This window comes from Equus asinus, chromosome 8 (assembly GCF_041296235.1).
Source record: "Equus asinus isolate D_3611 breed Donkey chromosome 8, EquAss-T2T_v2, whole genome shotgun sequence".
NCBI classification, from domain to species: domain Eukaryota; kingdom Metazoa; phylum Chordata; class Mammalia; order Perissodactyla; family Equidae; genus Equus; species Equus asinus.
In genome coordinates this window covers 15,566,746-15,705,995 of record NC_091797.1, presented here as the reverse complement: position 1 = coordinate 15,705,995, position 139,250 = coordinate 15,566,746, and the positions used below count along the sequence as shown (strand labels likewise).

Here is a 139,250-nt window from a genome sequence, read left to right as displayed (position 1 = left end):
GGATCAGAAAGCATGGCCAAACTGGAATCCACCACCAGTGCTTACAGCTCCAACCTTTCTTGACTTAATTCCCTGTAACAGAAGAGTGCCTCTTTTCGTTAAATAGATCAATCTGGTAATCAATCCATCAATAAATGCTTTGGGAATGGAAAGGGCAGTCATAAATCTTTGTCCTGTGAATTGACAGAAATTCCAAAATTTTGGTCTCCCCTAGCCACTTAACTACCAGTGCCTTGGTGGTATCTAAAAATTCCAGAAAACTCTGTCCCCTCTATGTATGACCATTCCCACCCCATCCTAAGTCCTTTTTTTTTTTTTTTCCTGTTAGCTAAGAGACTTAGCATAATATTGAAGAGATGAGAGATGAACTCTTCTATCCATTCTCGTCATATCCCCAACCTAACAGTTAAGGAAACGGCGCTTCGTTGGTGGGGGCAGGATGGATACAGGAAAGGGTAGCCTTGCCATTCTTGAGCTCCTGATGGAAAGCATTGATATTGTGTTTCCTGGAAAAGCATGAGAACAGGAACAGTGATCTTTCCAGAAAGTTCTGCACCACAGAGACAGGAGAGGAGCCCAGGGAAGTGCTGGTGGCTAATGATTGTATGGTTAAAATAAGAGCCAATCTTTTTCTAACTTTGTGCTTCTTTGACCTGCCCAATAGCCATGTTCTAAACCTTTAGAGGCGCAGAAGCATTCAGGTCTGTGTTCAATAAAGAAAACAAAAACAGAATGATCAGAGAAGACTTTTGCTTTTAAGATGCTTCCTTTTTTTGTAGCTTGTTCTTATAGTTTCATTGTCCTTTAGTTAAGACACTGAAAACAAGAAGTTCCTGCCTGCAAAGGCCAGGGGCTAATTGAATGAAAGTTTGGTCCATTCAAACCTGAATGTGTCAAGAAATCTGATGTGTATGATTTGGTACCACATTGTACTAACCTCTCTACTGTTAACAATTTTCAAACTTCTAGGCAAATAAAGATGTAGGTCATCATCTATGAAAAAAATCATTTCAATAATATGTGGACTGCTGACACTAAGTTCAGCATCAAAATATACTCCTCTCATTAACATATTTCAATTACTTTCAAAAAGTTGCTGCCATATTATAACCCATGGGAAATATTAGCATTATTTTTAATTGAGAGGAAATTGCTCAAGAGTTTTCATATAGAGATCACAAAAAGTATTTTTACCTAACAATAATTCTTAAAATTATTTGACTTTTATCTTCAATCTTATACAGAAAAGAGAGACACAATCAATGAAAATCTAAATTTCCTAGACTAAATTTAAGTAAAAGAAGACATAACTAAGGAATTCTATAACAAAGGGGTTTTATAGTTACACGGTAGAAGAGTTTAAAGTAAAGAAACATAAAAGTGATGAGTTGTGATTTCACGTGTTTATCTAGTTCCATTTTAAAAATTTTACCATTATTCATGGCTTTAATATTTTTAAATAAAATAGAATAAAGCTGAGATTCCACTGCAGTTCCAAATTTCATCACAAAGTAAATGATTCCATTTTACATGAAATTTCCCATATTGTAAAATATACACATGAAACAAAAATGATGAATATTTCAGTTTAATAAGTAGTAGGGAAGCTATATACAGATAATGTGGGCTACTAATATTTCCTTAATGAAATTTCCGCATTAACTTTTACTCCTTTTATTATAACAATACATATGTATTTAATATGGCATTTTGATATGCATATCTGCTAGGTACTTAATGTAGTTATATACTATGTCAAATGTTCACCAATAATCAGATGAAAAATTAGATCTGGCTTATGGTACCAGCTTACTTCTCCACCCATAGTTGTGACTAGTTCAGATTCTTAACACCTCAATGGGGTGTTATTATTTATTAGCCTTGGAAACAAAAGCATTACTATAACTACAGTGCATATTATTTACCAGGATTTGGGGTGTCTTAAGAGCCTTAAATGGACAACACCCATCGTTAACTTAACCAGCCATTAGGACATAAATGAATTGATAGACTGGTCATTTTTAGAGTCATTATTTATTATCATATTCTAATAGACATTGTTAACATACCAACTTTTGCCTTGTATATAATAGGTACTCAACACTTTTTAAATAAATGAGTAAATGAATGTGTGCGTGTTCTTTGTCCAAAATGGGCCAAAGGACTTTTTACTTTTGATTTTTTTTCAGCACTCAATGCTTCAATCTGCCTTGCTTCTTCCATGGTAATTTACGGATAATTCTTTTTATTTGAATAAGGAAATAGTTCCACTATATCATATTAGACACAAGTTATACGTATTTAACATAGAATAATAAGGAAAAGTATCAGAATTTCAACAAAAGTGAAGGTATAATCATTATCAGTATCATAGTTTATAGTAAAGGAAGGGAGCTCACACACAAAAAAAATCTGTCTGATTTTCAGGGTTATAATAAGTAATAAAGCAATGAAAAAGTTTCTCAGATTAACTATTACTTGCCCAGAAAAATTGGCCAAACCTCTCATACTTACTTAAAATTAATAATGATGATTAATGTAAACTTCTTATACTTAAATTTATAAAGGATTGAGTCAAATTCCTGTGGAAAGGAATGTTTGTTTCAAGGCTATTTCAATGACCAATTTAAATGCCACCTCCATGGCTATTTCATTAGAGTTACCATTTGGCTTAAGTTTAGCATCTCTGGAAACTGAATAAAACTCTGAATTACTCTATATTTCCTTCTCTGGAAAGACCAGAGCACTTGAAAGATGTCTAGTCTCTTGCTCCCTTCTTTTCAGATGCTTTAAAAATAGGGATAATTCTTCCTGGATTTACAGTTCCTTTTTCCTTCCCCTTCTTTGGGGTATGTTCTCTTCAATGTCCAGGACAAAACATGACCCTTTAGCACCATGAGCATCCTGACACTAGTGTGACAGTGATAAGAATTTGACCTTTTGTCACCTGGTGCTTTTAAGGTAAATGTGTCAATAAATTATCCTTGTTAATAATGAGTAAAACAATATAATTGCATGTCCCTATATTTTCTTCCTTTTATGCCTCTTTGGAGGCATTTGAGACCGGTGCAATTTTAAAAATGTGTCAGAATCCTTTACACAATGAGCATGCCCTCTCCTTACAAAAGCCAAGTCAATCTGTGAGAGGTGCATGGCCTAGTGACTGAGAACATGCACTCTAAAACTAAATTGCCTGGGTTCAAATCATGGCTCTTTCATTTGCTACCACCATGTGACCTTGGGCAAGTTGCTGAAGCTGTCCGTGCCTCCATTTCCCCATCTCTAAGATGAGGATAATAATAGATACCTTCTCACAAAATTACTGTCAGAATCAAAGAGCCAATGTATCTAAGCTGCTAAGAGCAGCACAGGGGCATGGTCAGTGCTATGTGTGTTAGCTGTTGTCTTTAATACTTAGAGTTTGGACAAACAATTGTTTTAAACCTAGGTATCAGTTTCTCCTCAGTTTATTAAACCTTTTTCTATATGCTAGGCTCTGTCCTAGAGACTGAAGATGCAGAATGGAATAGAACAGAACACTTTTCTCACAAATTTGCCACAATCTCCCATGAAGACCCCAGCCGTTAGAATGCGGTGAGTGCCATGATGCAAACGTGCACAAGTTGCCCCAACACAAACCAGACGAGGGTCAAGGGAGCTGACAGGAGGGTGTGAAGGTTAGAGGGGAGGATGGAAAGTCAAGAAAGAGGGTTGTGATCAGAGAAAAGGAAAGGTAGACATCAGGGAAAAAGAGACTTAGAGACTTTATGGTTTTGGGTGAATTAAAAACATTTGGGGCAGGATACTATTTTGGAAATTAACAGATGTACCTTGTATTTCTGGTATTCCTACCTTGTCCCCTGCCCCTCCCATTTTTAAGCAGCTCATGTTTTGTCTGTATGACCTCAGGGCAGGAATGTGACCCAACGGAATGTGGGCAAGAAAAGAGTTGAACTTTTGTACAAGTTTTCAGTTTCAAAATCCTAGGCCCTAAGAAGGACTTGAAGTTTAAAAGCATATCAGAAACTTTTCTTTCCTCCCCACAGACATAGAAAAAGACACACACACACACACACACACACACATACAGTGGAGACCAGAAATAGTCCCAAGTTTAGGGAAAGAAGGAGAGGATGAAAGAATTAAAGAAAGCTTAGCTATCATTGCATCTCTGAGAAGGGACCATGTCCTAGGGGTGAGTTTGGGTGCAGAAGGAGCTATGTCCTTATCCCAGAGAAAAGACCAGGGAGGAAGAACACCCAGCATAATGCAGAAGCAGGAGAGCTGTCTATGTGGTGTGTGTCTAGGCAGATGATTCTCAGACAGCCTCACAGGGTTTCTCCCAAGGAATTTCTCTCAACATGGCATGGAGAGACAAGGCTGATGTGGATGCAAGCAGAAAACAAAGCAGCAGCAATTCCTACCACCCAGAGGGATGCAGCAGCAAAAGGATATTTCATGCACATCCAGGAGCAACCCTGGTAGCTGGCAAGCATTCAACATTCTTGCAGGTTGGACACAAGTACACACAGGAGAAACCTGAGACATGTGTCAATCAAAGCCCAGACAGAAATTCAGATGTATCCATTAGAGTCCAGGCAGGAGAACAGAAATGGCTCTAGGGATTTCAAAGAGAAAGGACTTAATAAATAGAACAGGTTAAACAGGTGTTAGAAGGCTGAAAGAGCAAAAATGAGGCACTGAATCATGCAAATATTAGTAATTTTAAAAAGAAAAAAAAGGAAAAGGAAAATAAGAAAAAGGAGAACAAAAGGAAAGAGGTGAGGTTACCTGCATCTGGAAGTTTAGAGGAGGGCATAGTTGTTGCTTGAACTTCTGAGACTGCTGCTGGTGGTTCCTCTCAGGGTGGCGGGGTTGGGGGGTGGGGGAGAACATGGCTAATGCTGGGAAATGCAAAAGAACCTGGAGGCTGGAGCCACAACCCTCTTCTTTTGCTTGAGGGATGCTGAGAGGAACTGGAAATATGTGAAACATCGTCTTCCCCTCCTCCTTCCATTGAATTCCCACAAATGTCTCCCATTGTCAGAAGCCAATTAGAAGCCAGCAGGCAAAGAGTTATGAGAAAGATAGTTTGCAGATCTCCAGGCCCACCATCACACAATACAGAAGAATGGGCATCTCTGCAGATGCCAACATCAATAAATGAAAATCCAGGCACATGTTCCCCAACATAGCTTGGTGCTACATAAGCCCTCCCCACCCAACTCTGAGACATAGTTACCACCCAAGAAGACCCTAAGTGGGCTGAGATCAAATTCCTGCCACGTTTAAAATGAAGGCTAAAATATAGAAATTATATCACGTTACGGAAAATAAAGTGACATTTCTCATATGTCCAAATTGGCAGACAGACATTCATACCTACCACACTTAAAAACTATATTTCAGCTACTTCCCATCTCCATCATAGAGGATTCAAAAAGACCAAGATACTTAAGAAAATTTGAAATAACTCAATAATCCCCCATAAAAGGCAGAAAAGAATAAAAATAAAAAGGAAACATGGACATGTGAGTTGTTGCCAAAGTCTAATGTAAGTTTCCAAAGCTATCCTTTCTTTAACATTGTATTTTCTTAATTTCTTTCACGTCAATGGCTATTTGGAGAAAGAGCACTAAGATGATATTTAAGTTTGTGTTTAGTCTTCCTTCCAAGTCCAGTCATGGTGTTCTTGCTGTCAATAAAGTTATCTGTGTACGTAATATTAGGATCTTTTATCTTCTCACCATATACATTCTCCCCGGACATTATCATCTTCTATCGTAATTTCAACTATCATGTCTTGTGGCGAAGACCAATAGCCATCTAACAAAATTCATTTTAACTTTGTCTTGGTTATATATCTCTACATGGAGTTGGCAAACTTTTTCTGCAAAAGGCCAGATAGTAAATATTTTAGTCTATGCAGTCCATCCGTATAATCTCTGTTGCAACTACTCAATTGTGCCTTTGTAGCATGAAAGCAGCCATGGACAATATGTAAACAAACAGGCATGACTGTTCCAATAAATATTTATTTACAAAAACAGGAATGGGGCTGGACTAGTCCTGAGGGCTGTAGTTTGCTAACCCTTGACCTAGATTAAATTTATCACCCTTTCTGTTTGTAGCTACGTGATTAAGTTCACTCCTCAGTGGAGGAGTGGAAGTGATATTTGCTGCTTCCAGATTTTACCAGTAAGAACTAGCCATGCCCTCGCCTCCATGCCATGTCCTCTTCTACCAGCTGCATGAGGTGATGATGAAGTGCTAGGGCAAGGATTCTCAACCTTGACACTGTTGACATTTGGGGTCAAATAATTCCTTATTGTGAGGGGCTGTCCTCTGTGTTGTAGGATATTTAGCAGATCCTTAGCTTCTTTGCACTAGATGCCAGTAGCATCTCTCCTAATTGTGACAACCAAAATTGTCTCTAAACATTGCTAAATATCTCCTGGGCGACAAAATCACTCCTAGGGAAGAACCACTGTCTTAGAGATGCCAGAAACACAAGAGAGAAAGTACCTGGATCCTGAAGAACCATACGGAAGAGAAGTGCACATTACTCTGATCTAAACTTCCATTATGTTAAACCGCTGAAACTGTGGAGGGGCAGGAGGGTCTATTGTCATATTTGTTAGCCTAGCCTAACACAAGGTGATGAGTTACAAATCCATCTCTTTATCCCAGAATATTGACCTGCACTCCAGATACTTGTAATCAAATTCTTATGGGTATCTCCTTCTGAAAAACAGCATCTTCAAACTCAACATATATCAAAATATGGATTCCTAATCATCCCCTCCCTCAATCAACTCTTATTCCTCCTGAGTTTTCTATTTCTGTTAATGATGTCTTCATACAGTTGCCCAAGACAAAAACCTGTAAGTCATCTTAAATGTTTCCCTATCTCTACCCCTTACTTCAGTTAATCACCAGGTTCTGACAAATTAATACCATAATATTATAATAAATTAATTTGTCAGAGCCTTGTGACTGGCAGTATGAAGCAGCCATTCTCTTAGTTCAGGGCACCATCAACTCATAATTGCATCATTGCAATAGCCTCCTAAGTGGTTTTCCTGCCTGCAGTCCTGCTGTTCTTTATTCCATTCTCCACCCTGTAGAGAGTCATTCTAAAAAGTAAATCTGATTTGCACATCCCAAATAAAACTTTTCATGGCTTGCTGTTGCCCTTAAAATAAAGTCAAACTCTTAGAAGATTTACAAGATCCTCCTGACCTGGCCTTCTCTTTCTCCTCCAGCCTCCTCCAGCTTTATCTTGTATCTCTGCTTCCCCCTTCACATTCCCTCCTCCTCCTCACCACATACACACTTCATGGTCCAGGTATGTTAAGCTTCTTTGAATTCCTGAAGACCTCCACAATCTAAGACTTTGCATATATAGTCCTCTTAACTTGGAACATTATGTTCTACCTAACCTCCTTCACCAAGCAAGCTCCTACTTATCTTTCAGGCACCAGCTTAAAAGTTACTGATTCAATGCAACTATATGAGTTTTCTATTGCTACATAACAAATTATCATAAACTTAGTAAGGTAAATCAGCATCCATTTACGAGTGTACATTTCTATGGGTCACAAGTCCAGCCAGGCTCAGCTGAGTCTCTGCTTAGACTCTTGGAAGGCTGAGCTCAAGACAACAGCCAGCCTGGGCTCTTATCTGGAGCCTCTAGGGAAGAATTCACTTCCAGTATTCCCAGTTTCCACAACCACAAAATGAGGACAATTATAGAATTTGCATCATTAGGTCGTTTTAAAGGTTAAATGAAATTTTCCATGTAAAACAATAACAAGAGTGCCTGAAACATAGTAAGGGCCCAAATGATGTTAGCTGTTAATATTACTGCAAATGTTGGAATAGTTAGTATTAAATATCATTAGGTTTTGAAGAGATCCATGTATCTTGCCTACCATTGTATTCCCAACAACTAGCCCAGTGCCTACTTGGCATATGGTCGAGAGGAATGAATGACGGGAAAATGAATGAAATAGAATTCAAGGACCAATCCAAGGTCTATAAAGAAAATATGTAATATTCTCTGGAAGAGATGGGACAACCATAAGTTACTGGAAGCCCCAGAAGTGTTCTCAGATTCATAGTGCCAGAGTGACAAGTGATAGGCAAAATATATCTCGTACATTGACACAGAAAGTCATTATCACCCTCAGTCTCCAATGTATAAATCCCGTAAGCACATGTTAAAACTAAGATTTTAAATACAAGAATAATGAAAAATAAAACTGACAACTTATTGTCTCATCTACAGCAAAGCATTCTTTGTGCAAATCATTGCATCCTCAAACAACACTGAAATGGGTATCAATGCTTATTGTTTCTAATTATCCTAATTATCTATTTGAAGCCTACTAGCACAGTCAAGATGGTATTTTTTTTCTGAAAGTAGTTGTGGGGGTATAGAAAAACTACGTTTCCTTCTGGCTTCATAAATGTCTTCTCTAATTAGTTAACTTCCTTTTTATAGTGGATCAGTTTTTGTTTTCTTAATGAATGACAGAATTCCACTGAAAGTTATCTTTTATCCTAGAGGTTATAAAGCTATTATAATGATTTTGAGACAGAAGACTGTTGTAATGGTTTTATTGAAAGGGTTTTGGAGAAGATTGCCCGTGACTTCCTTAGAACATGGAGGAAAAAGCAGTACTATGCTCAGAGCATACTGCGTATGATTTGCCCCTTTGTCCGGCTAAACTTACACTGTATATAAGCACGTATTTCATTGCCGCATGGACATATAACTCCTAGAACACACAATGGTAACTTTGAAAATCCCAGATTTCTTTGCAAATTGATCAAGCTAAAATTCTAACCATAAGCAATAAATCATATTTAATCATCAAAGATGTTCTTGAACCCAGAAATCTTTTTAATAAAATTCTCTCACAGTCTTTGCTGGAATGGAGACCAACTAAATTCATTCATTCACTCATCCACTTACTCAACAAGTATTTATTGAGAACTTAGTATATGCCAGTCACTATGCTAAACATATAATAGAAGATGCTGAATGAGTTTAGCACTAGACCACTAAATCTTAGTCAAACCTTTGTTTTCATTGTTCCTGTTTCTTTAAGGTTCATAATAATTTCAATTTCTAGATTTGAGAGCTCATGCTCATTTCCAGTGGCTATAAATAGTAATTCTCACTATGTACTAATTTTTGAGTAAGTCTTTGGTCACAGACAAGAAATGCTTTATTTGATTCATTTATTCATTTTTGCCCCTGGAGTTTTCAAAAATAAGATTTAATATAGTTTTCAGGAACTTCTACAAATAAGAAAATACTATAAATTAGAAATAACTGAGAAATAAAAAGGCAAATTAATGGTAAAGTTATAAAATAGGGCCAGAAATAGTAAAAAATAGAGTTATGAGTATTTGCTACATATAGGTGGTAACACATATAACTCTGAGCTTTCTAATAGCCATTGCAAAATGGAAAAGTTGATTGTTTACTCATTCACTGTGTTTCTGTCTAGGACTAAGTGAAACCAATTGCTCAGCAGAAACGCAACTATTTCTCACACTTAGATTAGAAAAAAAAAAAAGTTTTCAAAAGAATCCTTGGAAAAAGAACTATGAACAACATTCTTTCAACAGATTAGAGTTTCTCAATCTCAGCACTTTTGACATATCGGCTGTGTAATTCTCTGCTGTGGGTGCATGTCCTGTCCATTGTAGGGCACTTGGCAGCAATTCCTGGACTCTCCACTAGATGATGGCAGCAACCCTCCCCAAGCTGTGACAACCAAAACTGTCTCCAGATATTGCTAAATGTCCCCCTGGAGGCCAAAATCCTACCATGCTATGTCCTGCTCATTAGGAACCACTGTAGTACATCCAACAAGGAGAAAGACTGTTTCTTAGACAAACGGCATTGTATCAAAACACAGTTCAGTGAAAACAAGACCCTTCTTGGTCAGAACTATAGTCCAGTTATTTAGTCCTCTACTGGCCTGACTTAGTCCAGGATTATATTTAGAGAAACTAAATCCACAAATCAGGGCTTTAAGAAGACTGTCCCTCTCAGCTGACCTTCTGATAGACATTGGGTTGCAATGACTTCAAGATCGTCCTTCTAGATAAATACTATTCCATGCTGCATTTTTTGATTGCACTGATGGCCCTAATTTCCCCACCTTCCTGTACCCATACCCTTTGATGGTGCCCTCCCACACCAGCTCTGGGCTTTAGCCATGCGGCTTTCTTTAGCCAATGGGAAAGTAACAATTTGATGCAAGCAGAGGCTTGAAAAAGCACTTGCTTGTTCTCTGTCTCTTTCTCTTGAATTCTTCCCTTTGCCTAGAGGAGCTATCCAGGCCAGCCTTCTGGAGAAGAAACTTCGTGGAAAAGAGACAAGTTACCAGCCAACCTGCCAGGTGATCATCTGTTCATGCCAACCTGCTCAAGCCAGATGCACGAGCAAGATCAATCAAGCACAGCAAAGCTGGATCCAGATCAGCAGAATGGCCTGGGCAACTCTTAGACTTACAAGAAGTAATAAATGGTTGTTGTTTACATTCACTGAGTTTTGGGTTGACTTGTTACCCATCACTTGTAAGTGACACAATTGTCAATTAAAATCTGCTATCCTGGAAATAGGTTGACATCCTTTTTGAAATCTGAGGGGCCAATGAAGAACTTCTCACCTTTGCTCTCAGTGAGCTGACAATGTGTCTGCTGGAAATGCTCTATGCAGTCACCAAAAGCATTGACGAGTGATCAAAGCATGGAACTGTTTCACAGTTTAATGTAACCAATGTATTTGTAAGTTTTTGGAGAATAATTTCTAATAAAATATATGCTGGTTTGAGCAAACAAATTTTTCAGCTATGACTGAAAAGACCAACACTGTCTTTCCATTCATTCAACAAATATATATTGATTTGCTCCCCTGAGCTTAGCATTGTGCTGCATATGTGGTGCTAAGCAAAATAGACAGGGTCCCTGTACCCATGGAGCCAGAGGGGGAGAGCAGCACGGGGGGCCACATACCAGATGAATTTAAAGCAGAGACTGAGGCCAAGTTGCCTGGATTGTGACCTCGGCCTGGCCATTTTCCTGTAAGGTCTCTGGCTTGTGTAAATACATACTTTAAGATTGGGTGTAACTTCAGGGAAATTACTCTCCATGCCTTGTTTTTCTTATCTGTAAAATGAAGATGATTATACTAACAGTACTACCTTGCAGGATTGTTGTGAGTTTGTGCAAATTGCTTCCCAGAGAGCCTAGCACAGAGAAAGTCATTTTGGAGGCAGTTTTGTAAAGGGTCAGGGGTGAAGAAGGTGCTGGAGTCAGACTGCTTCCATTGGAATTTGGCCTCAAGCACTTTCCTAGCTGTGTGCCCTGGGAAAGTTCTGTGATGTCTCTAAATCCTGTGTAAGATGGGATATGTAATAGAGCGAGAATTAGAGGAGACAAACCATGCATAGTACTTAGCATATGCCTGACTCACAGTGAATGCTCATTCACTTATCTATAATGTTATTAAAATTAATTAACAAATACACCAATTGTAAGTGCTATTATGAAGACAAAATGGCAGAGATTCAATTTAGGCAAGGAAGGTAGGGCAAACCTCTCTAATGGAAGGGAGAATGACCTGAAGGATGAGTAGTAGTTAACCAGTCCAAGGAGAAAGGGAAGAGCGTTCCAGGTGGAGGAATAGCATGTGCTGAGCACCTGAGGAAGGAGAGAGTCTGGTATTTGTAGGAACTGTCAGAAGTCAGTGAGATTGCTCTGCAGTGAGCCAGGGGCAGGTGAGCCAGCACTAGCGGGTAGAGATGAGGCTGCAGAAATATTCTCAGCCATGTGGCCCCACTGAAGATCCTGTGTTTCTTCATAAGCACAATAGGGAAGCAGTGAGGGTTTTTATTCCAGAAAGTGATGAAACCAATTGGAGTTTTCAGTCCATGACAACTCTTAATAGATCCCCAGTAGACCTCTTATCCCACTCCTTTTTTCTTCAGGCTCCCTTTTAGTTGGAAACAGGGTGAGTGATTGGGAGAGCTTGGAAATAAGTGTTTTAAAATCTTATTAGGAAAACAGATGTGTGCTGGTGGAACCACGTGGACAAGGAGCATTGGGAAGATCCTGAGGGGATGCTGTAGTACTTGTCCAGCCGCAGCCCCCACCCTGACCCTCAGACACACAAGTGAGCCAGATGATCCTCATCTTCAAAACCCAGGGTCACTGAAGCCCTCAGGGAAGACACCCAACCAAAGATCATCACAAAGCCTCCTCTTTTAGTGTTCAAGGTTTCTAGTTCCCTGGAAGGAGGAATGTTGATAGTGGATCTGACAGCCAGTTGACTTGCAGGCATTAGCTACATCACATTTTATCTTCAACATGGATTCCTTTGAAAGTGAACTTGACATTTTAGATGTATTCCACGTATCTGTGGAAATAATAGTCATGTGGTCTTGTTTGTTTTGGTCTTTTTTAATTGAGACATAATTGACACATAACATTACAGGAGTTTAAAGTCTACAACACAATGATTCAATAATTGGATATTTGGGGAAATGATTACAGTAAATCTAGTTAACATCCATCATCATACATAGTCAAGTGGTTTGAACATGTCTGTGAACTGAACTTAATTTTCCATATAGACAAGGTTCAAAATTTTCCTGCAGAGCAGTGAAAAGAACAATACTAGAGACTAAATGTGTGTTAAATAAAAACTAATCTGGGCTTAGTTAAGGAGAAATTTCATTCAAAGGGATGGTTGCAAGAAAGGAGCAGGGCCTACTGCAATAGGGAGAACCTCCAACTGTAAGGCCTGCAGGGTCTCAAAGGTCAAGCAGAAAAGGACTTCTCTTTAATATGGAGGGGAAAACAAGGCTAGAGAGAATCTGGAGGGGTGAGAGGGAGGACAGGAAAGTCTTTCCTTTTGGTCTGCCTGTTCTTGGATGGGGTGTTCTTGGAGGGGATGGCCCAGCATGAGAGTTAGTCATAGTTACAAACATTGATGACATCAGTATAAAAATGCTAAGCCTGCCTTCTTTTTAGAGAAAACCTGGAAAAGCTACTCCTATTTAAATCCTTGAGGTTGGGGCCAGCGCCGTGACCAAGTGGTTAAGTTTATGCACCCTGCTTCAGTGGCCTTTGGGTTTTGCAGGTTGAGATCCTGGGCGAGGATATGGCACTGCTCATCAAGCCATGCTGAGGCAGCATCCCACCTAGCAGACCTAGAAGGACCTACAACTAGAATATACAACTATATGCTGGGGGACTTTAGGGAGAATAAGAAGAAGGAAAAAAAGATTGGCAACAGGGGGCTGGCCCTGTGGCCGAGTGGTTAAGTTCGCATGCTCTGCTGCAGGCGGCCCAGTGTTTCGTTGGTTCGAATCCTGGGCTCGGACATGGCACTGCTCATCGGACCACGCTGAGGTGGCATCCCACATGCCACAACTAGAAGGACCCACAACGAAGAATATACAACTATGTACCAGGGGGCTTTGGGGAGAAAAAGGAAAAAAATAAAATCTTAAAAAAAAAAAAAAAGATTGGCAACAGATGTTAGCTCAGGTGCCAATCTTAAAATCAATCAATCAATCCTTGAGGTCATCTAGATTTACAATTTATTTGTTTATCCAAAAAAGAGAGGACAAGGGATTTTGGGTAAAATTCATATGTGAAGTTGAATCTTTCAAGTGTGATTTTTTTTCCTAAAAAAATCCTCTTCCTACCTAAGTAAGCCATTGGTCTTGTCTCCTATTCTATTTTAAAATACTTTTATCTATGCAACCCCCAAAACTGGATGTTTTCTATGTTTCACAAGTATATCATTTCTCATTTTTCAAGTTCATGACAATCATGGCATAAGGAACTAAATATATGTTGCATGAAAATACTGTAACATTAAATTTCAAATTAATTGTAATAATTAAATATTATCTATGTAATCACAAAGGATCCCTAATCTCACTATCTGTTAAAAGTTTGGCCAGAAAATTCTCTGTGACCATTTCTTAAGAGCTACCACCTTGACAATTTTACAAGTTAATGTTTGAGGAGTAATTTATTTCCAAGTATATTTTATCATACCTATTTCTTATCTTTTTACATAAGCACATAAATTCAACATAAACAGAAAAGTCAGGCTTAAAGTTTGCTAAAAGGTGTAACAAACGTCTAGCAGTCATAAAAGGGAGTATATAAAACCCTCAAACCTCCCAGCCTCACTGAGAACATGTCTGTAAATGGGACCAAACTGTGCAGATCTAACGCACTGAGGCCAGCTGTTCACAAAAGCTCACCTGTGCAGACCCACTAAGCATATCTCCAGACATACTATTTCTCACAGAAGAAGCAGGTGAACTTTCAGTCTTATTTGGCCATGTAATAATTTTGTGGCCCATGCTGTAAGTTGACTAAAACAAAGGCAAATCTGTTGGGAGACAGTGCTCGATGGGTCTCCTGTGTTTCTATGTGTCTTGTGCAATGACTATTTTGGTCTGAACTAGCTTTTCAAGGATGTTTGTACTGTGAACAGTTGTGGGAGATAGAGATGATGTCTCCTTCTGGAGCAGAGAGTAGTCATGCTTTTGTTTACTGTCCTTTTTAAAAGATTCGTGTTCCATAAGCTTAGGTTTCCTTTCTTATAACACAATCCACTACATGTATAGGTATCAACAAGCCCTCTTTACATTGTCTTTCGGGAATTAGAAGCTGATACCAATGCTTACACTCTGGCTTCCACTATTACCGTGAGTAATAAAGTCCTTTGTCTCTGACCTAGGAGTCTCATGTCTTCTGCCAGCTTATGTGAAACTGTGGCAGGCTTTGTTAACTTGCAAGTTAGACAAAATCTCAGACCCTCCACAGTTCTGGACAAAACCATTGTCTGAGGACTTCTCTTTAATTTACGCCTTCAAATTAACCTTGTTGTGTGGGGAAATTTAATCTATTTGTCACTGATGTATCCCTATCACCCAACACAGTGCCTGACATGAAGCATTCATTTAAACATTGATGAATAAAAGAATGAAATTAAAAGTATTCTTTGGAAAACACCTGTCTAATACAAGGTCCTTACAAAAAAAAAACGTTTCTTCTATCCCAAAAGTAAGAGTTCATAAAGCAGAAAATGGTACCCAGTATCAAAGCATACCCAGAAAATATTTCTCAAAACTTTAAGCAGTTGCATTTAAATGAATGTTAGTAGGTCATCAATAAATATTAGTCAAATAAACAAAGGCTAAATAGAGGGGCAACATTATAATTCTTCATTTCATTTCTCTATTCACTATGAGCTCTATTGTGGCCCATTCTTCTTCCTACCCACTGTTTCCCCAAACTCCAGTTTCACCTCCATCATGGAGAAGGAGCTGCTGAGTGTCTCCAACACCAGGATCCCTCGAGGAGTTGTGATCTGGAGGAATGCTTGGATTTTCTTATTCCCTTTCCTTTCTGTCTCCCTAATTGGAAATTGGCACAGACCATGATAACCGCAGGGGAAGGAGGGACTAGAGTGGGCAGATCTTTGTGGATGATAGAGATGTGCACATGTGATTGAGAGGGTGTGGAAATACGGTCAAACAGGTCATGAGATCAAAGGGCGAGGGCTGAGAAAACTTTTTGCAAATCCTAACACATTCACAGGTATGGCACAAATAAATGAGGTTTGGGGGAAAAATCTACAGAGGTGGGGCTCTGGAAAAGGATCTCTGTCCTAAAAACACTTTTTAAAGTTATTTTTTAAAATGTTTCTTGGATAACTGATAAGTAACTAGTAATTATAGGGCACACATTTATCTGACTACTGAATAGTTTAGTACCTATAAGGCATAGATTTACTTTGCAAAATAAACTAGTAGCCATAGGGGCAGATTTATAGTTCTACAACCCATTTCACAAGGAAATACAATATGATTAAATATCATTTAAATATAGAAGATAATTAATGAAGATACTTGAAAATGACAGGATTATGTGGTGATGAATGCTTTGAGTCCTGTACCAATTACCAATTCCCTGAAGAAGAAAAAAGTTACAATGAGAAATCATTTTTTATTCTTATTTCTAACAGGAATTAATGTAACCCCCACTTTTCCTCTAAATTTGTTTTCACCAAAAACTCACATTACTCTGTCTTCAAACACGTCTGAACACAGTACTTCCTTTCAAAATATCAGCAGTAGCTCCCAAGGCTTTTATAAGCCAGAGAGCGTATTCTACTGCCCTCTGCTGGAAGATGGAACGAGTTATCGCCCATCAATTAGATTGCAAGAGCAAGAGGAGAAAATGGCTGCTCTCTCTATAATTCATTCAACAACTATTTATTTATCACCTGCCAGCTAATATAGATGATAGATAGATAAATAGATGATAGAGAGATAGAGAGGATATTATTCAGAGACAAAACTGAGTATCTACATTCAGCAACTACGTTAGGTCTATTTACAGAACTAAGTTAAACTTTTACAAACCTGCAAAATAAAACTAGGATAACACTTTAAAAATGATAAGCATTTGACAAGTAGAGGACGTGGAAGGAGATGACCCTAAGCAACGTGCAGATAATTGATAAACTGAAGCTTGTCAGGGGAGGCAAAAGATCTAGGTTAGAACACAAGAAAATTGGTGTCAAATAAATAAACAAAGAATAAATGGATGGGTAAAGAAGACCTTGTCCCAACATTATAATTCTTTCTTACATTTCTCTATTTACTTATGAGCCCTACTGGACCGTGAAGTCCATGAGAGCACGTGATACACTAGGTAGTAAACAACTGCATTGCTTTGTGCCTCAGTTCACCCACCTTTAAAGTTTTTACTCCAACAATACAAGCACACCGAGGGTGACAAATAAACAGTGTGTGTTTGTGTGGGTGAATCTTCTTAAAATATGCATGCTATACTTAATTTCATATTTTTGGGGAACCATGGATTTAATTCTGTTTCCAGAAGGTTTATGTGAAATACAATGGCTTAAAATTTTAATTGGTCCTAGTTTGGGAACATGTTGGATCCTCCCTTGCCAGGTGCTTTCAAGTCTGAATGATGCATCTTGACTCACAGAGTTGAGTCTGGGCTCGAACACTGGAATAATGCTATTCCAGTCATTGGGCAAGGAAGTAGCATAGGTTTCAGATTCAAACAACTTGAGTTTGAATCTCACCTCTAACAAAATATGTAATAACTGTTCAAGCAAACACTTGCATAATATGTACCATTTGTCACAGCCCCATGAGGGAGGTACCATTATAATCCTCATTTTACCAACGAGGAAACTAAGGAACAGAAAGTGTTAGGTAACTTTCAGCTACTTAAGTCACAGAGTTAGTAAGCGGTGGTGTCTCTTCCCTGAATCATATTATCTTCATTTATAGAATCATAGTAAAGAAACACAGCTTGCTGGATATGGGGGAGGTTTGGTAAACATACCTAAAAAGCATGAAGCACAGATCTTGGTACCTAGTAGTTGCTGAATAAAATTGTGGGTAGTATCTTGTCCCTTAATGACTTTGTGCGTATGGACTACCTGTCATTTATCCAGTATATTTTTTTTAAGATTGGCACCTGAGCTAACAACTGTTGCCAATCTTCTTTTTTTTTTCTGCTTTTTCTCCCCAAATCCCCCCAGTACATAGCTGTGTATTTTAGTTGTGGATCCCTCTAGTTATGGCATGTGGGACGCTGGCTCAGCATGGCCTGACGAGTGGTGCCATGTCCGCACCCAGGATCCAAATCAACGAAACCCTGGGCCATCGAAGCAGAGCCTAAGAACTTAACCACTCAGCCACGGGGCCAGCCTCATTTATCCAACTTTTAGCAGCAATGAATCACTCAGTAAGGCCACTACAAAGTCTTCTCCAGAATTCAGTGCTAGAAGAACCAAAAGACCACCTTTCCCAGACCCTTCATTTTAGAGGTGAGAATAACAATGCCTAGAGAACTTAAAATGTTTGTCCCAAGAAGTGCCGAAACTGGACCCCAGAACTCCTCACTGTCAGATTGGTTTGTCATTTCCATTGCTCTGTATTCTCTCCTCAAATGGCTTGTTGTCTGACGAGCCCCACCACCCTAATGTTTTATGTGGAATTCTAGACTGCTTTTTTTGTGAGCTCAGATCTTAAACCTAATCAAGTCACATGTCATGTGAAAAAGCACAAGAAAAATAATTACAGAACACCTCCCCTATTAGATTATTAGACCTCATGGCATCTAACAAGTAAAGGTTTCCCCTTTCCTTCCTTGATTCAGACATCCTTTCTTTCTCCTTTGTCAAAATAACAACTCTGAATTTCCATACGGTCACATTTATTCTAAAGGAAGTTTCACACTCAAGCACACACACACACCATTCCCTACAAAACTTCATAGGACTACATGAATCTGAATTTTCTGGAATCTTTATTAAAAGGAAAATCCCTAGGTCCTGTGCCTGATTTACCGAATCAATATTTTTAGGGGTGGAGCCTGAGAATTTGTATTAACTTTGCACTCCCCATTAAAGCGCTTTAAAGTTTGAAAACTACCATTTTAGAGCAGAGAGCTAAGGTCAAACACAGAGGGCAGCAAAGTACACCTCTGGAGCTGCATTCCCAGGACTGGGGAGTCTGTTTTGATTCCCTGGGTTTTTCCTCTACTCCTCCAACCCCTCCCCACCCACCCCTCACCATAGTGACTCTCTCTTTTTTGCCTTTTCCCATCTTGGTAAAAATGGGATCTGTGTAAGCTAGAAGATGCTTATGCATTTCAGATGAGTATTGATGAAAGTGTATAAGTACGTGCTAAGAATTGTTGGGTTTAATCACGTTTCTTAATTGATTGCAGCATATTTAGATTCAATATCATAGTTCCTTTCCGACACCAGCCAAATCTCCATGAAAATCACTAGGCAGTCTGGGGTGAGTTAATCACGTGGACTAAAGTCATCTTAGGACTTTGTAGGGTTACTGGGTTCTAAGGACTCTTCTCTAGCCAGTCTGCCGAGAAAATGGCCCAGCGGAGAAAAAGCAGCACAGAAAGGCACACCTACCCACCTCAAATAGCTCAGGCGCTGCCAGAGAATCCAGGATAAAGGAGAGATGGGTGGTGGGGGTGGGCAGGCAGGAGATGGAAAGGCTAATTGAAAGGGTGGAGGAGGCCCATGAGAATGTGACCAGCTGGGAGAAAATGGAGTCCCCGTGGAGCATTGGAAGAGAGAACAATACCCTTCTTTCATAGGTACCATGGCTCCCCAGTTCTTCCTTTCCTCTCACCTATACATGACCAAGTGGGTTACACACAGCCATAAGATGGTTTACCTTTCCCCTACCTGAGATTGTGTACACAACCAGAGTGACTATGAAGGTGCAATTTTCCCACCCCCAGCCCTCACATCTTAACTAATGGGGCAACCCCATGATTTACCTAGGTCTGGACCAGCCCACACTATTTGAACACGTTATTTATTTTAAGAATCTATATGTCCCAAATGCATAGAACAAGTGGAAATCAATTTATTCTCATGAGCCATTATTTGGAAGCCATGAAAGTTCCAGAGACCACAGTGGAGGTGTATTAGAGTTGTCACTTTTGACTCATAGAGCACTCAGGCAAGGCAGGTGTCCTTCCTGCAGTTTCTGTAGTTTTTAGGAGAGATGTCTTTTGTTTCTTTGCAGCATGTCTTCAACTCTGATTACTCCATTAACCATTCCATGATGTCTCCTCCTGTACAGAATGTTGACACTCCTTGGTTGCCTCAACCATTTGATGTGGCTTCTCCAAAGGATCAAAATATTATTCTTCAGATCTTTCCTCATGTGTCTGCTGCTCCAACATGCATAAGCAAATAACAAATGGGAAGGCATCTTTACCACACCTTACTTGTGAGACACAAAATTATATGGTTCCTTCAAAAACCCTCTGGTGAAATAGGCTTTTATGACTCTAAGTTGGGAAATTTGAGGGGATTTCCATTTAACTTCAGGTTACTTTCCATGGTACTCATCAGGACATTCCTGCTGCATGTGATGTCTCTATTTTGTGTGTGTGTGTGAGGAAGATTGGCCCTGAGCTAACATCTGTCGCCAATCTTCCTCTTTTTGCTTGAGGAAGATTGTCATTGAGCTAACATCTGTGCCAGTCTTCCTCTATGTTATGTGGAATGCCATCACAGTATGGCTTCATGAGTGAGGCTAGGTCCACACCTAGGATCCAAACCTGCAAACCCCAGGCTGCTGAAGCAGAGTGTACGAACTTAACCACTGTACCACCTGGCTGGCCCCTCTATTTTTAAAAAAACACACTTAATTCCTACCCCTGTAAATATTTCCATCTAGGAATCCCACCATCTATCAATAATGAAGATTTATTAATATAGGTGTAAAGTTTGAAGACAGTTGATAGGCAAAAGAATCTGGTTCCCTTTCCCCCATTATCACTTGGCCACACTTCAAGCAAAACTGTCATGTGAATATACATATTTATATAGCAATAAAGTCACATTTATAGAGAATTCTTCACTTCTCAAAATAAATGATCAGTTTCCTTTTTTATAATCTCTTTTAAAGTTTTAAAAATGTGCTTTATTTCACAAATGTGAAAAATAATTTTACTAACCAGTTGAACGATGGTTCATTTTATCAGCTAATGAAGAACATGAAAGAAAGAGGTGCTTCATATATATTTATGCATATTTTTCTTTGTTGTAAATGTCACTTCTATTTTTATTTGCTTCCCACAGTCAAATAGACTAAACTTCTTCTGGCCCCTTCCTGAAGACATGGGAAAATCAGCTTATACATTTGTGGTCCTTTTTTAATAAAGAGCCAAATTATTGTCTAGGATCAAAAGCCCACATTCTGTTTATTAATAAATGTTTATTGAGGTTGTACTGTGTTCCAGACACTCTACCAGGCACTGGGGATATGTCAACAAATAAAACAAACTAATGTCCTGCCCTCACGGAGCCTACATTCTAACTTGTGTTCCCTGATGGACGAGGAAGATCTAGGAAACAAGAAGATTTGGGTTCTAATCCTTATTTTGAAATTTATCTTCTAAGAATCATTTCACTTCTCTCAGCTTCACAATGTTCCTTCCTATTAAATTATTGTTCTTTAAAATACCTTTTACCCACTTCATTCCTGTGTGTTAAATTTAATAAAACAGCATGGATACAGAAAGCTGTATACACCGAAGAACAGAAGAGGCATCTATAGGATACACTGAGGGATAAGCCGTGTAGTTTACCCTCAAGGAAATGTGAATCAAGCCCAGAGAGAGGCTATGCCATGAAAGATGTAATGATGATTAATTACTAAATGTGTGGTGTTGACTCTAACTGTAATTGGAGAAATCAATGAGCATGAACTAACAGGGGTATAATTCAAAGGGAAAGTAGAACTTGAACTGGCTCCTAAATAATATTAAAATTAGGTAGAGAGTAAGAAAAGTCTAGAGATGAGAATTGGAATGATGTAACTGATGTACAATTGATAAGAATTTAGAGAAATAATCAGACAAATAAAGGGCATGGAAAAGCATTTTGGAGGCCTTACGGTCCAGACAGAGAGTTTGATGCAGCGGGGAGCCAGTGGAATCCTCAGGCCTGAAGGAGAGGTGCTGACAGCGCTGTCTTAGGAGGGTCTGTGCTGGATGCTGATTCTACTGTAAGTTTCTCCTAATAGGCATGTTCTGACAATGTCAGCCGCTCCCAGTGATCAGAAGCCTTCCCTTTCCAGACCTAGTGAATTTCTGAAGTCTTGAAAGAGGGGGAGAAACATATATATGTCCTGTGTACCAGAAGAAAACTGTCATCACTACATCTCTGGGTCCTCCACATTCACCCATTTGGGAAGATCCAAAAGGCAAAGCAAAAGTTTTGACTTAACCTTCCTTATCAAACTAAAGAAGAATTTCTTGGTCTTCAGTCATATACTCATTCCATGAGGCATGCCAAACAAAAGATTGGGGGAAATATAATTAACATTAATTTGATACCTTAATATAGTAAGTGCCTGGAGAAACTGTCTTATTGAGAAATTCAAAGTAATGTGGTCAATCATTTAAGAAAAGATTTGACAGAAAATCCAAAATATCAATGGCTTAACTGAGATAAAGCTTATTTTTCTCTTATGCAAAAGAAATCCAGAGGTAGGCAGCCCAGGGTTGGTGTAGTGACCCCAGTGGTCAATGGCCCAGGCTCCTTCTAGCCTTCAGCTGCACCATCTGAGCCCTGGTTTCCATCTCTAAGATTCAATTCAAGGCCCAGAATGACTGCCGTCATAGCCATATTGCAAGCAGGAGGATGAGGGAAGAGAGAAAAGGTTATGTGCCCTTCGCAGCTGAGTCTGCTCTCTTTGAGCACCCTTCCTGAAGTCTCACACCACACGCCACTTAGAGTTCACTGGTCCTACGACTATCTGCCCATCAGAGGCTGGGAAAGATAGCTTTTCAACCAGGTTTATTCCTAACAGAGCTGAGTTCACTAAGTGTAAAGTAACCGCATTTGAAAATCTGAACATAAAGTCTGTATAAATGTAAACAGAACAAAGTGAAAAATAGTGAGAGTGATAGTTGGGGTAGTTAACGAGCAAGATGTCTAAGTATTTTCCCCAGGATTAGGCAAGAAATACAAACAGAGACCAGCTGCTAAAACTGGGCCTTTTCTTCTGCCTTATAGATTGCTGAGGTGTGTGTTAGTATATACTTCACTCTGATTCTCCAAATATTAACATTCTACTCCATTTGCCTTATATAGATCCATTTAAGAATAAATTGCAGACATAATGCTGCTTTATCCTGAATACTTCAGTATGCGTTTCTTAAATGCAGAAACATTCTTTCATATAGCCACAAGACAATTTTCAGAATCAAGAACTTCGTATTAATAAAATACTATTTATAATCTACAACCTTATTTAGATTTCACCAATTATACTAATAACGTCTTTTATAGTAAAAGAAAATATCAGATCATGTATTTCATTCAGTTATCAAATCTCTTTAATCTCCTTTATCATGGAACAGTTCCTCAGTCTTTTATGATATCAGCAGTTATTTTGTAGTATATCTCTCAAATTGCCTTTGTCCAGTTCCCTCCTTATAAGCAGAAAAGAGAGAATTTGCAGTGGTGACACCTGGCAGACACCATTTGAGCCAAGCAATCAATGTTAATATCACCAGCTGTGGCACAGATTGACATCATTTGCCTTCTAATGTGATGCGATGAGAACACATAATTTCTGTGCTATTCCTGCCAAAAATGCATAACTTGAATCTAATTTCACTCTTTTATTTCTTGTAATATGCGACCATTCAAGACAAATGACTTCTTTTCCACACTTCCCTTGGCTATCTGTGTAAATGCATAAGGAACCATGTGTGATTATATCACAAGTACTCAGTCCAACCACCTTATTTACTTCTAGATCAGAGAGTTTTCAAGAGCATGGTGAGTTCTACAATGAGAATCTCAAGTATATTTCTTTCACTCGTGATCATCTCTGCGTTTCTAGGCTTCCATGATTTCCTCCACCCTTTGTATCTAACCAATGATCTTCCCAACTATTTCTTTATATATAAATATGTAGACCCAGAATCTGGAAAGTTGAAGGGAAAATTCAGTCCCTAGTCAATGTTTCAGAATTTGAAAAATAAAATACTGCTCATTGTATTATTTTTGAACCAATTCCTCAAGTTGGTTTAGGCTTCTTCGCTCAGATCAAAATATCAAAAAAAGATTTTAAAGTAGTTGCTAAAAATTTTCAGTCTTTTCCCAAGAATGCCCAAATTATAATATGGCTATTATTTGCATAGAGAATAAAAGCTATATTTTTCCCATTGCCTAATAGCAAACTATGCCAAAATTCGAATTTTCAGATAGATCCATATGAAGTTTCATTCCTCATGAAAGCCACGCTACATGGTAATGAAAAGAAACATGTTTTCTTTATCTGCATTTGTTATTTATCTCCTCCACCATAGTTCATTCATTTTATTTGTTTCATTTTGTATCACAGATTAATCTGGAATGTCTTATTTTAATTACAAATCCCCTTTATACAAAACTTTTAAAATATGATTTTTAATATAGTTTATTCCTAACTTGAAATCCTGTGGACAGGGTATGTCAACAGCCTCTATTAACTTCCTTTTAAAGATTACAGGAGTAATGATCCAGGGAATGGGGCAAATAAGAACCACTGGAAAAAAATCAAAGAGGTAAATGCAAATGTAAGTCAGTAAATAAAAATAGAGCCAGGTTTGCTTTCAAAACAGAATAGCCTACTCCCTAACGACACAAGGGCTGCCTCTCACTCACTGCGTGGACCCAGGGTCATCCCTCAACCTCACCATTCCTCTTGATTTTCCTACATAACAAAAGTGATAATCAAGCCTCTCCTGTATTAGTTCAACTAGAGATAGTGCCCCCAAAATTATTATGGCAAATTAGTAGACTGCGTACATATATATATATATATATATTTTTTTTTTTTTTTTTTTTTTTGGTGAGAAAGATCACCTCTGAGCTAACATCTGTGCCAATCTCCCTCTATTTTGTATGTGGGTTTCCACCACAGCACAGCTTGATGAGCAGTGTGTATGTCCGTGTCCAGGATCTGAACCCGGGGCTCCTGAAGCAGAGAGCGCAAACTTAACCACTACACCACTGGGCCGGACCCTAGGCTATATTTTTTAACATATTTTTATTGAAATGTTATATCTAGATTTAGAATGTTTGTTACAATTTCTCTAAAATATTATTTTAAAGTAATTCATTAGTGTTATTAAAACAAAGGTAGTGTTATTGCTGTTTTTTTAATCAACTCACTATATGTAATATTTGAGTGAGTTATACCTCTGAACTACATCAGTGAGCCAATCTGTCCACCATCCTACGCACACTTCTGGTCACCTAGAAAACAGAAGAATGTTTTTTCCTTTTTTCCTCCCACCAAGTAAGATCGTTGGCTGAATGAAGAAGCAAACTACAAGATGCACCGTGGAGGTGTGGACTGACTCCCTAGCACCATCCTGGAAAGCAAATTCCAGGCATTTCTGCATCTGGGAGATCCATAGTCCCTCTGCAGAGCTCCTTTTAGCTCTGCCCATCTTCCCTCTGACCTGCACACAAAGGCTTCAGGTGCCAGGTTTGGGGTGGTCAAGTTAATTCGATTCACCTGAGTCATATCATTAGTTTTGGAACTCCACTTTCAAATATAACCATATAAGAAATCAATCAAATATACATTCCAGTATCACTGACATGGTTTCTCAACTGCAGTTGGGAGGGAGTTTCTTTACATTTCACACTGCCTGGGACCCATTCCTCCTGTTCTCTCTTTGTATTTTTCCTTCACCTCTGCTTCCCTTAGGTTTTAGCTGTACACCCACCTTCTCCTAGAAACCCTGTCTGATTAAAATCATGTTCTGACTAGTACTGGCTTTCCCTCCTACTCTCTTTCCTTTTAGACTGGGTCTGGAATTTCCATATATAAATGGGTTTCAGCCTCATATGCATTGCTTCCCTAATTAAATACACATTCTCAATGGACAAAGGAATCCTACTTCGATTTCTTCTCATCTCTAGATTGTACAGGAGCTAGTGCAGTACACGAGACAACACATATAACACAGACACTGAGAACTCTGCCTGGCCCAGAGAAGCACCTAATAAGTGATAGCCATCATGTCATTACCCAAAATGCTGAAAACAAGTAATAGGCATCTAACAAGTGTTTGGATATTAATGCATGGTTCATTCATGCATTTGATTTTAATTGTTGAGCTCCATTCTTCCATGTTAAGTTACACTGATAAGGAAGTTAGGCACACTTCAAATTATTAGTGTCTTCATTGGTTACTGTGACTTATAAAAGTTCACCTACAAAAATTACCAACATGGGAAAACTATAATCTGGTTCAATCAAATGCAGTACTTCATTATTATTACATTTCTCTTCTCAGAAGGAAGAGCAAATATTTATCAATCATCACAAAACTTTTAAGAGAGTCTGTAAATGTTAATGTGTGTGTTAGGGTACGTGTTTGTGTCCTTGGGTGCTTTTAACCAATAGACTTGAGGAATTAAAGAGAAAGATGCTTCAGTTGTTTCCATAGTGAGGGTTAGTAGTGAACTGCAGAAGCAAATTTGGTGGAGGGGATTTGTCCCAACCCAGCCACTATGACTTTAGGCAAGTCACCTTAAGGCTTCACCTTTCTGAGCCCTAACTTCCTCCTCTGTAAAATGATGGGCCAAACATAATGGCCCCTTATGTTTCTCCTACTTCTGACACTGGGCTTCTAAAGTCCTCACACAGAACAGTTAAAACTGGTTGTTCAACCCAGTTCTGCTTCCTTAGAGTTGACTGAATTTAGTTGAGCTGTAATTTATATTGAATAATATGTATTTTCCATTTATATTAAAAATATAAAAAGTGTCACTCTAAAACTTCATTATAGAATTTTTCTCTCTCAGATCTTGCAGGAAAAAAAAAAAAGAGAGAGATTAACCATCCTAAGTCTTCTCTCATGTTTTTGTGTACACTAAACTTATTTGAGAATTGTAATTGAAGATCTCTTAGAAAATTACAGGTGGTGGCTCCGTGCCCGAGTGGTTAATTTCACGCACTCTGCTTCAGCAGCCCAGGATTCACTGGTTTGGATCCCGGGCGTGGACCTACGCACCTCTCATCAAGCCATGCTCTAGTAGGGTCCCACATAGAGGAACTAGAATTACTTACCACTAGGATATACAACTAGGTACTGGGGCTTTGGGAAGAAAAAGAGAAAGAGGAGGATTGGCAACAGATGTTAGCTCATGGCCAATCTTCCTCACCAAAAACAAAAACAAAGTATACTTGAAAAAAAAAGAAAATTACAAAGTTATTCCCATATTAATGGTTGGGCCAGCAAACTGTAGACCAGGATTTCTCAACCTCAGCACTACTGACATTTTGATAATTCTTTTTGTGGAAGCTGCCCTATGCACTGTTTAATGTTTATCAACATTTCCAGTCTCTACCCACTAGATGCCAGTAGCATCCCCCTCATTCCAAATTAAGACAATTAAAAGATGTCTCTAGACATTCCAAATGTCTTCTGGAGATCAGGATTACCCCACAGTGAGGACCACAGCCTAGACAGAAAGTCAACAGCTCATCACATGCTGTATCTGTTCTCTTTCTTTTCTTTCTCACTTCCTTTCTCCGTTCATCTTTCTTTCCTTTCCACCATTTTCTTTCTTTTTTTTCCTCCTTTTAGTCTTCATCTTTGGTTGGTGCTTTCCCTGTCTCTCTACATGTGATTTAGTTTTGCAATTGTCCAAATCACTGGCCCACACAAGTCAGAGTAAAGCTGGCTCTGGGCCTTGATGAACACCCATAGAATGGCTATAGGGTTAAGGGGATGGTTCTGAAGTCAAAATCAGGCTCAAATCCTATTCCTGTCAGTTACCAGTTCTGTGACAATTTGGGAAAGTCACCTAATCTCTTTGGGCCTTAGTTTCCTCATCCGAAATGCTGGAGTAATAATGCCTTTTTCATAGGCCTTGTGAAGATTAAATTAAGTGAGCTGAAGTATTTGATGTGCTCAGCTCAGGACAGGGCACACAGTGAGATCTCAATAGGCGGCAGCTATTATATATTTTATATATATATTATATATACTTAACAGTATGAGGGTACTGGAAAGAAGGAAACTATACTTCAATCACAGTGAAGAGATTTCAAGAGAAGAGCTCATAATAGAAATTAAAGCATCATTGTTAGTTGTCAAAATAGGTAGAATCTAATCCATCTAAAGAAAATAAGTGTAAAGGGCAGAATTAATGACAGTTATCCTTGGAGTCTTTCTGCCCAGTTAAATCCACAATTGCCAATTTAATTAACATTTCTGTAATGGGACCATTTCACATAGGAACACCTGCATTGATTCTCAAATGTAGGTTGGTGGCACTAGAATTTATTAAGATAATAATCATTCCAAAAGTAATGGCTCCCTTCCTCTACTGAGGGAAAAAAAAATATTAGCTAGAAACAATAGTTTAACTCACCAAATAATGTTTGGAGAAAACTTTTGAGACACTCTGATTTCAAAAGGCCAGAGCTGGTATGCTGCACTCCCCCCAGATCTAATATGACTTGGAAGGCCCTAGCCTCTGGTCTCTCTTTGTAGCCAAACTCATTTTTGTCTTTTGAGTCACTTGGGTAAAATGTCACTTTGTAGCCAACATCATCACATTCTCTAAAATTGTGTTCCTCATTTTCTAGAACTGTCTCAATAACTAGAACTGAAATGAAAAGCATTTGCAAAAATAACATCAAGCTCACTGATAAAAAAGAGCCACTTCCCCAAGATACGAGGTTAAGAACAAATCACGGTCAGACGCGTTACAGATTTGTGAAATCAGAAAAGCTTCTGCCAGGTAAAGCTGTAAGTCCTGGGACAGAGCCTTTCTAGCATCTCCAGGTGACTGACTAGTTGCTGCCTGATCCAGCTCCCTCCTTGAGCTGTATTTACACGGAAGGAGAGCTTAGAAGAGCCGTCATTCAACACAGGCACACAGTCACAGAATCCCACTCCTGGATTCTGAGACCCAGGGAGGTAGAGAGACCAGCCAAGGCCAGACAGTACATTGGAATCCTGGAAGAGACCTCCTTCCTCATCACTTCACAATGCAGTACTCTTTGCTTTCCTGGGGCCACGGGCCAAAAGCAGCAAAGGTGATAAGAGGTGTGGCCCTGAAGATAGGCACTCCCCTCAGTGAGTGCATAAATCAAGACCTGGGAATGCTCAGGGTGAGACTTGATGGGACACAGTCACCACTGGCAGAACATGGAACCATTTCTCCTGTTAAGAAATTAAGAGTCTGAGATCTTAGAGCCTGATAGAGAACAAAGAGGCCCTCCCCCACACACATGTGCATGATATTTACTAAGCACTAATTATGGTTTTTTTTTTTAAATATAGTGCTTTTTTTTTTAAAGATTATTTTTTTCCTTTTTCTCCCCAAAGCCCCCCAGTACATAGTTGTATATTCTTCGTTGTGGGTCCTTCTAGTTGTAGCATGTGGGATGCTGCCTCAGCGTGGTTTGATGAGCAGTGCCATGTCCGTGCCCAGGATTCGAACCAACGAAACACTGGGCCGCCTGCAGCGGAGCGCACAGACTTAACCACTCGGCCACGGGGCCAGCCCCTAATTATGGTTTTTATTTAAACTAAAATGAAATTTGTAAGCAAAAAAAAAAAAAAATTTGTCAGAACTAGGGCATCTAAACCCTAGATAGAATGTGATAAGTTCCTTAAGGTTTTAAATTAGAGACTAAAATAGCACTTAATATAGTTTCCTAGTCAAGATCACAAACTCTTCTCATCCTATAAGTTTCCATTTCCTGTTCTAAGACAGTAAAATCTTTCCGACCAATTTCCTTTTCTGATTTATCTTCATATCTGTGTGATGCATTGCCAAAAAAATAGGTATTTAATAAATATTTAGTGAAAGAATAGGCACCCAAAAGCAGCAGATAGTTTCAGAAAGTGCAAATCCGACCTCACTCAAATTCCTGTTTCAATTCCCTGGGAGCTTTCAGATCATTTTCATGCTGAAAACTCTGTATTTCATGTCTTGACCAACGTTCTAAAGGAAATCGGTGAGAGACTGGATTAAAATCTGACTGTCCATGCTTAGTTGGGTCTTAAAGTATTTCTCCACTCTTTTTTCAGGTCATGATGGTGAAGTTCAAAATAGTTTACAATACAGCAGGAAAAGAACATACTTCCTAAATTCTTTATAAATAACAGTGAAACTTTTATAAAGAATTTTCACATTCTTCTGCAACTAAGGAAAGATTTGGAAAGGACTGCTTTTCTTTTAGTTGTGTACTTATTAAATGGCCTAAAGATTTTTGTTGTTGTTTGAAAATTATTTATTTATTTAATACACCTCTCTGCGAGTTCAAATGGCACAGTATTACCGTAGTGCACAGAGCAAAAAGATTTGTTTATACAAAAGAACCCAGAAATAAAAGTTCCAGTTCGTTGTGTAGAGCAAAAAGCACTAATAGCTTGATGATTTTTGAAACTTGCTTAAATAGTCTGCCTTTGAGTGTGATCATTGATCAGATAAATCTTCAGGAAAGGATTTATTTCTTTTACGGATCAAACAAATGTCCCTCAAAAATGATTGCAAATGAAAGTCTAAAAGGCCTTCATCCATACCCTAAATAAATTTCCTTTTTTGCATTCTATAAAGCCACCGACAGAAATCCTATTAAATATGGAAAAAAATGATAACGACAGAAGCAAAACAATGAGACTGACAGACCAATAAGGCTGTTGAGTATAATTACTGTGATGTTATTTCTACTAGTAGAAATCAGATAACACACGCATTACACGGAAAAATGGGCTCAGTAAATGTGTACAACTCCGCAGTCAGATAGTACTTATACAGATGCAGAAATAATGGAATCTTCCACATATATCTCTCAACGCCAGTCCTTTACCATGATTAATCTGCTAAACTCGCAATGTGATATCAAGCTGAGCATGTGGAACCGAAGCACGATATCGTGGCTTTGTAGAGGACCTCCCACCTGGTGTTACCCCATCCCTGACAGAGGGCATCCAGGCTCTGCTTGCAACCTGCAGGGACTGGCAGTTCACCACAATCAAAGCTACCTGGTCCAGTACTTCAAATTTTTAGAAAATTTTTTTTCTCACACTGAGTTAAGTCAGCCTCCTGGTAACATCTCTCTCTTGATCTTTACCCTGTATCTTTATAGGGAAAGAGACTTATTTCACCTAAAATATTTTTAGCACATGTGGGCCAGCCACTTTGTTATATGCTGGCAATATAGCAGTGAACAAGACAAATGCCGACTTTTTCATCAGTCTACTCCGTTTTCCCCAAGACCAACCCCAAACACTGGAAGATGGAGTTCACATTCCTAACTTTCCTCTGTTCTAGGATGACTATTCCAGTTTTCTCAACTCTTTCTCCCTTGACATGGCTTCCAGGACTTTCTTTAATCTGGTTGCTTTCTTTTCAAGAATTTTTAGTTTATCAAAGACAGTCTTAAAGCAGGCCACCCCGATTGGACACAACGCCTGAAATGCAGGTTGACCAGCCTAGGGATTGTGGGATTGCAACTTCTCTGGGCCTGAACACATGTCTTTACTAATGCAACCTTAGATTTCACTCGCTCACTGTGTTTTCAGGCTCAATAAGGTTCTGGGTATGATGCTGTCATGGTCACGATGCTCCAAAAACCAGGAGGACCCTGAGCGGCGGAAAACTGAAGGTATTTTTACGTCTTCCTCTGTCAGTCTCTGGTCCTCCCCATCACACTTATGTTTTGGTTACTTTTATCTTTGTTAAATTATAGCTTTTGGTATTTGTTCCAGAGTATTAGCTTGTCAAAATATCTTTGAAACCTCATCCTGTTAATCAACACACCGATTATTCTCCCCAATGTTTCTGAGTCACCAATTTTCTAAAAGATATTAGAAAGAGTAAAACTAAAGGCAAAGTCTCACGGCCAACTATTAAATTGATTGCCTCAAGTTGGTTTTCATTAATCAATCAATCTCTTTGGGAGAAAATTATTCAAATAGCTGCGAATCTGTGATGGTAACAGTACATGCAAAATACTGGGTGGTTTCCTTATGCTGGAGGCCATGACAAGCATTTTATATGTAAGACCTTATTTAATCATCAGGATCACCCCATGCAATGGTTATTGCTATGTACTTGTTTCATATAATGAATATGTCTCATATATGGAACTATGTTTCAAATGATTCAAATGAGGAAATTGAGACTCGGGGAGATTAAGTAATTTTCCTAACATCCAAGAGAGTAAGTGGCAGATCTGGAATTCACACACATCTTCCCAGTCCCAAGCTCCTGTCCTTACTCAAAAGGCAGACTGCCTCCAGATACCATGGCATCACTCAGCCCAGATTGGGTTGCTAATGAGAAATTTTTGAAATGTCTCTGTGAGTTCCAGATAGATTATGTCCTCGATACTCAGTCTAATATCACAAAAGGAAATGAGAACATGGGAGGGTCTGTTTTTCCTGAATCCAGTCTAGTTCCTAGGGGTCTTCTCTTCCCCTTCCAGAATGCATGACTAACTGCACTTTGACAACCTGAACTATCATTTTTCTGGGGACACAATAGCACAAATCCAATTTGTAGTTTCTAGGACCCATCTTTTTCCCTCTTTCTGAAAAATGAAGTGTCCTCCAGGCTCTGCTAGTAGCCATTGCTTCCCTTTTGCATACTTTATCAAAGGTTACAGACCATAATTTCAAGATCAAAACTGCAAACTCTTTTACTGCATTAGGATGTCATTCTTCTGGACTTTGATGCTTGAACTCTTTCATAGTGCCTATTGGGTACTAACTATTAAAATGATATCTTCTTCCCTCAAGCTGTATTCTTATCCTTTCTTTGCTTGCTTTCTTCTAAGATGACATTCCTAAAAAAAAAATTTGTGTATGTGTAATTAGTCTTTATCAAAAGGCTGGGGTCCGTTCTTCTAAACTCTCCCCCAGAGGGTCTCAGAGAGCTGAGATTCTGCTGCAACATGTTCAGAAAGGAACACTTTCATTTTAAACTTTTCGTTATTTACTATTTGGTATTTTTACAAATCTTGTAAAGTCTATTTCTAAGGAAGAAATGTGTTTATCATTATTAAATTCACCTCTCTTCATAGATGAGAAAACCAAGATCTGGAAAGGTCAAAGGACATGCCCAAGGTGACATAGTTGGTAAGCGAAAGGATCATCTTATGTCAAAGAAATAAAAAGTCATAAAATGAATATCATTTTCTATTTTCATCAAAATGCATAAACGTGAATTTTAGGAAGTAGTTCCAATGTAATGTTAATTTCTCCTAAATGCCCCCTGTACTAAAGAGACACTACAGCTCTAACGTTATACGTTGTATGTGTTTATTCATGCTTTAAAGGTTATATTTCTGCTCTACATCTTTCCACGTCTTTATTTGCAAATTTTTCCTCACAGATACGTATTGGTCTATTGCTTGCATTTTGAAACCAAATTGTTTAGTGTTCTCACCCTTTGAGATTGCTCCTTCTTAAAGCAATAATATGGAAAATGTCCACAATGATGGAAATACCTGTCCCTCCGCATTAGTCACGCCCGGGAAGACACGCATCTCTCACATTTTGTGTGAAATACCCATTGGTATTGGAAACAATTGTTCTGTGGCTGTTTGCATCATTTACTCAAACCCTCCATCTTTGGTTCCTTAACCGCTTTATCTCCAGGAAACAGAAATTTCAAAACCTGTCCCTTTGGCAACTTCATACCCCTACAATTAAACAGGAAAGCCTAAGGACTTCAGAACATCTAAAATATGTAATAAAATTACTGCTGCCCATCAATAGTCCAAGAGAAAGTAGGAGTTTCCACAGTCACAGAGCTTTTCATTCTCACAAGTGATTTCAACTAAATATCACTTTACAAATTCACAAATGTACCACTGATTAAGTATTATGGTTAAAGTAAGATATTTATTTCCTTTTCAATGTTTGCCTCAATCTGTATAATCATGAAGTGGCAATCTAGAGATAATTCCACCCTCAGTTAATTTTTTCAACACTCTTACACAAACCTTAGTTGCTCCTATTTTGTTTCCTCATACCCAGATCACTGAAACCTATATGGCAGCAAAACCCTATAAATCCAAGGGCAGGAGCTTGAATTGTTGTCTAGCACATTCAACAGTAACTTTTCCAAATCGATGTTAAAAATACACAATCAAGATTACCAAAAGATACGATCATGAGAAAGCTTCAAGATAGAAACATGGTAGAAAAATAGAATCAGAATGTCACAACGAAAAGTGCAGCTGTCATGTCTTGTTAATCAACGTGGTGGACAATGATACTTCTGATGGGTGAGAGGCTGGGGTGGTATCCGGGTTTGTCAAAGAAAAGTCAGTGCTCTCTTTCCTCTCTTCTTTTGCTTGCTTATAAATCCAGGACAAAAATAACTCTGGAAAACATTAATAGTTCAAAAATACTGTCTTCTTAATTTCAGAAGGAAGGAAGATGGCATCATGGCGCCTGGGGTAAGTGCTGAGTACATAGTCCAAGTTGGGATTCCCATCTCCGCTTTCTCAACAGGAGCTTACGTAAGTCCCTCGAGGATGGAAGACTTCACTTTCCTGACACCCAGCTCCGCTTCTTGAGTCAAGATGTGAAATTAAATTGTTTTACAAAGCGATAGTATTGAGTATATTCCTTCACAAGTGTTATTTTAATGAAACCTCACGATCATTCCCATTTCACAGCTCAGGACACTGAACTTCAGGCTTTTAAATGGTTTGCCCCATCACCCAGAACGGGAAAGGCCAGGGTCCCAACTTGACATAATAATCCTAATTCTAAATCCTGTGTTTTCCCATTTTATTGTTTTTGTGTTTGGGGAATATGGAGAAGAGAAATCCAAGCGGACCGTATAATGTGAGAGGAAAAGGTAGTCAATTATGAAGCCTTAAATTCTACGTGCCAAGGTGAGGAATAGACGGAGGGAAGTCTGAGAAATTTAGATCACTTATAATTAGATTTTTAAAAGAAAGAAGTAATGAGACATGAGAGTGCTAATAGTTGACCCTGATTTAACGTAGTGATATCTTTCGGTAAGATTTTTTTTAAAGGAGTTATAAACCTACTCCGAAAACCGCCAGCAGAGGGCTCCATGCTCGGTGTCTTCGCTTTCGATTGATGAGTGGCGCCCACATTTATCGGAACATGTTTCTTCTGTCTGAGGTTGAGGAAAGGAGGGGAATATTAACTCTCCTCTTTGCTGTTATAAGAGGAAATAAATATAAGTGTAAGGGGAAAATACGAATAGAAATATCTGGGATGTCTCCAGCGCGCTTCTATCTAGGCGAGCATGTGTGTGCTCTGAAAATGAAATACGTGCACAAGGCAAGACGCAATGAAAAACGAAATGATGATGAAAATGCATCTTTTACTCGTCTAACTTTCCTTTGAAATCAGAGTTTGTTTAACTCATGAGTTTTCATTTACTTAGACCTTGCGGGAATCTTTTCCCACATCCCATGATTGGAGGTTAAAGCTAAACGCAGCAGAAAGTTAAGAGCAAGAGAGAGGCAGGCTCAAGTTAGGCAAATTTTCTCAGTAGAGATTGAGCTTTTATTTATACATTTTCTGAGGCGTTTGAACTTTCTAGATGCTGAAACAGTCGTTTCTAAAATTAGTAGATATAATAAGAATTGAACTTTTAAAATGCTCTCAGGAGCAACAGGGTTTTCAAGAACCGAAAGAAATCGCTGAAAACAAATCTAGCGGTGGTGCAGGGTTCGCTTATATTAAATCCCGACAGAGGGCGCTGTTGCCCGTTCAATGACTTAAGGAAGGTTCCCTGGGAAAGATTCCTCTCGCAATTTCCAGGATTTTTTCTTTTAATAATGCCCACGTTGAAAAATTGAATTGGGTTTTAATTATTGCTGTGTATTTCTTTCAGTATCTATTATTTGTATATTTTTAAATTTATGCTTCATTCTTAATAAAACCAAATTTATTTTTGTTTTCCTTAAAAATGTATATAAATTAACCAAATATTTAAAGACATTTCTAATTTTAAAATACCTAATATTAGCATAAAATAAAATTACATAGGCAAAATTTGAAATTATACGTATTTAAGGCTATAAAATAGTTATACTAACAACATATTATATATTTTAAAATAGTTTTATGTATAAACGTATCTTTCTCAGGTGTTTTTTGTTAAGCTTTAGAATTTATTTTAGACTAATCAAAGATATACCAAAAAGAGATGGACAAGATATTAAAAGCATTTAGAGGAAAAATGTAATGCTTTTTATTGGGGATAGAATTGTCTTTAGATAAAAACGATAATGGAGTTATTGACTTGAGAGAAGACCATTATTCCCATTAATAAATTTGTGTCTAGAGAATCTGAATTTCCAAGTGTGTCATATTCATCTTGCAAAGTATTGATCAGGAACTGATTTTAGTTCCGAGAAGGGTGAAAACGGAGGGTAAACCCGTTTCAAGTCCTACCACATAATAAAATTAGGAAGAATGTCTTTCCATGTCCAAACCAGCTCTGGGGGCAAAGAAGAAAATCTTTGCTCATGCTCCCAGTGGAAAATCTGTATAGGTTTTGTACGATTTAAGGTGTTAATATTTAAAGTAGAGGGAAGGAAGGAAAACAGGATGGAGGGAAGAAAGGAAGGAGGGGAGGAGGGAGGGAAAGGCAAAACATAAAAATTAGAACTGGAAATGAAGAAGCGGTTTATTTCTGAAGTTCCTCCTGAAGCACCTTCTTTGAGTTCCTTTCATTTGATTTATGGTTTAAAAAATTAAATTAAAAATCTACTGAATTGTTCATTATTCTGCATTATATGAAGCGCCTCCTTGGTTTTTATCAAATCGATATCCAGCGCGGTTGTCCGGAGCCCCGTCCTCGAAGACCGTCGGCCGCTGCTCCCGAACGGCAGCGCTCAGCATCCGTGAGCTTCACAGACAATCGGCCTTTGCAGATTAACTGTTACCAGGTTTAATAACTTCCACCTCAAATTGCCCCGGTCCCTCCTCATTCCCTCCCGTCATTTATTTTCTGCCCCAGGGGCAGAGATCCTCCACTGGACTTCCCTTCCGGCAGTGAGGATCTTTCCGCAACCTGAAAGGGAGTAGAAAAATACAGGGAGTGGGGAAAAGGTGAGTATTCACTTCGCGATGAAATTCGCAAACCCTGTGCCTTAAAGGCACCCATTTTCGAGGTTTGGTTAACTTTGTTCTTGTTGTTTATGTTTCCGTTAAACTATACTAATCACCTAAGAAAAAATACACTCAAAACAAACACACACACGTCCCTAAAATATTTTTCACTATCTCTTTGAAGAACATTCTGCTTAAATCTTCCAAAGGTTCAGGTGACCATTTCTTGGTTCTCTATGATTAAAATCAGTTAAAAGTTATAGACAACAGATGGTGATATAAAATGTTCTAAGCCTCTGCAAAGAAGGCTCGGAATTCACATTATGTGAATGTGTGCCTGTGTTGCTCTCAACATCTCAAAAAAAAACTTCATAAAATGGAGACTTCAGCCAAGAAAAGAATGGCACATGGAATCCGTTGAAAATACACACAAACCACCTCTAAAACGACAAACAGTATAGGTTGAGGTGTCCATACAGTATTTAAGTTTCCAAATGTGTTGGGCAAAACGACCAGAAAATATTAGGAATGGTCACTGTGCTGAGCTGGCTTTCCTGTTCCACAATGACAGAGGTACAGTTCAAAAAAAAAAAAAAAAGTTATGTAGACATCAACACAGAGAGATCGCCCTTAAAATCCCAAAATTCAGCTTTCAAAATACCCTCCTGCTGAAGGACAGGAATAGGAGCTTTTGTGTTTAAAAATCTCAGTAATGGTCCCCCTTTTAAAATCTACATAGAAAATGGGGGACTGTTGGCCCCCTGGTTTCTCATTATGAGTTATAAAGACTTTAGTCAGTGGCTACAATGATTCATCGTTTTCAATCTAGAGGTTTTAAAATGTATATATTTATATTAATCACAGTGAATAACTCTCTCTCCTTTAAATGCATGTTTAGAGTCTGTCGACTCTGTGTGACCCAGGGGTGCTTATATAACTAAATGTGGGTGTCTGAGTGTAAATACGTGTTTATGATTTTTATAATATATATGTCTGTGGGTTGTATCTAACTCCTGTGTGTGGAATAATGTTTTTCCCTCTGCTGAGGCTTACTTCTCCAGCCTATTGTTTCAGACAACAGATATAAGTTGCGATGGGAGAGGAGCGTCGGATTTGGTGTGTATCCCCCATTTCCAATTATAGATGGATCATTACAGACAGCGGAGTCCTGAGAAGCCAGACATCTGCTCCTCACATGAATGCACTCACCTCCTAGAGATCAGGCTGCCATCATGCTCTGGAAGCTCGTGGAGAATGTCAAGTACGAAGATATCTATGAGGTGAGCCGACACCCCCAGATGCATCTTAGAGCTTTGCAGATAGAGAATTTGAGCTTCTTGACACCCCAACTGATACATATTTTTAAGCTATTTACTCGTAGATTTCCGGTCGGTTTTATCAGCTTTCTCTAACTTTTAGAAAAGCTGGCTTGGGGAGACTTCGCTATTCTGCAAACGGACTTTAAGGTTGAAATCTGACTACGTTAACTTAGGAGATTTCTTTTTCTTCTTTTATTTTTCTTTCTCTCTTCCTCACCCCCCTCCCTTTAGGCTCTGATGGGGAATGTGGTTCCACTGAATGTGGGCAGAGAAAACAGAGACGGATAAAGGCAGAGGCTCTTCCTCGTTTTGAGTGTGGGAGAGAATTAGGGTTTCAAGCCTCATTCGTAACAAGCTCGGGCTTTTAAATTTTACCTTCAATAAAATTTCTGAAACCGATTACAAACGGATCCGAGTAGAGGACGGAAAATTAGAAGGAGGGAGGTAGATAGATAGACAGATGGATAGATGGATGTCGAAAGAGCACAGTCCAAGGAGCCGTAGCAGACAATTTTTTATTTTCTTTTTTCCTTGTGTTTTGCTTCTTTGAGGGTCAGTGCGCCCAAACCACCCCATGTTTTGGCATTTTTAAAGAAATTTTCTGCCCTGTTCAGGGCTCCCGGTTCTCCAGCGCTGAGGCCAGCGCAACTCGTCCTGGGGCTGGAGAAGTCGCGGCAGCCGGGCGGGCGCCTGCCGCCTGCGGGGCCGGGACCGGGGCCGCGCGGGTCCCGGGCGCCGACTGCCGCGGCGGCGGGCGGCTCCGGGCGAGGCAAGAGGCCGGGCGGGGAGCGGACGGCGGCGGAGGCCCGCGGCACCGCGCTCCCAGCGGAGCGGCCGGAGACCTCGACTTGGACGCAGGGGGAAGGGAGGAAGAGAAGACTCGGAGGAGACGTCGAGAGAGGGCAGGAAGAAAGGAAAGCCTCGAGGAAGGCGCATGGAAAGGCGGAGAGGAGTTAGGGAAGGGGCGACGAAGCTGGCGAGGCGGGAGCGGAGGCTGTAAAGGGGAAAAGTTGCGAGAGGAAGGAGGAAGGGAAACCAAGTCCCGGGCGGGGAGAGCGGGCAGCGCGCGGTCGGACGAAGCGGTGGCGGTGGGACGCGCAGAGCCTCCCCAAACCAGTGGCGGAAGAACGCGACCCCGCCGTCCCGGATGACTCCGAAAGCCCCGGGGGGAGCCACCTGGCGGATGTTGGGAACTGGCAAAGCACTGAAGCGGCCGGCAGGCTCCCACCGAGGCCGCAGCCCGGGTCCTACGGGACGGATGGGGCTCCGAGCAGCCGGCCCGCGCGGGCCCCGCCGCCGCCTGGCCGCGTCCCGAAGGCAGCGCGCAGCGCTCGCGCCCAGGGCCCCCAGCTCCGGCCCGCTCTGAATCCTAACGGAGGGGCGAGGGGCGGGGGGCGGGGGCGAAAGAGAGAAACTGAGAGACAGGTAGAGAGACACGCAGAGGGAGAGGAGATTCGTCTTTCTGCGAATGACGACTGGGATTTTCCTTTCCTCTTTGTGGTTGTGTACTGACTGTAACGAAGAGCCGCGCCTCCGCCTGGTGGGGTTTGTTTCGGTTCGGCCTCCTTTTCTTTCTCTAACAGGCGGGATAATAGCACAGTCCGAGGCACTAGAACTATCCTGAAGAATGTGAGCGCCTGAAGTGGGCATGACACTGGCAGGGATGGGGCCACGGTGTAGACAGCTCGGGGTGTACTTAGAGGGATTTCAGGGGGCTCCAAAAGCAAGCGGGATAAAACTTGTTCTTTGATGATGAAAAGTAAACTGGCTAAATGGGAAAGGAGGGAGGGAGAGAGGAAGAGGGAGGGGTGGAGTGGAAGAGGGAAAGAGAGAAGAGAATAAAGAGGGAGGGAGAGAGGAGAGAGAGACACAGAGAGAGAAAGACTGAGAATATTGCAGGTATTCCTAGCTGCCTAAATTTTCTGCTCAAAAATATAGGAGAACCCGCAGCCCGGTGGAAGGAGCCTATTTAAGTCCGGAGGAAGGTTGAACTTTAACAGAAATGGCAGTCAGGCCAGTCGAACGGGTTCCTGAAACATCCAAAAAGGTTTTCTGTTGCCCCTGGCTTTGCCTGGAAAGGATAAGTTTAGTGTACTTGAAGATTGATTGCATGTATTGTAAATTGAGGTAAAAATCAGACTGTAGGAGCACTAAAGAGGGAAAGGCGGCACACGGATGAAAAACCCCGGCTCGCCTCTGTCCTTTAATAAATAAGCATAATCTCCGATATTCAGTGAAAGTCCGCAGACGTCACTGTCAACAACCGGGCCCACCGGGTTACTTTTCTCTCTCCTCCAAATGATGAGGGAACGCCTTTTTATTTTGTTCTTAATCTGCACACAAAGCACCTAGGGCGATCGACTCTTCCCATTAGGAAAGTCCCTCTCCAGGAACAAGGACACCTACGTTCTCTACCAGCCCCCAGCGATGCTCTCCCTCCCTGCCTTGTCCCGGGGAGCAGGGGCTGCTTTACGCGTGTCCCCGGCTCAGTTAATTGAAGTTCTGCCTCTTTCCTGCTAAACTTTTTCCCCAGTCTGCCTTTGCCAGCCCCCTCGTCTGATTACATCTAGTAATTCTCCACTGAATGAACGTCATTTACAATAGTAGGGGAGCTCTGCGCTCGCTGCTGCTTCACGCTCCATTTGTCCTCCATTCTCCCTTTAAAGTACTCGTGTAATATTAATAGTCATGAATATCAATTATTATGAGGCGGTGTAGGCAAGCGGAGGGAGGAAGGGGCGCCTGAGCAGTCTGAGCCCAGCTTCGGGTGGAAGAGGACTGCGTCTGGAGCCCCGAAGAACGGCAGAAGAAAAAAGGCCAAAAAGACAGCAAGAGACGAAGGAACAGCTCTGTCTGTGTGTGACAGGCATCGCCAATCTTGTTTGGGAGTGGGGGGGGGGTAAATTTTTTTTTTTTGATGGCTTGTCCTGGAAACACCTCAAGCTCGGCTCCTGTGTCCAGCTCGTTGCTCAGCTGGACTCCTTGATTGTTTTTTTTTAATCATTGTTTGATTTTGAGCAGTAACCAGGCTTTTTTTTCCAGATGTTAGTCCACACCTATTCATCCATGGTGAGTTTGGATTCACGTTGTACCAGAATTGCATGCTCCCTCCTCTCACTGTCTCTCTGTCTCTCTGTCTCTGTGTGTGTGTCTCACTCTGTCTCTGTCTTCCTTTGAGCGCCTTTGGCTTGGTAATTTAGCACCATAATTGGACGAGGCTGCAGCTGCTTCTCTCTGCATTGTGTGTTCTCCCTCTGAGCTCCATGAGTCAGCTGGGGAGGGGGGAGGCCGAACAGGAAAACTTTTTATTTGCCATTGCAGTTTGGAAATTTAGGTGACTATTTCTCCAAAAAGAACCTTGGGGACTTTACCATGGCATTTCCACAGAGGACAGGGAGAAACTTAAACACCCCTCTCATCCACACACCTCCCCCTTCTCCTTTCAGTTGGTTTACCACTCCAGATAGGACCAACAATAAGTTCTCTGGGCTTTTTTCTCTCTCTCGACCCCAGTCCTTCATTTTCACACTCTGGAGTATAATAGCATTAGATATAGAAAAGAAAGCTTAGAAATAACTCCTGTGGACCACAACTCAACTTAATTTAATGTGGGCTCAGGATATGATTTCAAATGAGATGCATTTCAATCAAACACTATTTAAATTATTTAATTCCTCTTGGGGAGGGAGGGGGACTGGGAACTCGTATCAGGCCGATTCCTCGGAGCTCCTGGAATTACCAGGTTGTGTGGGGAGGTCCTGGTTGCCAGTGAAGGCAGAATTTGGTTTGAAACAGGAGCAGCACAGCAAATAGTGTGAAGTTTTATTTGTTATGCTTTGGACGTCTGGAAGAGTTAGAAAAAAATAGTTTAAAGCCCCCAGAAGAGCAAAAGCCATCTGTATGACTCCTGTATTTTTGAGTAAGGAATCTAGAATCTCCCTGCAAACACAGCTACTTTACCCTCACTCCTTCTGCCGCTTTGCACTCTCAACAGAGCTCAGATGTTGGTTAAGTGGGTGATTCTCCCCATTTTCCCCCCAAAGCCTCGCGTTTGGAATTGCCGAAATCATGTGCCCTCTGAGTGAACTTGCAGGCTGAGTTTCAGCCTCTTGCTTCCCCTGTCCCGGGAGGAACGTACGGAAGCCGGGCTTCTCCATTTGTCGCTTGTGTTTTTTTTTTTTTCTTCCCCTTCTCTCTCTCTGTCTCTCTCCTGTCTCCGCTCCCAGGACCGGCACGATGGCGTCCCGAGCCACAGCTCGCGGCTCTCCCAGCTGGGCTCGGTGTCGCAAGGACCTTACTCGAGCGCCCCGCCGCTGTCCCACACCCCGTCGTCAGACTTCCAGCCGCCCTACTTCCCGCCCCCCTATCAGCCGCTCCCCTACCACCAGAGCCAGGACCCCTACTCCCACGTCAATGACCCCTACTCCCTGAACCCACTGCACCAGCCCCAGCAGCACCCCTGGGGACAACGGCAGCGGCAAGAAGTGGGTTCAGAAGCCGGCTCTCTCCTGCCCCAGCCTCGGGCCGCCTTGCCCCAGCTCTCGGGCCTGGACCCCCGGAGGGACTACCACTCGGTCCGCCGGCCGGACGTGCTGCTACATTCGGCACACCACGGCCTGGATGCGGGCATGGGTGACAGCCTCTCGCTGCACGGCCTCGGCCATCCCGGAATGGAAGACGTCCAGGTAACCACAAACAAACAAACGAAAAAGACAACAAATAAATAATGAGTGTCCCGGGAGAGGGGACGGGTGGGGGAGGGCTAGCTCTGTCTCCTTTGGGAGAGGTAGTTTCCATGTTTAGAACAGGACCAGCTGGACACCACGTATATAACTGTTTATGTGCATACGTGTATGGTCCTATAGTGGCGATTTCTGGAGGTCCAGTTACGAAGGCTAGAACCACTAGAAATGAAATCATGAAGGAGAAAAATACATATGCGTGTTTCGATAGTTTAGGATCATCAGAATCAAAGCTAGATGTTTTTGTCTTGCCTTAGCTACCCGACTCCTTCCTATTCTCTTGCGCTTTGTGCGAGCAAGCTGGGTACCCTCCCCAACCCACCCCCCGCGCATGTCCCATAATGGGCCTGGCCGGCTGACAGGGCAGGTGAAGACCCGGCCCTAGAGTCTGGGGCTGCAGCACGAGGCGCAGGGTCCTCCGTAGGCTCCAGAGGTTCCTGCTGAATTTGCAATGACTTCCTTAAGCATAACAATGCACCTTGGGAGAAAAGTGTCCGCTATGTTTGTCCAAGTCAGATCTTACTTTGAATGTCTCATACGCTGCAGAACCCTTTCCCAAGATAATTGAGTTCCAGAGTCATCACCCTAGATGTGGAATTTTTGTGGGGAGAGACCCAGAAAGTCCTAATTCTGTTTGGGAGTCCTTGAGGACACATAGCATCTTGGAGATTCTTTTCACCTTTTGGTCCATTACAGGACCATGGTGGATATTCTCCACATCCCTCCCCCTCCATTAATACTCTCCTCTCCTCTCCACCACCCCAGTTAAAGAGGCATGACGTGTTTATTTCTTAAAACAAAAGGCTCCAAACACTCCCCCACCCACCCACTATCCCATCTGCAACCTACACAATGGAGCCTGATTTGGTTGAAAATACTTGTTTAAACTAAACAAAGAAACATCAAAGAAATGATTTCTAAAAACTGTCTGGGTGATTCTGAGCAGGTCTCCTTTTGCTCCCTAATTTAAATAGGCTCCAGAAAAGATAAATATAGTTGAAGCATATTTAATTGACACTTTGGTCTCATTGGCATAGTTGTATATATCAGGCATCATTTTAGACATGGCTCTGAAGCAAAGGAAAATGAAATGGGAAAGGGAAAAGGGTGTATGCATCCTTCTTCTTTACCTTGCTGGAAAAAGATGTATTTTGAACAGTTAAAACGTGGTGACAACATCAAATGCTGTCTGTGTGTAGTCTATGATGGTTTGTTGTTTTAAAGAAAATTCAGTTATTAGTTGTTTCCAAAAATGATGGAATCACCTGATTTGTGACTGGATTTACCCATAGTAATAAGAAGGATGGTTTTGTTGATTTAACCGAGCTTGACTGTCCCTGTCTAGAGATATTGCTTATTTCAGAATATCATAAGAGAAAGGAAATATTTGTTTTTTTAATGCATTGGGGTAATATGTGTCTGAGGGGGGAGTTTTTAAATTAACCTTTCGGAGTACGGTTGAAAGTGCTAGATAATGAAAGTGGATCGACTCATCACCATTGCGGTTGGCAATGCTAACACGGCTGTGTCACCATCACCCTGCAGGCCGAGTGGTTCAGGCGGCTGAGCCCAGAAATTCCCCCGAAAGAGGGAACTGATTTCTTGGGTTTTTAATTTTTTTTTAAGATAGAATTGTAAGGGGTTTTGAACGTTTGGCCAGACGCAAAGGGCGAGAGAAAAACAGGGCCAGGTCAGCGTGCATTTGGGAGAACACCGTTGTCAAAGAGTGGCGCAGGCGGCCAAGTTGTTGCCGGGAACACAGACGGCAGAGGAGCAGAGCGCCCAGAGGAGAGAAAGCGCAGGCCCTGGTCCTCGCATGCTCCCTGCCCCCACATCACCTCGGCCCCATTCCTCCCCGAGACCCATCCCAGCCTTCGGGACCTTCTCTGGATGACCCTCAGTGCAAGGGGTCGCGGAGGATACACGGCGCGCCTGTCCCAGGAGGGAAACAACGGCGGCAGGGATGATCTCTGTCTCTGCTGTGATGACAGGCCTCTGAGGCTGGTGTGTGCTTGATGTGACACAGGACAAGTGACAAAGAAAGACAAGGGGAGGAGGTGTACCTAAGACCAGACCTGCGAAACCAGAGGCTGCGCCTCATCTGCTCCATCCGGGAGGATCCACTTCCGAGTTAGGGATCTGGAGCGCGGGGGCTAAAGTTAGAGCAGCGGGTCGGGGTTTCAACATGCCCTGCACTACGGAATGGGCTGGCGGCGCCCGACCGGTCTTTAAAAGGGACCAGAGAGTGCCTAGGCCTGGATCTCAGTCACTTGTTCCATCTCAGGGGCCTAGTGTCCCCACCCAGCTGAGGACGAGACAGATCCAGAGGGCGCTGCCAGGCGGGTGGGTCTCACGCGAGGGGTACTCACCTGGCCGAGGGTTGGGGGGGGTGGGTGTGTGTGACCCAGACACACACGCGGGGCCACCGCCCCGACCGTGAGAGAGGAGAAGGAGAGCTAATTAACCAAATGCTTCTAATATTTTTTAAATGAAACTATAAAACCCTGTCAATTTCTATTTCAATTTACTCACAGGGGCTATTAAACTAGCAAATCGCTGTTTGGGTTCTGGGTATGCTACATTTCACCCATTGTGTGTGTGTGTGAGAGAGAGAGAGACAGCTAGAGAGAGAGAGAGACAGACAGCTAGAGAGAGAGCGCGCGCGGGGGGCAGCGCTAAAAACTCAGGAAAACAGCATCAGAGAGAGAATGAAATGACACCTAGTTTGGAGTTTGTTTAGTTGCCGAGAACACTTCTTTTCTTCTTCCCGTCTTTGCTCTCTAACCTCTCCTCACCTCTACCACCCACGAGTATAAACATAGAAGGATGTTAAGTCAACCCCCCAACACACACACACAGAAACACACACACACTCAAACACACCCTAGTGTCTTAAAGCAACCCCTGGTATCACTTTTAACTAAAGAAGTCTAGTAATTACGAGTCTGAGTTGTTTTTCTGCGCTTCCGCATGCAGTCCTAATTAAATCTTTACGATCCTCCCTGTGACGATTAAGCGCCAGCATGCTGCGTGAATATCCTGTACAAAAACCCAGCAGGCGGCCGTAATTAGATAGAAAATCAGACAAGAACCTTCTCATTAACTACCACAACTACCCCACGTCGCTGATGAGGCGTATATACATATTTACGTACCGACGTGAGGGTGAGGTGTGGGGGCACACGGTCCTGGCCCGCGAGACCGCGGGTCTGCTTGCCCACAGACACGGGTGAATTATGCTGTCCTGTGTGGACACATCGCCACTGTAGACACGTGAGCATAGAAAGGAGTGAATAGTGTGTGCGCGCGCGTGTGCGCGGTGGGGTCTCCTGAGGAGTTTGGAACAAGTTACATGAAGTATTTTTTTTAAAAAAGCTTTTTACCATTTATTGAGACGTATATGGCATGTTGCAATATGGAAAATGGTTCTTACGGAGAATAACAATTTTCCTCACCTTTCTGAGATCAGAAGAGTGATTATTAAAAACGAAAAGAAACAAATTAACGTGCCTCCGTCCATGATGAGATCATCTCATTTCTAATGTGCTGCTCATTTGGGGGAGGCAGTCTCTCCCCTGTGATGAACACACACCCTGTCTGGGGATACAGCATGAGTGGGTGGGAGGTGCCGTGAAAACACAACCTCACTCTGGAGCCCTTTGTTTTTGATGTCCCTGTAGAGTGGGTGACAAATTGGTCCAAACTTACATTTCTAAGGATCAAGGAAAGCAGCTGTACATTTCAGAAAGACCTGGCCTTTCTTTTCCTTGGGAGGGAGTGGGAGGAAATCCACTGCTTTGGGATGCCCTGGGATGCACAGCCAGAACTCTGTTCTCTGCATCCTGACAGTAAGAAACTCATTCCAACAGCTCTTTCCTTCAGAAGTGCTGCCAAAACCCAGGGTTGAGACTTTCCTTCTCTGGGATGAAACTGCGGCACAGAAGACTGAATGCTCCTCCCCATTACCTAGGTGCTGACTGGGAGGATCCAGGCCTCTATGTCTGTCTGTGTGTCTGTAGTGACTGCTTTCCTAACAGGTGTGCTCCTTGCTGGGAAGCAGCAGCAGCAGGGTTGGGAGGGGGAGCAAACTGTGCAGGTTCCTCCGAGGGATTGTGGCTGCGTATCAAGAAGTACATAGCACACAGGGATGTGTATGGACTACAGTGGGTGTGCAATCCTGGTGGCATGCAAACGGGTTCCTGTGTGTTGCTGTTTGCATTCCATCCCAAATTGCTCAGACTTTAATTAAAATCCTATAATGTAAACTATTATGTATTTGTAAAATGACTCTGGGGTTAAGATGCACTGGGATAGAAAACAGAAATTGCTCTTACTAATATTGGTGAAATTCTTTCAGCTCTTGCCAGATCTTCACAATTCATAAGAGCAAATAATATAAAATTTATATGTCTATGTAATATCTATGTTTAATATAATAACTAAACCAATACTGCATCCAAGATGTCTGTCACAGTTTCCTTTTTCCTCTTCTTCCATTGGAAGAATTTATAATTTGGGTGAATTTCATTTCTATGTTGATTTGGAGGTAATAATGATAATAATAAAACCTCCCTTTGTGAATTAATATAAATGGAAATAACAGAAACTCCAGTTTGGAATGACATGATTTATGTGTGTGATTCTTTAATATCCAGTCAATTTGAATAGTGATGTTTTTATATTCACAGTCAGTTGAAGATGCCAATAACAGCGGCATGAATCTATTGGACCAGTCTGTCATAAAAAAAGGTATGGATTATTCCCCCCAAAAGTAAGCAAAGTTTTCCTATGCATTCATGTCTTGATGATGAGTTTTCACTTTGGGTTATTTATTATTTTACAAAACACAAATGTTTGTTTGCAATCGCAGGACAGTGGCTGTCTGGGTGAACAGGCATGCCGGGAAGAAGAAAATGGGGGCAGAGGGGGGAGGACCATAGGCAGAACCCCGGATGAGAGAGACAGAGGGAGACTATTGCCATTTTTTTCTCATGGTACGTTTGGTAGCGATTCTAGAGACATCTTAAATAATTGAACTACCATCACGTGTGGAACTGGCTGGGAAACACTGCTTCCAAAAACGCGCTATAATTATTTCATTGATAACTGGAGTTTGCTGAGCTAAAGCCTATGTCATTGAGACTGCTCCGTTTCTCCTTGTTTTTGTATTTGATTTTTTGGTGGTAATTTTGTTCCCAGTTCTCTATGTTTTATGAGTTGTTTCTCGTTATTTTTTTAAATTGTGCCAAATGTGTTGCTAAATATGCGCATCCTGAGAAGCTGAGGCAGCCTATGCACATTTCTAAATCTTCCTACATATGCATTCGTGATTTAGTAGGACTGTGGAATCACCCCATACTGTTAAAGGGCATGTGATATTAACAAATGTTTGCAGTCTCTTGTACAGCTGTAAGCAAAATAATTAACTAATTAAACTAATTAAATGTAATTACAATAACTCATTTCGGGCGTATTGCAGCTGCTTAATTTTTCCCCCTCTTCTCCGACAGTCACTGGGAGAATGTCTGGCGATTAGTGTGGCTGCTGAAAGGCCCGAATGTCACTCACATGCCACAAATTTAGGAGCTTAAACGTAAACAGCGCAACCTTTAATTATCGCAAGAACTGGTATTTGGAGATACAGTTTTAACTACTGTAACCCTTTCTTATCGATTCTGGCAAAAGGCATGTCCTTATGTTTGGTGTCACTTATGTCATTTATGGTTTGTTTGAGCCACGACATTCTCAAAAACAATTAAAAGAAAAAGATGCTTTGGAAAGTAATCCAGAGTCAAGCTGTCAAGTAGGAAGACTGAAGTAAGGATTCCAAACAGGGTGACGTGACGTGTTCTAAATTTTCTTCTTTTACAAATGCAGAAAAAGTAGTTTTGAGAGGTAGAAGGTGGGAGGGGGAAGCTGCCCTTGAAATGATGCCATTTGGCTTTGTAATGTAATATCCTGAAGAAGAATAGTGAGGTTTGGGGCAAAACTATTTATTTTCAGTGTTGCGCCAAATGTCTCTCCCTCTCTTCTTTAGATAGTATCATTTTGGTTTTTAATGCCGGCTTTTGGGTTTCCTCAGATACCCGGGCTCCTGGTTTAGATTTGCAACTGTGCTGACAGCTCACTTTCACCATTTCCTCTTGGGTCTTCTCTTTTAGTTAATTGCTGGCTGATGGAGGTGGTGAGGGGGGGTAAAAGGGAGGTGCTCCTCCATTGGCTTTTTTTGTTTCTTTTTTGTTTTAGTTCCCCCTCCCTTTTCATGGAAAGCTAGAACCCCTCAGCTCAGAGTTCTGTATTCTAGAAACAGCATTTGGGCTGGCAGTGGGGCATAGCCAACAGATGACCAATCAGAAATGCTCTTAGCAGCAAGGCCAGTAAAAATATTTGAAACTTAGTTTGCCTAACAAATGGAGCTGAAATATTCTTAGATGTGAGATGCTTTGGTTTCAGGACTTGTATATGTTTGTAGCGAAATCTGAATATTTCTGTGTAAGGGATTCTCCAGGAAGAAGAAAAAGAGAATATTGATTAAAGTTGCTGGTTCTGTTTTGGAAACATGGAGTACTTTTTATGGTCCCCAAACTTTTTAAAAAAATGTGTGGCTTAAAACATCTATGTGGTATCCCAGTCACTTTATCGATTTAGGGGGCGTGGCTATGAATATGAAGTGTTAGGTCAATTCCATTATTTAATATTTCAGTTATTTGTTTTATTACATGAAGAAAAGATCCTAATACCCTACTTCTATCTTTAGAGGGCCATGGGCAAAATGGGAATAAGTAGTGGCTTTATTTTTCTAGATCACTATGAACCACTTAAAATAAGGCCATGGGTTCATTAGCTCCTTCGCTGCCCCCTGGTCTCCCATCTTTGTCTCCTCCCCCACCTTTATGAGGAATGTCTCTAAGAGATTAATTTCATAAAAGAGGAGGTGAGAAAGTTTTCTGAACTAAATACTCTAAATTTCAACAACTGGCAGGGGACTCAATTGCTTAATGTATTTTCTACGGGGCTTTAGAGAGATTTTTAAAATTCTACCTCATTAATAAAAGTGCAGCAACTGGACTCAGTTCAGGTGTGTCTGCCTCTCCGTAGATTGAAGCCAAAAGACTCTGGCATAAAGGATCTATGTCTTTATGTCTCTCTCTCTCTCTCTAATTATGGAAGGGCTCCCTCCTAAAATTTAACCAGTCCAATTTTTCACCCGTGTTGTTATCACCCATAGATTATAGGCTAGCTCTCTTGTTATGTTTGCTATCTGGGCTTAGCTGACATTTCTGAAGTAATTTAGTTAAGAGGAAATGAGTTGTTCCCAGTAGAGAGAGCAAACGAGTGGAGTGAAGGTAGCCAGCGTGATAAATGGCTCTTTCATTTGAAGATCTCCAGAGCTCGTTTACGGCTAATTTTCTGTATTGGCCCCCTTTGAGCTATTAATGCAATCGGCAGGGACCGTGGCCCCTCTCCTCTTAGCTGCCCCATTAGAGCTCCCATTAAGCCTCCCGGTCTCAACTCCATGGCGGGAGTGGGGGGAGTAATGAAAGGTGCTTTTTAAACTCTCCTAATCTAAACCGGCAGAGGGTGGTTAATACGATTTGAAGGGGGCTGGTCAATGAGCAATCAATAAAGTAATAATGAGAAGGATTCGGTACATTAACAGTCTAAAAATCCAACGAGACATTAAAAAATCATTCTGAACTCTCAGTTCCATTAAGATTAGGAATCTAGGCCGGGAGGAGGTGGGGTGGTGCCCAGCTAATAATGATCACTGCCACCATCCTACAGCCTAACTGAAAAAAGGCTCACCTAGGCTTGAAGAAGTTGTTTTTGGTGCAATCAGAGGCCAACGTGCAGTTGGTTTGACACCTAACACAGCAGAAAACATGCTGAGATTTCTTGGAAAGGCTAGCGTGGCTGGAGTCCCAGGTTCAAATGTTGTGACTGTGGGGCATTTTCATTGGTCTTAGGGATATCCTGTTGGGTTAGTTTCAGTTCAGCCTCCATTCTCTCCCACTTTTTTTGTGTTAGTTCTGGCCCCCTCCCCACAGAAACGCTTTGATTGGTGTGGATTCTTTTGGGGGGTGGGGGGTAAATAAATTGCCAATTTCAATGACAATGGGTTCTGTTGGGATTCTTCCTTCTGACCTAGAAGGTTAAAAGCATCGCGTCTTGTCAGAGCCTCTGAAAGGGTATAAGTTTCCTCTCAAAGGAAGAGGTTCACATTTCTAGAACTGACTTGGATTCCAATAGGTATGTCTTCAACTAGAGACTCTGAGATACATTCCAGCCACCCAGGGAGTAATCAGAGTTCACAGAATTTCGAAGCTGGGAAGGGTAGACACTCTTCTCCAGCGCCCACCCCCACCCTCCAGTGTAGAAACCGAGACAGAAGATAAGTGACTTTCTCAAGACCCTACATGTCCAGTAAGTGATGGGTCCCAACTCAGTGTCCAGTCTCTTAGAGTTTGCCCCTAAAGGATACCAACACTGGATGTTTGTAGTTTTTATGTTCTAGCATCCTTTGTGGAATACTTTTATTTTTCTTTCCAGACTTTCAGTGCTCACACTTATGCATGTGCTATATATACATGTGGAATAACATGTAGCCCTCAGTTAGATGACAAACAGTGCAAGTAGGAGGAAAGGGGTGCTCTGCTGGTGAGAATTATTTCAAGCAATGCTCAACCTCCTGTTGGTTTCCCGCTGTAGTTTACATATTTAAGTCCGAGTACCTGTCAGAGGGACTTACCCTTGAATCTGTTAGATGCATTCATGTCTTCCCTTCTCCCCCAGCAGCAGATCAGACCCACAGAGGGTCTGTTTCCAGTCAAACACAGGATCTCAAAGCTACAGTTTCCCACATAAAAAGAGTACAGATTAAGAACTGGCCTATTAACACTGTAGCTCTACATATTCCACTAATGAATAATATTTTCTCTAATCACTTTTCCTTCCTCTCTCTTAAATAACACTCCAGTCACTGTAATGAAATATTGATCGGTTTTTAAACCTTTTTTCTTCTCCCCAATGAAATGCACGGAAAAATGGAAGGCAGCAAGTTTTTCGAGTGTTATATCCAGAAGTTGGCCCATGCCATCCAACTGAGAACGGAAGAGAAGAAAAAACCCACCCAGTTTTAATGTATGCACAGAAAATTGTAAACATGTAAAGAACTGAAAGCTTCACGCTGAGTTTTGCCATGCTCCATTTCCTTACCATTTCCTGCTGTCGCTTTCAACCTATCTTAGTCATCTCTGGGTTCTGTGAGCAGGAACAGTGCGCTCATAATTACTAACAAATCAACCGGGCCCTGTTGCTCTCTGGGTTTATTGATAAGCTGGAGGAAAGCAGAAGGGAAAAGACAAAGAGAATAAAATATGGGGTTAATCAGCTGAGCTAAGCAGGTGTGAGAGCGGAGGGGAAGGTGAATGAGAACAGTGCTGTGGACGTAAAGGAAAGTCGGGACAAGAAATGTGTAGGGTCTTGTCCAGGGGACCACTACTAAGGCCAGAATGGGAGATAGGTTTAGAACCTGAGGATGAGAGAGTAGCGAGTGGGTACATGATTGATATTTCAATTAGAAAATGGAAATAAAATCTGAAGCCAGTCTGCTCAAATAGTCTGCGTCTTTGGGGGGGGGGGAGGAACTCTCCTCAGACAGCAGCGTGCTGACAGCAGCTGACTGGATGGGTGATATTTAGGTGATAATGTATATGCAGAAAGGTACAGCCCATGGGAGGGAGCAATATACATTCCCCAAAGGAAACAACTCTTGTCGGGTAAGTCAGGCAATTAACAATAGTGAAATTAGAGGGCAGGTTATAAGGCATCTCTAAGGGCCTGGCTTTTCAAGAGATTTGGCATCTGGGACTGTGAGAAGCAGGTGAAATTCCAATCCTCAGGAGATATTCGGTTATGCAGGACCGCAAATAGGATCTGAACTTATTATTTTCAGCTTAGTGGGCTTTTTTTTTTCCTGTTAAAATATTATTTCTAAGTAGTATTTAAATATAAAAATGTTGCTGAGTATCAAAGATTAGCTTTTTATCAATTTCTATAGTTCATACCATGTTAAAACTACAAAGGGCCATCTATATTTTGGGGGAAAGCTTTTCCAAGGTTATCTAATGCCAATTCCCATGAGCATAAATTATTTGTTTATAGAGCTTGAATATGAATCTGAAATATGGAAATCAGGACTGCTGTGAAGAATAAGATAGATTAAAATAGATTGGATGATGTGTAAGAGAATTAAATGACAGGGTGTTCCAACGCCAACCACTGTCTGCTAAGTGACTTTAACTCCATATTTTACTCACATTTAATTAATATTCACACTTCAGCTTTTCATTGGTTTTCTCTCAAATGAGAAGTTGCTTTCATCTGCCCTGAGACAAGGTCTTGGACTCCCTAGACGGATCCAGAAATCCTAAAATGTCCACTAAGAAGTAGCAAAAGGGAATGCTTCAGTCCTGCCCTCCACTCCCCAAGGAGAGCCCTTTTTCCACAAGGTGTTTGTAAAGGGCCAAATGCGATGGATAGTAAATAAAAGATTTGGGACCTACCCGGCTTTTAGGAGTCTCTAACTGATTGTGGAGGTCTGAATGCTGGAATCTGGTAGAGGGAATAAGATGTTACAAAAATACTCAGTGTCGGTTAGTCTGTTCTGTATAGAGGTTATACAACTTGTTTAACAAGGTTATGCAACTCTTTTGACATATAGAGTTCCAGGGTCCAGATGGTAGAAATAGCATTTCTTTCCCCTACCAGAATTCTAGGGTGAGACACAGTCTTTATTAAAGAGGAAGAACGGAAGCCTCCTTCTTCATGCCGCATGCATGTTCCAATAAATCCTCTGGAATGAGGATTGACAAATACTGTTTGAAGATTTGGGGGCTCCATATCCCAGTGGAAGAAGCTAAGGTGTAGGGCAAGTCAGGAGGAGAAGTCACCTGCCCAGTGGCTTCTGGAGCCTGCAGAAAGAAAATGGGCTTCAGCAGTGTAGAAGTCCAAGGAAGCGAGAGTGCCAGGGGGCTGGGAGGTTGACCATTCACTGTTCTCATTCCCTGCCTTCTGGTTCTACTGAGCCCCGCCTCTTCCTGAGGTGCAGATGATACTGAAACACAATTAAACAGAAATACAGGCTGGAGAGACTGAATACGCCTGGGTAGCAGTGGCAACCAGCTGTCAGCTCTTATTAACTTCTGCATAAAACATACCTTGAGTGCGGTTTGTTATCAATTACTTGCTGAAATGAAACAACTGGGGCAAGGCAAGACCACCGCTCACATGAATTAGAGTGATTGGTTGATTGATCAGGGCACCTGTTGTAAATCATAACTGCTCCAAACAATCACCAGCCGGTGCTTTACGTTAATTTGTAAACAAAATTCATATCACTGCGGAATTGCTTTCAGTGGAGAGGAGCATTTGGGTTCATTTCTAAATTAATCTGTTGTTATGATGAAGGAAAGAATGGGATCCGCTTTACAGAAGTGAGCAGCTCTTTTGGGCTCAACTCCCCAGCTTAATGGTATTACTTGGCTGTTCTTGGGCACAATGTCTGATGGGCCCCACCCTCCTAATCCTGGTCATGCCCGTAGATTTGGGTACAACAGGAGAGGAGGAAAGGGTTCCCATAAAGACCATTGGTATCACCATTTGATATCATTGATAGTGATAATCACCTTCAGGCTTCAGTACCAAATATCATTATTCTCAGGAGACAGATGAGGAAACTGAGAATCAGAGAGGTTCAGTGAGATGTCTAAGGTCACACAGCAAGCACGTGATGGAATAGGATTTGCCTGGTTTCACAGCACACTCGAAACTCCGGGTCGTGCGTTTTCTTGATTTGTGTAGTGAGCGGGATGGTGGCAAGCGATACTCATATGTCTACACACTTGGGGTAAGTTTCCAGAGGAGCGATGGCTTTTCCATTTGTTTGTACACGGTGCTTTGAACGCACCACAACCCCAGTGGAACAAACACTTCCTCCTGCAGCTTTCCACTTGGCGCCTGTCCTGTGACCTCGGCCCTGCGCACGCACCGATACATTCTATCAGCCGGTCACCAGGCTCGAAGCCCGGTCACCTTTATGGCATATTTTTTTCTCTCTCTAGTTCCGGTTCCTCCCAAATCTGTGACTTCCCTGATGATGAATAAAGATGGCTTCCTGGGAGGCATGTCCGTCAACACCGGCGAAGTGTTTTGCTCAGTCCCGGGCCGTTTGTCTCTGCTCAGTTCCACTTCAAAGTACAAAGTAACTGTGGGGGAAGTTCAGAGACGGCTTTCGCCCCCTGAATGCCTCAACGCGTCTCTCCTCGGCGGCGTTCTCAGAAGGTAAAACCCCGCACACCATTTTTTATGGGGTGAGAGGAGAGGCTCGCACGGACACCAACGCCTAGCCGGACGCGGTTGCCTAGCAACCAGGCTGCCGGAGAGCTGCCCCAGCGCAGCGATGGGGCGATGGGGAAAGCCCGGTTCCCCACGTGCTGCAGGCGGCGCAGGCGAACGGCGGGGACCCCCGCGCCCTCGCTGTCCCGCCCGCCCTGCTGCCCTGGGACCCTTCCACTTCCCCTGCCCTGCGCCCGGCGCCCCGCGCCCTCCCACCCACAGGACACTTCGAGGGCATGCTCAAACCTGAGTGAGACCCAGAATCTACACACTTATCTACAGCCGAATTTTCATGGAGCGTCTCCCTTCGTACCTGCAGTGTACTCTGATATTTATTTTGTTTTAAAATATAGTTGGCGGCCGACTAAGTTGGTCACGACACACTAATGCCTTGTGCCCCGCAGTTTGAAAATAACTGTTTAGACTAATGACCTACTTCCTTCGGTACCACCAATAACAATGATACTACTTTAGAAATATGAATAGTTATTCCTCGGGACCGTTCATATGCTACCCAGGATTGGAAGAAGACAATCCGAGACTCCTCATGGAAAATGGGAAGAAGGAAGTGGCTTTTAGCTTAAGATACACAGCCTCCTCCCAGGTCCCTGCCACTGCCTGAACCCTTTGGTAGTGTCCTTGATATGAAGGTGACATTGTATGAGATGAACTTTTCCAGTTAGCCTATTTCGGGGTTGAAAATGCCTTTCTTTCCTAAAAGTGGCTGTGTGAACAGTACAGCAAGAGGTCATAGTAACGGGGTTTTTTCTTATATTTTTGCCCAGACCTTAGCACCTACAGGGAGAGCCTTGGGAGGAAGTAAGGGTGTGACCAGGGACTTTTCTCACTTGGAATCCTCTTGCTCTGCTCTACCTTGGGTCAGTTTTCAAGTGAGTCCTTCGAGCCCCAGAGTGCGGAAGTTTCTTTCAGTCACCCCTGGGCACTGAGGGTATATGTGTGTGTGTGTGTGTGTGTGTGTATAAAACTTGCAATGAGATTAAGTGAGATAGTATAAAGTGCTTATCACATAACTAAAGTCCCTAAAGTGTTAGTTTTCCTGTTATTATGATTACCGTCATTACTGGTTTCGTGTTTCAGTCTCCCTTTCCCCTTTTAACCCAACTCCATTTTATAGTGACTCTTGACCCCTTCCTCGAAAAGCCCACCTATTCCAGCTAGTGCTTTCTCCTTTTGGAACCATCCAGTTCTTTCCCTCTTTTCAGCAAGGTTGTGCTTGCAGCTTCTGCTCACCTAACTGGCTCCATGACAAGAAGAGGGCTTGTGTGTGTGCATGTGCAACTTCTGCCTTCTCTGGACCCACAACCTACACCCTAATTATTCCCATCTGGTATCATTTTTTTTTCTCATGAGATAAAAAAAGAAAACAACTGAGATTTTTTTTTTTATGCTCTGTATTGCAGAAATTAAGCAAACCTCAGCAAACTATCAGCAAATAACCAAAAGGAAGGGGGGAAAATGTGCTAACCTCAAGTTAAAACCTCTTCAAGCTCCACTGGGCTTTAGATTGCTAAGTCTAAACTTTGTTTCAGGAACACTCTGAGGTTAATCAGAATGTTAATTCTTGCAATTTCAGAGCCAAATCGAAAAATGGGGGGAGATCTTTGCGAGAAAGGCTAGAAAAAATCGGTTTGAATTTACCCGCGGGCAGGCGCAAAGCAGCAAATGTCACGTTACTCACCTCCCTGGTGGAAGGTAAGCAAGACGTGTGGCCATTTCACGAAGTGGCTGAGCTTAACTGTCGGCTGAAGGCTGACATTTTACACGTTTCATGATTAACTGGAAATCATTGCAATTGTTGTGCCCTTATGAGCTGGATGTCAAGCAGCTGCTTGAGAGAAGTTCAAAGGTCGTTTTACTTAGGGGGAGCCGGCAATTGTAGAGAGGCCAAGGGACTTGTGTGAGAGTCCCTTTGCTCTGAAGAGTGCTCAGGTCCAGCCTCCAAGCCAGTGCAGGGGTCACCTCTGCCGCCAGGTGTAGGGCACAGTGTCTGAAACACCCTCCTGCAAGAGTCACTCTGTAAGCAGCAATCCATTCTATACCCTTCTCCTTCCCAGATTTTACCTCTGAATCATCAGTAGTGGGAAATGCATTGTGGATTTATGAAACTGTTATTGCGTTGATGACCCCTATTGGTTATTTTAAAACTCCTGTCACTCCCAGGGCCCTATCTTCTGCTGATTACCTGGGACTTATTGTTATTGAAATATAGTTTAATAAGGCCAATGATGCCTAGGAGAAAACTGGGGGTGGTGTGAGGAAACATGAAAGGAGTCACATATGACCTTCAATGTAGATTGGTCAATTGTGAATTAAAGGGCCATAATTATAACAAGCAAAATCTAATTTTCTCATCATTTGGGGGCTGGCGATGATATTTATGGTATGTAATAAACAGGATCTTCTACACAATCTAGAATAAGAGGATCTGCAGTTGAATCTGTGGGATGGAGAAGGGAGAGGAAATACGGTTAGGTAGCGGTCCTAATGAAGGAAGTTGTAGAGTTTTCTGTAGAAAACTCTAACGTGTAGGTCTTGGTTTTCTATTCTATTTTTGTGGATGTGATATTATGACACTCCTGTGGGGAGTTGGTTTTTGAAGGAGAGGATCTTAGAATATTTAAGCAGCAACTGGGAAGTCATCACATTTATAGGTATTGCACTTTGCCATCTTTAAGGTAGAGTTCCCTGGCCCAAACTCACCCTTCAGGGACCGCAGTGACCAAATTTCCAGACCACACTTATTAGCAGTTGATTCTCTTCTTGGAGGTTTTGCTTTTTGCCCTTCAGGGAATTGCTAATATCACAATCCCTCATTTGGAAAAGCAGTCAAGGTTATCTCAGCCCAAGATAGGGATTTGGGTGGAGAAGGGAGGAAACTGGAAAATCCACTGAAAGTCCAATATTTGGTTGGCAGTTTCCAGTTTTGTGAATTGTTCTAAGCACCATGCCTGAAGTCTGTTGTTGTTACTATGATGATGATTAAAAGTAAGTCATGCTTAAAATAATGTAGCTATGGATTAAATCAACATATCCCTTTTTTATGTTCAGGATCTTCCCTTGAGCCCTAAGGCTGCGCTTTAAGGGTAATAGTGCTTTGTTCGAAAGGGGCTTCCACATAAGCTGGGAAATCTCTCAGATGTCCAGGTTTTCTGTAGCTGCTGTGTCATCTTTGCATAGTAGAAAGTCCTTAAGTAGGAGGCTGATGACAGGAACCTCTGAACAGGAGAAACCTGAAACCTAACTAGCAGGAAACTAACAAGAAGAATAAATATTTCAATGCTGGATAGAAATACTAGTTCCATATATGAATATTCATATGTGAGTTCCAAATACATGTTTTACATATACGTTTAATATATGTGGACATAGACACATGGATTTATGTTTGCACATACTAGTTATTAAAAAGAGATTTTTCCTAATACAATTATAGGAAGGTACAAAAGATAACACAAAAGATAGGAAGACTTTTAAATTTTATTTAAAGCAGGTCTAACAGATGCTTTAAAAAGAAGGGGAGAATGTGGCTTGAATATCCAGCCAACTGTCTATGTGCTTGCAAGGTGGCTCCTGACTATATCAACCCACCTTTCCCTTAAGACAAAGCATGAGTGTGGGAGACACAAAGCTATTCAGGTGATGTCTAGCTAGGACTTGGCTGGAAGGATGATCAAGGAGAGGCTGGAAAGAGTGGCAGGAGCAAAGTTTGTTCCATCAACTTTAATTATGGCCTGAGAATCATTTTTACTTTGGACATCTGTCTCAACTTTGCTTTTGCCTCTAAACGCTGGCCTTTTCTGTAAATAATGACAGAGTTGACTAGGGAGCATCATCCTGCTCTGGGATCATTAGGAACCGGGTGCTGAGTATTACCTCTGCTGCTGTCTTTTCAGGAGAAGCTGTTCACTTAGCTCGGGATTTTGGGTACATTTGTGAAACGGAGTTTCCAGCCAAAGCTGTTTCTGAGTATTTGAACCGGCAGCACACGGACCCCAGTGACCTGCACTCCCGAAAGAATATGCTACTGGCCACCAAGTGAGTGTCCCAGACCCTCGGCCATCATCCCTGACTCTTAGCCCGCTGAGCCACCTGGCTGGGGAGGAGGCGATGGGGGTGGGGAGCAGCTATGCCGACCTGCTCTGTGGGTCAGGGGAGGAGCTCAGCGGTAGAAGCAGCGTATGCAGCTTGTCCTCTGCTGGCTAGGAAGCCCTCCCAGCTCCCGCCGCTGCCACTCCTCTTTCCACCCCTCCCCAGAGTTGATTATGGGCTATGGGTTTGTCTCTGTCTCCTCTGCTCTATTTCCAAGTTTCTGGGGAGGATGTCTTTATTAATCTGAATCCAGAGTTTTTAAAGTTCTCTTCCCTAACCCTGCGGATGTCAGGAAGACCTTTTCGGGTGGGTCCTTGTTCGATTCCTTCCCTGGATCCCTAAATGCATATTTCTGCCCAGGTTTCACATCTCCCTGTCGTATCCACACGCCCACGTGTGCTCGCTCAGGGTGTCTATATGTCACCCACGTGTACCCATCTTTACCCGCAGCTCTAATTACTCTCTTTCCAACGTTGCTGTTTGGCATCTTCCACAGACGAAAAATTTACTACAACTCCAGAGGGGAAAATAGTAAATCTTTGGCTAAATTTAGGTCCAGAGCTCATTTGAACTTTTACAGTGGGTTTTCTATTTATTTGATTTACTCCTGTCTTTGGCTTCGATGTCATATTGTTGGTGTTTTATGGCCGGCTCCGGCCTGCAGTGGGCGGCGCTGCGCGCGCCCGCACGTTTCTCTCGCAGGCAGGCACGGCCCAAACAGCGGCGCTCATTTATTTAGCGCTTGAGGACGGGTTTGTTCCGTTGACAGCGTAATTTAAAGAAATATATGGAAGGCTGAAAAATCATTTGCTCAAATTTGTCCAGATGTTTTTGAGACGTGATTGGAATTTGATTGCCCCTTTCCGCAGGGTCAAAAAATATTAATGTCCCAGAACTTTAATTGCTTGCAGACCCTGGTTTGGGCTTTGAAGATTTAAAATGTTTGACTCTAAGCATTTGTTCTCCCCAGTTCAGAATTTCCTTTTTGGCACTTTGGTAATGAGTACAAACTTAAGGAAAGACTTTAAGCATCTCTTCCAATGATCAAAACCTGGCACTCACCCTCTTTTTAGAAGGTTTCCCTCTGATGTACCAACTAGCAATATAATATATCTTTGTCAGTAAATTGCCCTCCCATCCCTTGCCCTGATGTTTGGCAGCAGAGGACCTGTTGGTGCTTTATAAAGGAGTGAAGGGGGCCGGCCAGTGGCACGGCGGTTAAGTGCGCACGTTCTGCTTCAGTGGTCTGGGGTTCCTGTTCGGATCCCGGGTGCAGACATGGCACCGCTTGGCACACCATGCTGTGGTAGGTGTCCTACATATAAAGTGGAGGAAGATGGGCATGGATGTTAGCTCAGGGCCAGTCTTCCCCAGCAAAAAGAGGAGGATTGGCAGCAGTTAGCTCAGGGCTAATCTTCCTCAAAAATAAATAAATAAATAAAAATAAAAAAAATAAAAGGGTAAAGGTACTTTGGAGGAAAAATAAAGCCAAAGCATATAAATTAAATAACAAGATTCCACAAATGACTCAGTCCTTCCCCTAAGGAATGCTTGTAACTTCCCCCCTTGAAGGCTTGTGGCTTCTCTTAGGCCAACACTTATTAACCTGGGGTGAGTATCAGAATCACCTGGGGAGCTTTTTCAAGATATTTATTTGTGGACCTAGCCCCAACCCCCCTGAATTGGACTCTGCAGGGATGGAGGCCTGGATGTGTGCACTTGAACCCCACAGGTGATTCTGAGGTACTTCAGGCTTAAAGAGCTGCCCTTTTTAGGTCAGAAGTGTTACCTGTTTCTTCCCGACTGTGAAGAGATATGTGTACATTTCGAATGGAGAAACTAGTAGAGAGATGGTAGAGAGAGGATGTCTGTCAATGTGCTGTACCCACCAGTCTTAAAATGAAAACCCTCTGAGCTGCTGCGGGTGAGGGGGGAGGAGGTAGGAGGTATTCTCCGTCTAATTTAGCCACTACTCCTCCTGGTAGGAATCCCCTGGGTCCCTCATATTGGCCTCCAGGTACCTGCCCTGTTTACTTGTTGGCCAGGCCAGGTGTCACCAAGTGTCAGGCCATCCCAGGGGGGCCCAGGACTGGAGTTCTGTAGTTTTTTCCTCACAGCCTGGGTGGAGGCAGGTTGGCAGGAGAAGTCTGCCAGTCTGTGAAGGGTTGTGGCTTTGGGCTGTCATGCTTCTGGCCACCAGCAGAAGCAAGCCATTGGACCTTCCGGGTGAAAACCCTCCTGTCCACCTCCTATATTAACAATTTTTCAAAAACCTCAATCCATATATAGGCACGCAGGATTTCTAAGGCTGGGAGATTCCTCTAAATCGTAGGTGCCTTGAGGAAACAAAAACCTTCAACAAATAAAAAATCTATCCTCCCCAGTGTCTTAACCATCTACCTTTAGGTTTTATTTAAACAATGTGGGAATCCTTTTATATTGACAACAGTCCTGTTGTACAAAGATTTTCGGTAGCCCGCACTTAAAAGAAAGAAAGAAAAAAGGGGGCGAATACCTCCCTCCCCAAATACTGCAGGTAAACAGATTTTTGCTTTGAATGGAATCAGCATTCTCTCCTGGAATAAACAGTGGCTTGCCCTGGGCCATGGAAGGCTCTGGCAATCTGCTTCTGTGCCAGGGACAGGCTTGTGGCCCAAGGGCCTAACTCTTTCAGGGCTTTTCGAGCCTGATCACCAAGAGGTTGGAGAGGCTGGGGAGAGGCGGGGGAAGGGGCTTAGAAAAGAACTGCCAGGTAAGAGCTCAAAATTACTGAATATTCAAAATCAAACACTAAAGCCAAGCGGATTTCCCTGAGCAGGTTTCTGTGGTCCTGGAATGAAGTGGGGAAGACTGGAAGCCGGAGGGGTGGGGGGGGGGGGGGGCGGGGAAGGCAAGGCTTTGGGATGGAAGTGGTACAGAACCTCCCCACCCCGGCTTTTCTTCCAGTCCCAGCTGCTCCAGAAGGGAGAGCGCTGGCAAAGGAAACAGAGCGGAATCGCCCACATTAGCTTCGCTCTTCGGCTCTCCGGTGACCGGGCGCCTCTGGGCTTGTGTGAGCGTCTCCTATCTAATGCCAATGACAACGGGCACTGAGGGTGATTTTTTGTTCTTTTCCCGACCCTTTGCAGGCAACTTTGTAAAGAATTTACGGATCTGCTGGCGCAGGACCGGACGCCAATCGGGAACAGCCGGCCCAGCCCCATCCTGGAGCCGGGGATCCAGAGCTGCCTCACGCACTTCAGCCTCATCACGCACGGCTTCGGCGCCCCGGCCATTTGCGCCGCGCTCACGGCCCTGCAGAACTATCTCACCGAGGCGCTCAAAGGCATGGACAAGATGTTCTTGAACAACACCACCACTAACAGGCACACGTCTGGGGAAGGCCCAGGTAGTAAAACTGGAGACAAGGAGGAGAAACACAGGAAATGAAAAAATTTTTTAAAAAAGGAAAAATGTTTTAAATACAAAAGGAAAACAGAAAAAAATTTAATTTTAGCTTTAAAATATTGGATTGGCTTTGGAAGAATTATATTAGGTAGAATACACATACAATCAAAAAATTTTTAAAAAAGCTAAATAACTTAAAAACTGAGGCGTACAACGGAGCAACAGTATCGGTTCTCAGTGTCTATTTCAAGATACACTTGGAGACAACCATCCGGATTTTCCACTTCGGTTCTTTCGAGCTTAGTAATACTGATAATAAAAGAAAACCATGATTTTTTTTTTCCCCTTTGGAAAATAAACATAAGACTAAACATGAGAAAACGCTAACTTATTGGAAGAAAATCGGAGAAACATTGTTGGTGTCAGTGCTTTGAGAGCTGGTTGACTGAGACGCACGAACTTTTTAATTTTTAATATTTTTTTAGGAAACTTTCGCAGTCCCCGCCTTTCCACCTCACCTGACCCCTCCCTCAGCCACCCTTTTCTACATTGCCCTCCCTTCCTCAAGCTGTCGTGGGAATCTTCTGGGATGCAAATGAGTGTGGTTGGCCCCTGTGCCTGGTGTTTCAGTCCCCTTGGTGCCCCCGCCCCCACCCCGCCCTGCGTTCGTAACTTACCGGTGCCCAGCTCCCGGACCGTTTGCATAATTAGGGAGGGCGAGGGCGGGCCGGGCGGGAGGCCCGCGGAGAGGCAGGCGGTAGCTGCAACTTGGGGTGCCAGCCGGCCTAGCAGAGGCTCCCTCGGCTGAGGAAAATCCGGACCAATAAGTCGATTCAGACTCATCATCAATTCCTTTCAGAGATGTTGCTAGTTCCCAGCCTTGCCAGCATCTGCATATCAGAGATTTGTTACAATATGTGTCATCTACTAATTTTAAGAACAATAGTAAAAAAAAAACCAATATGAATACGTTGATTAGTATGTAATTCCTTCGGAGGGGTATGTACCATTTCATTCTCTTCTGTTTTCCAAAGCTTTGCCCGCATGGTTTATGAGCTTCTTCAAAGAGGACTTGGGCTTCCTACACAATCTATAAGGTACAGAGAAAAAAAAAATCCGATCCCTTTTTAATCAAAGCCTATGTGTCAGAATTCTGCAGGTGCACTTCTTTAAAGAAGCTCAAAGAGAATAATTTAGAAAGTGGCCAATAAGAGATTGAAGCAGCTTTGAGTCTAGTTGCTAACAGATACCTCAACACGGAATTCTGGGGAGGCAGGGAGCTGCAAAATGAATTTTAGGGGAAAAGGGTAAGGGTTGTTGGAGCTCAATATTTTAACAATATTGCCCTGCCTTTAAAATTGATTCCATTTCCTTGGGCTCTTTGGCGATCGCTGTTAAAGCGGGGAAAGAAGCAGCTTTGCGAGTGGTCCTGGGGAAGAGGGTAGTGCAAGCTCCCGTCTTTCAGCAGCAATTGTTTTCTTACAAGATGCTTTATGAATGAGGTTTTTTTTTTTTTTTCCCTCCCAGACGTGCACTTGTTTTGGCAGATAATGGTAAAATGATGCAAAGTGAAAGGATGTATTTCAGCTTTGAATTTTACTGTCTGGATACACTGGGACTATTCCCAATGGATACAGTTTCATGCATTTAATCTCTCACTTCTGGCAGCTCATCTCCTTTCTGGGGCTTCATCAGGGCATTATCATGAAATAAGATCTGGAACCCGTTGTCCCTGCCCTCCCAAAAGCTGCGAGAAATCCCCTGGGGTGGGGTGGGTGAGACAGGTCTCTAAATTTAGCGTCGACACACACAACTCTTTTTACAAAGTAGACATCAGGACCTTTGCAACATCCCCTCAAGACAAAGATCCAGGTGTCTGTTCTGCAAGATTTACGGTTAGGACCCACTAGCACTCTCAGTTCTGCTGCCTGGGATGGGCCTTGGCCTTGGGAGGAGGTTGGAGGGTTGGGGTTTAGGAACCTGTTGAGAGCTTTGTGCTGACCTTTTTATGGGAGAGGGAGTTAGGGAGCTGGTTTCAGCTCACCAGGAGGGTCTAAGCAACTGTTAATGTCACACGCCAGCCCCTCTACCACCAGCTCCTTTGGGCGTCTCTCGGCGTGCAGGGCTTGGCCCTAGACGAGTTGAATGCGTGCAAAAGTCACGAAGTAGACCTTATAGAGAGTGTAGACACGCCATCTCTCCGCAGCTCAGAAGCCTGAGCCTTTGTCCGGGCGCCCGGCCGCTTGCCTTAGATGTATTCTGATTGCAAAAGGCCAGGAGAAACCACACTGAAAACCATCGTCTCCTTTCCTTGCAGGGCAACGCGCCCCACGCGTGTGACGTGCGAGAGACGCGATGGACGCGCCTTGCTCTTACTGTGCAGGTCCTGAGAACCTGTGGGCCACTCGCGCCCAGTCGTGTTGAGGACATAGAATCAGCCGCTGGAGGGGCCGCGGGCCGCCCGGGCCCTTCCCGCTCTCGGTCTCACCCTAAGGGCTAAGGCGACCGAGAAAGCCCCATTCTCCCGTAGGTAATGGGGCGGCGCCCCGCGGGCTGCAGGCGGGGAGGGGTTTCAGTGGCGCCGAGGCCCTTTGCTAGCAGCAGCCACCGCAGGCGTCTGCTCCCAGAGGGCGAGTGGCCTAGAAATGTCCAGGGAATCGGAAGCTTCCCCTGCCTGTGCCAGGACGAAAACTCTCTCCGCCCTCACGCTCCTAGAGGCGGGGGATGGGATACGAATTGTCTTGCTTGGCTCTGCAGCCTCCCTTCGCCCGCGCCCGCGCCCGCGCCTTCCTCCCGCGCCCCAGCCAAGCAGAGCCCCCTGCGCGCCTCCCGGCCCCCGCGCGGGGCGATCCCACTGCCCCCTCGCCCGCCCTCCCTTCTCCTTTCATGTACCACCCCGTCCCTTGCTTTCGTTAGCCAGGCCCGCTACGTTTATCTGATAATTGAGTTATTAAAAGATTTGGTTTCCTTGGGCCCATAAATCAATAAACAGTAGGATTAACGCAAGAGTTTGCCTTTTAAGTCAAAGGAAACGTTTAAAGCAAGCCCTTTTGAGCGTTGTTTTCAAACCAAACAGGTGAGTTGCAGCTCTCTCCCCAGGCCTGCACTCTACACATTTTATCCATGCCGAGAGCCCTCTCCTAAATGCTCTGTCCCACACCGAAATAGCTAAAGATAGAGAGGAGGAGTCCGGATGTGGCTGCGCTGTCCTCACGCTTTCCACGTTGCACGTCCTTTTGGAGCCTCTAAAGGTCTCCTGACCATTCTCCGCCCAACCCCGCCTCCTCCGACATGTATTGTGGGTCTCAGGGGAGGAAAAAAAAAAAAAAAAAAAAAAAGGCTGTTCTGGGTGAGGATTCCATCTACGAAGTGATCTTTAACTTCTCCCCAAAACTGGGAAGGTAACTTCCTCTCCCTACCCCAGGCATCTTGCGTTTTCTTTGCTTCTCTCTGACTCCACATCCTTAGCTTTCTCTATCCCCACATAAAGAACCGAAGAGGCTTTCAAAGACCTGGCTGTTTTAGTTTCTTTGGCCAAGGAAACCACTTTCTCTCAATTATTTCATATCCTATGAAAACTTTGGTCGAATGGAAAACCCGAAACCCCGAACTTATCTACACACTGTTCCTCCGGTACAAAGCCTTACTTAAAAGGGCAACTCATTCCTACTTAGAGTGTTTATAGAGAATTTGTCATCACATCTGATATCCTGTATGCGTAATACATTATGTGGAAAGGAAATAATAAACTTAAACCATCTGATGTTGCCTCAAGAGCCCAAACAGTGTTTCCCCTCCTGTGCCAATGTATGTTAAATTATCGGCGTTAAAAAAAGAAATATCAAAATTCATTTTGTTTTCTTTTAAAAAGTGGAATGAACACTATTCTTTAAATGCCAAAATCGACTTCTCTGTTGAGTTGGTCTCTAATTCACTAACATTGTTTTTTGCCACACAATCGAGAAATATCAATCTATTGACTCTTCACGAGAAGAGTTCTGGAGGGTATCCATGTTAAGTTTGTATATATTTATTTATGCTTAATTTAATGGGAATGTGTAAATATGGCGAGCAAGTAGTTTGGGATTATTTATCTGTGAATCTATACCTCTGTGAATGGGTGGTAAAAAAAAAAAACCCGCTTGACCCTAGGTAGAATCTTATCTGAATTTTTCTGTTCTTTATAGACAAGCTGTTATGGTAATAGGTAGAAATTGGTTTATTGTCCAGTGTTGATCTGATTTACATAAATAAAAAGATTGTTGTGTTTTTGTTGTGTTTTCATCTTCAGTTTCTTGAATATGATTATTAACTCTACAGACAGAAAAAAAGTATAGCCAAGAAGTTTTTCCTTTTGTCCCCTCTTACCGAAATGCAGGCAATGTTTTCATTACAGCATAAATAACAGCACAAATACAATAACTTTTACTTCTCAGAAAAATGGACACTTTGGTTTTCACTAGGAGGCATTTTTAATTTTTTAAATTCCAAACTGACATTCTTCTCTATTTCTAACCAGATTTGCAATAAAAGTTCGTGCTAACTGCATCTCTTGGTTTATTTTGCCTTTAAAAAAAATGAGGCATCAAATTGACTTCCCAGGTAACTCTGTGTTCCAATAAGTAAAGGAGTCTGGGTCCAAGTCAAAGATAAAGCTCCCCTCCCACTGCTAGTGGGCTAGTGTTCTGGCATGATGTTCCCTGAAGGACATGGTGCAGGGGAGATGCCCACAGGGCAAGGTATGGGCTCCTGCACCCCACACCTTCAAGTCGGAGGAATTAGCTGGCTCATTTCAGGATTGAACGCAACCCTGACCTTACCAGCAAAGCTAGGTGACCCATAACCAAATGAGGAAAAGTTCCCTTGACCCACAGAAGGAAAGAGGCATAGCGGTCTGAGGAGGTAGCTTCTTACCTCAGGCTCAGAGGTTGCCTAGAGAAGGCAGAGCTTTTCTCATTTGGGTTAATGGGCTGCAGTGATCAAACATCTTCTCAATCTGTATTTCATCCCTAGGCTTGAGTGTCTTCCCTGAGACCAGGAAAGTAAAGTCATCCAAGATGTCACACAGTGTGGATGAGTCATTATTTCTCTTTAGACCTCAAGGTCTTTATCTGTGAAATGTGGGTCTTCTAAGGTCCTTCCCAACATCGCCATTGCCTAGTTTAAATATAAAAAGCAGAAACAGCAATATTTATATACATTTAAGGATGATGGGCAAGTTAAATCTTGATAACCCCAGATTATGAGAGTACTTAGCATATAGTTGGTGCTCAGTTAGTAACAATATACCTCCCATATCAATTTTCTGTTTTTCAGGTGAAGTTGGACTTCCCCATAGGGAAACACAGAAGGGACAATGGAATCTGCTTTATGTGAGATTTTCCACTTCTTGGCTTCTTTATTAATTATAAAAGGGGGGAGGGTATCATGACTAGAACTATAAATGACCGAATCAAAGAAAAGCCTCCCCCGTCCCCCTCAAAAAGGAAAGGGAAGTAGAAGGAAGGAAGGAAAATCAAGGGAAGTGTGATTAACAGGGCATGCAATCCATTTATCTAGAAAGAAAACAGGTATATGCCTTATCTCTGGCTCAACTGTATTATGTTGAGCTTCATTTGCTTTTCGGAGGGTGAGGGGTTGGTTACCCCTGGGATTGTACAAAGGGGGTGGTGAGTAACTTCCATTTCCTATGGCAGATTTTCCTACAGAAAGGTTAGCTCCAGCTCTGGAGAAACAGACACGCCATCTATTATCTCATAGGTAAATTCTGACCACTTGCCCCCTTCCCACCACCGTTAACAGGGAGAGGATCTGAGACAATCTACTTTACTAGGTAAAACCCAAGGTCCTGATGGGCCCCAATGTGGGAAAAGAACTGGAAGAAAGACCTGGAAGGAGGAACTGGAAAGGAAGGAAAGAGGCAGGAAGCCTGAAGACAGCCTTGCGTAAGAAAATGGCCTTTGGCAGCTTGTCACAGCTCCTCAGCCCCTTTGTTACTGTCTTACCAGGCTGCAGAGGGAGTAAGGAAAGAACCGCAGCTGGAACCGCTAGGCCGTGGACCCCGACCACAGGCCCAGCGCAGGAACCCTAAGTGATCTTGGAGGAGGTGTCGCAACCACCTCTGCCTGCCAGGGGGCAGCCAGCCTGGGTGAGCGGCTTACAGTGCCCGAGAAGACCCCCTGCTCACCCGTATTAGCCGTTTAAGGGCCCTGATCAAAAATAATGCTAGGAGGAAGATCCGATTATTCTTTTATGAAGCTTCAGTCTTTTTCTTCATTTGCAAATAACAGCCCCCGTGGGATCCTCCGTCCCCGTCCCAGGAACCCTGGGGAGCCAGAGCAGAGAGCCATCAGAGAGATGCTGGCCCTACTAGACCTGTCCCTTCTCGAGGGCGCTCACGATTTCCCGACCTAAGCTGCCTTCCATGCTTGGACTTGGAGGGCGGTTGTCTGTCATGTTGAAGCCTCAGAAATTAAACGTGCAGCTCACAAGTCCATTAATTTTAGCTTCCCATTAATCTATTTATAAGTGAGCCAGCGCTGGCTCTATAAATACAGTCCTATAAAATTGAACTCCTTCCCATAAATTTTCCAAGTTGTTTATTTACATGTATTCCCTCGCCCTCTAACGAGCCTCCTTTAAACTGGGGGAAGACCCGGGCACACCGACCCTCGACGGGGTGTGCTCAAACCCTCCCCAGCTTCCTGCTGGAGTCCTGGCATCCTGGGGGAGGAAGGAATCACGCGGGGGGCAGAAAACGGAGGGCGAAAGCATTTTTCCTTCTTGACTTTGTTTCCTTGTTTTTATCCCAAACTCACACTTTCCATATTTCCCATCACAAGCTCCATGTTGATTTATATCGTCATAAACAGCATTCTTGCGACTATAGCTTCTCTCATAGCTTGGGGTAAGCTCCTTTTTCACTTCCCTGGCAGCTACTACTTTGAAATCAGGCCCCATAAATAACCACATCGCTCCCTTAGGAAGAGGTCCGTCAAACGTCTCCCCGGGTCCACTTTCTCGGCGTGGCTCCCTCCCCGCCGCCGCCGCCCCTCCCAGGTCACAGGTTGGCGCGCTCCCGGCGCTTTGCGCCCCTGTTTCCAGGATGCACCAGCGGACAGCAACGTGGAGACCGCGCACGAACGCGGAGACACTCACAGCCCGGGGACAGCCAGCGTGCGCACGTACCACGCGTGCGCCGCCCCCGCCTGCGCCGAGCGCACGCACAGAGCGCCGCTGCCCACGTCTAGGCACGCTCTCTGGGTTGCGGCGCAGGGTGTCACCAAGCGCGCACGCGCGGACGCCCACGCAAGCGCACGCACGCGCCGCGGCGCCCCGGGGCGTAACTCCAGCCCCCGCGACGGCCCAGGGCGCGGCCCGCTTAGGAGGGTTCCTGCTGCGCGCGGTCAGTATGGAGGCGCTGAGTTCGCAAACGTGCGCAGGGTGGGCAACCTTGTTTTTTTCCTGAAAGCTATTTATGCTCATATTAAGAGCACTTTTATCACACAAGTTCAACACGTCCTGCGCTGCTCACAAGCGAGCAAGGTCAGGCGGCGATTTTTTTGCCCACTTGTTCGAAACGTATTGGTTCCTGCCCCTCCTGTTTCTTTTCGCCTTTCTCTTCTCTCCGAACGAACGGGCTGCAGCCTTTTGGAGCTGACTCAGGCGAGAGGCGGCCAGACCCAAATAGGGGTCACACCTGCTGCCGGGAGAGGCCCCTGCATAAAAATGCTTTTTAAAAATTTTAAAAAGAAGCATAATAGCCAATGGACTTAGCAAAGCGTGACTTGCCCAGGCCGCACGGAGGGCAGCTCTGGCAGTCATCTGTGACTCGACCACCAGTTAACGTCCTGGACGTGCCGGTTCGCGGAGATATTAGCGAACGTTTCAAGGATGTGGCTGTCAGACGTCATTAGCCGACGCACTTAACTGGAAGGAGGGCACGGACAGGGCAAATACGCGTAGAATATTTTGGGGAGGTCAGAGTCTGCCCTCTGACACAGCCACATGTCCCTACCTGTGCAGAAATTTATCAAATGGCTGGAGAAAAGAAGCTGGTACATGAGCGGCAGGGTACAGAGCGGGGGTAAGGGGAGGGTCTCTGGGACTGGGCATGCAAGTTTTCCCGGGTTGGGAATACGGACCCAAATCAGACCGGTATAGAGGTTGGAGGATCGAGTCAACCCAGTGAGTTCCAGCGCTGACCGCATGAACCATCGGGTGCTGAGCGCTAGAACCAGCGCCTAGATGCACAGTTAGAAGCGGGGCAGCTCGGAAACACCTGATAACCGGAAAGGCAGGTGGCAGTTCGAGTGGCCAGAGTGAGTGCAGCCGTGATCCGAGTTTCCAAAGAAACAGGATTTTAGGTGGTTTCTACACGGCAGTGGATTTTACTCCTAAACTGTCCACCGTTCTAGGTTTGGAAAGGGGCGGGGGGCGGGGCGGTGAACAAAATGGCTGGGAAAATCCCAATCAATACAAAGAAAAGTATAAAACCACACAAAACCTTAGTGCTCCATTAGCCTGCTCTCACCAAAACCACACTAAACCAAATGTGCCAGCGCTAACTTCAGGATCAAGATATCAATCTTGGACCAGGATGAATTTTGTGTATATGTTGTCCTCCTTGATAAATGATCCTACCAGAAACTGGATGAGAGAACTTTTGGGGGGGATTGTAGTGAAGGATATTTACCCACACACACAGACACACAATATCACAGCATGGGAACTCCTCAATTCCTAAACAAAAAACAACCACAACAAAGCAACATTTCCAATGTGATTTTTTTTTTTTTTTTTTTTTTTGCCGTGAGAGTCCCCTGTGTTAAGGAACCAAAGGAAGACTTTTTTTCGTTTCTTAGGATTTAGGGCTCTTGCTTTCAAGACAGAATTCTTTTGGCCAGAGATTCTTAGAGATAGGAAACTTCCAACATTTAAGGCAAAAGCACAGTTTACTCTTTTTATGGGTTGTTTCACACACTTTCCTTTCTGCTGGTTTTAGGAAGGTGGGGTGGTTCACAGGCTTGAGCCCTACCGACAAAATGGGCCCACTGAGTGATTCAATCACTTTTATGTTCAATCTAAATATTCTTTTCTTCTTCAAAGATAAGGGCCATTCAAGACAATGGGACCAAATAATCCGAAGAAGGATAAAGCTGATCCGGGTCCCTGTGACCTTTTACCCTTCCTTTAATTCTCAATAGTGAACATCTGTGTTTGGTGGCCAATGTCTGAAAGTAATAAAGACAATTAGAGCTTTTTATTTTTTCTTTGGGAGGAGGGGTTTGGGTGCCAGTGTGGAGAGGTAAAAACTTTGTCTATGACACTGCTTTGCAGGATGAAACTAGGGGAATGACGCCCACTAGGCCTTGCTGCATTGTAGGCCCTGAGGAATTGAGTGTAGTTATCATGTACACTGAAGCTATACGTAATTCATATTGCTCCTTTCTTTACTAGTCTGTGGGCATTTCTTTTTTTTTTTTACAATCCTATCATTTGTCACCTCTATACCAGGAAAAGAAAATCATGTCCATCTCTCTCTAGCCTTGTTCTGAGTTTACTTCTGGCTGCGAGGACTGTTAAATTAGGTTCCTCAATTAGGTTCCTGAATTCTCACTCTCCCACCACTTTTGTGAAGGCTCTTCTGTCTTCCACCTAAGAACCAGCTAACACCAAACCAACCCCAAACAACTTGACAAAATACACCCACCACATGTCAATCAATCTATTGAAAAGTATTTCAGCTTTCAGTGTGCACATCTGCGAAACCCACCAATCTTGAGACCATTTGAAAGGGTCAAAATTCTGAAACAATAAGATATTCCAGAAATAACCAGTTGGAGAAATTTATCTCCAAAACAAATGTCAGGAGTGAAAGAACCCGTTTTCTTAGTACAGGTTTTCCTCATGGCACTCTATTTTGGATTTTTGATGATCCGTACTTGTTTCTCATAAAGGACATATATCTGATCTTCAATGAGCAAACCTATTACATATGTATGCATGAAACTACATAACAATTTAAAACTTGGTTGAAAAGTGACTATATATGTATTTATACAGATATATCAGTATATATCTGTCTGTCTCCTGAACTCTCAGTTGTAGTGAAACTTTTTTCCTAATGGAGGTCATTTGGAAAAGCCATCCTATTTTTAATGTTCTAAAATTTATGGAAGGGGATGTGTCTGAGAACCAGAGCATGAAACCTTAAAGTGAGGGTAGAGTTTTCCTGTCAACTGGACACTGGATGGCTTCCCTGCATGTCATCACTCTAATGTGTACACAGAAACATGAGTTTGCAGTTGAATGGTTGTACGTTTAATCACAAATGTGCACAGGCACACTCAGAAGACTGTTTTCATTCATTTCTCCTTGATGTTAAACATGTGTTGGGAATTTTGCAACTCTGACTTCTCCAGATCATATTTGTGACTTTGTTCTTACACATGCAGTTTAGAAACCTACAAGGTGATAACTAGGTTATTCTTCCTCTCTCTTTTTTGACTGTTAATAACTCTGTCCTTCTTCCTTTCCTCTCCCCCACTGGCTCCCCCCTCCCAGCATTCTGTCAAGCAATAGGCTGTAAAATAGTTATCCAGACCAGCAGCCAGGCAAGTGCCGTTTGAGAGTAATTTCTGCCCCAAGCATTTAGCCCAGGGCAAAGCAAGCGTGCTCTCTAACTGATCAACCTGGATATTTCATTATTCATTAATTTACTGTTTAACCAAATCCCACTCATTATCAGAGGCAACGCTTGGCAGAGCCCAGCGAACAGTAGCAGTTGGTGTCAGGCGTGGAGAATTGGCCCATTTGATCCTGGGCTGTTTTATTATTCAACACCACTGACTGAGAAAAAGGTCCATGAATAATAAAGAGCCAAAGCGTGTTTGAACTGAGAAGCATGACACAGCCTTACAAAACAGCAGTTAGAAAATTAAAGGCAAGGTGGCCCAGACTTTGCATTTTTTATCCTGGCTGTGGGCACAGACATTTATATCCCTACATTGTTTTCAGTGATTTTTTTTTAAGTCCTTAAGAAAGAGGCAGTTGTTTCAGTCAGTCTCACCCTTTCAAAACAGACCATTGAAGAACTCAGGAGCAAACTTACACAGCAAGAAACAAACATGCCTCCAGATGGGAACTTGAAAACATAATTTCTAACCTTATAATCAGTTAGGTCCTTTGTGGCCCTTCTCAGCTATGGGGAAGATTTGGGTGGTTTCAATTCTCCTTTGGACCTGCCATCATTCATACCCTGGGTTGGTTTAATAATATAATTCATGATGCTGACCAAATGCATGTTAAGTTCCTTTTCTCTCCAAGTGGTTCCTTCCTTGAGAAGTCTTTGGGTCCACAAGCACCTGGCCACAAAATACACGTAGCAATGGTTTTCGAGTTCCTGTAGGTAATATTGAAACTCATTAATATGAGAGAAGGACCTGTGAAATACATAGGGATGAAAGGAGAAGTTTATGCTCCCCCAAAAGAACCTTTTTTGAGTTTATGCAGGCAATAGTGTGTGTGACTATTGCCTGCATAATAGTGGGCTTGTTGGCTCCATTGGTGGTGGGCCTGAAAGTAGGACTGTCTTTAGTACCTGTCCTGTCATTCTATTCATATATCATTTTTTTTTTAAAGATTTTATTTTTTTCATTTTTCTCCCCAAAGCCCCCGGGTACATAGTTGTATATTCTTTGTTGTGGGTCCTTCTAGTTGTGGCATGTGGGACGCTGCCTCAGCGTGGTTTGATGAGCGGTGCCATGTCCGTGCCCAGGACTCGAACCAACAAAACACTGGGCCGCCTGTAGCAGAGCGCGCGAACCCAACCACTCGGCCACGGGGCCAGCCCCTCATATATCATTTTTATTCATTGATTTATAGTCTTGAATAAGTATGGTGAGACCTAAAACAGTAATGATAACAGTACCTTGTGTATGTTACCTTCTACTGCCTAGCGCTTCATTTTATCCACACACAGCCTGATGCAGAGAAATAGAGCACACGAACTATGGCTCTTTCATTTAGTTGAGCAATAGCCGTGTAGGAAAAAGTTTCCAGTAACCAATAAAATCCACATGGACTGCCTATACTTATCAAAAGTAATATATATATAATCTTTCAGGATTCTTCACAACTTGGTCAGAGTAGAGCTGCCTTGGTGACCGTAAAAGGCCCTATCCGAAGGTGGTGTGGTGAGATCAACTTCAAATGATTTTTAAGGTTGGAATCAGTAAAGAGAATTTGAAAGCACAGGGGGACACTTGGCTTTTTCTTACCATAGGATATTCTCTTGCCTGCCTTGGGTGCATTTGGGAAGTGTTAATATGTTGAATTTAAAGTAGGACAGAATGGCAGCACAAAAAAGTTTCTTTTAACATCATTAACCTAGACACTTCATTTCACAGAAGCTTAGAGAATGGCTCGTCCAACCTTGTGCATGTAACTCATGGTGGAACTGCAATTAGAAGTTTAGTCCAAAGTGCTCTTTCCTCTATAGAAGATCTTAGGATTTTGGTTTTTATTCTAGATATTAGTGTTGAATTTTTTCTACATATCTTTCAACAGTTTTGAAGAAGAGGCCTTAAAAGGATTCTGATCCCACAGGACAGTATTTTTAAAAATAGATCCCTCACAATGGATACTCTTTTGGCATCACAGTTTTTGGCATTAATTATAAGGAGAGAGTGAAAATTCTTCCTCCAATTTATCTGGGATTGGAAGATCAGGATAATAAGATAAAGAACTCTTGTTTTTCTTCCTAATATGGTGGACTAGGTTGTTCAGTTATTATAAATAAAAGTGTCTGAGTTAACTAAGTGTGAACATGATTGAAACGTATGACAGATAAAGGTGATGCCTTGACTTCTCCGCTCACAGATCATGCCAGCCCTCATTAAATCATGAAACCACACACCCTTGATTATGATCACATGTGCAGAAGCCCTAAAGTGAAGAAAACTAGACAATCTTAGGCAATTCATCTACTGGAGCATCATGAGCTCCCTGTTCTTCCTTTTCTTCCATCCTTGCTCCAGATTGAGGTACTGAATCTTACTCTCCAGTGAGGTGTGGTGTAGGACTCTTAGGACTCTCTGATGCTCCTCTGAGTCCTTGGGATTTAGAACTTCAAAGGGTCTGAAAGAGCAGTGTGTGGGAGGAGTTGGTCTTCACCGTGCCTAGAGAAGAGACACTTGGTTGGAAATTTGGAAGGGGAAGAAAACTTAGCATTTTTCTAGGCTTGATGTGTCATAGGGACAAACAGGCACAGTATAAATATCACCTCATTTAAGAAAAATTTCTTTAACTCTTTTACCTCTTGTTATAATTACTCTTTTTAACTTCTCTTCTCATGGTTGTCCACCCTGGCTGCATGTTAAAATTACCTACAGTTAAAAAAAAAATACTGTTGTCCAAGCCCAATCCCCTGATTTATTTGGTCTGAGACACTGATATTGCTTCAAAGCATCCCCAGGTGTTTCTGATGTACAGCTGGGCTAACAAATCAATGCTTTATGTTCTCAGAGCACTTTCTTGATAACATGGCACTCCCCCCACTGTCCTATTATAAAAGTCTCTCTCTGGCCACCTCCTATTATAAATTTTAAATGTGTAGACCATGTCTTAATCAACTTACATAAAACGTGGCATATAGTAGTTGCTCATTCCTTCAACACATGCTTCCTGAGCAGAACTAAGTTGTAGAATCTGGGGATACATCAGTAACAAGACAGACCTGGTCTTTTACCTTGTAAAATGTACAGTCTTTTGTCCTGAAGGCAAGGATGTTGATCCTCCAGTTTTGGATCTATCTAGGGTTAGCTGATAGCTGGCCAAGAGGCATCTTAGTAAAACACATAGTCATCAAGTGCCTCCTAAATGCTAGCCATTGTGCTTGGTCCTGGCTACCTTAGGGCAGATGAACCGGATACAAGGGCTCTTGCTTTGGGTGTACTGTTTTATCTGCCCTTTGAATTGGCCCATCCTGTGTTTCTTAAACCCTGTACGTTTGTGAGATTTTCATTTAAACCCTATTTACCTACATAATGAATGTCGGATTTTTAATATCTAAGAGATTTCTTCAATTGCTAAAATACCTTATGGTTTCAATCCCTAACACTGCACTCTAGATGGTAAAGAGAATGAGTAGGTGTTTATAGATTGCTTCAATTTCCTTTACTCTCGTTTCATCCCAAGCTAGGACGTAGTATATTTTCCAGGTAATAATGAATTTGAAATTTGTATGTAGATATTTTAGTATAGTATGCCTCATCAACGTTTCCTTCTAAATCAAAGATAAGTATCCATTATATAGATAAGATAATTAAAACATATTTGCATTTCACTTTATGAAGTACTTTCATTAAGTAACATTATGTAATGATCCTTGCAATAAGTTTGAGATGTAAGGTGGGTACTAAAGCACCTCTCTTGATTTTACAGGTGAGGAAACCTTGGCTCAGGTTGGGACCCAAGCTCATCTAGCAGCAGAGTGGCAGAGCAGATAAGTTCTACGCTCCTTCTGTCATTCCATACTGCCATACTTAATGTAAGTATGTATCCATACATACCACAGCAATGGGCAAATAGTGTTTTGTTACAGTACTTGAAATGCAAAAACAAGGAGGCTAGCATGTTAATGTATCATAGTTGACAGTTTACATCAACTGGACAAAGATGTGCATACATGTGTGAGAAGTTTAAACTATAGAATGTTTTAAAAGGATGTAGCTGTACCTCTTTCAAGTGTATAAAAGATGTGGACCTGCAATAATTAAGATTCCTTTTAGAAGTCCTTAGAGGCCTGCTTTGATTAATACATAAGATTGCTTTGTAATTATACTCTCAATTATTTGTATGTAAATGGGTGCTCCTCAAGTGCTTGAGGACACTAAAAACAGTGTATTCTCTTAAACAGTTTATATACTTCCCCTGTAATCTTTATTTACACCAGCAATTTGTTCGGCAAGTCTTTTCTCCATTGATATGGTAAAGGCAAACTTCTGCTCAGCCAGACCTTTTGTTAGATCAGAAATTCTGATTTAAGTGAGTCTGAATTAATGAGGTTTTACTTTATTTGCAACTTAATAGGGTTTGCACCATATATCTGCTTTTACATACGCATATAACCTTACTAATATATGTTTTTATACATTTAAAAATATTCAGCAGAGCTACTGACTTGATTTATCAATGAACCTGAGACGTTTCAAATTATTTTATAGCGTCTTAGCATAGATTTGCCTTAGTCCATCTGTAGCAGTGAAGGAAAAATTCTGTTTCCTTAAGTCTTTTTATGAGGGTGCCAAAAGGTATAAAAATATGAAGCCATTTAATAGCCAGGCTCTTTGAAAGCACCAAGCACACACAGTGTGCATGCTAAGTTTAATCACGCTGATGGATTTACATGTAACGTCTCAATTCTAGACTCCCTCATTAGTGCAGTCAATCTCGAAGTTCTCCCTGGTGAGTGAAGGGTGAAGGTGACTTCGACACCCGGGAGAGGACTGCTGGATATTGCCAACACCCAGAAAAAGACAGTGGGAAAAAGCTCTACCATATGAGGCTATAATCCTAGCTGTGGTCAATGTGTTGAAAGCTTTATATTTCCTGACCACAGGATCTTTCTATAAAATGAACAAGGAGGAGGGATATTCCCAGGATTAGCCAGCTGGCTATTTCTATATGCTTATTAAAATTTCTGGAAGAAATAGTGGGGCCTTTAAACCCTTTTAAAGTATATCCGCTTGAGAAATCATAAGCTTCCCCCTCACTCAAACTGTTTAGTGCAAGAGGGGAGGATAAAATATTTTCAAACTTAAATTTTGACAGTTGCAGCAAAGAAATGGGGATATAGTAGATGGTGGTAAAAACAGCAGTAGAAGCAGAAGCGAGAACCAAATCCAGATGTCACCTTTGCAGGAAATCTTTTTCTCCTCTGAGGACCCGCGGGTCAGGCTTTTGAATTTTGGACAAAACACAGTTTCATTCCATCCCATGCAGGGTGCAGGGCAGTCTCGTCTTTTGGAGGCTATGTTTGGAACCTGCTGCCTCTTTGTATTCAATATCCACACGCTATGCCCCTAGCTTGCTGAGCGAATCCCTGCACAATAGTGGCATTAAGGAAAGCAAAGCACAGGCAGTGCACTTGGCTCTTTGTTTAGGGAAGAAAAACAAGCAACTTAACACTTAACAGTCTTCAAAAGATGCTGGGTCATCAAGTGTACTGGACAAGTAGCATTAGAGTGGGGTCCGTTGTGTAAGAAATCCTCAGTGTTTAGCCAGAACTGCCAGACCCAGTGATATTCTGCTGTATAGTCGTCGTCTTCTTCCTCTTCTTTTTTTTTTTGAGGGAGATTTAATAAGTGAAGCTAAGATGTACACTCTCTTTCTCCATCTCCCTTTCTCTCTCTCTATGTATATATACACATACACCTATATGAATAAAGATAGATAGACAGATATAGACATATAAAATGCTCTTCTCCATTTCCTTCTTCCTCTTCTTCTCCTTTAAATACATCTCTGAGTTAACCAAATCTTCCTTTTCAGATGTAGGGCTCCCAGGATATACATACAGGAAATCTAATGTCCTTTTAGTATCTTGAAATGTCATCATTCCGGTTGAGACACTATGTCTTTTTCTTCTAATTGGTGTCTTCAGAACCAGTACATAAGCATTCATGTTAGATTAGGGTCTTAAGCAAACTCAAAGGAAAATCTTTTGTTGAAAAGTATAAGGAAAACAGCAGTTTCTATTTGTTCAGCTTTGTACAGTTTAAAGTGTGCCTTCGCATGTTTTGTTTCATTTAATCCCACACAGGTTCTCTGGAATATTATGGACCTCACAGACTTGGTTGAGTAAAGGGAGGCTGGGGAGAGTTAATGGGCTTGTCCTGTGACAAGCAATGAAGAGATTTTCAGCTGATTTTCTGAAAGTCTTCTAATTGGCAGTGGACATCCTGCCACCCAGAGTCCTCTAAATTATAACAGAAAATACACACTTATCAATTTGACTACAACTGCTTAGGTGGATAATGAAAACATGAATTAGGTGTGTTTAAGTGTGTGTGTGTGTGTGTGTTTCCAGTCATCTAGTGCCCAAGGAGGGGCTGTATGTCCTGGTCAAGAGTGGTGGTGCAAGAGAAAGGGAGGGCACTTATTTTTGAGAAATATCACTGCTTTTTGGCATCTAACCATCAGGACTTTGAAGCACAGGAAGAGAAAGAGTAGGTTAGACGATTATCCAAATAAGGAAGGAATGAAAGAAATATAAGGATAGAAAGGAATGTAAGACAGAATGATAGAAAGAAGAAATAAAGGAAAGAATGGATTAAGGAATGGGCAAGTGAGTGAAATGCCTAGTAATATCATTGTTCTTTCTCACTGAAAGCCTGCTATTTAGGACCCTAAAATATTATGTTTAAATTAGAGTCAGCCAGACTTAATAAGTCTCTGAGACAAGGACAATCTTCTTTCCTTCTAAATATCTCTTCTACTTGACTTGTTTTTTTTTTTTGGTGAGGAAGTTTCACCCAGAGCTAACATCTGTGCCAATTTTCTTCTATTTTGTATGTGGGATACCTTCACAGTGTGGCTGATGAGTGGAGTAGGTCTGTGCCTGGGATTCGAACCTGGGCCACCGAAGCAGAGCATGCAGAACTTTAACCAGTCAGCTATGAGCCCGGCCCCTCTTCTACTTGATTTTTTTTTTTTGAGGGAGATTAGCCCTGAGCTAGCATCTGCTGCCAATCCTCCTCTTTTTTCTTGCTGAGGAAGACTGGCCCTGAGCCAACATCCATGCCCATCTTCCTGTACGTGGGATGCTTGCCCCAGCGTGGCTTGACAAGCAGTGCATAGGTCCACACCCAGGATCTGAACTGGCGAACCCTGGGCCTCCAAAGCAGAATGTATGAACTTAAGCACTGTGCAACTGGGCTGGCCCCTTTTCTACTTGCTTTTCGGTGCCAGAAATTTCTTTGACATCAGGTAAACTTTTTCAGTTCTCTATTATAAATTAAGGATGTTAAAACACAAATATACAGGGGCGCTGGCCCAGTGGCATAGTGGTTAGGTTCACGTGCTCCACTTCAGCGGCCTGGGATTCGTGAGTTCAGATCCTGGGCACAGACCTACATGGTGCTCATCAAGCCATGCTGTGGCAGTGTCCCACATACAAAGTGGAGGAAGATTGGCACAGATGTTAGCTCAGGGACAATCTTCCTCACCAAAAAATAAATAAAAACAAACACACACACATACAAATATAGAGGTAAAACAGTACATGATATAAATGATTTTCAGTCAAAGTATAGCAAATGATTTCAACTTATTTCCTGTTGGGATATAGGTGAAATGGTTATAATAAACTATTCTTTGTGCCTTGGAAAATGGGATGGAGTTCTACGGAAAGGAAAATTAATGGAGAAACTCAGTGGAGACTCTTAACATATCAGTGGAGAAACCCGACTGCCATTGTCTTAACCAGTGCCAGGTGCCCCTGCTGTGATACCCTGAGAAGAAGAAGATGTCACTTGCCTTGTCACTATGCAGTTTGACATCTCACAAAAAAAATGTATAATCTGAATTCGATCACAAGGAAACATCATATAAACCCAAATTTAGGGACCTTATACAAAACAAGTGTCCGTATCCTTCAAAAATATCAGTGTTTTGAAAGAGAAAGAATGGCTGAGGAACTGTTTCAGATTAGAGAAGACTAAGAGACATTCAACTAAATGCAATTTATGATCCTGTATTAGAACCTAGATCAAAGAAAAATTTGCTATAAGGATTTATTGGTGAAATTGGTGAAATTTAAATATGGCTAGTTTTATTAGAAAATAGTTTTGCATCAATGCTAAGTTTTGTGATTTGATAATTGTCCTATGATATAAGAGTGTGATGTTGCAATCTATTCTCAAATAGTTCAGGAAAGAAGGAGGGGTGGGGAGAAAGGTAAAAAATGTGGCAAAATTATGAATCTGGGTGAATGTGGAAATTCTTTGTTCTAATCTTGCAATGCTTGCTTAAGTTTGATAATAGTTCTCCATAAAAAGTTTTGTAAAAGTGAAGAAAGCGTTTTCTTTTCAGAGAGGATTTCCTTCTGCTGAAGGGAGGAAAATTGAGTTACGCATTTGGGCTGTGTTTCTCCAACTGGTAACTTAGCAGCTCTCACTGGTGAATAAGAGTAACAGGTTTAGATAATGTCATTTTCTTTACATTAAATGCAAATAGCTAGTCAATTTTGAAGGTTCAGTTTGGTCAGAGAGCATAGCTCACACATTTGTGATATATGAGATAATAATATGTCCTCAGCATAAAGGTATAATGTAAGATATATCCACACGGTGTGAGACCTCCACCAGACATCATTTTGTTTAACGTGCTTATCTGGACATAAAGATCTTGTTTGAAAATCTAATTTGGGACATTTTGGTAGAATTTCCTCTCTCTGAAAATGATCAAGTGGGGTTATTTAAAATCTTTATAAAGATTCTTTATAAAGATTTTAAAAATTAAGAACAATTAAATGCTCATAACAGAAAGAAATAGATGTGTTTACTAAATCATGAAATTAAGCACAACTATAGATAAAACAAACTCTAAGTAGTGTTTGGAAATAATGATATTGTAGTTCTGTATTGTCTCAGTTTCTTCTCACCAAATCCATGGGAAGCAGCAGCCTTGGTTAAGAAAATGTCTCTGCCATGGTCTGGCACTTGTTTTTTTTATTATCACCTGTTGTCCCATTCATCCATGCCCCATGTCAGAGAGGCCCATAGGTCTGTCCCTTACTAGTGTCAGGGCTGATGTACGAATTATGGAGAATTCTTAGGTTATCTGCCACAACAAAGTTTAGCATTTGAAGTGCAAACTCCTTATTTACTGATTTCCGTGGCTTTAGCTATTTGCTTCCTATCTCCTACTATATAGATTCCTGTTAATGCTGGAAATGTGATTAACCTCCCACTTGGTACTTGTTTAACAGTTATTCTGTAGCTGCCCAGAAGTAAATATCTTTCCTTTGCAGTAGCAACAGAGAGGTTTTGAAAATTCTCTTGGATTGTAAAGATGGCAAATAGAATAAACTTCAGGCTGAGCACTAGTTAAAAAAAAAGTCTCCCCCACTACTCAGAAGTAATTTACTTTATTGTTACTTCCTGTGTTTTGCTATCAACGACCCCCCATGACATCAGCAGCCCTTGGTTAAAAGCTGTTCACTGGCTGCCTTGACAGGCTTTTGCTGTTTAACTGTTTCATGCCCACTTAAATGTGTCATATATACATGCCTCCTAGTGATTTTGTTGGGTTTTCCCATGTCATAGTCCTAGATGCAAATTATATTCTTTAAAGACACGCCTGTTTTTAAAACTAGCAGGCTTGGAATTGAGCTATAGGAAAAAAGTGGCAAATGCACAGAATCCATGGGGCTTTCCTGAAATTCTTTTACTGTCAAGTCTCCCGCATAACACAGACACAGCTGCATAGTACAATGACAGTGGGAATTTTAGGATTGGGAAGGGGGAATGTGGGGGTTCTTCTGCCTGTGTATAAACGTTCTGATTCCTGCCTCGTTCCTGGAGAACTAAAGCTTGCACAACTATCCAAGCATCCATCCGAGAGCAGTTTCTGCCATATCTGAGTTAGCTCTGCACCAGCATCAGTCAGAACACAGCCATTAGCAGGAACTGTCACAAGTGTGGGAGCGGCCACATGGGAAGAGAGACTCCCCCTTCGGCAGCAACAGCTCCTTGGGGTCTCTATAAACATAGCTCCTATCAGGCCGGCTTACAGATTGCCATAGTGTTTACAGATTGTCCTGAAAATGAGATGTCATGTGAGGGGATCCTGGGGTGCAGCTCTTGAAATGAATTCAATATGAAAAATTAAAGTGATGTGGGATCTTACTACAAGTCAAATACCTATGCAGAATTGTGGATGAAAGGAAGTGAGTACTGTAAATTATGTTATCATGGATGGGGAACATTTATATCAATCATTAGGGCTGGAGGATGAATTTGTATAGGGGTAATTGATGAGTCACATTAAAAAAAGCTAAGGTAGATGATAGGTGAGTAGAGAATAACACCCCTGGTGTTTAGGCCTGGAGCTGTCCTCTGGGTCACTGTAGCTAACAGTCAGGAAATTATTTTTAACTGTGTGTAAGAAAATGCTGAGTGCGTTTTCCTTTAGACATCCCTGAACATCCTAAGTCATTACAGGTGCTAAAGTCATGTAAGGATTTTAAAGCACTACTTACAGATTCCAGAGGAGAAGGCCTGTGTGGTCTGTTTTACTGCGAGCACAATAAAAATTAGTGGGCTCTATTTATTCATTACTAATCTGGTGGCAGAGATGTATCTTAATTCCTCATGTGCTTTAAGTGCTGCTGTTGTTATTTGTTGGAAATTTTCCCTTTTCTTCCTATTAAATCTTCATTCCAGGAGTTGTGTTTATTTGGCACTAAGTTAAAAGGAGAGGATGTTGTTAAAAGAAGGTACCACTTTACTGTTCCTATTAACACAGCATCTCAGTACCTACTGCTACTAAAATCCAATTGATTCAGTCTCTGAAGTCTGTCATTAAAGGGTAATTTGGAAACTATTAGAATTCATAGATACACCTTTTTTTAAATCTAAAAATATATGTCATGGTAAAATGGTTGAATGGTAAAATTTTTTACAACATATTTCCTTTCTCTAGGTTTTAGTGATATATTAGCCATATCATGTTTTAATTTTATTATTTTTCTATTGTATTCATAGAATACTTCAGAGTTTCTGTCCTAGAGGTACAAATGTATTAAAACAAAAAAGAAAGAACACCTTCTATCAATAAAGAGTTCTGTCTATACTTATATGTACAAGTAAGAGCATTTCAAATTGGAGCAGATGATGGGCAACATTTAAAGAATCAGAAGATTGAAGTGGCTAATAAGGATGTCTCTGGCCATGTTTTAAAACTAAAGTACAAAGTACAAACAGAAATGTAATGAAATCCAAGGAAACACTAAATAGTACATTTTCTTCCTGAAGAGTGATAATTTAATTCCTGAGATTTCTCCGTTTCCCCCAAAGAACTCAAGTGGCTAATAAAGTTAAGTTCATTCGAAGTACTTTAAACTTCATATTATCTAGACATAATTGAATGAACACTACCTGTTTTGGGCTGAATGTGTCCCCCCCAAATTCACATGTTGAAACTCTATCCCCTACATGATATTATGTGGAGGTAGGGTCTTTGGGAGGTAATTAGAATTAGATGAGATCATGAGGGTGGAGCCCTTACGAACAGGATTAGTGCCATGTGAGGCAGCAAGGAGAGGTCAGCAGTCTGCAACCCAGAAGACAGCCTCCCCAGAATGTGACCATGCTGGCACCCTAATCTTGGCCTTCCACCCTCCAGAACTGTGAGAAATAAATATCTGTTGTTCATAAGTCACAAGTCTATGGTATTTTAGTTATAGCAGGCCAAGCTAAGATGCTCCCTGCAATAACCCCCTTTACTTGTTTTTTTCTAAAGATTGGCACCTGAGCTAACATCTGTTGCCAATCTTCCTTTTTTTTTTCCTTTTTTTTCTCCCCAAGCCCCCCAGTATGTAGTTGTGCATTCTAGTTGTGAGTGCCTCTGGTTGTGCTGTGTGGGACTCCACCTCAGCATGGCCTGATGAGTGGTGCCATGTCCGCACCCAGGATCCAAACCGGGGAAAGCCTGGGCTGCTGAAGTGGAGTGCACAAACTTAACCACTTGGCCATGGGGCCAGTTCCCTGCCCTCGTTATTTTTAGACCTCGAGCCCAAATTGATGTTTCCTTCTAGTATTGGCAAATTTGTACCTAGTACCTTGTATCTCACCAGCCCCTACCTAACTCTCCTGCTCATTTGCGGGACTCAGAAAGACCACCTCTGGTATTGGCCTATTTTTATCTCAACCTGAGTTTCAGATGTCCTAGGAGTACTGGAATTTAAAGCCAGGTGAATACTGAGGTTGGTTGGCTTCCCTCTCTTGTCACAGGAATTCTGGAGGGGGGGAATAATGGCCACTCAGTGTGTCCTGGGCGACTCTGGATAGAGAGCCATCTTGTGACTATCTAGGGTAAAAGGCTGTTTTTGACTTAAGTTTAGGTGCATCCTACATTGATTTGGCTGCTGGCCCTTTTTTTCCCAAAGGCTTTCAATGGTAGAGCAAAACAGTGTAACTTGTCTTAATTAGTATTTTTCTTTTATTTAGCCATCTTCATTTTGGTTTTGTTCCTAGTTCATGTGAAATGGGCTTTACAAATTGGGCTGCTCTGAAATTTGATGTCTAGGCTGCTGAACTCATGGCTGCTGCTAGGACTTTCATGGCCTGGTGCTTGCCCCTTCTGATCTATTCTGATGTTCAAACATTCAAGGGATGTTCAAACATTCCTGAATACAAGACTTTATTTTTTTGTTGCTCTCCAAGGAAGTCATATAAGAATTCAATTTGTTTTGTAGGAAAAGATTTCCTGTTACAGGTCAAGGATTATGAAGACTTGATAAAAGAGGGGATACACTGCATCCATGAAATAATCAGAGAGCAATGAAAACTAGATACTGTTATGGTCCAATTTGTAGTTTTATTTCCTTTATGTGAGAATTTTGGAGTGAGTATAGACTAAGCCTTATGATTATGATGTCAACATCTCCTCATCAAGAAAATGGGACCACTCCCTTTCCAACAGTAAAGACCTCCTTGTGAGAACATGCCTCTTGCAAAGGATCTCCTTCATCATTCTCCAGAAAAGGAGAAGAGGAAACACAAGAAGTGCCTGGTGCAGAGCCCCAATTCCTACTTTCTGGATGTGAAATGCCCAGGATGCTATAAAATCACCACTGTCTGTAGCCATGCACAAATGGCAGTTTTGTCTGTCAGCTGCTCCACTGTTGTCTGCCAGCCCACAGGAGGAAAGCAAGGCTTAGAGAAGGATGCTCCTTCAAACAGAAGCAGCACTAAAAGCCCACTGAATCAAGATGAGCGGGAAACCATACCAATAAACACCTTGTGGATAAAAAAGACGAAAAGAGAATGGGGCCACAGTATTTATATTTGAGAGACATTACCGTTGTATCAGTAGATATCTGAAAGAAAAATGATATGTGATTACTAGGTGTAATTAAGCTCTTGAGAAAAAACACATCCCTATGTTAAATCTCCTCACTATGAAAATAATGAAATAGCATATTAGAGATTATTTTTATCAGTGTGAGAAGAACCCTAGATGAGTGGTCAAGATACTTGGGCACCAGTGCTGGCTCTGTCACCGAGTAGCTGCATGACCTTGTGCAGCTCTCCTAACCTCCCTGAACCTTAGTTTCTTCACCTGGAAAATGAGAGAGCTAGGGTAGACCAGCTGGACTTTGTGAACCCTTTCAGTTCTGTGACTCCATGCCTTATAAAGGCATTTGAAGAAATAACAATCATCTGGCTTTCTTTATATTATTTTTTTAAAATTCTCCTGTTGGGGTATGTACCCAGGTGACAGCTGGGGGCTGTGTTCAGTCAACTTATTAATGAAAATATTGCAGAGTTTGTTCAGAAGATCTACAGATATGCTAATTGGCAGCTGCTCCATTCTTCTCAGGGAGCCATTCCAAGTGAAATATTTGGAATTAGGTTTGAAATACTTCTTCCTTATTCCTGCCTGGGGGATTTATGTAAAAGAATAAAAATTTCACCCTAAGTCAGAAGATTCTCTGGTCTGATCCACCTTTTCTCAGACTTTATGAGCAGGAGGGAAGGTTATGGCGGTTTTTCATTTTCTATGAGAATGTCAGAGCTTGGAACAATAATGGAGTCTGGGATTGCTCTTCATAAAAGTGTGTGAAATTATCAGCAGAATGGAAGGGAAATGCGGCAGGTGAGATCAGAGATATAAAAATAATTTTCCCATTACAAAGTAGTTTTCTTTCTTTAAATGGCATGCAGGGCTAATCCACCCTGATATCCACGCTGGGTATTTATCTGGTAATAGATTTCTTTGCAAATAACTTTATGTTGTATTATTATTGTGATAAATTCTCCTCTATCTGGAGCTTTCCCAAGTGGTATAACACCCTAAGCAAAGTTGCTTCTGTCAATGATGCAGGCGACTGTGCACACTCTTTGGAGCTCCAGACCATGGATGAGGCACCCCGTGAAATATAACATCCAAAAGGCTAATAAAAAGTGTGAACTTTAAAAGTCTTGACTAAATTTGCAAGAGAAATGGGGATAAGGCAACTTAAGTGTCCCAGGACAAGCCAACCACAGTGCCTGCGAGGAACTGGCATTCATCTAACCCTAAGAATGTAAATTGAATGATAATTTTGAAGACTTTAAAGCCACAGACAATGCCTGGGGTCAATATTAAATGCAGAAAAAAAGATACTGTACTTAAAATTCTGTTATAGAAACTTAAAGACTTTGTCAGATTTCTAAGGCTTTATGCAGAAAAAACATTCTGTTGAGCACACGCATGATACATTATACATGTAGACATTCTAGGGGTTTATGGGTGGTGGTAGAGGGAGTAATTATGGACTGCTGTTCAGAGAAAAGGCAGGAGGAAAGACAGAATTGCATTTTAATGTCACAAATATTTCAAAGACAAGCTGAGACATTTTTAGTAAGGGAAGAAGCTGAGCTGGAAGATGCAGACCTGTCTCCAAAGAGATTTGCTCAGAGCAGAGAGCCCTCCAGATCATTCTCTGGAGAGTGGTCTTAGAGTTAGAAAGAATCATTGAAGACCTGGAGCTTAAAATTTCATTCCCTGCTCGGTCTCTGTCTGGCAATGGCACTTCTCTTTTCTATGTTTGCTTTCTCTTTTTTAAGGAAAGATATCAGCCCTGGCCATTTATTCCTCTTCAAAGAGTTTCTTTAATTTATAAAATTAAAAATTCTAATTCTGGGGCAGGCCTGGTGGCCAAGGGGTTAAGTCTGTGTGCTCTGCTGCGGCGGCCTAGGGTTTCACTGGTTTGGATCCTGGGCACGGACATGGCACCGCTCATCAGGCCACGTTGAGGTGGCATCTCACATGCCACAACTAGAAGGACCCACAACTGAAAATACACAACTATGTATCGGGGGTCTTTGGGGAAGGAAAAATTAAAAATAAAGGGAAAATAAAAAAAACTTAAAAGAAATTCTAATTCTTTTAAAATTTATTTATTATTTTATTGAGGTCATAATATCATGTAAATTTCAGGTGTACATTATTATATTTCAGTTTCTGTATAGACTGCATTATGTTCACCACCAATAATTTAGTGTTTATCAGTCACCGTACACGTGTGCCCCTATATTCCTTTTGGTAATTCTTTAATTCCAAATTCTTTGTATTCAAAAGTCATTGTCAGGCCTATTCCAGTCAATTTCTCTGTAATTCAATTCAAATCAGAAACACAGCTACATTTCTTCTTTTTTTTTTTTAAGATTGGCACCTGAGCTAACAACTGCTGCCAATCTTCTCTCCTTTTTTTTTCCTGCTTTTTCTCCCCAAATTCCCCCAGTATACAGTTGCATATTCTAGCTGCTGGTCCTTCTAGTTGTGGCATGTGGGACAAAACCTCAGCATGGTCTGATGAGCATGCCATGTCTGTACCCAGGATACAAACCGGTGAAACCCTGGGCCACTGAAGTGGAGCACACGAACTTAACGACTTGGCCATGGGGCTGAAACCTATTTCTAAATGTAGGCGTTAATATTGGAAGATAGGAAAATTGTTCTTCCTGTTACTAAGCTAGCTAGATGCTACATATAACACTTGTGGCATCCTTGTAGAGAAAACACTTTACGTCTCCATGGATGTAAATAAGTTTAGCAATAATTTGCCCTGACTCAAACAAAAACAAAGATGAGCAGCTTTGTGTAGTGAAAAAAAAAAAAAAAAACCAACAAAAAACCCAGCAACTCTGACCTATCTGGCTCTACCATTTAATAATTGTTCTTGGGGAAAGTTGCTTAAAACCAAAGCTTCAGCTTTCTCACCTGTAAAATGGGTTTATAATATTTACTTGGAGGAATATTCCAAATGGTTAAATGAGTAGGCAGTGTAAGTCACTTAGCACATGCTTGGCAAAGTACAGAATTCAAATCAATATTAGTTTAGCAAATCGCTCCTACTCTAACCGTCCCCTCCCCCCCCCAAAAAAACACTGCACTCACTTTAAAGGAAATGTGTTCTAAGAGTTATGTGCCTCACCAATTGTTGAATCAAGTAGTGAATTAGCAATGTAGTTGTATTGGGCTTGGAATTGTGGCATTCCCATCTTGGTGGGCAGAGCCTCTAACTTCTCCCACCTTTTTTTTTTTCTTATTAGCACCTTCGTCTTCTAATTTTCTTCCTCAGAACCACAGATCTCTGTCCTGAGGTGTGTAAACTAATTCAACTTCTGTTGGTTATGGCTTATAAATGACCATGGAGTACTCTTTCCAAGTGGCCTTCAATTAGTAGTTAAGAGGGGTAACATAGAACGCACTATCTGCTAAACCATACCCTTTTTTGTACTTAAACTTCAATATTAGTGTTCCACTCTGTTGTCTAACTCATTTAATTGAAGATTTTATTAGTCCTTTGTATATTTTCGATAATAATTATAAATATATAAAACCCCATGCAAACTATAATACCTGTAGAATTATATTGGTATCAATTTTTTTTTTTTTTTTTAGTTATGTTTCTTGTTTGCTCTGTTTAAACATAGGCCCCCGGGTAGGCATTTGACTTGGTGATAGGTGGGAGGGATAACACCTCACTGAGGATGAGAGTCTTCCGAACTAATGCCACTTATGCTGTGACTTTTTTTACTTTGGTCAACAGATTGCCCCTAACATAGTTGGAGAATAGAGGCCTTCAATATAAATCTGGCTTATATAACTTAATTATAAAACACAACAGTTTGAATATGATTCCAAAGCTATGCTTGAAATATAAGTGTGAGTTTTTCTTATATGTGGCTTTTTTTTTGCTATATACTTTAAAGGGATAGTGACACTTCATGGGCCTGGCCATCTTAGGGCTCCATCCAGTTGACTAACAGGCCAACCCTATGGGACAGCCTGGGCACGACCTACTTCCAGGGAGTGTTTGTTGTACTCTGTAATCTGCTGACAGGCATTTTCTTAGCCCAGGTCCCCCTTAGAGAGGCTGAGAAAAAGGTTTGATGCTGGTCATTTGTCTTGGGAAATGAACCCAAGAAAAAGGAGCGAGGGACTGTGTGGTGCAAAACCAGAAAGAGGTGAAAGCCAATCAAAAGGTGCATTATGGAACGAATCACAACTGTGCACAATCTAGACAAAAGAAAGGAGAGCGCACACTCCAGGTCCTGACCCCATGGGTCTTGAGTTGCCTACGGAGCATTTATTGCCTTGTGTTTCCAGGTATGCGCATGTGTGGGAGTGGCTGCGTGTGCACCCCTTGTGGGAGAGGGCACGGAGAGAGGATGTTTCCGGGTGCAGCTGGAAGCCGCTCTTCCTGGCCACCTACGGAACATCTGGAGGAAACAAAATGTCCCAAAAGGCAGAAGTATCTAATCCAGAAGTGCTCTTTCCCTTCCAGCCAGTTGAAGAAGGACCTGGTTTCCTTGGGGACCTGTCTAGTTTGGTGAGAAACGGGAGACTTTTCATTCTACAGTTAAGGTCCACAGGCTACATCTACTTTAGGATGCTGCCTTTGCTGGGTTCACCTGAGGGCAGAGCCTGTGACGAAAATTTGGCTGGAGGTAGTAGTTTATTTGGACATTTTCATCTCAGAGGGCTGGAGTTCAGAAGACGGAATTGATACGGGGAACAGGAGAGCGAATTCAAAGATAGGTTAGAATGCATTATTGTTTGGTCACCTCAGGGGCAGCTGGGTCTTGATCCTGCCGGAACTTTTGAGCAGCCTTATGAAATGTGTCTCTTTCATTGTCCCCCAGGCTTAGAGAAGTTAAGTACAGTTTAGGTCACAGGGCTAATAGTGGCAGAGGATGGATTTTAATCCAGGTCTGTGAGACTTCTGCTTAACTACCAGGCTATAATGCTGGCCTGTATTGCATATTCTCCTTATGATAATCTCAAGTGTATTCAAAACCCACCTTTCTGAAAGATAGTTAGAAGGTAGGTAAGAGCCAAGTTATCGTACATTCTCAATGATCAGGAAAAGATTTGGTCTCCAATAGAATCTTTTGTAAAGATTGATCATTATGTCTATTCAGTTCTATATATCATCAGACTGTTACCAGAATTTGAGATGATAACAAATAGATTTTTCCTGCCACTGGTGATTCCCAGACTAGTAGACATCAAATGTACCAGTTAAGGTCTCTTGAAGGAAAACATTACTCGTTACATGTACTGTCATTTGTTTTCATTTGTTTACATGCAAAACAATTAGGGAATCTAATGCCTAGGGAGATATGTCACTATAATGACTTAAGACTATATGAGATATTATACACCTTGGATAATTTGTCTGTAATGAAAATGAATACAGCCGTCAAAATAATATTTTGGTTAGTCATAACTGCTGATATTTTTGAGAATGTCTAAGAGTGTGTTTGTGGCTTCATTGTTTAGGTTGTAGGCAAGCTTAATCTTCTGTGGATGGTGTTTTTTGATGTTAGTGGGGAAATTGTTTATCTGTCTCTACAACTGCTTAGGATCCGCCTAACCAAAATTACAAAGGCACAACGTCTGTCTTTAATGTCTTAAGCTTCTTTTGGTACTGGTTTTCTCTTTCTCCCCACTCTCAGATGCTATCTATAAAGAAAGGCTTTGTTATCCATCTTATTTATAGTTCAGTCTCGACTTAAAAATCAGTGTGCCCCCTTGTCTCACCTCTTATGCTCCACCAACCCTGAATTATCTATGGTAAACTAAACCCAAAGTGCTGGCTCTGCTCTTTGCAGTGCTTGGGCAGCCCCCTTTGTAAACCCTCCTCCCTTCTCTTGCTTGACGGTCTCCAGCTCCTCCTTTAAGACTCAGCTCAGGGATAACCACTTGAGAAGTGGTTATCCTGTCCTGACACTCCTGTCCTTTCCAGAAGCTTAGGAGATCCTCTTTTCTGTCCTATAATGTTCTGTATAAGTCTCTTATTATACTTATCACATTGTTTCATGGCTGTTGTTTCCATTACACACTGATCATTTTGAGGGCAGCAACTGTGTTTTATTCACATTTGTCAACTCAGCACCTAGTAAATAGTAGGCACTTCATATGTGTCTGCTAAATTGAATTTGAACTAAATTTAATATTTTTGGGGCAGTTCTTTCTTTTTCTCCTAAAATAACATAATAAAAAGACTGCTTCTTCCACTTTCCCTGATGGAATATCAACATTTCCATTCTATAACATTTCGCATTCAGGGTTTATAACTTGGTGAAAAGTTAAGCTTGATCTACATAGTTTCATTTGATTAAACTAATTTTATATAATAGTGAGGGGGAGTAGAATGAGGTTGGCATGGAGTAGCAAATATGTTTCTGAATTTAAACTGACACGAGAAACCAATTTTCAAACCAAAAACATATCCTTTGGTTTTTGTGACGTTGAATGCCAATTCTGAGTCATTGCATGGCTAACTAGAAGCTTTAGAGTATTTTAAAAATGTGCATGCTCCGTAGATAGTGGGATGTCCAGAGGGTTATAACCTTGAACTTCGGTACTCAGTCCTCCTTCTCTGCTCCTTGCAATTCCTTCATATACGGGGCGATTACCATATATATGTAATCGTTTATATTTGAATGTTCGAATCTAGTGCTTAGGCAACCTACATAATTCTAAATTTTAAAGACTGCATAAATACGTGCTCACGGATATTAAGGGAATTTTCAATTCCCATTTCATACATAATCATGTCATGCATTCTAAAAGCACAGTGTTGGGGGAAATCACAAATCAAAGTCATTTATATCTAATACCGTTAGTGAGAAATCTTTAATATTAAAATGGTAAATATCAATTATTGCTATTATCATGACAGCTTGTTAGAATGAACTAAAAAATTGGGGATCTAGACAGATAAAATGCATATTTTGTTGCATTTTAATTATTTGGAAGTGGGTTAAAATAAATATGTGGATGTACATATGGTTCATAGTTGACTTGCACTGCCACTGTTTCAGAAGTATTTTTCTCATTTTGTTCTCCATCGTTATCACTACCAGTCTACATTCAAAACTTACTCAGTGACTTCATTTCAAAATTTTTTCTTTCTGCAAGGTCCATGATTTATCCTGGCTTACTTTTATGATTTTTTCTGTTACTCAGCATTTGTTTATCCTGCATGTTTTCCTGTGCATATAATACTTTGTCGTGATTTTAATGCCTTAGGTTTATTCAGTGGTATTAACTAGGTATCCAAATGTGAGTTTATGTGTCTGTGTGTATGTATATTATCTATGATGGGAGCATCGAAAAGAAGAGATGGTTCCTTCCACTTACTGTGTTTATTGCTCAGGGTTCAACCAGAGAAGTAGAATCAGTAGGATGGAAATGAGTGTGTGTGTGTGTGTAAAACAAAGAATTGGCTGATGTGAATGGGAGGGTTGGCTTAAGCAAATTCAAAATCTGCAGGGCAGGCAGGCAGTCGGGAAGGGAAGATCAATGGAACAGGCCATTGTTGTCCACAGGTAGGATCTCTCTGTCTCTGCCTCTCTCTCTCTGACTCTTCAGCTCTTCTTTTAAGGACTCCCAACTGATTAACTCAGGCCCATTTAGGTTATCCAGGATAGTTGCCTTTACTTGAACTCAACTGATTGGGGTACCAAAAACATCTGCAGAATCCCTTTACAGAAACACGTGGATTAGTGTTTGATTGAATAACTGGGGACTGTAGCCTAGCAAAATTGACACACCAAAAAAGTAATCACAGTACATTTACATTTTGATTTGGAGGGCGGGGTAAGATAAAGTATGCATTAATGAAGCTGTTTAGCAAAAGGATAATCTACAACAAGCAAATGCTTTGGAATTCAAAAGATTTGAAACGTTCTTGTTTACTGAAGTTCATCTGGGAAGGGTTCAAATTAGGTCTTGAGCTAGATTTGGGAATGGTAATTGATCTGGAAAAGAGGCTATGGAGAATGTTCCAGATTGAGAAGGATGAGTCTAGGCAGGTGGGTAAAGAGCAAGGGTAAGGGACAGGAATGAGATTAGCTTGATTGGCAGGACTTTCAAGCTCTATTGTCTGTAAGAGCTAGGCAGGTGCTGTGAGTTAGTGAAGCTGGCAGGCATCTAAGGAGTTAGGAGTGGTGGGGCTGTGCTGACCTGAAGAGTTGTACTCAGTTTAGTGTTACTCAAATTAAAACAGACAGAAAACACTGTTTGAGCCAAACAAAATATACTGAGGGCACTATTATAGAATGACAATTTGTGCTCCTCTCCCCCCAAATTCATATGTTAAAACCTAATCCCAGTGTGATGATATTTGGAGGTGGGCCTTGGGAGGTGATTAGATCATGAGGGTGGAGCCCTCATGAATGGGATTAGTACCCTTATAAAAGAGATCCCCTTCAGCCATGTGAGGTTACAGCAAGAAATGGCCATCTTGGCTCACAGCTCCGAAAACCCTTGTAATTTCCTTCGATAAGAATGGTAAAGGTGTCTTTTGTTATGTTAATGAAGCTAGTTTTGGAAAGCCTTTAGGTAACCTAAGGATGGGGGTTGGTTGCCAGGGGAGCTAAGTGATAGAGGGTTGAATCTTTCAGTCCCACCCCCTGACCTCTGGGGACAGGAGAGGGGTTGGAGGTTCAATCAGTTGTCAGTGGCCAATGATTTAATCAGTCATGCCTGTGTAATGAAACCTCCATAAAAATCCAAAAGGACTGGGTTCAGACAGCTTCCATGTTGGGGAACACGTGGAGATGTGGGGAAAGTAGTCTTTCTGCATACCTTGTTCTACGCTGCTCTTCTACTTGACTGTTCCTGAGTTATCGCCTTTTATAATGAACAGCTGTTCTAGTAATTAGACTCTTTCCAAGTTCTGTGAGCCACTCTAGCAAATTAGTCGAACCCAAAGAGGAGGTCTTAGGAACCTCCAGTCTGTAGCTCGTTGGTCAGAAGCACAGATAACAACCTGGGTTTGTGATTGTTATCTGAAGTGAGGGGTTGGGGAGCAGTCTTGTAGGACTGAGGCCTTAACCTGTGGAATCTGATGCTATCTCCCAGTAGATAGTGCCAGAATTGAGTTGGATTGAGTTGAATTATAGGACACTGCTAATGTACTGAGAATTACTTGTTGGTGTGGGGAAAGCCCCCACCATTGCAATTGATCCCAGAACCTATTTAAGGGTATTCTGTTGTAGCAGCCCAAGCTGATTAGGACAGGCATCAACGAGAGGCATCTACCTAGAGAATGTAACTTACTAGCTGTGTGACCTTGGGTAAATTACTTAATTTATCAGTTCCTCAGTTTTCTTATTTATAAACTAGGAATAACAATAGTACCCGCCTGATAGGGTAAAAAAACGAAAGTACATAAAAGTGCTTAGAAAAGGACATGATGGCACATAGTAATTTTTCAGTATGTGTTCATTGTTACTGGTTTTCATTTATATGTATATATCCAATTCATTTAGTAAACCAGGTTGACTTAATAGAAGTATAAATAGAAAATGTTTTCTCCTTCCACCATTGTTTTCAAACATGCTCTGATGAATTTCCCTTCTTTACACCTTGTCTGTATCTTGGGTAGATTCATTTCCTTTCCCAGTCTTTCATATGTACTAAAGCATCTAATTTTCACGTATTGAAAAGTTCAGTCCCATCTAAAACATCAGTCTCTCATCCAATTCACACTTTTCCCTGCTTCCCAATTCAGGGCTGATCCTTGAGTTTGCAGACCAGAAATTGAGTTTTCTTCCACTGTTGCTCCACCTTACTATCCATTTCTCTTCCCCCTGTCATTAAGCTGCTTCTGACTTTTGCAGAGCAGCAAGAAGAGGTGATAGGAAAGGGGCAAATGCCTTTTAATTCACCTGTGCTATTTATAGATTCTCTGGGCTTCTGTATACCCTCTGTCACTTCAGGAGTCTAATGCTGTTGCTCTCATACAGGGGCCCTGTGGGTTCTTTGAAGAGTCCCCTGCTGGAGGACTCTGGAGGTACCATTTTAAGACTGACCCCTTGCCCTCTAGCTACATAACTCTGCAGTCTGCCAGGTAGCCATCTTGGGTAGACTCCTTTCAAGATGTTTCAGGTCTTTCACACTCAGCAGCATTAAAGACTCTGACTAGATCAAGAAATCTTGTTAGCTCCACCCTCCAAATATATTTAGAATCTAACCTTGTCACCACCACTGCTGCTGTCACTTTGATCCAAGTCACCACCATCTTTTACCTAAATTACTGCAATGGCCTCATCTGGCTGCCTGCTTCTGCCCTTGCCCTTCTAGGGTCTATTGTCAATAGAGTGATCAGAGTGGCCATTTTGAAATATACCTCAGAAAATGATCCTTCTCTGCTCTAAACTCTGCAATGGTTCTCTATTTCACAGTAAAAGAGGAAATTCTTACAATGGCTTGCAAATCATTACAAAGATTGCGTTTCTTCCTCTTGCCCGTCTGACTTCATCTCTTGCTTCTGTAAGCCTTCAGTCCCCTGAACCAGCCCCAGCGGCCTCCTTGCTGTTCTTCGATCGTGACAGCCAAGTAGCCTCCTTAGGACCTTTGCACTGGCTATTTTCTCTTCCAGGAGTGATCTTCCCCCGAGTTATTCATGTGGTCAACTCTCTTTTCTTCTTCAGGCTTTTTCTCAAAGGCTGTCTTCCCATTGAAGACTGCCCTGGTCATCCCTTAAAATTACAAACTTATGGACTTCTGTCACTCCTGTTAGTCTTAATGCTGCTCTTATTTTCCTCTTCTTTTATTTTTCCCCAACACTCTTATCCCATTTCATGTACTATGTAATCGTCCTATTAATCACGTTTATTTTTATTGTTTATCTTCTTCTTATGAATGGAGGCTCTGCAAGGGCTGCGGTGGTGGTCTTGTTCACTGATGTGTCCCAAGTGTCTGGAATAGTGCTTCACACATAAGAGAGTTGATACAATGAAAGAATGATTCATGGGCAATTAGGTCATCCATTGTCTTCAGCTTAGAGCCTCAGCAGAAATTTCCAAATTCCTGGAGAACTGGAAAAGTCCCATTTAGTATCCTGCTACATAGAGTTCTTGTAGTGCTTTCATAAAACATTGTCTCCTTTGATTGTGAGAAGAACCTTGTGAAGAAAAAAGGGCAGTTCACCTTTCCCCTGGCTTCCGTTCCCTTCCTTGCTCTTTGTCCCTTCCTTCCCTTTGTTTTTCTTTCCTCTCCTGTATTTTTTTGAGTTCTTAGTCTGTGTCAAACTCACAGGGGCTTTCTGTGGAGGACGAGGTGGGGTTTTAGTACAGGGAATACTGTGATGGGGATGCATAGGAGGTGCATGTGGGTCATGTCAGGGCATCAGGGATGTCTTCCTGGGTGAAGTAATGTCTAATGCGAGACATGAATCATAGAGAGGCATTAGCTAAGCAGGTGAGGAGGAGTGGGCAGGGTCCAGAGAGCGTTTCTGGCAATGGGGAGAGGAGATGCAGAAGCAAAAAATGGAGCATGGTGCTCTTTGGGAACTACAGGTAGTTCACTAGGGCTGGGAGAAAAGTGAAGGCAGTTGACGAGAGGAATGGAGGAAAATGGGACACAACACGTACTCTGAAAATTAAGAAATGGAGCCTCAAAGAGTTTACATCGCTTTCCCATAATGCAGTACAGCTAGAACAAGGTGCTTCTCTGTCCCTTGCCTGCTTCACTGAGCTCACACCATGCCACACTTCCGAGCCATCCTGCCTCCTCTTTACCGGCACTAACGAGAGAGAAAGGCCGGCAAAGAGTCTGGCTCCTTTCATTCCTTCACCCAGAGGCTCCATGGGGAAAGGGCATTTTTCCGCATTTTCCTAAGTAATAGCCTTCTGAGGGAATGTTCTGCAGACAAAGCCCATTCAGAAGGGAATATTTGGGCTGTGTGGACAGAATTCACTTTTTTTTTTTTTGTCTTCCATGGCCTTTTATATTATTTAACATTTTTGATCATTGGAATCTTTTGTTTCTTATATGTTTATGAGCTTCGCTTTTTAGGCCTCCACCTGAGTCAAAACTGGCCTAACTGGGGGAGAATTTTGCTCCCGGCTGAGTCCTCACCAGTGGCCTTCAGTGCAGGCAGTTTGGCAAGAATTGTTCTGGAACCTGAACCTGTGGCACCTAGTGCTCTTGCTGCATTTCCATTTCAGTTTCTGCAGCATGACACTACTGGCTCCTTTGAAACGTGTTCACTGTATCATATTTAATATGCTGGTTATATACTTTGTTAGAGGTTTAAAATATATGGTAACAGCTAATAATGAAATAATGACATGTTCCCAATTTGTGCTCTGGTCCAAACGGCCTTTATGTATTAAAGAAATGTTTTAGTCACAAAACAGTATTTTTCAGCTGTACAAGAAGCCAGTTCCTTGTAATACAGGTGTGGATTCAGCTGTAGACTTTGTATATTGCTGAAAAGCTGGCATTAGCAGTTCTGGATAAATGTCATATTTGCAAAAGGCTTTTTAATCATAGAATATCTTGTGATTTGCCTTGTGCTGTTTTACTCATAAGTGAAACTTGGACGCAGTGTCAGGGAAACTGGAGACAAGATCAGGAAAAATGGAAATTTAAGCAATTTATTTGGATTATTGTAAGTTAAAAAATCACAACTCTGCCAATCATGATCACAAATATATTAATAATATTTAAAAATATTAATATATTAAAATACATAGGAAGAAATTCTAGAAGGTAATATATCAAAACATAGAATAATGAACAATTAGAAAAAAGCTTTGCTATAGTTACACATTTCCTATGGATGGGAGAGATGCAGCTAGACTGTGCATGTTGATAATGTTTGTGAGCCCACTGCCCTATTCACGGCATCACTTACTGCTAAGTTAACTAAGTCGGGACAATCATTTACCTCTTGAATATAAGCAGTGTAATAATGGACAAACATTTTAGTGCAAACTCTTTGTAAGAAGGACTTCTGTTTGCTGTCAGGAACACTCTGTTTGAAAGACTAGAAGACTCTAGGAAAAAGCCAGGGGATTTCTGCTTCTTCAGACATTAGGCATGGGGATGAAAGGAGTCCAAAATTTTGACTAGTGAGTATTGATGATGAAATAGTAAAAGAGTCTATTAATAGACTTTATTTTTTAAAGCAGTTTTACATTTAGAGAAAAATTGAGTGGAATGTACAGAGAGTTCTTATATAGCCCCTCACCCCTCCACACATACACAGTATCCCCTGTTAACATCGTACATTAGTGTGGTACAATTGTTACCATTGATGATCCAATATTGATACAATATAATTAACAAAAGTCTATAGTTTACATTACGGTTCCCTGTTTGTATTGTATATTCTATGGATTTTGACACAAGTATGATGACATGTATCCACCATTACAGCATCATACAGAATAATTCCACTTTCCTAAAAGAACCCCTTTAAAAATCTTTAAAGCCTATGGAGTCTATATTGAGCTTCCTATTGTGGTGCTCTCTCTCTCTTTTTTAAAGATTCTCACCCTAATTTAGATTTTAAGTCCATGGAGAGCTCCATAGATACTTTAGTTATGACCCTTTAGGATAAATAAAGCACTGAAGCAATTATTTTTTTCTAAAGAGAAATTCTGGAATTTGAAACATGCTTGGATCCAGGGACTATCCATGGAAAAGTAGCCTCCTCAGATGGGACTGTGCATAGAAATGTAGCCTCTCAAACTTCCTCATTTCAGCCACGTAGTTTTTCTTGTGTGTTACTCTTCCTTCTGTCCACTCTGGCATTAAACTCCAGTCCCCTTGACTCCTTGAAGCCTTCTGAGAAGCCCAAGACCTTATCCATGTCATTCTTTCTGTATTGATGTAACCCTTGACAGTCTGTAGCCCTCAATGTTATATTTAATTATATCTGTCTATTACTATTTGCTGCTGTTTAAAGTAATTTGATCTTGTCTCCATAAGTGGAATGTAAGTTTCCAGAGTGTAGTGATCAGAGGGGTTGGGGCCATCTATGTTTATATTTCTTTGGTAATGCCTACATATTGTACAATCTTCAAAAGCATTCTTAATGCATTAATCATTATTAATGCATGGATCTCAGACCAGCTGGTAAGTAGAGCCATGCCCTGCACCATTCAGAATGACTATATGCATCTTTACTTTCAGTTACAAATCATCAACTCTTTATTCCCCAGAATCTTTTAGACCGAGGGATTTAAAATCTATAGAATGAGCATTTTTTAAGGCTTAACATAATTATTCATTAAATATTGGCTACATTGAATTTATTTGAATTCAGAAGTCATGTGAGAAACGAGTAGTTCCATATTTAGAGAGAAACAGGAGGGAAATAGTTATGAAAGTAAAAGAAAAAGTAGGTTGACAAAAATTATGCCTGAACCATTTTATTTTATTCTTTAAGATTGACACCTGAGCTAACGTCTGTTGCCAATCTTGTTCTTCTTTTCCTTTCTCCTTCTTCTTCTCCCCAAAGCACCACAGTACATAGTTGTATATTCTAGTTGTGAGTGCCTCTGGTTGTGCTATGTGGCACGCTGCCTCAACATGACCTGATGAGTGGTGCCATGTCTGTGCCCAGGATCCAAACCAGTGGAAACCCTGGGCCGCCGAATCAGACAGTGCGAACTTAATCACTTGGCCCCGGGGCTGGTCCCTGAGCCATTTTAACTTTTATAAGTATATGGTAAGTATAAATAGTGAAAAATTCTTCAAAGTATTAAATATATTCATAATGTAAGTAAAAGAAAATAAGTATATTTACTTATAAATATCCTAGAGATCTGTAAACTGGGACAAGCCTCAAAACCTCTTTTGTAAAATAGGGCTAATAATGTTCTTAAAAAGAGCATTCTAGATAATTTGTTATGACCCATCTTGGCTCTAAAATCTTAGATTTTTTTGTATATTTTTATGTTCTCCTCTGCATTGAATAATCAAAGATTGTGTGTGTGTGTGTACACGCACACGTGTGTGCACTCATGTGCGATGTTTTCCTGTTAAGGTCTTATCCTAAAATGAGACTGTACAACCAAAGTATAACCTTCCAAGGAATCCGTGGAAATACTGACAGATTTACCAGCAGGAATAAATTCTAGGGGTTCATCTTGGACTTCAGATGAAGACCTTGGAAACCCTGGGACAACTCTGAGGAGGTTATATTTTTAAAGGGAATGTGGATAAAATATAAAGTGTTGCAAAGCAGCATCTCCCTGTGCAGAGGGACTGTTACTGATGGTGTGATGAGGAATCTTCAGCAGTGGGTGTGTCACTAGGGAGTGCTCTTTGAGATGTCTGAGTGAGAGGGACTTTGGAGGGGCAGGGTAGAGTTGCAGACCAGGCAGCTCAGCGGTGCCATGGTCCTGAATTATGTACCCTCCTGCATCGTTATTAGATTCATCTAAGTCTTATCTTCACAGTAGAATATAGCCATTTGTTTGTAGCACTGTTGTAGTATTCTCCACAATATTCAGCATGGAGCACATGCTAGGTGCCCACTAGCTACTTGTGCAGTGTTGATGTGAATGACTGCTGGGAACTGACCAAGGCGGCCATGCCGCTTGACCTGCAGCAGTTGGAAATAAGAGGAAAGTGGAAAGACAGTGAGGAGAAGGACTGAGCTATTAACACTGTTAGGCTCTGTGAACAGACACTGTCGCAGTGAACTGAAGAACCCACAGCCAGAGAAGACTCAAAGTGTGCTCTGTGCCCTACAGCTGGCTGATGCAGGCAGCAGCTGCTGGCTACCTGAGGGGTGAATCAGACATGGAAGGAACAGCTCTCAAGTCTGAGGTCATTTGCTTTACTCTTGTTATGGAGCTGAGAGTTCATTCATAGTTACATTCGAAACTCACATAACAATCCTGGATAATTTTTAAAAAGAAGATAAATGTTCTTGCATTTTTATCAAAATGGACCCAACCTGAAAGGTACTGTCTTAATACCAATGATCAGATTTGAAATTGCCTATTACACAGGAATTTGGCTGTTGTTTATGTTGATCTCTAGGACAGCTTACCTCGAGTGACTAGGAATTGAATGGTGTTGAGTTGTCATTGGCCCATTATCTCTGGACACTGTAGTTGCTACTTTGGACCAAGTGTTACGCCTCTTCAGCTGTGTGGCTATTCAGAAATGATTTTCCTGCCAAGTCAAGGGAGAAGCAGAGTAATCACAGAATACTCTGTTCTTGTCAAACTAAATAGTGTGTTCTTTCTTTTTTTAAAAAAAAAGATTGGCACCTGAGCTAACAACTGTTGCCAATCTTCTTCTTCTTCTTCTTCTTCTTTTTTTTTTTTGCTTTTTCTCCCCAAATCCCCCCAGTACATAGTTGTATATTTTAGTTGTGGGTCCTTCTAGTTGTGTCATGTGGGATGCCACCTCAGCGTGGCCTGACGAGTGGTGCCATGTCCACGCTCAGGATCCAAACCAGTGAAACCCTGCGCTTCCGAAGCGGAGCACTCAAACTTAATCACTCGGCCATGGGGCCGGACCCCTAGTGTGTTCTTTCAAAAAAGCAGCAATCAGAGATGGTGGAATCATCCACTTACACATTGTTTCTAATGAAATTAGAAACGAAGCAAATACCCATGGGACTTTTCAACCCTCTGGATTTCTAGCCTATTATGTTTGAAATAATAATAGTGCCTGGAACATAGCAGGTGTTTGGTAAATATTTGATTGAATTGATTGAAAAAAATGATTGAATGACTGTTTTCTTCAACTACATCTTTAAAAGCTTAATAATTCTCCCTCAAGTGTTTATAAACTAGAAAGCCCTAATTTCTACAATGAGAGGAAAGCATTTGAGTATCTGTGGAGGGCTTATTAGTGCCAAGAACTTTGCTAAGCACTTTATGCACTTCATATTATTTCATTAGTCCATACTATAAAACTGTGAGGTAGATTGTTTTTTTTTTTTGCTGAGGAAGATTCGCTATAAGCTAACATCTGCTGCCAATCTTCCTCTTTCTTTTTTTGCTGAGGAAGATTTGCCGTGAGCTAACATCCTCTACCAATCTTCCTCTTTTTGTATGTGAGCCACCACCACAGCATGGCCACAGATGAGTGGTGTAGGTTTGTGCCTGGGAACTGAACCTGCGCTGCTGAAGGGGAATGTGCCGAACTTAATCACTAGGCCACTGGGGTTGGCCCATGTGAGGCAGACATTTTAACCATATTTTACAAAAGAAAAATTAAAGCTCAGCATGATCAAATGGTGCAAAATCTCAGAATAGTAGAATTAGGGTTTGGGTTGTATACTGAACACAGCTGTTTCAATTCATGCTGCCATCTCATTTTTCCTTATTGCGACCACATGGATAGTGATGATAATAAGAATAGTTCCTCCATTTCTTCTTCCCAGAAAACCATCTTCCCCCATATTCTCCAGTTTCCAAAAATCAATCAATCCAAAGTTGTACAAGTACTTATTATAAGTTTGGAGAAATGCTGTGAAACTATTTTTGAGAAACAGTAGGGCTTTTCTCAGAATGTTCTCTCAAATATTTGAAAAAGAGTCACAAGAAAGCAAGACTCCAGGGCTGATGCATCAGGTTCAGTAAATTGAGTGATGCTTCCAGTTTTCACATTATCTTATCGATATTTAAATGATCCTGTTGAGAGTTAAGAATGTGGACTCTGGAGCGCATTGCTTCAGCTCCTCTGCTTATTGGCTGGTTGGCCTTCAGAAAGTTATTTAACCTCTGTTTCTCAATCTCCTTATCTGTAAGATGGGGATAATCATAGAACCATATAGGATTACAATGAGGATTAAATAAGTTAAATTTTATATAGCACTTAGAATAGTATCTAGCACGTAATAAACTGTATATAATATTTATGTAATACATAAAATTTTCTTTTCCTAGACGTGAGACCTTGTTAAAAAACTCCTTCAATACAAGCAAACTTCAAAAATTCCACTTGTTTTCTGTTATTGGAATGAAAATAGAATCATGCTTTCAAATGAAAACCCCATATGCTTTCAACATAAAAGAATTAATATATTTCATTACTTGTATGACTTATTGTTTCATTTGCCTGAGAAAACTGGAATGGAGAGAGTTTATTCTTTTGAATTGATTGCTTGACTGTTTCTACTTGCAGACAAACATCACAGTGACCAGTCCCAAGCTTTAATCTTAGTACAGATTAGGAGGTGGGGATTTGGCAAGATCAAAAGCAACTGAATAACAAAAGATAAAATAGTCTCTGAAGTTTGAACTAGTTACAAAATGGTTACACTTGACATAAGTGACATGATAATTGACACTGAAAATATGTTTCAAAAATTGAACTTCTAAATGCTAGGCAGTCACCTTTTCTAAATGACTGAATTCCAACTCAGGAAAAAAGAGGCTCTGAAGGGACTGAGTTGATACCTGGCCAGGATATCCAGAAATACATTGGTAACCCTCACTTCCTACACAACAGCTACTATAGCATTTATCGGAAATCTGTTCCTGGTGCAGATTTTAACTGATTGTATGCACTTTGAAAATGTACAGAAGATAAGATGGAGGCAAGGGGTATGGAAACTGTGCCAGATTATGTGTGTTATCTTTTCGGAATCGAAGGTCCTGGCGCTTTGGATTCTGTGGTCGTCAAGTTGTGACAGTTAAAATAATTCTGACCTTTCTCAGTGTTCTGTTGAGGGCTAGAGACACTCCAAGTTAGGAATACACATATTCGTCTGTAGGAAGACATGTAGTCTCCTTGCCAGCCAGTTCAGGGAAACTTCCAAGCCTGCAGATCAAATGGTGATGTCTGTATATTTAGCATTCAGAGGGGAGGAGAGAAGAGCTAATATTGAGATACCTCTGGCCTGGTTTTCTTGCCTGCCAGTGGTGACTGCTACCATCAAATATAGACATTGGAACATCCATCTGGGCCTTCTGTGTGGTCCATTTAGCCTTCTAATGAATATCCAATTCCTTTAGCTATTCATTTTGGCCAATAAAACTACTTTATCTATCAGAGAGCCACCTATAGTTAGTGTTTTACTAAGTCATACGAAGAATCGGATTATTAACGAAATCAGAGGAAATTATGAAAAATTAAATGTCTTTTTGCTATGGAATATTTTGGTTTCTTATTTAAAATTTGAGAAGATAGTGATTTGATTCCATAGTCCTCTGCTGAGTCACTATATATTCTTAGAAAAGCCACTTAGTCTCTCTGGGATTCAGAATTTTTGTTTCAGAAATCTGGAGTGTACATGCTATTTCTCAGCCATTTGCATATGTTAGAATGATGTATGAAATCTTATCTAAAAATGTTCTTTAAAGACTTTGGATAGATGAAGGGTTTGAACATTAAAAGAACAAAAAGTTCTTTTAGTTTATTTTAAAATTCATTTATGAAATATTGGAGTTGACGTTAATGTTAGGGGATCTTCTACTCCATGCCTCTTCCATTTAGAAATGAGAGAATTGTGTTCCAGAGGAGACACGTGCTTGCCTTGGATCTGTAGCAGAAACGAAACTAGAACCCAGAGCTCCTGACTGAGCCACACACAGCCTTAATTCTGCCTCACAAAGGGCACTGCTGAAAATATTTGATTCGAGGTGGAATCTGGAAGCAAGCCAGTTGCTTTATGATTTTTGTCCTTTTTGGTATGAATTATTAGCTCTAATTTTGCACAGGTCACGGTGTTACAGAGGGGGCTGTTGGAAGACAGCAAGATCCATGGGTTTTAGACCTTGTGCTGCAATAAAGCAATGCAAGAAGGGGAGCGGGGTTTGGGGGCACGTGATGACTAATGTAATACATCACAACACAAACTTCTACCAGCCCCGGCAGCAAACTGAGGTGACCAAAGCCTCCGAGAGCAAGCATAAGAGGGAGGAGTCTGTGATGGAGCTTTCTCCCGAGAACAGCTCCCAGTTTACTTGCAATATCGAGCTCTGAGTGGCTAAGAAAGGAATAAACTATAATACGCTATTGTTGGTAAAACAACAGTAACAAGGGCAGCCATAACGGGAGCAGGTGTTTGGTAACTTGAGGTGAAAAGCTCTTCTAAAAAAATTAAATTCTATGTTTTTCTTTTTTGCACTCTCTGCACTCCATAGAACTTCATATTGCTCAGTTTATCATAGCGTGATCACGATGGATCATAAATTGTCTATCTCCAGTGCTAGCTTTAGGTTCAGTGGAGACAGTGGCCTCTCACTTCATTTGAGGTCAGCACATAGCAGGTGACTCATGAATATTTGCTGAAATAATGAATGAATGAATGAGTGAATGGCACTGCCCCACCCCTAGTCCCTAGTTTAAAAATGGCCAAGAGTAAGATTAAGATAGAAAGTGATGATGTATAAGAGGGAGAGTTACCTTCTTCAATTAATTAATCAAATGATCAGTATTTCTGAGCATCTAATAAGACTTATGTCAGGCAACTTTTATGTTACCTTTTCTGATAGCATGTCTTGGAGATTGCCCCTCCATTAATCCCTCTCCACAACTTATAGGTGCTTATAATACTATGGAGCAGATTGAAGCTGCTCCATAATCTTAATAGGGGATTAATCTCTTCTAAATTGTAGACACTGAATCATGGCCCCAAATGAAATTTCTTCAAGGTGAGTTTGGTTGGTCTTAGGAACTCAGTGATTATGCACTATGAGGCAGCATCATTGAGTGATGATAGAGAAGACTGAAATCATGGGAAAAAATGAAGGTGTCCACCTTGCAGAAACCAATCCTCGTGGGCCTCCAGTAAGTTAGGAGGGTGAAGTCAGTGGTGGGGCAAGGGAGATCTTTGATCTGCAAAACTCAGGCTATGATCCCAAAGAAATAAAATTAAACACCCAAAACTCAATTTCCGTGAGAGTGTCTAACCCTCCATAATGGCTAACCATTCGGAGAATGAAGTTCTTAAAAGCTATCAAAATAGGGCAATCCTTGCCACCCCTCCTACCCCAAGGAGCAGACCAATAAACTAAAATCAATGGTTTGGAGCTTTCTTCCATTCTGAAACATAACAGTATCTTCACAGTAATTTGAATAGGAATTAAACACTAAGAGAGTATGAGGAAAGATAAACTAAATCATATCAACTCTGTATTATTTTCAGCATTACACAGACTCTTTCATGTCATGCTATGATACAGCTTACAAGTTTTCTGACAGTGTTTTATTTTTACAGCCCCCACCCCCTTTGGGTTACATAATACCAAAAGGATGATCTGAATATATATTTTCTAGTCCTCTCTCTCTTTCTCTTTCTGTAATACTGCAGCTAATGAGGCAAAAGGCAATCCTACTGATCTAAACACAGCAATTTGGCAACTTCTATTTCCCTAGTTATCAGACTTTGTTATTCTCGTATATTTTTATAATTGCTGTTTTTCAGCTATCAAGTTAACACAGGTAGAAGGAAAGCTGGTTTGAATATGAACCTGATGCTAGAGGTCACAGGAAGATTATGTAACAGGACTGAGAAGATGTGCAAAGTATTTAAAGAGCAGAGCCTTTCTAGTAGAGTGCAAGAACATAAAAGTGAAACCACAAACCCAAAACATTTTGCAATTACTGACAAAACTGTGCCCTGTCAGATAATGCTGGGGAATAGCTCAAGCAGAGTAGAGAGTTGCTAAAATGGCAATAAAGAGCAGACATCCTGATTCTGTAATAAGTGATTGCTCATGTCTGATTTCTTGCTGTAATGGTTTCCCTTGAAATTTTGTAGGATAGGTAGATAAGACAAAGGAGAAAAAAATTCTGTTCTCTGTGCGAATGAAGTGGTAGAGATTATGGATTATTTTTGGAAGCAAACTCTAAAAATCTTAGTTCAGAAGCTTAAATGTGGACTGAGGGACTGTGTCCTGTCTCTCCCTGCTGGGTTCATTTAGGATAAATCGCAGGCTGTCCTGCGTTGTAGTTGGAGACTCGCACAGTGGGGGTGATTGGACTTTCTCTGCCCTAGGCACAACATATGCTACTTCCCATCCCTTTAATAGGCATTAGTTCTGCAGACAGCACTGGTCAAATGTACATTATTCACAATCACTTTAATGCAAATATGCAAGGCTGAGGGAGAAAATATGTCACAAAGAGGCAGTCATCCATTTCTTCTCTTTTCTGGTTCCCTTTTATACAGGCTTTCTTCTGTATGTTTGATTTTAAAAGAAATACAGTATAAAAATAAGTAAAGGAATACGGTGCATCCTCTGTGAGAACTATAAAATAGCTCCCTAAAAATTCCCTAGAAATGCCTTTTGTTAAATGCCAGAACCCTATAAATTGTTTTGTTTTTATTGTTCCTTTCTCTTTTCTCTTTTTTTCGTGACTATGTTTTTTTAATTAAGTGGAATCCCTGCATGTACCCTGACACTGTCACGTTTGTAAGAAACAGAAGAGAAATCAAAGCAAAGGGTAGAACTATATTTAATCTGTTAAATGAAAATAAAACACACAATTAGTTTTGTACTGCAAAAATTAGCTTCTGCCTCATTTTCAACCTCTATTTAAAGAACTGTTTGATTTCTCAATAACAAGGCATCTGATCTGTAGCAGAACATTTCTAAGACAGATTTGCAAATGTATATTACACAGGCATGCATTTTAAATCTGAGCAGAGATTATGTGGTGCTTGTCTCTCTAAACCATGAAGATATAACTTACTTTGCAAGTAGTGAAACTGAGTCTTACAAAATCATATGCTAAATATGGGAAAGACTCCTGGATTCTGATACCCTATTTTTGAGAAGTTAAACATTTCTGTTTTGTTTTAGAGTGTATCCGGTGAATTTATTTATATACAACTATTTGTCACACAAGGCAACTTGACATGGTAAGCCTTGCTTTACATTAAGCACATGAAAGTTCTTATATCTGCGGAATGAAAAACTAAAATGTAACCATCTGCACATGATATTTCGAGGTACATAAAATTGTGCCAGGGACCCTGAGAAGCCCATATGCATGAACAGCAATACTGAACTAAAAAAAAAATGCAGAGTAATAGAACATTTGGAAGACATTGTGTTTCTTAAAATAATACAATTAAAATGTTAAGCGAATCCTATGTTAGTCTAAGGTACAAGTGTAGCAAACATTTGCCATATGAAGGGAACAATATACTTTTATTGTGACTCCATTCTGTTAATTTAATGATCTATGTCAATGTGCTTACATATCATGTAAGGCACTTTCCTTCTTTTCGAAAGCAGTCACTCTAATCTACCTTTATGCTTGTTTTCTTATTGTTATGCTTATGATTAACTTAGGAAGTAGGGAAAATAAAAGCCAAATGAAGTGTCAGGTCACCCATTATTCTTTACTATGCCATTTTAATGTATTCTTAACCTAAGATAATTACATTAAGAACATAACCTGTTTTTTCTTTCTCCCAAAATTATTTTCTAACTCAAATAGCCAATTACCCAATAGATGGGGGAGGTCTATGCAGCTATTGGTGCCTGGTGATTTATGTGGACACCGATTAATGCTAATGGAAGGTATGCGCAGAAATCTCTCCGCTCCAAAAGGATAATGGTCTCCTATTAGTCCCCTATAAAAGGGGCATAAGCAAAGTGTGTCTTTATAAATGACCCAGGTAGTGAATTACTTCAGGGAGATTTACATCACATCTAATTAAACAGTTTTAACAATTCTGGTAGCATTTTGTTTACATTGTCATAAATTTCTTAAAAATGCCAAATACGTCTTTGACTCTGTGTTACCTGCCAAAATTAATTCAGGAGACTATAATTATTAATTAAACACCTGCATTTTCATCGGCAAATATATTGTCGTGGTGAAAATGGATCTCTCATTGCTCCTGGGAAAAAGGATACACAAAACTTTTATTTTGTTTTTATTTCAAAAAGCATTGTCACGTGCCTAATCTTGATGAAAGAACCAAAAAGGTTATTTCAGATTGTATTGTATCCATTTGCATTTCCATTTAGAAAGAAGGAAAAAGAACTAGATTTTGAAATAAGAATGAAATGACTTCATTTAAGTAAATAACACAGCCAGCGTTAGAAACAGGATTCTGCAAGATTGAGATGAATAAGAGGAAAAAGCTGTGTGTGAAGTGCTATCCTGAAGACTCACCTGAGTTCTTGAGTAATTCCTGGGCCACAGTGTCACGGTACATATAGCCAGGCACTTGCACAGCGCTAAAACTAACATTTGTCAAACTGAGGTAAGTGAAATTGGTTTCAGCATCAACTTCCCACGTCTACACTAGTTTCTCCTTTCTTTGCCATCCTTTTGCTCCTTCAGGCATTTAATCTCACCCTTACCAGGAACTGTTCTTTAGACAGTGATATTTCAAGTCAGTCATTTAAGTCTTCTTGGAAATTTATTAATGTATATCCTACCTCTAGGGGTATTTGCATTTTAAACCTCATCTCTAATAGTTTTCTTTTAGAATGTTTTGCCTCCTATTAAAGGACCCAGATATGTAGGCAGAGTCCTTGAAATCATATTTATATGCTACTGCCTGAATGGGCTTGGGCTTGTGGCCTTATCTGAACTTTGCTGGAGAGAGTACAGAGCAGGGCAGAGGGAGAGGGTTTGGGAACCCCGGAAACATCCTTAGTGGCTTGTCATTTGGGGATTTGCATATCTACAGTTACATAGACGTGGTTGTCTTAGTTTGAATTTAAATGGCTTTGATGGCTTCCAGGTCAATTCATGTAAGCCCTTGAAGTCAATATTCTGGGTTAGAGCTGGGCTACTTGATTTGGGGCCTAAATAAAATATGTGAGATCAGATTCAGAGGTTCTATTTGCTGTACGCAGTGTTTTACTCTCTTTCAAAAATAGGGCTATTTGCCTTGTCTATTTCTTCTTGAAAGAGTTTTGCTACTTTGTATCTTTCATAGGATTTTTCATTTTACCTGAATTGTTAATTGCTTTGTTTATAATGATCTGTTATTCTTCTTTATTTTTTAAAGATTTTATTGTTTTCCTTTTTCTCCTCAAAGCCCCCCAGTACATAGTTGTATATTCTTTGTTGTGAGTCCTTCTAGTTGTAGCATGTGGGACGCTGCCTCAGCGTGGTTTGATGAGCAGTGCCATGTCTGCGCCCAGGATTCGAACTGACAAAACAATGGGCTGCCTGCAGCGGAGCGTGTGAACTCAACCACTCGGCCACGGGGCCAGCCCCTGTTATTATTCTTTTAATGTCTGTAGAACACGTAGTGATGCCACCACTTTTATTTCTGATATTGGTAATTGTGTTTTCTCTCTTTTCTTCCTGATTAATCTGGCTAGAGATTTATAAAATTTATGAATTTTTTCAAAGAAACAGATTTTGAGTACAATTTTTCCTATAGTTTTCTTCTTTCCGCTTTTGTTTTTTTCCTCTCCTCTTTATTATTTTCTTCCTTCAGTTATTTTGGATTTAACTTTTTCTTTTAAAAATTTCTTAATATCATTAATTTGAGGCCCCTCTTGTCAAATGTAAGCATTTTAAAGCTATCAATTTCCCTCTAAGTTCTGCTTTAACTGCGTACTACAAAATTTTATATGATGTGTTTTCATTTGCTTTAAAGCAGTTTCTACTTCTCCTTGTGATTTCTTCTTGGATATAATGTGTCTTTTCTTCTCTGATTGCTTCTATGTTTTCTATGTGTTACTAATGTTCAGCAAATTGATCATGAGGAGCCTTGGTGTGATTTCCTGTATGCTTATTCTGCTTAGGGTTATCTGTGGATCTATAGTTCTGGCAAATTTGGAAAATTTTCTTCAATTATTATTATTTTTTGTCATCCCTGTGTCGTCTTCTGGTATTCTAATTACGTGTATGGTAGACCATTTGTTATTATCCTATAGCTCACTGATGCTCTGTTCACATTTTCCCATTTTTTCCCCCAGTTATTTATTTATTTTTACTGTATTTGTTTCTCTTCGTTTTGGAAAGTTTCTGGTTTTATGTTTTCAAGTTCACAGATTTATATTTCTGCAGTGTTTAATCAGCTGATAATTCCTTCCAGTGTATTTTTTCTTTCAGATATTGTATTTTCACCTCTTAAAGTGCCACTTGGGTATTTTCTTAATATCTTGTGTTTCTCTCTTTGTCATATTCATAGCTTCCTCTGCCTTTTTAAACATATGAAATATGTTCAACATATTGAACATAAATGTTGTAACATCTTTTTCTGATAATTCTGTTATATATGTAATCTCTGTCTGTTTCTTTTAATTGATTATTCTTTGATTTATGGTTCTTATTTTCCTTTGCTGAGCCTCAGACAGTGGCTGTCCTCTGTAGTGGGGTAGCAGTGACCATGTTTCTCTCCTAGGAAGACCCATCAACTCCAGGTGCTGTCATAATTTTTAGCCAAGGCCTGTCTTCTCAATCCCTCACCTTTCCCCAAGGAATGTGTTGCTTTCTTGTTTAAAACGTTACAAAAATAAATTTTTAAGTTAGTTTTTAAGTTTTATTAGGGTGAGTCTGAAGGGGCTTTTACTATAAGGCTAATTTAACACTGCTCCAAAGACTACTACTAAGATGATATCCCTCTGAGGACTCTGATCAATGACCCCTGACTTAGGAAGTCTTCTCTCTGTAACTGTTGGAAATATGAACTCTTCCCAGCCTTATGTGAGCTCTTAGCATTGCACAGCATACTATTTTCTGGTGATTCTTTTCCTTGCCTCTCACACATACATAGATCAGAACTGAGCTAAAGACTCAAGACAACCTCTGTAGATTTTCAGATTTGGTCTTCTGGTCTCTAGAACTGTAAGAGAGTAAATTTCTATTATTATAAACCACCAAATTTGTGGTAATTTGTTACAGCAGCCATAGGAGACTAATACAAGTTTTACAGTTTTAGCTTTTACATGTAAGACTACCACCTATTGTAAGTTCAATTTTGTATATAGAGTGAGAAAGGGGTCTAACTTTATTCTTTTGCATGTGGATATCCAGTGTCCCAACACTATTTGTTGAAAAGACAGTTCTTTCTCCATTGAATTGTTTTGGCAACCTTGGGGAAAATCCATTGTAAATGTAAGTGTGTACTTCCGAACTGTCAGTTCTATTCCATTAATCTATGTTTATGTTAGGCAAGTACCACACTTATTTGATTACTCTTGCTGTGTAGTATGTTTTGAAATCAGAAAGTGTGAGTTTTCTAATTTTGTTCTTCTTTTTCAAGATTGTTTTGATTATTCTGTGTCCCTTGTATTTCCATATGAATTTTCTGATCAGATTGTCAAATGATGCAAAAAAAAAGTACCTGGGATTTTGGTAGGGATTGTGTTGAATCTGTAGATCAATTTGAGGATTGTTGCCGTCTTACCATTAAATCTTTCAATCCATGAACATGGAGTGACCTTCCTTTTACTTAGGTCTTTTAAAATTTCTCAGCACCTGCCCAGTGGTATAGTGGTTAATTGCATGCACTCTGCTTTGGTGACCTGGGGTTCACAGGTTTGGTTCCTATGCGTGACCTAGCACAGCTTGTCAAGCCGCACTGTAGCAGCATCCCACATAAAATAGAGGAAGATTGGCATAGATGTCAGCTCAGTGACAATCTTCCTTAAGCAAAAAGAGGAAGATTGGCAACAGATGTTAGCTCAGGGCCAATCTTCTTCACATACACACACAAAATTTCTTTTAATGAAGTTTGGTAATTTTCAGAGTATATCCTACACTCCTTTTCTTAAATTTATTCCTAAGTATTTTATTCTTTTTGCTGCTCTTGTAAATAGAATTATTTTCTTAATTTAATTACCAGATTGCTCAGTACTAGTATATAGAAAAATAATTGATTTTTGTATGTTTCTTATGTCTTGCAATCTTTCTGAGCTCATTTATTAGTTCCTCAGGGTTTGTTATATGCAAGATTACATCATTTGCAAGTAGTGGTAGTTTTACTTCTTCTTTTCTAATCTGGATTCCTTTTATTTTTTTTTCCTGCCTGATTGTGCTGACTAGAATTTCTAGTACAATGTTGAACAGAAGTGGTGAGAATAGATATTCTTGTCTTGCTCTTGATCTCAGGGGAAAACCATTCACCCTTTCACCATTAAGAATTATTATAGATATGGATTTTTGATACATGGTCTTTCATGTCTTTTTTTTTTTAATTAGTAGGGTTTTTTCTTAAGAGTAGTTTTAGTTTTGCAGAAAAATTGGGCAGAAAGCACAGAGAGTTCTCATCTATTCTGACCTACACACAGTTCCCTCTATTAACATCTTGCATTATTATAATAGATTTGTTACAATTAATGAACCAATATTGATATAATATTATTAATTAAATCCATAGTTTACATTAGAGTTCACTCTTTGGGTTGTATAGTATCATGGCTTTTAACAATTGCATAATGTCACATATCCACCATTACAGTATCATAAAGCATAATTTTAGGCCTAAAAATTCCCTATATTCCAACTATTCATCCCTTTCCTCTCTGGAAACCCTGGCAACTGCTTATCTTTTAACTGTCTCTATAGTTTTCCTTTTGCCAGAATTTCATGTAGTTGCAATTGTATACTATGTAGCCTTTTCTTTTTTTTTTTTTAAAGATTTTATTTTTCCTTTTTCTCCCCAAAGCCCCTCGGTACATAGTTGCGTATTTTTGGTTGTGGATCCTTCTAGTTGTGGCATGTGGGATGCCACCTCAGCATAGCTTGATGAGCAGCACCATGTACATGCTCAGGATCCGAACTGGCGAAATGCTGGGCTGCCAAAGCAGAGTGCACAAACTTAAACAGTTGGCCATAGGGCTGGCCCCCCTTTTCTTTTTTTTAAACAGCTTTTTTTTTTTTTCTGTGAGGAAGATTGTCCCTGAGCCAACATCTGTGCCAATCTTCCTCTATTTTGTATGTGGGATGCTGCCACAGCATGACTTGATGAGCCATGTGTAGGTCCATGCCTGGGATCTGAACCTGTGAACCGCAGGCAGCCTAAGACGAGCATGTGAACTTAACTGCTATGCCACTGGCCGACTCCTATGTAGCCTTTTCCAACTGGCTTCTTTCACTCAGCAATATATATTTAAGTTTCCTCCATGTCCTTTCATGGCTTCATAGCTTATCTTTATTGCTGAATAATATTGCATTATCTGGATGTTCCAGAGTTTATTTATCCATTCACCTACTAATGGACATGTTAGTTGCTTCTCAGTTTTGGCAGTTATCAATAAAGCTGCCATAAATATCTGTGTGGAGGTTTTTGTGTGGGCATAAATTTTCAACAACTTCGGTGAATTTCAAGGAACGTGATTGCTAGATGGAATGGTAAGAGTGTGTTTAGTTTTGTTAGAAATCACAAAACTGTCTTCCAACGTGGCTGTACCATTTTGCATTCCCATCAGCAATGAATGAGAGTTCCTGTTGCTCCACATCGTCACCAGCATTTAGTGTTGTCACTGTTCTGGATTTTAACCATTCTAATAGGTGTGTAGTAGTATCTCATCATTGTTTTAATTTGTAATTCCCTGATGACATATACTATTGAATGTCTTTTCATACGTGATTTGCCATCTGTATATCTTCTTTGGGGAGGTGTCTACTCCAGTATTTTGCCCACTTTTTAGTTGGGTTCTTTGTTTTCTTATTGAGTTTTAAGAGTTCTTTCTATATTTTGGATACCACTTATTTATCACATATGTGTTTTACAAATATTTTCTCCCAATCTGTGGCTTATCTTTCTATATCATTTGCTTTTTACTTGCCTTTTCAGTTCCCCAGTTTTCTCACATGTAAAAGAACTATAAAAATAGAATCCCACACAGTGGTTTTGAGGTTTGTAACAATTAGGATTCAATGCTTTACAGAAAAACTGCTTTGGATATTTTAAATAGTAAGATTTTTAGTATAGGTTAGTTATCTGCTTATAAAATTGTTGGAAGGGTTAGAGAGCAAAAACTGGGCTGGACCTCCAGTAAAGCCTCTTAGAATAAGACTGCTGAATTGGCCTGGCAGGAAAGCTTCCGCCTCTCCACACTTAAGAAGGTAGGAATTCAAGAGGCTGCCATCAGAACTGTGAACAAATAACTTGCTGAAATCTAGGATTCAGAAGCCTGTCATCAGCACTATCACTATTACTACACTGTACGTCTGTAACTGCCTGAGCATTGGGAAATAGCCCAGATGCTGTTGCTACAACTCTTTGTCAATATCTGTAAAACTGTGGACATTGACTTCACAGGCTTGTTTGTCAGAAGAAAATAAGTTGAAAGCCACAGGAATGTGATCTCAATTTTACTTCTGCTTTATAAATTTCAGGGGAGTGCTTCTAATTGGTGGAACCTAATTTGCAAATCTAATATGCTTTATTAGTGCAAAAGAAAATCTGGGAATGTAATTTTCAACTTTCAAGCTTTTGCGATAAAGTAAGGTATAGTGAAAGAAGATGAGAAGAAATGCTGAGTGCCAATATACCATACTCTGCTCAAGAATTAAATGAGAGAGCACCTGTGGTGAGACTCAGCAGCCACGATAGTGCACACTAACAGCTAGGGCCAACACAGCTGCCAGTCACCTGCAGTTGGCCCAGCCCTTGCTACCAGCCCTTGCTACCTGCCCTGACCCCCACCACTAAGTGTGTATCTGCACTTGTCTCCTGCCACTGCACAGGCACCTGCAGCTGGCCATCATATCTGAGTGTGTGCATACCATTAGCTTCTGTGTAATGGCTTAATATTTATTTTATTTTTATTTATTTATTTTAATATCAACCTTTTCACTGAAGCTGAATCTGCATAGGATTTCTTAGCTTGGAGACTGAGAAACAGATATTGTAAGCTACCTTCTGAAGAAGATTTTTTTTTTTTAATATAGCGTTTCATTTCAGCTGTCACAGAACAGTAGGCAATAGTACTAAGGAGGAAGGGAGGGAAGGAAGGAAGGAGGGAGGGAAGGAAGGAAAGAATCACTGTACGAAATTCCGTTTATGCCATAATGAAACTTGATTATTCTTGGTTATATCTGATATAAGTAGCAAAGCTGTGTTCTTTTAGAAACAGTAGATACTTTTGGTAAACCTAGAGTGGCTACGATTCTGTCTAAGCATTGCAGTGGAACTTTCAGGAGGGAAACGGTACTGAGTATCTTCCTGATAGCTTATCTGGTGTTTCATTGGGCTGTGGAAGAGGAAGAATGTTTTTATGCTGTTTTCACTAAGATGACCTTTTTGAGGCATTAAATGGAATAGAGTGTTTTTCCTTATATATAAAAATCATTCCAGTTTTATTTTAAAGTTGAAGAGCAAGGGTAAAACACAACAGGAACAATTAAACAATAGATTATATAGCCAGACATAAGGCCATCTCTGTTTATTGCTGTCATTTTGTCACTTTGAAGAGTCTTTCACTTCTAAGACCTCTAAGTTTCTTAAATCTAAGATATAGGGATGATATGAAGTCTTTGTTAAGATCAGCTGTAATATATAGGTATGTGAAGTACATTTTGGCGTTTTCATCCATTCATTCTCAAAATGTATTGAGTACTATTGTGTATCTTGAGCTGCAAGGGGCACTAGGAATACAAAGTTCGAGCTGGAGGAGACAGAAAGGCTAACCGGGACCTCTGTGTAGTAAGTGGTCTTATGAGAGTGGATCTCAGGAGCTTTAGAGGCATGGAGGGAGGTTTTCTAGAACAGGTACTTGTGGTTTCAGAGGACAAGGAGAGCTACCAAGTGGAGCAGTTGGAGACATGGAGGGGAAGGGAAAGGAGCTATCTCTTTAGGTAAAGGGAAGAGTGAGGTAGATACTGCTAAGGGTGTATCAAGCCCCACTTCCTTTTCTTTCTGGGCGCAAGGAAGGCAACTATATTTCCTGCCTCATTGCAGTTACATGGGGCTGTGTGATTGTGTGCTCACCAGTGGACTGTGGACAGAAGTGATTCATACATTTCTAGGCTTATCCCATAGGAAAACCTCCCGGGTAATCTTTCAGGCATTCCCTTTCATCCTCTCTCTCTTCCTTCTTTGGTGGGCTGGGGGCAGATTATCTAACTAAAAATTCTGAGGCCTCAGATCAGTGGCTCTCAGCTTTAGCTCTTGGGTGATTCTAACATGCAGCCAATGTTGAAGACCGTACCCTGGAGTAGCCTTCTTCAAAGGATTCCTAGAGAATCAAGCCCTATAGAAAAATTTTAATGACTGTTTTCTCAGTTCTTGCAAGGATGGTACTTAGCTAGCATCGTTATAGATTTTTGGAGATAGTTAATTCATCACGTATGTACGCCTTAGGGCATTAGTGCTTAAGTCTTTCATGGAACCCCAATTGAGAAGGTCTGCCCTAGAGGATATTGGAGCTACTAGAGGAGAGAACCTGGGTCCCTGAATAACTGAGTGGAACAGAGGACCACTGCTGACCTGCATGGGATTGTGACTTGAGTGAGGAATAAACCTTAATGTGTTAAGTGACCAAAATGTTGGGGTTATTTGTTAAATCAGTTAGCCCACCATAACTAACACAAATAGCATGTGAAAATATATCCTGGTTATGGAAAGCATAGGGAATTGAGGAAATCACATAATTTATTCCAGTTGGAATAATGATTACATATTTATTTGAGGTTGGGTCAAGTTGAGGGAGAGAGAGATGTGGTTATTATTGAGGCTGGACAGCTAGGCAGTGGCCATATTATCAAGAGCCTTGTATGACTTTTTAGGCAGTTTCAGTTTTATTCTGAAAGTAATGAGGTTCCATTTATTCTGAGATTTCTCACTGGACAGATAGTATAACAGTTTCCAAACTTTCAAATACTGCTTCTAAACAAATCTATAATCAAAGTGCAATCAGGTCCCTAATGTGATCAGAAACCTAAAAAGGATGACCACATTGTAGTTTTTGCTGTGTAATGATGAAAGCAGGGTAGAGGAATCTGGGAAAAGGCCTCCCTTACCTCACGGGAAATCAGGTTATATTTGCCACTCATTTCAACTGACTGCTAGCCCTAGAGAAGTTCAGAGAAGGAAGCCAAGCAGCCACTGCTTAAACTAACATGTTTTTATATTTTCTTTTCTATGCTGCTACACAATTAATGCATCAGCTTACTGAACCAAGCAGAGCAACGAAACAATACAATTAGGAATAGTAAGCCTAGGGCAACAGCAGCTACTCATGCTTTATGTAGATACCTCAGTGCTAGAATCTGAAGTGGAATCCTGAGTAAGCACCATCCTCTGGATGCTCGTTCAGTTAGGAATGTTAGTGCAAAGACAAGCAATCAGGAGGGACCGCTAACCTTCACCTTCACCTCAAAGTGCAATGGTACTTGAATGGAACCTTGTGTGCCTTATTTTGCTTTGCTTTTATTTTTTGTGGTCGGTTTATTTTTGACGTCTGAAAAGTGGGGATGACTATATAAATCTACAGATGTGCACACAAGCACATGATTTCTCAAGCTTCTATTGTTCTCTTGGGTTGAAAGAAAGGAAATTAAAAAAAACCCAAACTTAGGGAAATGCTAGAGTACTACCTTAGGAAGCTTAAAGACTATCTAGAAGGAAACCTGAGAAGTTAGGGTTTGAGTCTTTTCTCCATGTTTGTCTCAGTCATATTTTCCAATCTGTTGTGAAAAACCTGAATAGGGCAATCACTTCGAGTGTGGCTTTGATCTTTACCAAGAAGAAGGAGCCAGTTGCATTCAACACTGTCTAGTCCACAGTCAGTCAGTGTGCTGACTAGGCCTGCTTTCCTTGAGAAAGCTTGTGTTTCTTCTTTCCTGCTGCTCATGGGCCTTTGACTTGATTATTCTTCTACTGCAGGAAGTTTTATTTGAGGGGAATCATAGACTGTACCAGGCTTCCTTCCTCAGGAACAGGATGGATGAAGAAGAGACAACTCGCCAGCTGCCACATTCGGCTGTGCTGAGTTCACATTGCCCTTTCGGCCTGTAAAAGGATCTGTGTGCTATGGAGAAGTCACTGAACAGCTCCATGTCCCAGAAATGTTTATAAAATTGATGAGGCCATGTACTTGAAGTTTATCACCTCTCTCTCCTAAAGGGGGATTATTAACTCCTCAAACAGTAATTCTAAAGTGATGAGTAATTAAGAAGGCATTTTAAGCTGGTTCCTAGGGAAATTATCCCATAAAAATATTGATTTTGCCTGTAGAATGGTCCCTACCACACAAGTAAGATTTCTCTCGGGGCTCTGTAGGAAAGCCAGAAATGTTCAGCGATTAAACTTATCCCAAACAGAAGCTCCACCAAGGAAAAATACGCAGTGTAGTGAAGTGATCACAAGTGTGGGTTTTGGAGCTGAGCAGTCTGGGTTTGAAGCTCAGTTCTGCCACGTAGTAGCATGTGAGCCTGGGCAAGTCTTTCAACCTGCCTGTATCTCAGTTCTCCAATCTGTTAATTGGACCCAATAGCAGAATCTTCATCTTAGGATTGCCTTAAGGATGAATTTAAATGACAGTATTTGTAAAATTCTTATAATGGTGCCTGGCACATAATTGCTATGTGTTGTTTAATAAAATAAATATATTCTGTTGGTCCTTCTGCTTATCCCACCTCTCCTAGTACGAATATATATTTGTTTGTATTTTTTTACTTTGAATGGAACCAACATCTTACCTACTTTTCAGGTCTTTAGTGAAATAGATCTTTTGTTAAAGGGGATATAGGAATTTTCTTCACCTCATTAATTTTTCAAGCTCTCAGCTTATCTGCCGATATGGGAAGTTCCAGAGAGATTCCTTAAACTTCCTGGAGAGGGAAAAAAATCTATATCTGTGTCTACGTCTGTGTCTGAGTCTGTGTCTATGTCTCTCTCTCTCTATTGATGCTCCATTTTGGAAAACAAATGCCATTGGAAGCAAAGCCTTTATTTATCTTTAGAAACCTTTCCTTATTTTCTCGTGGACTATGCTGGATATTTTAAAGCTAATCATGATAATCAGTTTCCTGGATTGTTAACACACCTTCTTACATGTTTGTAGCCTTCTTGATAACTCTCAATTTTCTGATCTATTTATAAAATGTCGCATATGTAAAATCAAATGCCTCTTTTCCTGTATTAAGAGGATTTACATCACTTACAGAAAAATTAGCTTCCGATAGAACTGACTGGTCTCTGGATAGGTGCTCCTAAAATATTTGATCAGCAAGTCATCCAGAGATCATATGGACTAGGGGTAGAAATGCAAGCGTAGAACTGGGAGAGAAAAATGGAGGAAAACACACATTAATATGGTTACGGTAACTTCTACTTCTGCAAACATGTAAATATTTAACGGCATACCAGTGCCTTACTAGGCATATAGCTAGCCTTCCCAGAGCAAATAAATCCCATTGCTCTTTCTGATCTACTCAATTTCCTTGCCTTCAGGCTGCGTTGTAACTCATCATACTGAACAGATGAATGTCTGTTCAGTTTTTGTTGTGGCCGTTCTCAACTTATGTTTAACTTTCAACCACACAATGGTTTTGGGAGGCACAGTCACTTTCTCTGTCTGACACTCCTGTAAATGAAATCACAGAGTTGTGTGCAGCAAGTTACAAATGGGGTTTTATTTTCTTGTTGGTTAGTTTGTTCAAGGCATTTTTGCTTATTGTATTATTGGCCTGAAAATGTGAAGTTTCAACCAGATAATCCTTTCCAGAAACATGATTCCATGTAACTTAAAAAATAATTCTTTAAAATCACAAAACTTTAAATCCTGAGGTGACTTTTTCTTTTTTTTAATAGCTAAAGACACGTGGCTGGAGGAAGAATCCATAAAGTCTGTTTTATTTTTTCAACTCAAATGAGAAGGACTGAATTATTAAGCATGAAATTGCCATCTGTGCTTCCCCTCCCCACCCTCCACATTTTAAATAATTTTTTAGCAGATCAGGTGAAATCAGAAATTTGTGTTATAAAGAATGATGTCATTGTACAACTGAATGTATGCATTCATGAAGCTACTTGGGGCAACAACTGGTCACCACAAAAATATGAATGAGAGAAAGTTTTCTCTTCCCCTCTGCTCCCCTGGACTCTAGCCTCGTACTAATAATAAATGCTACTGGTTTTGTAAGCATTTGGCATATGCCAGACACAGTGCTGAGTGCTTAATGTTCATTATTTCTCTTTTGGTCCTTTTAAGAACCTCTTTAGGTGGAAATAATAGTGTAATTATTCCCACTTCATAGTTGAGGGCACTGGAACTTGGAGAGGTTAAATAACTCACCAAATACCAAGGACTTGGGGTCAGGCCTGGGTGTCTGTCTCATCTCGTTAGACTGCTCTTTAGCTCAAGAATATATGCTGGCCTTTCTCACACTCAGTCCTTTGTTTATGGTGTTTCTCTGCCTATGCTGTTCTTCCTTCACCTCTGCCCCATGAGAATCAACACATCCTTCAAAGCCCTGTTGAAAGCCGTCTCTTCTCTGTGAACCTCTCTATTGGCCTTGCTGGAATCGAACATACCCTCTCCAGAGCTCCCTCCTGTAGAACTTAGATATGTTTTCAGTTTAAATCTATGAATACCTTTATAGTAGTCACAAATCAAATCTTGTAGCATAATTATTAGTGTACACGTGTGCCTTCTCCACTAGGCTGGAAGGTATCTGAAGAGAAGGACTGACTATTCTTTGCTGCAGATTCCTTGAGGGAAAATACCATGTCTTAGTCATTTATATAATTATTTATATTTATTTATATCTCATCCTGTTTCAGAGAGAATTCAAAGAAGATCCAAGAATGCAGAAAACATAATTAGATGCATAGAAAGGAACAAGAGCAGGGACATAAAGTAGAACCAGAAAAAGGGTGTAACAATGCTTACCATATGATCCACATATAAATTTATTGTGAAAATAAACTTTCTAGCCACTCCCATATTCTTTTTTGTATTTTTCATGCAAAGTGCAGGGTCAGGGATAGAGGAGGGTCAGTAATTACTCATTGAGTTGCATACCTGCATGCTCTGCATGCCAGGTGTGGGGAGGTAGGGGAGAGAAGAATGAGATTTGAAGTCAGACCACTTTTGTGTGTGTGTGTGTGTGTGTGTGTAAACCCTGAGCTAACAAGTGTGCCAGTCTTCCTCTCCTTTGTATATGGGACGCCACCATGGCATGGCTTAATGAGTGGTGTGTTGGTCCACGCCTGGGATCTGAACCTGTGAACCCTGGGCTGCCGAAGTGGAGCGTGTGAACTTAACCACTATACCACCGGGCTGCCCCTCAGACCACGTTTTAAAAGACAGTGTTAATGAGATATACACCAGTGAATCCATCCAGTTCTGGAATTTTCTTTGTGGGAAAGTTTTTAACTAAAAATTCAATTGAATAGATAAAAGATTATTGAAATTACGTGTTTCTTCTTAAGTGAGCATTGATAATTTGTATCTTTCAAAGAATTTATCCATTTCTTCTAAGTGGTCAAATGTATACACATAAAGTTATTCATAATATACCATTTTTATCTTTTAATATCTATGGAATGTGTAATTATGTCATCTCTGTTATTTCTGATGTTTTAAATTTGTATTGTCACTTTTTCTCTTATCAGTCTAGATAGAGGTTTTTCAATTTTATTAACATTTTTTCAATGAAGGAGATTTTTGTTGTATTGTTTTTTTCTATTTTGTTTTCATTGGTTTCTGCTCTTTATTATTATTATAATATCCTTTATTCTACTAACTTTGGGTTCAATTTGTTCTTTCTCCAGTTTCTTAAGTTGGAAGCGATGTCATTGATTTGAGAGCTTTCTTTTTCTAATTTAGGCATTTAGTGCTATAAATTTCTCAGTAAGGAATTTTTCACATATCTTTGTGTTATTGATTTCTAATTAATTCTTTTTATTCAGAGAATGCATTTTGTATGAGCTGAGTGCTTTCAAATTTATTAATACTTATTTTGTGGCCTAGAATACAGACCATCTTGGTAAATAATCTGTGTGCACTTCAAAAGAATGTGTATTCAGTAGTTGCTGGGTGGAGTGGCTTACGTTAAGTTGATTGATAGTGTTGTTCAAATCTTTGGTATCCTTACTGATTTCTATCTAATTGTTCTGCCATTTATTGAGAGAAGGGTTTGAAATCTCTGCTATACCTGGAGGTTGTCTATTTACCCTTTCAGTTTTTGCTTCATTTATTTTGAGCTGTGTTATTAGATTTAGGCTTATTATGTCTTTTTGATGGATTTACCCCTTATCATTATGAAATGATCATCATTATTGCTGGTGATATTCTCTGTTCTAAAATTTTTTTAATCAGACATAGCTGTTCTTACTTTGCATTAGCATTAGTATATTGTGTATTTCACCATTATTTTACTTTTACCTTATTTGTGTTTCATATTTCAGGTGTGTTTTTTGTAGTTGGGTCTTGACTTTTTTTTCTTTGTCTATTTGAAAATCTCTGCTTTTAAATGGAGTATTTGAACCATTTACATTTAATGTGATTATTGATATGGTTAGATTTAAGTATGTTAACTTGCTATTTGTTTTATAATTGTCTTATCTGGTCATGATTACCCTTTTCCCATTTTCCTGTCTTTTTTGGTTTCTTTGAATTTTTTTAAGATTCCGTTCTATCTCCTTTGTGGCTCTGTTAATTATGTTTTCTTATTTTTCTATTTTAATGGTTGCTTTAATATTTATAATATATATATTTTACAATATTGTAGACTACCTTAAACTGTTATTATACTACTTTACGTATAGTTGAAAAATATTAAAATAGTATATTTCTATTTCTCTCCTCCAATTTTGTGCTATTTTTGTCATATATTTTACTTCTACATATATTATAAATCTAACACTAGATTGGTATTTTTATTTAAATAGTCAATTCTCTTTTAAAGTGTTTAAATAATAAGAAAAAAAGCAATGTTTACTGATGTACTTACCATTTCTGATCTTCTTCATTCCTTTGGGTAGATCGATATTTCCATCTGTTATAATTTTCCTTCCACTTGAAAGGCTTTCTTTTACAGTTCTTATAGGGTGGGTCTGCTAGTGATGAATTCTTTCAGCTTTAATATTTCTGAAAAAGTCTTGGTTTGCATTTTTTAAAAGATATCTTCAGTGCAAATAGAATTCTAGTTTGATAGTTGTTTTTTTTTTTTTTCAATTTTTACTTTTTTCGGTTGTACATCATATTTCAAATTCTGGATACATTACATCATGTTCACCACCCGAACACTAATTATAGTGCATCCCCTCACATGTGACCCTAATCACCCCTTTTGCTCTCCCCCCTCCCCCCTTCCCCAATGGTAACCACCAGTCCAATCTCCAATGCTATATGTTTTTTTTTGTCGTTTTTATCTTCTACTTATGAGTGAGATCATATGGTATTTGACTTTCTCCCTCTGACTTATTTCACTCAGCATAATACCCTCAAGGTCCATCCATGTTGTCACAAATGGCTGGATTTCGTCATTTCTTATGGCTGAGTAGTAGTCCATCGTGTATAAATACCACATCTTCTTTATCCATTTGTCCCTTGATGGGCACCTAGGTTGCTTCCAAGTCTTAGCTATTGTGTATAATGCCGCAATGAACATAGAGGTGCAAGTATCTTTATACCTTTGTGTTTTCAAGTTCTTTGGATAAATACCCAGCAGTGGAATAGCTGGATCATATGGTAGATCTATCCTTAATTTTCTGAGGATACTCCAAACTGCTTTCCATAGTGGCTGCACCAGTTTGCACTGCCACCAGCAGTGAACAAGGGTTCCCTTCTCTCCACACCCTCTCCAACATTTGTTGTTTCCTGTCTTGTTAATGATAGCCATTCTGACCGGAGTGAGGTGATACCTCATTGTAGTTTTGATTTGCATTTCCCTGATAGCTAATGATGTTGAGAATCTTTTCATATGCCTGTTGGCCATCTGTATTTCTTCTTTGGAGAAATCTCTGTTCAGATCTTTTGCCCATTTTCTAATTGGATTGTTGGTTTTTTTGTTGTTGAGCTGTATTGTATGTTGAGTTCTTTGTATATTTTGGATATTAACCCCTTATCTGATATGTGGTTTGCAAATATCTTCTCCCAATTGTTAGGTTGTCTTTTTGTTTTGTTGATGGTTTCCTTTGCTGTGCAGAAACTTTTTAGTTTGATGTAGTCCCATTTGTTCATTTTTTCTTTTGTTTCCCTTGCCCGGTCAGACACAGGATAGTTTTTTTTTTCCAGTATTTTAAAGATGTTGCTTTTCTGTCTTTTGCTTGCATTGTTTCTTATGAGAAATCTGCTGTCATTCTCTTTCTGTTTCTCTGTATATACAGTGTCCTTTTTTTCCTCGCTGTTTTTGAGATTTTTTTTCTTCATCATTCGTTTAAAGTATTTGATTACAGTGTAACTTGGTATTGTTTTCTTAAAAGTTTCTTGTGTTTTGGGTTCATTGAACTTCTTGAATCTGTGGGTTTATAATTTTCCTCGAGTATGTATAATTTTAGGTCAGTATTTCTTCAAAATTTTTGGCCTTACTCTATCCCCAATTCAGGGACTCCAGTTACATACACATTAGGCTGCTTAATGCCTCTCAGTTCACTAATGTTTTCCCTTCCTTCATTTCTTTCTCCCTCCCTCCCTCTCTCTCTCCCCCTTTCTTTCTCTTTCTCTGTTCATGCTGTGATTCATTTTGGATAGTTTCTGTTATTATGCCTTTGAGTTCACTAATCTTTTCTTCTGCATCTAATCTGTCATTAGTCATATTAGTATATATTTTTTCTCACATATTGTAGATTTTATCTCTGAAAATTCAATTTGAGTCTTTAAAAAAAAATCTTCCTTGTCTCTACTTCACTTTTTGAACATATGGCCTATAGTTATCATGACCATTTTAATGTTCCTCTCTACTAATTCTAACATTCGTGTCAGTTCTGGATCAGTTTTGATTGATTTTGTTTTCTTCTCATTATGAATCATGTTCTCCTGCTTCTGTATAATAACCTTTGATTGCATGCCAGGCAGTAAATCTTACCTTGCTGGCTACTGGATATTTTCATATTCCTTTAAATATTCTTGAGCTTTTTTTTGTGGTGCAGTTAAGTTACTTGAAAATATATCGATCCTTTCAGGTCTTGCTTTAAAGATTTAATGAATGTGAGTGGAAGAGTACTTACTCAAGGGTAATTGTCCACTACTGAGGCAAGACCCTACTGTGTACTCTACCTAATGCCCCTGAATCTTGAGATTTGCTGGGAACTACACCTGGCTCCATGTGAGTGTTGGGCACTGTTACCCCTTATTATTTCCTGTGGTTCTTTCCCTGTAGTTTCCTCACGTGCATTGCTTGTCAGTGCTCAGCTGAATACTGAAGGGGATCCTCTATAGATCTTCAAGGTTCTCTCCCTGTGCACCTCTCTCCTCGTTATGACTCTGTCCTGTGAATTCTAGCTGCCTTGGGCTCCCCAGACTCTCAGCTCTGGGTTCCACCTCCCTGTGCTGGAGCCTGGAAACTCTCCCAATGCAGTAAGCTGGGGGAGATTGTAGGGCTCACTTAGTTTGTTTTCTGCTTCTCACTATTCATCATTGTTTGACGTCCAGTGTTTTGTAAACCATGTTTTTTTTTGTATTTTGAAAACCTTATTTGATGTATTTTGATTGTTTCAAGCAAGAGAGTGAATCTTTTCCCTGTTACTTCATAGAGGCTGTAAATAGGAAGCCTAGGCATAATTGTTTTGAAATCCTGGCTCAGTCAACTTAGTACTTATAAGACTGTACATATGTTTCTTTAGCTCTTTGAACTTGTTTTTTTGTTTTGTTTTGTTTTGTTTTTAAAATCAGTACAACTAGGAAGATATTAGAGCTCTCTTAATGGAAGTAAATGAGATAACATTTAAGTTGTGTCCAGCATGGTGTTGGATATATAGTATATATTTAACGTAAATTTCTTTCCTCTCCCTTCTCACTCTTCTTTGCTCATGATAGTATATAAACAATATTTATTGAATTGTATTCAATTAGTTCTGTGACTCCAAACTCGTTCATCCTGTTCTCAAAATATGATGACTAGAGGATGACCACACTGCTGAAAACTGCCCAGACTTCTTTTTCTTTTAAGTGTCCAGGGGCAAATGAATCATCTGATTTTATTGCTAAGATTCATCTAACTTTTCTGGAGAGTTGTTAAATCTTACTCTGTTAACCTGAAGAGAGAGAAACGCTAGTGAGGCTCACTGAACAGTAGAGTTTTTGATTTGTGACATCTCCCTTCTTATTCTCCTGTGCTCAATGACAGTTTGCAAGTGTTTCTAAATTATTTTGGTATTCATTCTTGCCTATCATGTATAAGAACTGAGGTTATCCAGAAATCACAGGTTCTATTAATCTGTAAGATTTCACTTAATTCACACTACATTTATCTTTGGGGAGAGACATAAAGATGTAATGGTAGTATCTTAACATATTGCTTGCATCTGCCATATGGCAGTTGATCTAAATACATATATAGATGTGTTTAGTTTTTAAATGTCACAAGATTTCATGAATTTTTTACTTAGCAATGTGACAGAGGGAAAATAGTACATATGGCTAAAATTTGAGTTTATAGACTCAAATAGACTATAGACCATAGACTAATGAAACTTGTTCTGAGGTGGCCCTAACAGCCATTGCATTTATTTCTGAGCAGCATTAATAGTCAATATTAGGAAGAATAATTGAATGCCTTATCTTCACTTCCTGCAGTTCATCCTGCATAACTTTACCAAATTAATCTTCCTTAATCAGTGCTTTCACATTGTCGATCCCCTTCTCAAAAAACATTTAGGAGATCTGAGTTCTTACTGGCTTACGAGGGAACTCCTTTACCTTTTTTTCAAGTGTCTATACATATAGGCTTCATCTTTCATGTAAAAGCCCTCTTCCTCCTACCTCCATGTGTGAAGCCTTCAAATAGGTCAGAGTTTTCTCATTTCAATTCCTCTCATCTACCCACTCCTTTCCTTCTCAGTGTCTTCTCATATGTTTGTCTTCTACCCCTGCCCCATCAACTTATTTCTCCCCCGTTTCCTCAGATAGATCACCTTTGCTTCCTTAATAAAACCTTCCATAACTCCAGCCCTTATTGCTACCTCTTTTCTCTATTCATTGGAAGATGAATAGTTATAGCATTATGACCAAAGCTTGTGTTGAGATCATCTATCCTAAACTCTTATTTTTAAGTAGGAGAAATTGAAACCCACAAAGTCTGTAACTAGTTCACTCTCACACAAGGAAATAGTATTGGAGCATGAACTAGAAGTCAGGCTTTTTATATCTTTGGTCATGGCACTTAAGAACTGTACACAAAATTTTATTAATTTGGACGCTGGCCCCGTGGCCGAGTGGTTAAGTTCGCGTGCTCTGCTGCACGCGGCCCAGTGTTTTGTTGGTTCGAGTCCTGGGCGCGGGCATGGCACTGCTCATCAGGCCACGCTGGGGCGGCATCCTACATGCCACAACTGGAAGGACCCACAACGAAGAATATACAACTAGGTACTGGGGGGCTTTTGGGAGAAAAAGGAAAAAAATCTTTAAAAAAAATTTTTATTAATTTGTTCATTCATTCAACAGATATAGGCTGTACACCTTTGACCCAGTTTTTTAATCCACACAAAAACCCTAAAAGGTAGATACTATTATCACGCCCATATTATAGATGGGGAACAATCCAAAGCGTCAGAGGTTAAATGGCAGAGTTGGAATTCAGACTCCAGTAGTTTGGTTCTAGGGCCTGAGTGTTAATCATCATGTGACACTGCCTCTCTTTGCTGCTAGTCCCTGGTTAGTTTTTATATGTGAAGGATGAGACCATGTCCCATACTTTTGGGTTTCTCTCTGTCCCCCTGATAGGGAGTAAGCACGTGCACCTCAATATTTGTTGATTGACTGGTTCTTTAACCCAGCAAATTGCTCATTGAGATAGCCCCCAAATGTGATTCAGCGTTGCCACAGTCATATTTTTAAAGAAATTATTTGAGCCCAGTCTAAAGCTAGATCTGTACACAGAAATTCAAGTATGATTATTCAATAATCAGTCAGATCATTAAGAAAAAACCCACCTTTTATTTTAATAACCTCACTTTCTTTTGTGTGTGGATTGCTTACCTGTCTGAAAGGATTCCTGTTTTACTTTATCAGTGTAGCACTGCAGCTCAAACCACTTGACATCTACCAGTCATTTAGGTTTGTTCACAAAGTCAGGCAAATATGTAGAGAATTTGGGTAACAGAGCCGTAGTTAATTCTTTCATGCTCCTAACTGAATTCGATTCATTCTTACCACACAGTCCAGAGTTTTCAGTTGGCTTCTTCACGGGGCTGTGAGACTGTCCCTAGCCATCTTCATGCTTAGTTGCTGAATGTGAAATATTTATATGAATAAAAGCATGTCATATCCATGCTAAAACGACAACTGAATATGGACCCATTAGGGGTCCACTTGGATCTCCAGGAAGATTTTCTGGGTAATTATACAGTCTCAGTGTCTGAGACAGAACAAAGTAAGCAGGCTCCAAAAAAGAAAAAGAGTCCTTCTTTCAATTAGGCCATTCCAGACCAAAAAACCTCCCAAATTCTTATTGTAATAAGTATGGTATATCATATCAAGATAGTGATTTATGATCCAAGGCTCCACATAAAAAATAGAGCATTATTATTATCCTTTCGTTTAACTCAAGAGTAAGATAAGATTGATTTCTTTTAGCCTTTAAGAGAATACTGGTAAGCTTAGGTTTATATGACCAATGGTAGGACATATTGAAATCATACTTAATAGTATGAATCCCAGTTGTATTTGAGATTGGTATGTACATATATTGGTGAGAAATTCTGTTTAATTCGTGGATTGTTATCTTTTTCTCTCACAGGTAAATGAGCAAATTCTTGAATTGAAATGGAAACAAAGGCCCACATTTAACCAATCAAAGGTATCATAACTAGAACAGAGTTGATTTGATCTCCTAATTGTCTGGAGAACCAGCTTGACCATTGTCTTGACTCTTCACCTTTTATTTTAAAAGCTGCATAATGGTTTATGACTTTTTGTTCTGGGAAAAAATGAAGAAGAGGACACTTTATATCTCTCTCATTTTATTTATTTTAGAATATTTAGATGTCATGTTTACTGTTAGCATCACCATTTAGAAATATTACTTCCCAGTTTTAGTTCAATTTCCATCTATTAGAAGTAAAGCTAGAACAGTCTTTACCCCCTGATGGAAATGAAAAACTGCAACTGTTAATGTCTCTCAGCACAATAGCTATGCTTGTTATGATGATTTAGCTGAACTCACTGGAACAGATATAATGTCTAACTTTAGCTGTGTCTACAGAATGGCAGCATGCAGACCATTTGCTGAAAAAGCTGCAACAGTACATCCCACTTGATTTTTTTGTAAACAATAAAATGTATTATTAAGGGAGGTGACTACTTGATTTTTATGGACTTCACCCGATCAACTGGATCTGGGATTGTAGAATGCAGATGTACCTTTGAATTTCAACACAAGTGTGCTCTCTCTCTTTTTTTTTCTAGTTGAATATTTTTGCTTATGTTACTCGCGAAAAGATTGCCACCATAATATGAAGCATCATTACTAAATATAAATGATTCCCAATTAGGAAGGAGCCATGAAAGGTAAAGGAGAATATTGACAAGAGAAACTCAGCAAGCTTGGCAAGCAACAGAGGAAGAGACCATAATCAGTGCGTTGAGTCTATTTAATCATAATCAGAGATGGTAATTGACTTGGATGAGGCCTACTAAGGACTTGGCATGAATCTGGAAAACATAATGCAGAAAAAAGACAGACTGTAAGTTGTTTTGAGGGCCCTAGACTAGGGATCACATTTCTTCGGTGACAAAACTACACGAATATCTGATGTCTTTTTTTCTACCAGGGCTACCCGGACATACTTCTCTCACTGTGCAGTGAATAGCTGTGGTATTCATTCATGATCTTTTCTGTGTCATCTGGATACAGAAGAGGTTGAAGAGGTGGTGCGTAGTGGTTAGGGACTAAGGCTGACTGTACGCCATCACTGGATTCAAATTGATCAGTGGAGACTAAGGTGCTCTGATAGCCAAAGTGCCAAAATTGGCTGTGCTGTGGCTGGGTTAGTTCAACTGTATCGTGTCCAGGCAGTCTGAGTGCTTAGGTTCTGACAAAGGAATGAGTTACCAGATACCCTTTAGGTTCTGAGTTATCGTGGTCAGTGACACACTGAGGCACATTCCTAGTGTCCTACCCAGTGCATCTGAGCTGTGATAATGACACCATTGGCAGATACTTGTGGATCTTTTGTTAAGTGTCCTTTGTCCTGCTTTAGATGAGTAGGTACTTTGATCCCTAAACTGTTTGCTCAAGTCTGCTGCTACTTCTGTTGCTGCTGCTACACGTGTTTGAGGGTTTATCAGGGGTGGAGGCAATTGCTCCTATAGTCACACCTTTGACCATGGGGCCAAACATGATTCATTGTTTTTAGACCACCAGGGGCTGCAATGTTTTGGAAACTCTAGAGCTATGTGTACTTGTATCTCAAGATAAGTTCTTATCTACTCTATTGCAAGATGACATGGGCCAGATTACTGGTTTTTGAGCCCCTTCCACTCCTTGACAGTTTTCTCATTGGTATAACCTTGCCCAACCTGTGTCTTCTGTTCGAGCTTTTGAGCTAGGCAAAGGGACTTTGTGAGATTCCTTGAGTGATTGATAACTATTGTGATTGGGAGAGTGGTGACCCAGTGTGAGCATTGGCAAACCCTCCTCCCTGCTCTGTGGGCATCAGAACCTTGAGTGCATTATGATCTAATTTATTCCCACAGGAGTGAGAATCCATCCATTATTTCAGTTAATCTAGTAACTTAAATTCAATACTATAACTTTTCTGGTCTGGAAAATTAGAAAACTAGCTCTGACTCCTGAGGCCTTGTGTTTGCCTGCCCTGCCGACTTTTGTTTAGTGCCAAAAATTTGTTGGTTGCCCAGTGTATTTCAGTTATTTAAAATAAGTACACGTGTATAATGCATTTGAGAATATTATTTCAACTGGGAGAAGATCTTAGTTTCTGTCTGATCAAAAATTGAGTAAAAGATACCATTGATATGAGATGCCATAATTATGGGGGTATTTATTGAGCATCAATTATGTCTCAGATATTGTCTGACTTTGAGTATATAGCTTAAAAAAACACAGGCAAAAATACATGCCTTGATAGAGGTTACATTCCATTCTATCTAAGGGGTCAGTGTGGGATAGATGCTAAACAAAAGACACAAGTGAAATGTATGGTATGTTAGATGGCTGATAAGTGTTACTGAGAAAAATAAAGCACAGGAGGCCTCACTGAGGTGAAATTTGAGCAAAGGCCAGAAGGAAATGAGGGAATGAAGAGCATCCTTGGCAGAAGAAACAGCATATGAACAGGCCCTGACTCCAAGAGCGTGTGTGGCATATTGAAAGTACAGCAATGCATGGTGTGTGCAAGGAGAGACTAGTAGGAAGTGAGATCTGAGGAGTAATGGAGGAGACTATAGGTCAGAGAGGATTTGATTGTTGTTTTTGTGGACTTAGTTGATGTATTTGAGTCTGTTAACCCAGTTGGAATAATATGGCAACTCTCGTGAAGGAATGGCTGTCCAGGGAAATTTATAAATACAATTTCTAATGTCCATAAAATTATTCTATGTACGAGTATCTCTATACAAGGCTATACTGACTTGTTTGGAAGGGGACAGATAACAGGGGGATGGCAGGTCCCTTTGTGGGGAAGAATGAAGCCACGGTAGGCAATACTCCTCGTCATGATGGTTTAGTAGACATTATTTTACCTTGTCTTCAAAAGAATGTGACCTAACAACTGAACAAGAACAGCTGTTTGTGAATTTGTGAATATGAAAATGTTTAAGAAGGGTTTACTTTTAAAAAGTTTTCTATTTTTTTTGCTTTTTTGAGACATATCTAATATTTATTATTTTTCAATTTGAACCCATAAATAGGCCAGATAGTTTTGGGTGACAATCTCAAAATAAATTGAGAACAGTTTTTGGAGCAAGGGATTAAATTTTTGGTAATACAATTATATAGGTAGCTAGATGAATGGATAGATGGATGGATGGATGAATGGATAGAGTCCTTCTTGCTTTATATCAGTATAAATGAAGTCATAACTCTTGGATGAAGTATCTGTTAAATTTAGTCATCAAATGCTTGTCCTTGTGATAATATTACATTAAGCCAACAGGTAACATTTTGACACTGTAAAGTAACAGATATCAGCTTTTCTCTTTCTCTGCATTGCTCATTCTCAAAAGTGAGTTTTCTCTTCTGTGGTCCCATTATCATCTTGATATGATTCACGGTGGCCTCTTAGATTGCTTCAAGGGATGTGGATAATTTGCTATGCTTTTATTTAAAAAAAAAATTCCTTTTCTACTCCAGCAGAGGTTTTTACCTGGGATTACAGGCTATGGGGTCCATGGAGAGGCTTCAGTGGTTCTCTTTACCCCTTGATACTATCTGCACACATATGTGTATATGTCCATATGTATATTTTTCTGAGGAGAGAATTCTAACCCTCATCAAATTCTCAAAGAGTTCTGTGATCTGAAAAACTTTAAAATCACTCATTTAATAGAAAATATTTTAGTGGCAATAAGACATAGCATGAGATCTCCATAGAGAAAAAAGCATAGTTGGGGCGTTGAGTATTTTCATGTCAATTAGCAGGCTTGAAACTTTCTATACTAACCACATTATGAAGGAAATAATCTAAAGAGGGAGCATTTCAAAGGAAAAAATAAGAGGAGGTTTCCAGGGATTGATGAATTCATTTATGGGAAAGATGGATGGAAGGAGGAAGAGTTTGGAGCTTCTCATTGCCATTTATTGCTCTACCAACTTGGAAGTTTGTACTTTCTTGGAGGTATTTGGATAAGTGTCCAAACATCTTATTTATGAGCTCACTCTGTATTGCATTACAGAAATAGAGCACATTGAGGAAACAGGACACACAGTGGTTTCTATTGTGAAGAGTTATAGAGCAGGAACAACTCTTGTGTAGAAAGGAAGAGAGGAGGCTTCATGTTAGAAACTTTTTAAAAAATTTCATGTACCATTTTGGTGAGGTCCTGGTGGATATCAAAAAGAAATGTGCTTATAGAAACTAAAGAACAGATGACTGAGACTATCCTTGTGAGGATCTCTAAGGAGATTAAAAGACAGGGCAAGAGGAGAAAACATCCCTGATGGCAGAACAGGAGAAAGTGGCTATTTCACTGCCACCTTCTAGTTTAGATGCTTAGAAACTAGGAGGGGCCTTGGACTGGAAGTATTGTAGAATACGGATTCCTATGAATTCCCTTAGTAGGTTGGAGGAATTACAGCAATGTGCAGCACATTTTACACAACAGCTGCCCAGATGTAGGTGTCGGGGAGAGGAAACAGTAATAGCTCTTCTAAACCATAAGCTATAATGAAAATATTTTACGACCCGTTTGCAAAGATTATGTAAAAGCAATAATAAGGGTGGCCAGCAGTGGCAACAAAGAAAGAATTTACTTTCATAAAGACTTGGCTGGGCTGATATAAATGTTGAAGACTATGCATTCTCAAAGGATCAAAGAACTGACTGAAAGGAAAAAGAAGCTAATAACAAAAGGAGGAAATATATACAAAATTTTAGTTTAATGTTTTTAATTCAATTCAACAAATATCTCATAGGCACCAAAGAGCATACAAGGGTGAATAAGAAATACCTGTGTCTTCAAGAAACTTCCAAAATCATTACACAGTTAAGAGCAAATATTGCAGTAGTATAGATTACAGTACGTTATATAGGAATAGCGTGTACAGAGCACTTTGCTAGGGCCTACAGGAGTTGCAGAGATAAATTCTCATCTTAAGAAGCTTAGTTTACAGCAGTGGGGGGAGTTAAGTCATGCATGGGACTAACCTTCACATAAGCAAGAATGTATCAACTGCCACTAGAGACAAGGGTATCCTTGTTCACAGATGGGGAGCTCCTACCTGATCAAGGGGAATAGGAAAAGGCATCAGAGAGGAGGTGACATTTACAGTGGGATTTGAAGGATGTGTAGAACTTTGTCAGGCTGCTAGACGTATTCCAGAAGAACAGATGCATAAGTGTTATAAGAATGATTTTGGTTTGGTCAGAAAATACTTGTATGTATGAGTAAGCTTCAAATGAAAAATAATCAGTGGAATCTCCTCCTCTGGTCTTTTACGGAATAGATAATTACTCTTTTAGAGGCATGGGGGAACTGAGATAATCCTTGGGTGTCTTCTGACTCTATAATCCAGTGATTCTCAAAGACTGAACCCAAGGGAATAAATACCTGTTTATTTAAAATAAAATTTATAATATACCTAAAAGGACTTAAAAAAGTCTTATAAATGGCTCTGTTAGTGATAATAAGAAGAATAATAATTGCAGCCATATTTTACTAAATTCTCCCAAGAAGTTTATGTGTTACGGATTATAATTTTCACTTTTGAGCTGAAGAAATGCTCAGAGAGGTTAAGCAGTTGTCGCAAGTTCACACAGCTATTAAGTGGCAGAACTAGGACTCCAAACTATGTCCTACTAACTCCAAAGATTGTTTTCTTAACCATTAGTCACTACCATCCTGCTACCTTTTTACTGGCAGCATAGCGTAGAGTCAAGGTGATTGAATAGGGGTTCCTATTTGCTAACAATAAATCCTCTCTAGCTAATGGAAGTAGATAAGTAATCCGTAAAGGCAGTTGGCCAGCTCGTTGAATCTCCAGGAGGGCGAGGGAGGCTCTGCATCCAAAAAGCATCCCGAGTCCCACTGCTGCGCTGTTTGAGGAGACCCCATGACTGCCACGACCGCTGCCTCTGTGCACAGATAACTGCACAGTGCTGCTCTGTGAGGTGCTGCTAACAGTGAGGCGTGGGCCACAGCCGGGACCTGGGCCACTGCTGCTCTGAGTGCTGGATATCTGTATGCTTCTCTTGGCAGAATAAGTTCCATGTGGTATCTCCAACCTCATTTCACCTTCTTGCAGTTGTGTGTGGGTGTGTCTAATTGGCAGTCTAAGTCATATGTCAAGACAAATTACACAGGAATCTGGGAAACAAATGTCCAGCTTCTAACTTGGGAGGAGAAGAGTCAGAAATTCCCCATATAGGAAGGATTTTCAAAAGATTATAGAGAACTAAAACTCAATGGCCAGTAGAGGTTCATTTTGTTTAAGATTTACCTAAATTGTTCTTTATCTGTCTGGAGTTTTCACCAGCCCTTTACTTCCTTGTATTCAGAAGGTGACCTTACCAGCATCTCAATTCTAACACCATTCTAGCAATGACCCAGGCAGTAAAAAATATATCACCGAATTAATTTAGTGGAAACACTAAAACATTCATGGTCTTAAAATTTTAACAGAAGCCCATGTTTTTCTCCATTAAAAAAATTAATCGGGTAGGATGTCTTTAATCAAAAGACAACTCAACTGGGTCACACAAAAGACCAAATAATGGCATTGTAACTTTACAAATTCTCTGACTTTTGGCTGCTTTTTATAAGCCTGAAAAAAATATCAAAAGCAGTAAAAACTTATATTATTTCTGTCAGTAGTCCTTTTCATAAAATGTTGTGAAAACAATCTCTTTAAGAAGGAAGCAACATACTGAGCAGCAAGCCTCAGTCACAGGAAGTTCATTTTTTCTTTGGCTTACAGCCCAATGCCATCAGAACTAATTAAAAACAGAGCCACGCTGGTATGGGGCTCAGTGTTTGGGTTTTACAATAACAGAGTCGCAAAGCAGGGGGATGTCTAATGAGAATAGTTTCTGAGTTTGTTTTGTAGCATTGGGCAACTATGTCAATTACTGGAACTGCAGCTCAGGGCCAGCACCCATGCTGGGATGTGAGAGAGTCTTATTGCCATACAGATTGAGCTTCTACTTTGATACATGTGATATGCATGTCACTTGTATACTGGTGCCGCTCCTTGGCTGCAGACTGTATCAGAGGAGGCTGACGCCACCTTGCTCTTCTTGTTTGAGGCCAGATCAAATGTTACTGGGCCCAGGGGCTGGCCCCGTGGCCGAGTGGTTAAGTTCGCGCGCTCCACTGCAGGCGGCCCAGTGTTTCGTTGGTTCGGATCCTGGGCGCGGACATGGCACTGCTCATCAGACCACGCTGAGGCAGCGTCCCACATGCCACAACTAGAAGAACCCACAACGAAGAATACACAACTATGTACCGGGGGGCTTTGGGGAGAAAAAGGAAAAAATAAAAATCTTTAAAAAAAAAAAAAATGTTACTGGGCCCAGATTTCATCTTCATCATTAGCTATGCTCCAGTTAAAAAATGAAGTATATCTTCTGGCTGGGAAATTTTTGGAAATGAAGGCTCTGACTTACGCAGCTATATGTATGAGCTGCTGGAGAATTAATGCAGGTGGTAGAGGGGACAGAGAAATACATACATACCAAGGTAAAGAGAGAGAGAAGAACAAAGCAGTATGGTCAATTATCAGACAATTTGGGGCTAAATGTCCCCCTTGCCTTTATTTTATATATTATAGTAGTAAAAGCAAGATTTGTTTCTGTGTCTTCCGGTCATTTAAGAAATTGACTTGTAAGAAAGAGGTAGAGTGA

The 139,250-nt window shown here is 40.6% G+C and overlaps 1 protein-coding gene and 1 pseudogene across 7 annotated transcripts; both read left to right on the top strand.

Annotated features, from left to right (window-relative positions):
- The first annotated feature begins 37,337 nt into the window (after window positions 1-37,337).
- On the top strand, window positions 37,338-69,269 carry TFAP2B (transcription factor AP-2 beta). Of its 7 annotated transcripts, XM_070514781.1 has the most exons (10): window positions 37,821-38,012; window positions 41,094-41,120; window positions 42,278-42,736; window positions 47,482-47,542; window positions 54,916-55,135; window positions 56,784-56,902; window positions 59,104-59,245; window positions 62,428-62,687; window positions 63,721-63,783; window positions 65,004-66,958. In XM_070514781.1, the coding sequence occupies exons 1-9, from the start codon at window positions 37,932-37,934 to the stop codon at window positions 63,780-63,782; spliced, it is 1,431 nt and encodes a 476-aa protein (XP_070370882.1). In that variant the 5' UTR covers window positions 37,821-37,931; the 3' UTR covers window position 63,783; window positions 65,004-66,958. The 7 variants fall into 7 exon arrangements, with proteins under 7 accessions (XP_070370885.1, XP_070370883.1, XP_070370886.1 ...); XM_070514784.1 differs by lacking the exons at window positions 63,721-63,783; window positions 65,004-66,958 and adding an exon at window positions 37,338-37,563 and having other exon boundaries at window positions 37,876-38,012; window positions 62,428-63,633; XM_070514783.1 differs by lacking the exon at window positions 63,721-63,783 and having other exon boundaries at window positions 65,004-66,001.
- A 17,147-nt stretch (window positions 69,270-86,416) lies between these two features.
- On the top strand, window positions 86,417-86,667 carry LOC106827024 (small ribosomal subunit protein eS27-like; annotated as a pseudogene).
- The last annotated feature ends 52,583 nt before the right edge of the window (window positions 86,668-139,250 follow it).

What these genes read in the sequence shown, in the direction of transcription:
- TFAP2B (XM_070514780.1), top strand. Translation starts at nt 41,094, where the DNA reads ATGTTAGTCCACACCTATTCATCCATG. An exon ending in CCAGTCTGTCATAAAAAAAG is followed by an intron (nt 47,543 to 54,915) that starts GTATGGATTATT and finishes TTCTCTCTCTAG; the next exon opens with TTCCGGTTCCTCCCAAATCT. An exon ending in CTCGGCGGCGTTCTCAGAAG is followed by an intron (nt 55,136 to 56,783) that starts GTAAAACCCCGC and finishes TTGCAATTTCAG; the next exon opens with AGCCAAATCGAAAAATGGGG.